The sequence below is a fragment of the Rhipicephalus microplus genome, chromosome 4 (assembly GCF_043290135.1).
Source record: "Rhipicephalus microplus isolate Deutch F79 chromosome 4, USDA_Rmic, whole genome shotgun sequence".
Taxonomy (NCBI): domain Eukaryota; kingdom Metazoa; phylum Arthropoda; class Arachnida; order Ixodida; family Ixodidae; genus Rhipicephalus; species Rhipicephalus microplus.
The window spans coordinates 71,706,834-71,851,012 of NC_134703.1; positions in this window are offsets into that span (position 1 = coordinate 71,706,834).

The following is a 144,179-nucleotide window of genomic DNA, read 5'->3' on the forward strand; positions in this document are numbered from 1 at the left end:
AAATTGCAGCCACTCATTTTTCTGCACGCGTACACAAAAGCAAAAGGAGAAAACCCTAAATATAAGAACTAGTTAAGTAAGACATACATGACAGCACAGAAAACAATATTTTTTCAGCCACAGCGTCTGTCCAGAAATCCAATCTTTGCCTTAAAGAACGGCTCAAGGTGTGAACTGAAAGGAACAAACGCACTGGAGCAGTACGTGTAAAAGGAGAGAAAGGCGCAATAATGTGAGGACAAGACGGCTTCCGACGCAATTTACGAGCACGGTTTGTGTTATTGTTATTCGCTCTCTCCTGGATTTCTAAACTTATATACGCTCCACCGTTTTGAGTCTCGAGCAACAGCATTGCATGGCTATTCTATTCAGATATCTTACTGTATTGTTGCCTTGGGCCTGGGCTTGACGGCAGCGGGGACCGAAACCATCTGGATGGAAATTAATAACGACGTGTCCCGCGTCGTGCATAGATTTTCACGCTGGCACGTCGTCGCTTTCTTCTGGCACGAGGGGTTTTCTAAAGTATAATTTGCATCGTGTTCGTAATTTCAGGACCACTTTCCCTCCATCGGCTTCTGTATTACCACCTTTCATAGTTTCTGTTTTTTTGTTTCTTTTGTTCACGCGCGCATCACCACTTCTGATTTATAGTTGCTGATTTCTCTTCAGCGCTCATCCAGAAACATATCGTCTCTCTCCCTCATCGTTATGACTGCTGACATCCCCGAGGAACTATTTATTTCATTTCACAGGCGTTCGTGTTCGTTGATCAATTGACACTTAATTCTGATGGCTCTTGACCTCACGCATCTTTTTTTGTTATTATTTTTATGCTATGAGCGCTGTTTTCAGTACTGACTTAATTTTTGGGGTTAGTGCATTCCCTTTACTTCTCCTTAACTCATTATACAAGTCTTTCTTCCATATTTCTTTTTCATGAAAATTTCTTTTTGACATGAGTGCTCAGAGCCAAGCGATATACTTGGTATTGTGTCTCTCTTATACCAAAAAAGTTTTCCACTTGTACATCGTAGGCGAATACAATTGTAGACATAAAAAATAAGATATCCAGGTCCGCAATGAGATAGCGGTGGTTATTTGTTTCACATTCCTTGTGTAACAAAAGTGGAAATAGGTTTTTTTATGTTCTGTCAACCTAATCTCTCATTACTCCGATAGCCCATATTGTCAATAAACACCAATACCGTTGATGCTTTACGTTAACAGACCACTTTCTTCCTCAAAATTTACCGTTGTAGCGGCGTTAAAAAGAAGCTATTTTACTAGTGGTCTGGTTCAAGCACAAACACTCTTCAGCCAGCAGTGAAGCTGACACTTCTTTTATACCGCCCAAACCAAACGTAGCCGTGCCTAAGAACTAGGGCGCTTCTAACAGCAATACAGTTAAAGCTCGGTATGAACTTGATTGATTGATTTGTAGGGTTTAACGTGCCAAAACCACCATTTGATTATGAGAGACGCCGTAGTGGAGGGCTCCAGAAATTTCGACCACCTGGGGTTCTTTAACGTGCACCCAAATCTGAGTACACGGGCCTACAACATTTCCGCCTCCATCGGTCGGTATGAACTTCCAAAACTACACGCACTTGACGAGGAACATCAAATTTTGACAGTAAGGGACAGTTCATCGGCACCTAATAAACTAGCGGACGAATATGGACATGTTGTCAGTATGGTCAGCAACTTAGTAAGTGCTGTTTGTTTGATTCTGAGCAAAATGAAAATGCCGATAGACCAGAGCGTACTGCCATTGCTGGACACCATCCCTCCTGTTCTAGCCAGCTTACACAAGTCTGCTGCTTGAGTACAGCAGCAGCCCCACTTTGGCTTCAACGTCGACATGATTTTGGATGTATGGGGCTGCGCATACATGTTCCGTAAATAAACTGCTAAAGAGTGGCTACTTGGGCTAGTTGGTATATCAATTTTAAAAGAAATATGCTTTCTTACTGCTCAGAAAACGGTTAAAAACGAATACAGATAGGATAGAGCGCACACTTACAACTATTTTATTACAACTCTGCATTCATCAAACTTTGGGATGCACCCACAGTTAGCACAGTGACTTGCCAGGTGGCTGCCCACCGATCCGCGCACGGAATTTGCGTGCTCACTGAGGCGATCGTCCAGACAGCGCCCCAGCTGACTGATGTAATATTGATCACATGATAAATATATGAATGAGAGAGAGAACACCTATAATACATTATACGAACATTTTTGCGTGATTCGTATTGCACACGACATTTGAAGATCCTTCGTAGCTAACTCTGTTACATACATTAATACATACATACATGCATTATAAGCCCTATAACGTATATAGTAATTACATAGTGCCATTGATTAGTTTTTTCCTATTTTATTCCTAATTTATTTGTTTGTGTGTTTATCCTGTACATTACTGTCATGATGTTGGGATAGCTGGCTCTATGTAGCCACCCTTCCCATATTCTGCCGAATACAAATAAAAAAAGAGAGCCTAGCTTGTTTTTTGCCGTGAAAACAACGTTCACACCAGTTTCTTCAACGATTCTTTTTAAGCAGTGCAAAACTTTGTGCACATAAGAAATGGCAGACACTTTCGGCTTTGGCTCGTCCTGAAATGCGTGCTGTGCAATCTTCCACTGCTACAATTCAATCAGAAGTGACTATGCTATGCTTGAGAGCCTGCTTTCGTAAGTCAGTTTACTTGGTTGTCAATACTGCTCCGAACCCGGTGATGACGAGGCATTGGAAATGATGCCATCATGCATGCTTTCGCAATTCTTGTCGCAATTCTGGCCCGACGGTGCTATGCAGAATCGGCCGAGTATCGCGAAACTCGGGATATTATCGAGCTCTGGCGACATCTCCTTACGAACGAGCCAACAGGAAAAAACGTCAAATCGACCCCTCAGTGCACCGCGTTCGCTTTGTTACGATGAAACCAGTCATCGCGTCAAGGGAGGTCGACTAATATGGGTAGTGTTTTCAAACCAGAGGCATCTTCTTTGATTTGTTTGTCGTTCCACTGAGTGCAGAAGTGCACCCATGCAATAAAAGTGACAGAAAATATTTGTCATGAGTGTTTTTAGAGGCAGGAGTGTTTAAATTGATTTTGAAGATTTTAGTACCTGCACTAAGCCTGTTTTAAAATAATCAGCATGGTGGCCTCTGAGATCAGTATTGGCCGAGCGGTTTACAACATCGCGACCACAGCTAAATCCGAGGCCACGTGTTGGTCTGTACATTCAAGCGAGGCCACGCATCAGCCTGTACATTCAAGCGCTCTGCTCAGCCGGAGCGCATCGTCGTTGTGATCACCCTCCCACACCTGAGCACGTGCCACCGGCTAATTAGCTATTTGGACGAACGGTATACTTCGCTAGTTGATTGATTTGTGGGGTTTAACGTCCCAAAACCACTATTTGATTATGAGAGACGCATACTTCGCTAGTTAGGCCAGCACAAGCTATGACCAAGCTAATTACGCTAAGTCATGGTAAAATCGAGGTAACTACGCTACATCTTAAGAAGACCGTGCTGATGAGGCATGCTAGTTGATCAGCTAACTTAACCATGCAAATAATGTGACGTTCATCATGAACACGCTAAGTATAACCATGCTAATTAACCCTTAAATATTATAATGACAGTTAGTATCCTACTAATAAGGATTACGTTTAATAACTTCTTACTGATTACGGCCTTGCTAATGCGCCCAAGATGATTACCCTTTAATTGAAGCCTTACTAATGAAGACAAGACAGCTCAGTGTAAAGGTCATTACGCCTCTGTCAATTAGTTCAATAGAACTTAAGACAGAGGTGATGTGGTCTTCACTTCGAAGGCGATCACGCACATGAGTAGACGACCAACTTTAAAAGCTGCAATAAGCTAGGTTATCACAAGCCCCGCTATAACTCTAGCCGTGCAAAAGTAGTGTAAGCTTACAAAAATATTTTATATGCAAAGAAGTTGCGCTTAGGGTGGACCGCATGAAACGCTTGACATTCGCAACGGCACCATCACAGTCCCGAGTTGAACTCAGCCCTTCTTTGAATAAACGAGTTTGTAACAGAGTTCATGCGTCAATCAGTTTGATTGACAGACGTCCACAGCGAAAATCGGCTGCGTGTGCTCCCTTGCTGCGTGTGCTCCCTTGCTGCGTGTGCTCCCTTGCTGCCTTCGAGAATGAAAATTTCCATGCTGCAGGTGGAAGGAAGGAACCTGCCTAAAAGAGGACAAATCCCCACGAACACGCCTGTGAGAGGCGCGTGTTGGCAAAACGATAGCGCGGCAATCACGCTGACATCGCTGCAATGTTAGAAGGTTGGCTCAGTGGCGACGCTCACGTGTTCGCCCATAGAGTTTCTTTGACAACCACCACGAATGTCCTACATGCGTTTCTAACACCACGCGCGTTCTTGTAGCCTTTTTTATCAACGCTGCTATCACGCACTCCGCACTGTCTTCATGCCATGGCCGCCGCAGAGTGATCTCGGAGTGCCTTGTCTGCCCGAGAATTTCGGTCCATCTTGCTTAGCGCCCCAGTTCTCGTTTTACAGTGAAAGCTGTTATGAGATCACTTTTCTGGTTACGCGCAGTTGTTGTCCTCCGTCGCCGGTGCCCGTAACCACATCACGCGAAATTAGAAGAAAAAAAAACTCTTGCACCAATTACACAGCGGAGATCGAACCCGGTTCCTCTGCGTGCCATGGCCGGCGTGTCTCAGTAGTAGAATATAGGCCTGGAATATTGTCTCAGTAGCAGAATATTGGAATATTGTCTCAGTAGTTCGAATATTGTCTCAGTAGTAGGTAGGCATAACGTAGCACAAATGGCACAGAGGTACCAGACCAGTATTCTACCACAGAGCTACACAGCTGTTTAGGACTTGTCAAACTTGCCTTAGGAAGACTTGATGTTCGGAAAGAAATCATGTTAGTAACACTTATAAAACATTGTAGAACAGCGAAAGAACAACCAGTCGTCACACAATGCGAATAGCGTAACAAGTGGGCCGTCCAATGCTCCAAACCACAATAGCTTGTTCTTGTTCCCCTATTAACTGTGGCGCGTACCCACTTCAGCCATGATTCCTTATCGTCGTTAGCCACTGCACCGAGAATTGGCACAAAATTCGAAATGTTTAGCGGATACCACGCTTCTCAGAAGAATGACGAAAGATGGCATAGCGAATACTAACCTACTACTCAAAAGTTTATTATTAATGCCCTAGTGGGTACCAAGAAAGTGTGCTTGCAGTAGTTACCCAATGAGCGTTTTGAAAAGGTTCTGAAAGGCCGCTCTTCTAGCTTTCGCTGTGACTGTGCAGCGCCTCCTGCGCAGGCCAGCCGTTTTTTAGGGTGAAAGCTGTTATGAAATCAGAAGACAGGTCACGCATGGTGCCGTAGTTGTCTATCGCCGACAGCGTTGTCCGTAACCAGTATCGAACAAAAAAAACTAAGTAAATAAAAATACTAAAGACACAATAATATTCAAATCTGGGTCCACTGCGTGCTCGTCCAGTATTCTACCTTTGAGCAGCGCCAGTGCTTGGAAGTCGTTTCTAAACTGACCTTAGGCAGGCTTTTTCCCGGTTGCGGCGGCTACATTTCCGATGGAGGCGGAAATGTTGTAGGCCCGTGTACTCAGATTTGGGTGCACGTTAAAGAGCCCCAGGTGGTCAAAATTTCCGGAGCCCTCCACTACGGCGTCTCTCATAATCAAATGGTGGTTTTGGGACGTTAAACCCCACAAATCAATCAATCTTAGGCAGGCTTGATGTTGGGAAAGGAATCGCGTAAATATGAATAGTAAAGCGCTTCAGAACATCAAAGGAAGAGCCAGGCGTCTCACAATGCGAATTGCAGAACGAGTAGGCCGTTTAATGCTTCAACCCATTAGAAAACTTGTTCTTGATCATCTATTAATGGTACCACATAACCACTTCAGGTTTAATTGTCGTCAGCCACTGCATAAAAAATGCAGAAAATTCCTTACAAGCGTGTAGCAGATACCACGCTTCTCCAAAGACTGACGATGGATAGCCTATAGAATGCTAGCCTACTACATGAAATTCATGATTGTTTATGGCGTAGTGGGTACCCAGCAGTGTCCATGCCAAAGTGTTTAGAAAAGGCTCTGAAAGGCCGCTCTTTTAGCCTTCGCTATGGCTGGGCGGCGCGTTCCGCACAGACCTGTTTTTAAAATTTTGCTGCTTTGTTTCGAAGCACTTTCATGCTAGCTTCTCAGAGTGGTCTCATCTAGAACTTCGTCCGACGGATGTCGGTACCATCGGGAAATCCGCAAGTAATATGATAAAAGCAACCTGCATTGCATAGGCATTATTGTGTCCTCAACTGTATTATGAGGATGTGTTAATTACAATGAAATCTCGTGTGTTGAAAACGTAAATTGTTTAGCGGGTACAACTAACATGTATTCAGGTGAAACGTTCATCTCTACACTACTGGTACAGTCGAACTGTATATAAAAATTCAGAGACAGCACTCAATCGACTTAACAGGTATATTTATCTGTCGGACTATATAACAATGAAAACAACCCTTTTGCTAAACAGGTTATCCTGACCTCGACCTTTTAGGTTATAAGATGCTGTTAAGTAAGCTGCGCTGCATAGCATATTCACACTATATAAGTTACTAAAGAAGTTAGAGATAAATCTTAACCTAATATACGTACTGTCCACGCGCATCTGTTGTTTTATATACGCTTATGATAGCAATCCTAAAATGTTTCAGAATACTATCTACATGGGTGCACTTGCAATTGTGACTCTCATACATCAGCGCTATATGCACAGCAACATTTAAAACTTCTCTGCGAATATTCAGTTCCCCGGTAAAAGCTGCCGCTTTCGAACTAGAACAAAATATGTTCGTTTTTTTTTTCGCTCCATTAGAAAGATAAAGCTCTGTGAAAATGGCTGGAAATATTCTCTACTCCCATCCGTATACCTATAAAACCTTTCCTTAGGCAATTCCACGAAAAACAAATTTTGCCCGCTGCGGTTTCTTAACAGGAATCGGCAGTTGAAAGTAGCGTCTATTGCTTTACACGACTTTAGAGGTGCGTGGGTGATCACGCATATTGAACTCATTCAACGGACGGCAAACGTGTCCAGTGCGTGCCTCAAAAGGATGATCTCGAAAGGCGAAGGTGACCGGTTCCATGAATTCAGGTCAGCTCAGATATTCAAGGCAAATATACCAAGTACATTGGCGAATGACATATCGCACCAAGTTTGCACTGCACACAAAGCTGATTCCTTCTTACTATGCTCCATTGTAAACAGCGGTCGCGCAGACATTACGCGCATTGTTCTTCAGAATTGCTGAGTTGGTTATGTTTAAAAAACTCCCCGCGTGAAAAACAAGAGTAATAAAACGAATTAGTGAAGTAAATGATGCCACGACAAATGGGAGCTAAAAATTCTGGCTAGCAGGTCTGCTTCTCTAGCTCTTATAGATATTATTATGGAACATCATGGACATAAGCAAGCGTGGCGCTCTCCGGAGATGAAGACGACGACTGTTTGCGAAGCGCCAGCGCGAGGGGCTGCTCAGCCATTTTGTGTCGCTGCCGACTCACTGTTGCAGATCATTAAACCTACATCTCACCTCCGTCACAATATTGTCAGAGTATTCGAAATACCGTTATTATGGAAGTTGAGAATGAGCGAGATTGAGTTTAGAAAGAAGACACGAGGGACACCCGAGAACAAAAAGGACTTAAAATGAAAACCACTCCAATCGTTACCACAGTTTCGGAAGCGCGACGTAGATTTCACCTCACGATTAGACGGGAGTCTGCGTTCACTTGTCTAATCAAAATACGTTTATCAAAGCCAGCTGCGGAAACGAAATCCCGCACATTAAAAAACAGATGTATAAATTCGCACACTTGCTTGTGTTTTAAGAAGCACAAGAGAACAAAAAAAAGAGCCCCGCCTAAAGGCTAGGCTGCAAGTTCACATTCTCAAGCCAAAGAAACGGCGTGCACTGACTGGCACAATACTCTAGAAAGTGATCGAGAAGCCGAGCGAGCATCACGGTCAGCCGCAAATCCTAATTTTCTGGAGAAATTAAATTACCGAGCGCAAGTGAAGAGGAAATCAATGGACCAAGCGGTACTGAACAGAAAGTGGACGGAAGCGTTCTTTGTGCGGGATCTGTGCCCCGCCAACGTTGGCAACCGTGAAAGCAGTGAACCATCAAGGAAATTGCTTTTAGGCGGCAACTGCTGTGCCCATAGCTCAGGCTATAGACTTCGTGTTGCCCCCGAGAGAGCATCAAGGCGAAGAGTCGCGGAGGAAAGTAACAGTCGTCAAATAAGAAAACAACAACAAAAAGTTCAAAACTGGTACGAGACATGTGTGGGTAGGTTGCCAGGAAGAGATGAGTCACAGACGCTGAAAGGGAGCTGACGATAAAGTAGGGTATGCGTAAGCCAGCCCTGGCAAAAGCCAGTCTTCGTCTCGCAGATCCTGCAAAGACTGAGCCAAGTATACGTTGCTGCGTCGTGATAAACTGTAGCCGCTTGGAGCCCAACCATTGGCTTGTTTCACCGCACCTCTGAACATGAAAGGCCGCAGTGATGTGATAAAGTGCAATCAATAATTGCAATAAACAATGTTCTGCGTAAGCGCACTTACCCACCAACGTTGCTACCTAAATACCGTAGATACAAGTAGCTGGATGTGGCATCTAGTCGATATGCAGATTGCATGAGGGACTCAAATTATATTTGTTTATTTTTTGTGGGCGCAGTGCACAGCACACACCAGAGAAAAACTTCAGTGAATGATGTGGAGTGAGAGCGAAAATATTGAAACAATGGTTTGAACTCAGTGAAGCACAATGCATGACCAAATAATACCTTCAAAATGAAGATTAAGAAGCAGCCGCTTCCAGCTCTCGCTGTTGTTCACCAGATGACTTACGAAGAACACCCATATTCTCAAGCACAGCTTACGGTAGATTTCTTCGCAAGCTAAAGTAACAGCCAACATCTTATTGATTGATATGTGGGATTTAACGTTCCAAAACCACCATATGATTATGAGAGACGCCGTAGTGGAGGGCTCCGGAGATTTTGACCACCTGAGGTTCTCTAACATGCCCCCAAATCTGTTGCACACGGGCCTACAGAATTTCCGCCTTCGCCGGAAATGCAGCCGCCGCAGCCGGGATTCGATAACGTGACCTGCGGGTCAGCAACCGAGTACCTAAACTACTAGACCACCACGGTGGGGCATCAGCCAACATCTAGATGCTGAGCATAAAATAATAAAAGGAAGCCAATAAAACAATTAGTAAATAGAAAATTTGTAAAGTTCATACACCATTGCAACAGCGTTTTTTTAAGAATAACTATGGCACTAAATACACATACATACATACATACATACATACATACATACATACATACATACATACATACATACATACATACATACATACATACATACATACATACATACATACATACATACATACATGCATACATACATACATACATACATACATACATACATACATACGCACACACACAGAGGGTGATAATTTGTTATTTGGACTCATGTTCATCTGAACAAAAAGCTTATAGATGTGAAAACATGGATTACGGAAACAATGGGTTATTTTCGAGCTCATGGCGCGACACACTCTCGCTGTGCTAGCGATAATAAACACGACTGTACATGCATAATGAATGACTCATGTGCGCAGAAAATCATATCCTGTAAAGCACCTTTATTGTGTTAGGCTTTTTTGTACATTTGCGATGCCCACCTATTGAAAAGACGCGTGACGTTCTCAGTACACGTTTCAAAGGTTTAGCAAGGGGGCGCTTAACATGCTCGTAACGAGTATCGCAAGAAGGCGGTTGCACTTCGCAGCGATGACGATGAAGCAACGTGGGCCTTATGTTATGGGTGAGCGTTGCTTCTCGCGACGGCCTTTGCCAATAGCCGAGACATGACCTATTCACATGGTGATGAGCAATTTATAAACAATGGTGGGATCCAGAAATTTCGCGCGGTTGTCAGAAAGACCCTCTTGCTTACTTGGCGGGAAAGCCAGGAAAGAACCATATGCTCACCAGATTTTATGAGGTGCTTTGAAAATGCGCTTCAACGGCTAAGAAAACGCGACGTTTCTACGTGCACCATACATCCCCGCAGGCTATTTTGGGTGCATTTACTAAAAAAATTGCGAGTTTTTGTATGCTTCACGTTTCAAGAAGAATATAGGAGGCCTTTATATGCCTTTATATCACGTCTTTACAGCAGTCTTATACATTCTTTTCTCCTTCTAAGACACCCAGTGTCTGAGTGGCACCGGTCTATTTACTAGCCCCATATCTGACAAAGCTTTTGCGTGTAGCCACAAAGGGTGCAATTGAGAAGGTATTATACAATATGTGAAGCTTCGGACTTCGATTTATATGCTATGAAATATGACCTCCTGAAAAGGATTTTAAATATTTTTTGTGGTAAGTGCACTGCTAAATGACATATCTTAACCATACAACTTGCATGAAATTAGTTTTTCGGTTTTGAGTACACTTATTTTGCACAAAGTTGGCTTATGCACATTCGTTGTCTTATTGGTAAAATCAACAAAATAAGATGTGCGTGTGAACGTTTTATGACAGAGAGAACTACTGCAACAAAATTGTACATTGACGTGGTATTTAATCTGATTTCAATATGCTAATTTGTTTTTTGCTGATTGTTCCTTTTGATAATTTTCTTTTCGCTGTAGAACTTATTGACATGGTGTATTCGAACCAAAATGAACCTCAATCTATCCTCAGCAAAACAGTTAGAACAGAACATAACAGCCCAAAACCACGTGCTTTTCAATGCATGCAGCTTCAAGAAGAGTTGTGAAGCTTTTAATAATTTTTTTTTTCAATCGCCTATGTCGCCCCTATGTAAAGTCTGACCATTGTAGGGGGCGTTACAGGGCTACGTCAAACCTCCTATTGGTAATCATTCATCATGCTTTGGACAAAACTATCATAATTATTGCAGACTTGCTTACTCTGCTTTTTAGATTAACAGGCTTAAATACAAAATGTTTTAACATAAATTTATTCATAAACACAGTTTCATTGATTGTAGAAAAAAGCACGTTACGCTTTCTTGGCCAATCCCCTAGTGTGGGTATGAGCCCCCTTTTTGAACAAAGAAAAAACAAGCAAACAAATAAACAAGGAGAAGAAGCAGAACTGTTATGAGATGAGGCTGGCGTAGAACTATTGAGCTGTAATTGAAAAAGAAAGGTGTAAAAACCTGAACCGGACACATCCTCAAAAAGAGACGCACCTCTAACTGCAGTAGGCAGATATTGTTTTGGTGAGCGGGGGCTAACTATACTTTGCATACGTTCGGATGTGTCTATACGGTGATCAATACTAATGAACTTCGTCTTCTCACTTGTGAAGCAATGTATAGAACGTTTGAGACTCTTCTTTACGACCTTCAATATGAACCCCACAACTCAAAACAAAAAGACGAAGATGAGTAAGTTCATATGAGAAGAGAAAGCTCCAAATAATGCTCACACTAACTTTTCCCTCACGTGAAAGCTGTGCGAATGTACAAAACTGAAAAATTTCAGGGTGCTTTGCGTCCTCCTCTGTTTTACCATGAGGCTACACCAATGGTGCCTTCTATACTTCTGGGGCTCTTCCAAAGTGGATTAACGCGGTAAAACGCGTCCACACTCACATGCATCCTCTATCACTATTAAAAGATTATCCACCATTGCCGACACATTTCAAGAAGCTTTTTCAAGCAAAAGGCACACTCTCTTTCCGATTTCTGACAGAAATTTTTAGACGAAATTGCAATATCCTTGCACTTTAGCATGCGTATTCGCTCCTAATGACAGCGGACAGAGAATAATAACACAATTACTCTATGAAAGTAATTAAGTTTAGTATACCGCGTTCTTTCTATTATATATTTGCACAACCTCGGGTGATTAAAGTTTAGGGCCTCTTTACACTGGTGATGGCTAATTAGCAATATATATTGATGAGAGACTCTGCCGGTTTCGATAGTTTTTGAGGTTTATTTCTCCACTAACGAGTGTTCAACGCATTCCACAAGTGGGGAGAAAAGTTGAATTAAGGGAACCAAGAGGCTGCTGAAAAGTCTCCATAATGTGCGTTCTTGCAGAAGGTTATTACTGAATATAATGAAATTATGAAGAAAACAGTCATGCGGCCACAGTGGATTCTGTGGAGGTTGAAAGAAAAAAAATGCTACCTGCATTGCGTTCAACTCAGCCAAGATGGGAAGGCGCAAATTCAAACTGCCTGGTTCTCCACGAAGTGACCCAATTTTCTCGCTTTACAGGAATTCTGCTGGTAGTGGTATTGTCCTAGTTTAAAAGAATACGACTTGTAGTGTGAAGTCATTGCTGCCAACTAAACGCACATTCAGAGTTTATATTGGAAGACTATAAAAAACAGTAAATCGATGCGATTGACTTGCAGTGCCCTATACACGTAAATGAGAAATCCATCATCACCCTAAAGCTTAAAAAGCAAAAATATGTAAATTAAACATTGTTAATACCAAACTTGTTGAAAACGGGTATGAAACGATCAGAGAAATATACATATATGAAAACGAGGCACACACAAAAGTGATCTCAGTATAAACCATTTCTTGACAGGTGAAGTTTTTGCAGGTGTGTTACCCTTACTTTTTAAGTAATTTATAAGACGCAAACGAACAGTGATCGTGTCATGAACTACAGCCACTACTGCAAAGAGAGCCACAGAAATAAAAATAAGCGTAACAAACTAATGGCTTGAGCTGCACAGAGTGGTAGGAACGTAAAAAAAAATCACAAAATAAACAGTAAAAATGTAAAATGAAAAAATCAGAAATGAACACAGTTTGGATAAATAAATTGACCATGAGCGAGCAATTTCGTCTTGTATTGCGGTAATATAGGAAGTGCAGCAGATGTCCCTCAGCAAAATGTCCCCCATTCATGGAACAAAAAGTTGTGAAAGTAGTGCTGCAATAGCCTTGATACCGACGTAAACCATCCGTCGTAAAACAAGAAGGCTTCTATGGCGAGTAAATGGCCCACGTCACTTCCACAGGCGCCGACCTGCAAAACGATATGCCGGCAGCGGTATAAAAGGTAATAAAGGAAACGCTCTCAAAGCCAGGAAATAAGGGAATATAAGTGGTGCTGGAAAGCTTTCATATCGTAGCGGAGCCGGCGCAACGGTTGTTGTGGCAGCTGACACGAAAGAATTTCGAGGTCGGGTGGGAAGGTATCTTGAAATGTCGTGTTTCCGTATTGACTTCACCTCCCGTGTTTACAACTGTGCGTTATAGGCAATACTTCAGCGCAAGCGGAAATGTTGGAGCGCAAAAGAGAGGCAGGGGCTAAGAGAGAAGAAAAAGCAAATCGTTCGCTAAATGGAGCGACCAAGCGTTTAAATCGAGTCGTACTCGTCGTGAAACCGACCCCAAGAAAAAAGTAACTTGGCGGAAGGAAACTTTCTTTTCACTTTTGAGAAAGTATGCTTCAGGTCACGCAAAGAAAAATTGGTAGAAAAGTGTGATCTCAATAGAGGAGCATAAAAAAAAAAACGCTGCACAACATTGCATCAAGAAAGCCAGTATGTACTGGTGCCTATTGTCTTTCTGAGAAACTGTTCTGTGAAGATATGAACATTAGAAGTCGAATATCAACTGGTCTCGACAATCCGAGCAGTACACTTAAAAGAAGAATGGTCCACTATATATAAACTAGCACTTTCAGCTTTAACATGGCTAGATTTTGAAACTTTGGTTTGTTTGATATATACCTATATGTAAAGATAAATGGTTTTTGTATTTTCAAAGGATTTTTCAATAGCTGTTCAACCTTGCTGTAAAATCAATAATGACGTGTAAATTTTTTGTGCGCAAAGCTAACACGCTTGTTAAGCGCGTACCTGTTCGTTTTACGTACTATAAGCTATTGCTTGTTCAAAGTAAAATCAGGAGCATCCCTATTGCATTGGGGAAATAAAATTCGCCTATACTGAACTGAAGAACGCGTAGGGTGTCTGGGTGGGAAGCAAGGTTTTTAACTTTGTGATTATCAGTGATACCGATAGAGAGGGACGTGTTGACACCAGATCACTAGCATATAGCCTGTGAGGAATTCATTAAGACGTCATTCAGAAGCATTCATTTCGGTTATTATTGGAAACTTCAGTTAGTAGGCACAAATTGCTTTTATTGTGCTCATAGACCGTGTTACATGTAGCGAAATATGTAGAGAACAGCGTTAATGGGAAGTTCTAGCCAGCAGGCCCACGTTGCTGGTTAAGATGATCATAGCCGACCGAATTACTTCTCCTCTACTTCTTCTTCATTAAGCATGAAAAAGTTTCGAATTCGCCAATAGATACATTGTATTTGGCACATTTTCTTGTCGTAATAAAGAAAAAGAAGATAAAAAATCAGTCATTGGTACTTTTGTCTGTAGTAACACTTCTCAATAGAATCTTACTTAAAGCGTAGAATTTTTTTTTCACTCCTAAGCATCTCACCGAATATAGGATTCGTTTATGTGAGTAACAATTTGTAGACCACCACTCAAGTGTTTAATACCGGTAAGTAATCGACATAACTTCTGGCAGAAACAGTTTCAAAGAAACCGGTCGTGCATTAACTGTAATATAGAGCACTCTTTCCAATTAAAGCTAAGATGCAAGCTATCCAAACAGGAACAGAGCCTTCGAGTGATAAACAAAGTAATAGTGAATGAAATTTCAACGTTAATCATTTTTTTCGGCACTACCACACGCTTTTGCATCAAAGAATAAGTTTTTAATTACACCAAGTTTCTTTCGTACACATTCATGAATCTAACGAACTATCTTGTTCTTTCTCAGCAGCATTTTGTCTTCATCTGTTTCAGTTTGAAGAATAACACAAATCGTCCACATCAAACACGTTAAAAGAGCACAGCAATGCGTAGTATGGAGCGCCTTTATAAAAAGTATTGCTTGGGACATCTAAATTACATCGTTATAGAGATTACTTACGCTTATCAGTGTAATTGAGCTGTAAAGGCTTTATTCGTTGTTTTCCCAAGTATCGCCGACATAATTGATATGTATACACTGAACGTCTCTCTGATTTCCCTATCTTAAGACATTCTAATCTATTGATTTTTTCGTCTCAGTTTAAGGGGATCCAGTGCTTAACGTTCAGTCAAGCAAGGGCACTCGCTACTCACAGGAACGACTTTACTTTTTGAAGGGGCATTGAAATTTTCTTCTAGAAGCCTCTGCTCTTCTACTTGCTTCACGAAAGCGAGCACTTCAATTTTCTGAGAGGAGGCTCATACAAGCTGTTCAGCGGCAGCCAATTAGCATTCTTTGTGATGCAAAAGCCGACGTTAGACAAAGCACCCGACTTCATCTATCTACCGTGCGAAATTTAACGGTGATGGGCTAAAAAAATAAGTAGATCATTAAACGTAGGTAACTACAGCTAAAGAAAGCGATGAAGAGAAAAACTGGAAGATTTGTGAAGCCACAAGGGGCTTTATACGCAGAATTAAGGTGTCATTCACTCTGGCTCCTTAGCGGCACTTCACAGATATGCTTGGCCAGAGTAGTAATAGCAGACAAAAGAAATAAGCCCTACCCATGTACTCAAGTAAGTGTTCCCAATAAGACATTATAGAAGAGCACAGGTACCTTTCTTTCGGAGTACTGCTTAATAGGTATGAACGCATCTCATATTGGTGGTGAATGTGAAATATCTTAGTACACACAAGCTTAAGCTCAAGTTTACTCACTGAGCCTTCAATGAGTTGTCGATTCTCAAAAGCTTAAGGACATCTTACGGTAAATGAGCGCTATCAGGAACAACTGCCCTCATTTGTACTAAAATAAGCGCAACAAATTAGGATAGATATATATGTGGTATTTGATGTCCCAAAACCACCATATAATTATGAAAGACGCCGTAGTGGAGGGCTCCGGAAATTTCCACCACCTGGGGTTCTTTAACGTGCACCCAAATCTGAGCACACGGGCCTACAACATTTCCGCCTCCATCGGAAATGCAGCCACTACAGCCGGGATTCGAACCCGCGACCTGTGAGTCAGCAGCCGAGTACCTTAGCCACTAGACCAACGCAGCGGGGCTGGAAGTAACTTTTGATATTAATAATATCTTCGTCTTGACGTCCCCAAACTATGATACAATTCTGAGGGACACCAATTCTAAGGCTCAAGAAAGGCTTCTCGCAGGCTTCTCGGCGTGTCATGTCATCATCATGGTAAATTATAAACGGGTACACGCAACGAAAATGAGCAAAATGTCAATAATCACGACCGCTTTATACTATGAATAACATGAGTTCATGATTCATTATTACTGCCTAAAACAAGATTTTCTTAATATGTACTGATGGGCTATAGTTGGTGAGCCATGATTTTCGAAGCAGTACACTGAAGAAGTCTTTTTTACAACTTTTATTAGCACCACGTGTTTTTGCACCTTTTATTTGTGTGTGTGTGTGTGTGTGTGTGTGTGTGTGTGTGTGTGTGTGTGCGTGTGTGTGTGTGTGTGTGTGTGTGCGTGTGTGTGTATGTGTGTGTGCGTGCGTGTCTGTCTGTGTGTGTGTGTTTCTTTAGTGGTATTCATCTGTTTTCACTGCTGTCAGTGCGCATGCGCTTGTTTTCATGCATAAGCTAGAACTTTCGAAAATAAATCATCAGTTGCCAGTAGAGCGTTCGTGTATACGTTTTTTTTTAATCTTTGTGCGTTTTGTCTGCTTCTGTGCCCTGCTTCTTAAAGAAAAAAGAAGAAAAACATGACGTTTGGCTTAGCAGTGGTGTCAGAACCTACAACAAAATTTACCAAAGGTGTCAACTTTCTCATCCAAACCCATAGACGAAATTGTGTGTATACAGTGATGATACCTACTCGAAACCACCGCTTGAAACATATCTTCAAAGTAATGGTGCGTCGATGGATCAATGGCAAGTAAACTTGCCAAAAGTAAAGGACTTTGCTATGGAAACACCAGTGCACACTGCATGCTTAGGCCTTTTTTAGGTTTCTTGTAAGTTAAGTTGAAACAGCCTTCCCTACATGTCACCTTTTTCATTTACGTTAGTACATTTAGGAAAGTATATAGTTTCGTTCTCAAAAAGTTAAACAGCCCATTTTCTTTTTGTTTTTTCCCGCTCGCTCTCATGCAAACAAAATTTAGCTACAATGTAAAAGCTGACCGTATACTCGAAGATGACGTTCGAGGAGGTAACATGTGTGCACTCGCAATGTAGAACACTTCCCCATAGAACAGCGTTAATAGACCCTTAAGGCTCACCACTGTTTCAAGATTCCTTGAAGCGTTCCAACACACCTCGGGTTAGTTGAGTTTTCACATCCAATCTGACATAACCAGAACTTCTTTACCGGAGTTAGGTTCAGCGCAGAAAGGAGGGGGTTGTCTAAGACCATTTCAATACGGGGGTGTCTGTAGAAACGAGAGTGGCGCTTACTTCTGCCTCCTTCTATGTTCTCGCACATGACTGTTCTCGGGTGACCGATTTCTATCTTTTCTTTTAAGAGCACACGTTGAAACACACAGTTGCTTTTACGTTCATGCATCAAATCTGAGCTCACTAGTTCATCTCGGAAAATGCAGGAAATTTGGGCTCGCCTATATGTGCCAGCTGCTACAACTCTTGTGAGTTCAGTGCAGTTCAAGCAGAGAGCCATTCGATTACTCGGTGCATCGCCCTCGGAAACATTACCGAGACATGCGGGGCTCAGGCGGCGGTGCGTAGTGCCAGCTGCTTCCTCTTCTGAAGACTATACGTCGCTCTTCTTTCATCCATAGAGCCATGTTCTCCTTTTCTTATGTTCACGTCTTGTTCGTATCCTAGTGTTCCTGGCTTTTCTTTATTTTTCAGGAGTGCACGTTCTACTTACACATTACCGCAGTATTGCTTCTCTATAATAAATTTCATTTCTTGAAGTCATGAAAATTGAAATAACAAACATCAGCTTTTAGCAAAGATGTCAGTCACATAGAAGCGATTCCGGGTACCAGTGAAGTAATAGAAATATTTTGTAAGGTACGGATGTAAGGTACGCATTTACGGTAAGACAGTACCATAGCGCTTTTCCTTTTCTGCTCATTGTGGTTTTGCCGTTCCCACTTTCAGTGACAGTACGTCCCCCACATGACAAGTGTTTCGCTAACTAAGTGCAGGCTGAATGGCCACAATGAAGCGTGTGATAAACCCGCAGTAATGCTTGAAAAATGCTTTTGCCTGCACTCACAAAAAGTCGACGACCACGATAGGAGCAGCAGTATTGTTGCATGATAGCGCACCAGCGCCCCATATTATAAATGCGAAGCATTTCTTAGCGAACTTCGGAGACTTTGGGCGTATCTATCTATCTATCTATCTATCTATCTATCTATCTATCTATCTATCTATCTATCTATCTATCTATCTATCTATCTATCTATCTATCTATCTATCTATCTATCTATCTATCTATCTATCTATCTATCTATCTATTTCTCTATCTATCTATCTATCTATCTATCTATCTATCTAATAAAATAGAGGTGTTGTGCGTCGAGAAAGGTTCAGACGCAGCTTGGTAAAATGTGCTTTATCAGGCAGAACTGGCTAATGGCGAGCGGCGTGCGCGAGCTACTACCACAGCCACTGATCGTCATTGTCTTCTTCATTACCAGCAGAGCATCCGTTATTCAGATTCATCACAGTTACTCCCCGTGAAATAAGGAGCCATCCTGGCGACCTATGGACAAGTAAACACGGGAAGGTCGTAGCAGGGCTTAAGTCTAGAGGCGTGGACAACTTCCTGGCCACGACGACGTTGGTCAGAAGATGGTTCCAGTGGCTCGATGAGGTAATTCACCGGTGACGTTTTTTGTAGCACACGATATGGGCCGTGGTACCTGGGGACCAACTTGGTAGAAATGCCAGGTGTAGCAGAAGGGACATGCAGCCAGACGAGTGAACCTTGATCGTAGGAAGTAGTGTTATTTGATGCGTCATGGTGGTGCTTTTGGCGTCCTTGGTCTTGGGTTGTGAATGATCTTGCCAGTTGGTGGCAATCTTTAGCGTATGTAGCGGCTTGAGACAAAGTCGTGGACTCTGAGGAGTCAGGTTTGTACGAAAGAATGGTGTCCATAGTGCAAGAAGGTTCGCGTCCGTAAAGGAGGAAAAAAGGGGAGAACCCAGTAGTGCTTTGAATAGCGGTATTAAAAGCGAACGTGATAAACGGGAGCACTCGGTCCCTATTGGAGTGGTCTGACGAGATATACATAGACAGCATGTCACCAAGGGTGTGGTTGGAGCGCTCTGTCGTTTCATTGGTCTGGGGATGATAGGCGCTTGTAGTGCGGTGAACGACGTGGCACTCACGCAGCAATGCTGTGATGACGTCTGACAAGAATACGCGACCACAATCGCTCAGTAACTCCCGAGGTGCTCCATGACGTAATACGATGTTGTGAAGAACGAAAGTCGCAACGTCTTTTGCTGTAGACGAGGGAAGGGATGAAGCTTCGGCATACCGCGTGAGATGGTCGACGGCAACTATGATCCCGCGGTTACCGTCAGCAGTGTTGGGAAGGGGACCATAGATATCAATGCCGACGCGGTCGAATGGTCGGGATGGGCATGGTAAGGGTAGCAAGGTACCGCTGGCGTGACAAGGGGTAGTTTTTTGTCTTGGCACGTCGAGCAGGCGCGAACGTACTGTCGTATAAAACGGTACATGCCACGCCAGTAATATCGGAGACGTATGCGAGAATAAGCCTTCAGGGAACCTGCGTGGCCACATTAGGGGTCGTCATGAAACGTGGAACAAATATCGGATCGCAGATGACGTGGAATCACGAGTAGCCACTGACGTCCACCGGGTGCGTAGTTGCGTTGGTACAGCCCGTCGTCGCGAGTGGCGAAGTGCTCGACTTGCCGACGCAACGTGCGAGAAGGGGGGGAAGCCGTCCGCCCAGCCAGGATGTCTAGAATCGAAGCAACCCAAGGGTCCTTGCGTTGCTCAGATGGCATGTCGGCGATGGTGACGGCAGTGGCATCACAGGTTAGACTTTCGCAGCTGTCCGGGTCAGGGGGTAGAGGCGAACGGGATAGGGCATCTGCGTCCGAATGTTTCCGGCCGGAGCGATAGACCACGCGAATATTATATTCTTGGAGGCGTAATGCCCATCGGGCGAGGCGACCGCTTGGATCCTTCAGTAACGACAACCAGCAGAAGGCGTGGTGGTCAGTCACGACGTCAAAAGGGCACCCGTACACGTAAGGTCGAAATTTCTCTATCGCCCAAGCAATGGCGAGGCATTCCTTTTCAGTGACAGAATAGTTGGTTTCGGCTTTGCTCAGAGTTCGGCTTGCGTAGGCAACCACGTACTCTTGGAAGCCGTCGTTCTTCTGTGCAAGAATAGCGCCTAGCCCGACACCACTAGCGTCGGTGTGAATCTCTGTGGGTGCCGATGGGTCGTAGTGTCGCAGAATAGGCGGCGACGTGAGGAGGTGGCGCAGTTCATTGAAAGAGTCGTCACAGGTGGCAGACCAGACTGAAAGGTCTCTAGAGCCGGCTAGGAGCTTGGTCAAAGGAGTGATGATCGTCGCGAAATTGCGGACGAAGCGCCGGAAGTAAGAGCAAAGCCCTATGAAGCTTCGGAGCTCTTTCATGGTGGTCGGTTTGGGAAACGCTGAAACGGCTGTAAGATTGGCAGGGTGAGGAAGAATGCCGTCTTTTGAAACCACGTGGCCAAGGATCGTAAGCTTTTGAGCAGCGAAATGGCACTTCTTCAGATTCAGTTGCAGCCCCGCGGCAGAAATACACGCGAGAACTTTCTCGAGGCGGGTTAAATGGGTTGCGAAATCAGTTGAAAAGACGACAATGTCATCTAAATAACAAAGGCAAACGTTCCATTTGAGGCCTCGAAGGATAGAGTCCATCATCTGCTCCAAAGTACCTGGCGCGTTGCAGAGGCCGAAGGGCATGACTGTGAATTCGTAAAGCCCGTCGGGCGTGATGAAAGCAGTTTTTTCACGATCGGCCGATCGGCCTCTGCCATGGGTACCTGCCAGTATCCAGAGCACAGAGCTAAAGAAGAGAAAAATTCGGCTCCCTTTAGGCAGTCCAAGGCATCGTCAATGCGCGGCAGCGGATAGACATCCTTGCGCGTGATTCGGTTGAGACGGCGGTAGTCCACGCAAAACCTGATGGATCCGTCCTTCTTCTTCACCAACACAACTGGAGAGGCCCAGGGACTGCTTGACGGTTCGATTATGCCACGTGTCAGCATATCGTCAACCTGTTCATTGATGGCACGGCGTTCGGTAGTTGACACACGATATGGACGCTGCCGTAATGGCGTCTCTTGACCGGTATCTATACGGTGAACAACAGGTGACGCTCGAGCTAAGGAAGGCTGATTGTGGTCAGACGAGGCTCGAAAACGCTGGAGGAGCTTGATCAGCTGTTCCTCTTGCCCAGGCGTGAGGTTACAATCAATGGACTTGCGGAATACATTCATAGGTACATTAGCGTCAGTTGCGGGTGTAATGGCACAAGTCGGTAAAAATGGCTTGTCTGAATAGATCGGGTCTTCGAAAATACACAATTTAAGGGCTCGAGGCTTCCCAGACACTCACCACGTAGCAGGATGTACGGACAAGTAGAAACGTTGCACGCATAAAGTACCGCCGAACCATTGGAAAAGTTGATGACGGCAAACGGGAGGACGATGGTTCGGTGTTGCACACTAGCTATAGTTGGTTGGAACAGGAGCATCGAGTTAGTGGCAGCAGGGGAAAACACAGGCACTAGGACGGTGGACAACGGCGCGATGCGGACGTCAGCTGCGGCAAACACTTTCGAGGGACTGTGGTGGTCGATATCAAGGCACGGATTCGTCAACGTGAGTTCAGCACGAGCGCAGTCGATGAGGGCCTGATGGGTAGAAAGGAAATTCCATCCTATTATGACGTCGTAAGATGAACGTGGGAGAACAACAAAGTTGACGGTGTACCAAACATCTTGAATAAGAACGCGTGCTGTGCACTGAGCTGTCGGCGCGATGAAATGGGAGGGGGCTGTACGCAGAGCAAGATTCGTAAGTGGCGTTGTAACTTTTCTCAAATCGCGACACAGTTTTTCACTAATTACAGAAACGACGGCGCCTGTGTCGACAAGTGCACGTTTAGCACCACCTTCTACTAGCCCATCAATTTTGTTGGTCCGACAAAGAGGAGGTCTTAGAAAGTTCGACGACGACGCAGTTCTTGCCTCCGGAACTGCGGCTGTCAGTTTTCTTCTCGAGCGGGGCTCGTGCGCCGAAGCATCGGGGAGACAGATCGGCGACGGGGTGGTAATGACCGGCGAGAATCGACAGGGCGTCGTGGAGACAATGAGTCGGTGATAGGAGAAGATGGTCGCTGGGGATTCTGGGCAGCCTGGTAATTTGCAGAATTCCTATGGTCTGGAGGCTGGAAGTTGCGACGGCGACAGTAGCATGCTATATGTCCCATGAAACCACATGCGAAACAGATGGGTCGATTATCCAAGGTGCGCCATGGGTTAACAACAGAAGGTGCAGGGGGCGAAACGAGATGGGGTGCCGTGTATGTAAGGCAGCGTCGTAGGGTAGGAGGACCCGGTGCCCCGGTTGCGCCAGAAACAGGTGGGGCTGGGGGTCTAGCAACGACGGCAGCGTAGGTCAGCGGCGTAGGGACAGATGGCGATAGAGACAGTGCCTGCGTGACCTGTGTCCTAATGGCCTGGCGTAGACGTGGGTCTAACGAGGTCACTGGCACGGATGCTTCGGCCACAAGAGAAAGCTGACGCGCAACTTCCTCACGAATGAATTGTTTGATGTGGGGCAGTAAGACGGTGTGATCAGCAGCGACGTCGTGTACGAGGGCGGAAACTTCAGCTGTATCTTCAGCGGCCCTGCGCGTCGAGACACGCTGCTTACACAACTCGTGGTATTCCTGACAGAGCTGGGCAACATCGGTGACGGTCTGTGGCTTCCTAGCGACGAGCATCTAGGAGGTATCGTCGTCAACTCCTTTGATGATGTGCTTGATTTTGTCGCGTTCGGTTAGAGATTCATCGACGCGCTTGCAAAAAGACAAGACATCTTCAATGTAACTTGTAAAGGTCTCGTCCCTGCGCTGGACTCGACTACGAGACGCTGTTCCGCGCGAAGCCGGCGCACGGCGGGACGACCGAAGACCGCGGCGATGGTGGTCTTGAAGGCGGACCAGTTGGTAATTTTGCCTTCGTGGTTCTTGAACCAGAGGCTGGCCACATCAGCGAGGTAAAAGCGCACGTTTGTGAGCTGGTCGCAGGCGTTCCACTTGTTAGAAGCGCCTACGACTTCGTACTCGACGAGCCAGTCCTCGACGTCTTGTTCGTCGTTGCCGCGAAAAATTGGTGGGTCGCGTTGCTGAGGCACGCCAGTGCAGTAGACTGTCGTTCGTAAGGCAGCTTGAGAAGGGCCAGAAGCAGTCATGGTGAACGGTAAGGGTAGCGTCCGATTGCGAAGTTCCAGGTTGATGGGAACCCCGGCTCCTCCACCTCTTAAAACAGAGGTGTTGTACTTCCAGAAAGGTTCAGACGCAGCTTGGCAAAATGTGCTTTATCAGGCAGGTCTGGCTAATGGCGAGCGGCGTGCGCGAGCTACTACCACAGCCACCGATCGTCATCGTCTTCTTCATTACCAGCAGAGCGTCCGTTATTCAGATTCATTACACTATCTATCTATCTATCTATCTATCTATCTATCTATCTATCTATCTATCTATCTATCTATCTATCTATCTATCTATCTATCTATCTATCTATCTATCTATCTATCTATCTATCTATCTATCTGTCTGTCTGTCTGTCTGTCTGTCTGTCTGTCTGTCTGTCTATCTATCTATCTATCTATCTATCTATCTATCTATCTATCTATCTATCTATCTATCTATCTATCTATCTATCCGCCTACGACATTAAGCTCTCCTGGCTGTTTCCTTCATGGTATCGATACCAAACTTGGTATGGCATAACATGACTGTATGAAGAACATATTTGACTAGTCATAACATGAAAATCATAACATGTATGTCATGAATGTCATGATTTACATTTCATGGTCCTGCAGCTTATGCGGTGGTTTTGTTCACATGGCTTGTTGCAAAACTGGTATGGTATAACACGATTGCATGGCGAACACAAGCGACAAAACCTAAAATGAAAATCAGGACATGAGTGTCATGTAACAACATGACTACATGCCACGCTCATGATGCGCTCGCGGCCGGTTCGCTAGCGTCACATATATCAAATTCGGTATTACGGTACGTGAATGGATGACCAAGGTATGTGATTAGTGCAAACATGATAATCATGAGATGCGTGTTATGTAAAAACATGACTACATGCCACGCTCATGATGCGCTGGCGGTTGTTTCCCTAGCTTCACTTATACCACATTTGGTATTACGGGACGTGAAGGAATGACGAAGGTATGATACTGGTGCAAACATGATAAACATGAGATGCGTGAGATGTAACAACATGACTACATGCTACGCTCATTATGCGCTCGCAGCCGTTTCACTATCTTCATATATGCCAAATTGGGTATTACGTGACATCCATGGATGACGAAGGTATGCGACTGGTGCAAACATGATAATCATGAGATGCGTGTCATATAAGAATCTGACTACATGCCACAGTCAAGGCGCCCATACATTTTGACGTGACGCGGTGCGCGTGCTCGACGGTGTTCATTTCGTCACGTCACGCCGGCGTTGCCACGCCAGGCGCCCGTTCTGTCATACACTCGCAGGCACGCGCCGCGCTGCGTCGCTCCAACGCATGCGCGTTTCAGCGCTTCCGGCGCCCTCCATCACGAAAAGAGAGACCCAGTGTTATCTGGGTAACGCATCGGCGCGAAATGCTGCATGTCGCATTTCAAACCGGTTACCGCCGGGCCGCTTCGACGGACGCTGGTCGCACCTTGCGTCAGACTACAGAGTGCTCGCGTTTTGCTAACGTATTGTTGCTGTGGCTGGCGTGCGCGCGTGTCAACGCTACATTGTAGTATAGTGGGTCCTTCATGATGCGCTCGGTGCCGTTTCGCTAGCTCCACATATACCAAATTTGTTGTTACGTGACGTCAATGAGCGACGAAATATATGACTGGTGCAAACATGATAATCTTAACACGCGTGTCATGTAAGAACACGACAACATACCATGCTCATAGCGTGCTGGCAACCGTTTGGCTAGCTCCACATATACTAAATTTGGCTTCACGTGACGCGAATAGGTGACGATGGTTAACGACGCATCCAAACATAATAATAATGACACTGATGTCGTGTACCGCATCGTTTACCTCCACCTCGTAACGTTGTGCTGATTTTAAAGTGACATATTAACGTTTCTGGTTCGTGCTTCGCATATCATCGATTCCCATTGTACGCGGGAAATGCCAATTTTTCAACTTCATAAAACTGTCTACGTCACTCTCTGTAGCTGGGTACTAAAAGTGACATGCAGTCTACGAGAAGCCATCGAGAGTGTGAGAGTACGTTTCATTGTTTTGTCAGAAGCAGGTAGAGCTGTTTTCCTAAAAGAAGGGCTTGACGGTCACTATTCGAAGGTTATTGCTTCCAAAGAGATATTGGTACCAACTTTGTTTAAATTAAATGCTTAAATGCTTTGTCTCCTACCAAAACTGTCTCCTTAACCTACTTCATAGAGTTCAGTGCAGTTAACTTTCAGCACCAATTTAGGAACATTTTCGGACCCCCCCCCCTCTTCTTCGAAAAAAAAAATGTTTCCTCGACTTTATAACTTTTTTGTGTACCTAAGTGGTCTGAAAAAACGCCTAATTTTTTATTTCTGCTCTCTGCGATCATAACGACCACTTCACTATTAATAATGACAACTGGACAGTGCAATGAAACGATGATATTCTCATTTTATACACCCAAGCAGGTAAGTGTTATTACATCCTGATTGAAGATTTTAATTCTCTGAATCCGCATAACTCAATGAAAATAGACGATGCTATGGCATTATTCTAAGTTTTTAGTCAGCTATTTCTAATACAAGAAAGCAATCAGAATACCGTAAAACCTGCAGAGCCCACGGAAACATTGTATTGAGCGTTGTAATAACAATTGGTGGCGCATAAAGCCATGACTTTTCCTTTACAGGGTTACTTTTCTGTCGCAGACTGGCTTACAAATAAAACAGTCTTTGTGACAGTCAAACTCCGCCAATAACCTGTTGTAGGATATTTATTTCTAGCATGCGTAGATCGCTAGAAGAAGATGAAGTGCGCCACCGTATTGTTATTTTATTTAACGATTTTGTCTGCTCTTTACTGAATTTAAGAATTCGTTGTTACAAGGCATATTGGTATAGAATAATATAGGAATGATGTCGTGTGATTATGGAAAAAGTCTGCTTTCGTTCAAAAGAATTTCCGTGCTCCGCTTAATTTTTTTTCGCGTCACATTATTATAATCAGTACTATCAGTCTTGATAAAACCTCTGTAAAATACGTTCATTGCTAGCACAACAACAAGAAACAAGATAAGAGCGACGGACATGCACACGAATCTGGCGGTGCTTTTTTATAGTCTGCAATTGCTTATATGTTCCTTTCGTTTGGTTGTCATCACCGTAATAATCGGCGTGAGTACGCCCAGAAGAGACTATTACGAAGCCTCAAATAAATAAAAGCGGAACAGGTAGAAGAAACCTCTCTGGTTGTGTCTCTTCTCTGTCACCCATACAGTACAAAGCATGGTACGAAGTGGCTCCAAGAAGTGCTTTATTGAAATGGATTACTGTGGAGATTTTCGTCATACTGTTCGATTACTTCCTTCTGCATGCGTACTTCTGACTGACCGTTACAACCAAGGATGATGTTTTTCGATTCGCAGACTGGTTGATGATTTATATGTGGAGTTTAACGTCCCAAAACCACCATATGAATATGAGAGACGCCGCAGTGGAGGCCTCCAGAAATTTCAACCACCTGGGGTTCTTTAGCGTGCACCCAAATCTGAGCACACGGGCCTACAACATTTCCGCCTGCATCGGAAACGCAGCCGCCGCAGCCGGGATTCGATCCCGTGACCTGCCGGTGAGCAGCGGAGTACCTTAGCCACTTGACCGCCGCGGCAGGGCAATTCGTAGACTGCCGTTGAAATATACAAAAAACCAGATCAACTGCGAGTAGTCGTATCTATTAGCCAATATTTGTAGCGCTGTATTTATGTCATCTGTCGACGTCTTCATGTGAAAGACAGACCTTGGAACACAAATGTAACCAGCAATAGAAATGTATGTTTCTAATAATTAGTTTATGCAGATATATACGAAACTGAATGTAGAGACGAATAAGATATAGAAACATTTTTTTATCGTGAAACAAGAATAACACTATAGTTTTATAAATTAGAAAAAAACAAATTGTTTTACTAGTGCTGCCTTAAAAAACACTTCAACGACGTAGTTTACAAATGTGATTGGATGTCATACAGAGCACGTTTTTGAATTCCGAAGACATTGCTTGTTTTCTCTAAGAATTGTTGAGCTTGTAAAAAAAGAGAAACCCGGCCACATCTCGATTTAAGTGTAGAACAGCGTAAATTTCTTTGAGTGAACAGTGAGCTGTATGGGACGTAGAAGGGGCTGCAGTTATTCGCGAGCTTCAGGTTCATCTCCAGAGGGGAGAATTGCACTGTGGAGTACCACGTGGCACATTTTTGGATTACTGTGGATTACTGTAGATTACGTGCCACATTTTTGGATTTGAACTGTGGAGTACCACGTGCCACATTTTGGGATTACTCGAAACAAAACGGGTGCAATGGCACACTTGGCGAATTCGGCGAGTTACGACGAAACGAGAGAGCAAAGGTCCTTTTCTCCGGAGAGTCGACGACGAATTCGCGAAGTGTTCGGTCGATTCAGCGAACGGTGAGTTACGCGGAAACGACTGCTCGTCAATTTGCCGGCCGCATTCCCCAATTAGTGCACGTTTCTCGGAATAGAATGTGAGCATGCCTGTGGAACGTCCCGGATCTATTAGCCACCGAGTCACGTTCCACTCTGAGCAAATAGGATTGACGCCACACTGTATATCGCTTGAACTTTGTTCGTCTCTCATCTGATATCGAGGATCTAGTATGAGTACAGGGAAAATCGGCTAGCAAACAGAATGTGCGTGTTTGATTATAGCAGCAGATAACGAATGTAAGTCTCTCGTACAGTAAATTATTCCGTATTACTTGCACAACCTGTCACATTGATTGCGTCGATTCAGTGTTCATCTGAAACTGGACGTAAGAGTAGCGGATTGGCTAGTTGGTAATTCATGACGATAGCTATAGAGCGAATTCGGGATAAAGAAGACAAAGGAGCACTCTTTTTTCTTCCGATAGATTTTCTCCATGCTTACGTAGTGCTATATCTCTTGTTTTTACGTAAAACTCGAACGTTTATTAAAGAGTGAGCTGTAGGATGGTGCATCAACTACCTAATGATGTCAATAATGAGCTCTTCGTGCACGCGTGATGCGTGTAGTAAGACACGATGTTCTGGTTCTCAGTCAAATGCCCCACATAAAAAAACTCTCTCTCACACACACACGCACGCACACACACACACACACACACACACACACACGCACGCACACACACACGCACGCGCACACACACACACACACACACACACAGAAGCATGCTAGTAATTACACCATCAATCTGTTGCGTGACAAGCATGTTCGCAATCCTGCTGTCAATTAAAATATAGTAGATGGCAATGTGCTTGCGTTATAAAGCGAGATAATGCATCTTTAACACTGACACTGAACCTTATTGTTACTGGGAGGTAAAAGAGGCAAAAAGAGTACCGAATTTCTTCGAGGCCAGGTCCAAAAAAGAAAAATGTGTTGCTTGAATGGAACACAGTGCGACGACTCTGTCGACACCGTGGAATGTAGCAGTTGCCCTCGCTAGTTTTCTTTCACTTGTAACATATAGTACTCTAAATCGTTAACCACTTGTTCTAAACCCACATTTTAGTCGAGAACACGAATTCATTCACTGCTCCAGGTCGTTCCTATTTGTGCCTGACGTTTTTACACGAAGCCATATTTCTAGGCGCAGCCTTGGCATAGAGTACTTGCCGCTCGTTTGCACAACCTATTAAGTGTTATGTTCACTTTTCCTAAAAACCTTGATGAGATGGCAGCTCTTTTTTTGCTCCGCAGCGCAGAGCAAAGCACTATCACCAAAATTTTCGGAGGTGCTCTGCCAGTTTTGGGAAGCGGCAAAATAAAAATACAGTAATTTAGCGTTAGCAATGAACAAGTACGTAAAAGGAAATGTGTTATGACCGTTGAAGTCTGTGAAGAAAAAGTTCAGCGACGAAGAAGAGGCAAGCAGAATGAAACAGTGAATGTGGACAGCATAAAAAAACAAGGAGAAAATAGTCAGACGACGTAAGAAAAGCATGCAGCCACTATTAAAAAGATGAGAGAGAGAGAGAAAAAAAAAGAGATCACACCGATATATGAAAAAGGGAGAAGAGGCATCGGTTGTCGAACGAGGTGTCATTTTGTGTGCCTTTAAAAATTACACCATTGCGTCTTCTGCCATGTGGTGGCATCTGACACAACCTGCGCTTTAGATATGCCCGGTATTTTTTCTTTGTTGTTGTTGCTGTTGTTGCAGATGAGAAGTGTGTACATTGAGGTGTAACATTTTCGTGCGAGTCCCAAGGTAGTTTTAATATTGAAAGTAATTGTTGGAGCATTGCACTTATTCGGCCTGTAGACGATATTAAATCCTACTCTTGCGAATGAAGCTCCCAGCCACCAAGGCGACCCGATAAGTTCTTTAGCGACGAAAGTCAGTGCAATGCGCTGTGGTTGCTGACGAATGTGAAGTGGCAGTCATGGTGACATGGGTGAAACTTTTCTGGAGTCAGATGCGCTATCGTTGCGCCACCGGGTCACAGGGTGAAACTTTTCTAACGCCAATACATGAGCAAAGCTCTCCTGTTTGGCTATTGCATAATTATTCTCGGCAGCAGTCAAAGCACAACTGGCGTAAGCGATCACACATCCAGTTGACAAGGAATATTCAGTCACTGTGCTCACAATATGTATGTATGTATGTATGTATGTATGTATGTATGTATGTATGTATGTATGTATGTATGTATGTATGTATGTATGTATGTATGTATGTATGTATGTATGTATGTATGTATGTATGTATGTACCTTGCAGTTATCCCCTTTAAAGCGTGCTTTGTCTGTTAGACACCCAGTAGTCCTGGCGAAGCCTACTTAGCAAAACAACCAGTGCACTGCACCAACAATGCTAAAGCTACGAACACTTACTTGTCATTCGGAGCTGCACGATATCCAAATAAGTGAAACAATAATCCAGTTAATACTTGGATTAAGTCTATGGTGGCCCGATTCACGTGTCGGCGTTTGAGTGCCATGGCGTATTCCTCATTATACCTGTGTTTCGTGCATCGCGCAAGTGGATCACAGAGCCTGTGCAGAAGCCAGTGCTTTTTTTTATATTTCCTGTGCCAGCTGCTGCCACGCATCGATTTGTTGATTAGCTTTTGAAAATTTCGTCTCTTCTTCAAACAACAGTAAACTAAAGTGGTAGGTATTCAGGTAATAAATGTAAGTTATTCGGTATATCGCAGGTCATTTTCGTGCGTCCATTCAGAAATGCTCACACCTCACCAGCCCGAAGCGTGATTTTTCTTCGTCAACAGTCATGTGTTGCCGTTGCCACAAGAAATCCCTCATTGCTGTACGCTCTTCATAAAGCGTGGTCTTACACAGCCTCGAGCAGTGTCTCCTCGCGCTGCCGACTCAAACAATTACACACAGAAGAAAACTCTACTGAAAACGGCTTGCCACTGGTTTGAAACTTTGAAACTGTTTTTATTTCAACATTCGAGTGGCGGATCAACCTATTCACAGTTCTTCGTGCTAAAGACTATGGAATAGGGAAGTGGTGTGCAGTGTCAGTTACTCTTTCAGGCTGGTGTAAGCGGAAGAGAAAGCTTCCGCGTCAATTCACACAAACAAGTGGTGTCTAGGCTCGTTACCGAGTAAAATCATTATTCGGCACTGCACGCCAGAAGTGTTGCTTGACTAAAGATAGTTCCTTCTTTCCTCACCGTCTTCTATTCTTTAGCGTTTTCGATCGTTTAAGCTCTTAAAATTTGCACCAGCATATAACTTCCTCCGGGGCTCAACAGTTTCTTATGTAGGAAGCAAGTAGAAAAACGTTTTCACGAATGACTTTTGCTCGTACTTCTGCCAAGTCACTTCCCTTGTTGTGTCAACTGCATTATATGTCCGCACTCCTCCTTTTGTGGCATGGCCTTAGGGGCTCGTGGTAGAGTCGCACACAGGGAATAGTTTTTAGGTGCCAATAGGAGTTTATTTTTATCAGAGTTGACTTTCGGGCTTATATTTTTGTCTGAAGAATAAACCTTCCAGCAAGTAGGCTTCTCAAGTGGAGAGATTATTTTCGTTAGCCTCGCACGTAGTGTGAAAGAACAAAAACGCAATGAAAGATATGTATACGCATGTTAAGGTGCATGAATGAAAAAAATATGTATGCTTGCACAATAAACTTTGCAGAAACTGCGAAAAAAAAGCTAGACCCAGCTAAGACACATACACAATTTAGAAGCTCATTTTCCGCTTAGGTATTCTGAGTGGGCTAGAAGTAAAAGAGAAAATTCAGCTAGTTCGTGGCTCGTCGTTAAGTAGAAAAATAAGAGCACTTCAATTAGATGAGGACAAGTAAAGACGCAACACAGACTCAACCTGCATTCTGTCTTCACTTGACCTTGTCATATTGAGGCACTGTCTTTCCTTCATAATACTCCATGTGCCTTTCTTAACTGTGTGCAGTTGTTTTTTAGTTTGCGCATGAAATGTGATTTGGTGAAAGCCCATCGTCGGCCTTTTCATATATATATATATATATATATATATATATATATATATATATATATATATATATATATATATATATATATATATATATATATATAATTGCAACGTCTATTAAAAATCAGGCTCAATACGGCTGGTAATACAGCCTTCGATAGCAAAATTTCCCCTAAAATTTCATTCAATTAATCCAACCATTAGCATATAAAAGTTTTGCGTGTGTTTGGGCATTTATTGTCTTCTAGTGTTTGGGATAAGTGAAAAGACAGAAGGGTGGGACAGTGTATATATTGATTTTTCGGTAAAAGTCTTGTACTGTTGGAAAATCCAACGCTGAACGATATTTCCGTGATAAAACTGCCAGTGCCAACACACAGGCGTGCGCGCGCTCGCACGCAGACAAAAATATATATATATTTATTTATATATATATATATATATATATATATATATATATATATATATATATATATATATATATATATATATATATATATATATATATATTATATATATATATAAATATATATATATATATATATATATATATATATATATATATATATACATATATATATATATATATATATATGTGTGTGTTTGTTGCACAGGCTAATCTCCATGAATGCGCCACTGACGCGACTCCAATTGGTGTGTAGCCTCTCTTCGTTTTGTCCCTCTGAACTCCAATAAAGTACAATGCTTACCTCCTTCTTGCCTTTTCTCTCATTCGCATCCGTTGGAACAAAGGGGGATAGAACCTTATAATTTTAGGCGTATGAAAAACAAAAATTAAACATGGTGAAAGCAAGTGTAAGTTGAAAATTGCAGGACGAGGGACGAAAAAGTGGTGACCAGAAGTTGTTCATGAAGCTCAGTGCAGAAATAAACAAGCTAAAAACACCAAAAACATTCAAAAGCTTGCTGTGCTCTGGGATATATGAGCACTTAAAGAAAATTGGGCCGAACTCGCTGGTTGTAAAAACAACCGGGATTTGGAAGGATTTGGCTTTTTCCAGAAACGGGAGAGAGAGAAAAAAAGGAGAAAAGGGGCGTTCTTGTTTTAGAACACATCTTAGCTCATCATGTGTGGTCGACAATATTGTGTTTTTGCAAGAAACTTCGACGGTAAAAAGGCGAAATAGTGTGTCGCGTCTTTGAGGTAAGAAGTGATTGCACCATTTGACGATTCATTGTGACCCCCATCGAGTAAGCTCTAGAAATAAAACAAAGCATTTGTTTAGTAGACAGAGCAATAGCAAGCAGAAGAGTTCTGAGCTCAGATTTAGAAGAAGGTTCCCCACTGTCTTGTAAAAGAGAATTGCTGAAAAGGGAGAAACATCTTTACTTCAATGCTAATGTTGACGGCAGTGTAAAAGAAATGAAAAAAGAAAGAATGAAACTATTAAAGGAAATACTAAACAGTCGATAAATGGCTTCTTGTTACGATTTTTTATGTGCCCTATCATAGAAGAATGGCTGGTAATAGTCGTTGAAACTTGCATATGCGAAAGACACACGAAACTCATTTTCTTGTACACACACGAAAATTGGCGTGCACTCACCCGTAAAACACTGCATGGTTTCCAGTTGCACGAAATGCTGCGTGCCTTGGTGAGCTGCAAAATAGAAACGTGCCGTTTCAGTTGGTGAATAATATGGGGACAAAGGCGACCCGTAGAATTTTTTTTTGAAATGAAATATTCCGGTTCTTGGCAGCGATTATCGTGAAAAACTGGCATGTCTTAACCGTGAACATCAAGGGATTGTAGGAAAGATATGTGATGAATGTAAAAATTCCAGTGGTAGTCCTTTTGCATTGTAAGCAGGTATACACACTATTTGTATTCACTTAATCTCAAGCTTGGGAATAAGGTTTACACAGCCATTTTTATCTTTCTTAAAATTGAATTAGACACGACTAATGCTTGACCGACCTAAGTGACAGATGTTACCTTTTAACCCGGTAGGTTATACACACGACAATATAGTCCCAGCTTCAATGAATAAATTAGCAAACATGCTAACACACACAAGAATGGGACGTAGTCAAAAGCATGTAAAAAGCTAAGGTGACAAGAATAAGTATAGACATATGAAACGTTTGTGGCAATTCGTAAGAATGCATGTGAAACGGGTAGCAAAAAATTGGCGGTGGTTTTGATTCCAATGTTAAAGTGAACGGTGTTAGCCTATGGTATATACGCAAATACCTGCTTTGTTTTTAAATAGCTTTATAAACCTCTAATGCACAGCGGGATGAGCAGGGATGCACGGATGAATGCACAGAAGCATGGGCGGAAGCACGGATGGACAGATGAATGGTCGAAAACACGTATTGGCGCACGGGTGGATGGACACCCGCAAGGACCCTTCACCCCACTCATCATCATGCACTCCGTGGATACGCTGTGAAAACCAGTGACGCCATCTAGTTATGTTATTCTCAAGGGTTTATACACAGAACGCCATTTATTTAGAAACTCATAAAGTATGGCTACCTACTACTACGACTACGGAGAAGGGAATGACCCACGGCCTGAGGAGCTTCGCCCCTAAAATAGTAAAAGAGGAGGCCGGAGGGCTTTGTGCCTATAATGTTTGAGGAGTGCATATTCTGTGACTAGCGCTCTCCACCAATTAGGCTTCACGTTAACTCTATTCTACACAAAATAGCAAAGAATAGCAAAGTTCTTTCTAAAACAACATCCACAGAATCAAACGAGCATTAGGAAAACACAGTAGAATAAAAGAAATCACAGAATATCCACGGAGGGAATCATGATGAGTGGAGCGATTCTTCGGAGAGTTTGATCGGTAAACCGTGAGTCGTCCGGCCATCCATCTGTCCGTCTGTGCGTCCGTCCATCCATCCGTCCATTATGTGCACATTCCGAGTAGCACCATTCCGCATCTTTTCATCATATATTCATCACATACAAGCACCTCCATCCAATGGACATTCCAGGGACTGAATGACAGGTGGCTACCTACTACTACTACATACACAGAGGATGTACGACTCAAGACTTAAGAAGCTTCGCCCCTAAAACAGGCTATGTTATTGCTGCTGCTTCTTACAGTTTTTTTGTACTGGCTTATTCGAACATTTTCGTTAGCACGTATCTAAAAGAAGAAAGGGCATTGTCACGATGCTTTCATCTAGGCAGGTTGAAATAAAGTGCAAATGGTGCTTCCTTTAGTTAAACTGTCATGATTGAGAAAGAAAGGACGGAATAGGACAAAAAACAAGCTTATTTAATTACGAGTGTTAGTATACGACGACATGAGGACATGACACGCATGCTTTCTTAGCGTTGTAACTTTGTCTTTCGCTTCCCTAGCAGCACTTCTGTGCTTCATCAACGACGCAAAAAATGAAGCCAGGCGTCAAGAACCACATGGCATCCAATAACTGGCCAGATAAGAAATAATTTACGAGATATTAAAACAAAATTTATTCTGAGGCTCATTGAACAGAAAATGAAGAGTGGGCGATCGATGTTAGCAACACAACACATGAATATGAATATAATAAAAACAGTAACTAAATATCACTAAAATAATCAAGAGTAAGCATAACCTACATTATAAGCAGAAGGAAGTTAAGGCAAGCGCGAGCGCATAAAATGAAAGAAATGCCCCCCCCCCCCCTCCCCGGGAGAATCATTCGTTATGAATATGAGCGCTGGGAAAAGTGGAGGAAAGGGGAATTTCACATGCTCATTGTGCATGAGTGAGTCCAGAAGCAGACAAGCCATAAGGAAGCGTTAATGAGGGCGTGGAAAGTGGAAATGAAAACAAATTGCATATGTAGGAAGTGAAGACAGCGAACAATGTTGGTGTGGTCGCGGCTGTACTTTGCGGCACGAGAAACACATCCGGGCTAATTGTACTGCGTAAGCACTGGTGGCTGCATACGACTATTACATACATCGAGGATGCCGACCCATTGCTAAAGAAGCTTCGCCCATAAAACAGGCTATGTTATTGCTGCTCCTTCTTACAACTTTTTTGTATTGATTTATTTAAGCATTTTTTAGCAAGTTTGTAAAAAAAGAAAGGCCACGATTTGCCACGATTTTTTCATCTAGGCAGGTGAAATTCGGCATAGCCAGCCCTCGGTAGTGTGGAAATGTGTGGGGCGGAAACAAAGATTAACAAATCGTCTCCAGGTGCTTTTTTACATGGCTGCAACGTGAGTAATTACACAGTGTCTCAGAACGAGGCGTGAAGGCCACGTAAGGCTGTTAAATAAATTGAGAGCTTGTGACGCAGCTGGAATGTGGGTAGCAGACGGCGAAGGTTGTCTGTAATAACGAAAGCAAAAAAAAAAGCAAAACGGAAGATTTCTATTGAGGTCTATTCAAAGCATACAGGTTGATTGATTGATTTGTGGGGTTTAACGTCCCAAAACCACCATTTGATTATGAGAGACGCCGTAGTGGAGGGCTCCGGAAATTTTGACCACCTGGGGTTCTTTAACGTGCACCCAAATCTGAGTACACGGGCCTACAACATTTCCGCCTCCATCGGAAATGCAGCCGCCGCAGCCGGGAATCGAACCCGCGACCTGCGGGTCAGCAGCCGAGTACCTTAGCCACTAGACCACCGCGGCGGGGCAAAGCATACAGGTTGATTCTCACCTACGTCACAGTTTGTTTTTCTTTTTGCGTGATACGTGCATAATCTGAACGAAAAAAAAAGAAAACGCGAAGGCAGCGCATACACGCCCCATTTCTTCACATTTCTCTGAAATCCCTCGAAGCCCAGAAAGTAATGTCTGCTATTCATAATGCAAACAAGAATCACTCTGGCATCTAGTTATTGCCAGCAAAGTCATAGAGGGATGACCACGCTGTTCATGCTTCTTTTCATGCCTTCTATCCAGTAATAATATTGAAGTTTGTAGTGTGCCGTTTTTACAAGTCGTTTCACATGTGCACAACCATTCATATTTCCCGCTACCTTTCGCCCCATTTGAAGTAGTGCCAGTAAGCGCCATTTATAATGAAGCGAAATGCCTTTGAATTTACGGAGAATAAACAACTCATAAAGAAGGCCGGCACAGATGGCACAGTTTACAATGTGGCTTCAATAATCATGGTTAATGCAACAACAGAGCTGTGCCCGGAACAAGGAAAAGTGCCTTTTACATGCCAACTCGCTGCCGATAGTGTCTAACATTTTTGATGGCAATCGATTTCATTATGGCATGTGCGTGAGCTTTCCACAAGTAATCTTTGCCCACATTGTGCGGAAATAGCTTCATGAAAATATATGCTCTGGTTGTGTACCAAATTCGCTCATTTATCGAACATCACCTGTGCCAGATGGGAGGTGGCAATCCGAAGCTCGTCCTTGGCAGATCAACTTTGGGCTGTCCATCAAGCCCGCGAGGCGGCTGAGGAGCTCGGCATCTCATTCCCCTCGTGGGAGCTGCCCGCAACAATGTAATCTGTGTTTTAGAGGACCAAATAAAAAAATATCCAATCCAATCCACAACGATGACGCATAGAATTTGTGAGATGATTTTTTTGGTCTCTACACCGACGCCAAAATTACTGCGAAACGAGCTGTTTGCGAGAAAACGCTGAATGTTTTTATTATTCTTGTGCAGTTCAATTAAAAAAAGTATGAATGAATTTTTGTTTGAGGCAAAATATATATAATAATATTCAATATAAATAGTATTGTTTAATATGTAAGCCAATGCATCATCTTCATAACATGTGGAATCTTGAACAACTGCTTCTAGTGGCCCCTACTGTAGCTTGTAGTAGCTTTATAGAGGTTTAAATAAATGTATCGAATACGATACAGTGGACATTACAGCGCTAAACACTGCCATGATAAAACTGGAAGCACACTTTTGGTCAGTGAACACTATGAAAGGGACGTATGCAGAAATTTTTTAACGGGGCAACGCCTTGAAATGACAATTTTTCGCTTTGTATGCGATGGTGAAAAATATATTTGGGAGAGGGGGGGCAGTAAGCGGGCTGTGTGTGCCACCCTTGGAAATTCGCTCTCCAGCGTAAAAATATTCACCACAAAAAGTTTTTAAAGATGCTCATAGAAAATGGGAATCGATGCGAATCGAGGCAGAAGAGCGTCAGCAGCTATTTGTGATATGTGAGCATGACTTAGTGTGCAAGTGGCTTTACGCTGAAATACTTAGATGACCAAAAGTTTATTCATCATATTCTTCTTTCCCTAACATTATTGTTTGTGTGGAAGTCCCGTGGTATTTTTACCACTAGATGAAAATGAAGCAGACCAGTGTAGGCGTCTTTCGTTCGCGTGCGCACCAGCTGCCAACCTCTTCGCGAATATTGATAACGTTATATACGCACATATTTCACCTTTTCCACTTTCCAGCCTGTGTGTTTATATAGGTGCCCCTTCCACCCCCACCCCCCGATGTGTATAAAATAAACATGTGTACTGAACTATACTATTACAGTTTAGATCTTAAACCCTCATCTCTGGAAGATAATTACACAAAGCAGTAAAAAATAAGAATTAGAAAATTGCCGCATAATTAAATGACAAGTCACAAGTTGATAAAGAACCGCTGGGACTAACAACGACCTTGGTGGGCGAAACCATTCCTTACACTATCCTAACAATTTTTTTAAAAACTTTTTTACTCCACAGTGGCAGCTTGCTTGGGTTTCTGATGTACAAATATGAGGACTGGATGGTGCACCTTCATGAGAATAACGTAAGAGAAAAAGTACGCCTTTATATTGGGCATGTTATCGGTCCCTGTTGTTTACTCGCTTGACGTGCCAGTCCTGCGCTGCAGTGCAGTGGATCACCGACTTTATCCTTCTTTCAGAAGCCAGCCAGAAGGCAGCATGCTGGTTTTCTCGACAAAAGAATTCCCATAGGCAGATGCCTCGACGCCACCCATCTCTTTGCTGCCAGTTTTCTGCCTTTTCCTTGTTTGTGGAGTGGCTAGATTGTCTTGTTTGGGCCACGTCGAATATGTGTCAAGTTCAGCATCGGAAGGAGTTCAGCAGCAAGACAGCCAGTGTTTCGCTTCATTCCATGAAACTTTTCTTACGTCCTGACCTATATACTTTCTTTACTGAGACTCGTTCATAGGTTTCATTTATTTCTTGACCACCCGGCTGAACCTTTTCATTCTGATTTGGGCGAGCCTTCACATTTCTTCTAGCCCCTTTCGAGAAGATCTCAGACGCCGTTTGACAAGGCATATGTCTTGTGTAGGATTGGTCATCGTTGCTTTTCGACCTGTACAAAAATACCTGTAGGCTCAAATAAATATTTTGAAAGTGAAAAAAGGAGTAAGAATAGAAAGAGAAGAAAGACTGAATAAATGTATATCGTTTATTGTTTTTGCTTTTCAACTGTCGGAAGGGAGATGAAATGCACTTAAAGCTGTCAACTGACACCGCCAACTGTTTTCCGTATAATGCCTTGTTTGTGCCACTAGAACTGACAGTTCTCACCTACGTCACACGAGAAACGTCCCTTGTTTTAGTATCTGTATCTGTGCTTCTCTGTCACTACTGCAAAGTTGGTCTTTTCTACGCTGTAGTTTTTTTCTTTGCGAAGGACTTATAGAAGCGGAAAACTTTTCTTTCTTTTTGTCATAGTTTCGTGGATTGAAAGTGAAAGAAGAATACCAGCGTCAAAAGCGTCGCTTTTCTCATGCGCTGTCCTGAAGCGCCTTTTAAGAATGGAGCAATATACTTCTATTTTAGTCATACCGAAACATCGGGGGGAACCGGCACAACTTTCAGACGCAACGCATCTGAAAGGGACAAAAATATTTGATTTTGTTGTGTTCGCATGGTAATGACTGAGGCGACGTCAAAGCATGAAGAGCTGTTGACAGTATCTAAGTGCCTATTAATAACCAACCTGTTTTCAACTGTACTGTATTCATCATCATCATCATCATCATCATCATCATCATCATCGTATGCCTGACTACGCCCATGGCAGGGATAAGGCCTCTTTTATAATTTGCCAATCAACCCGGTCTTGTGCTATCTGCTGCTACTTTATGCTCGCGACCTTTTTAATCTCATCTGCCCACCTAAATTTCTGTCTACTCTTCGTGTGTTTGCGTTCTCTGGGAACCCGCTCAGTTACTCTTAAGGACCAGTGGTTATCTTGACTGCGTGCTACGTGCCCAGCCCATGTCCAATAATTCTTCGTGATTTCAACTATCGCGGATGCTATCACGGATGAACTATCACGGATGCCGGATGCTATACTCCATTAGCAGAAATTTTCGGCAAGCTTCACAAACCGTGAAACAAACCCTTCATCTCATGTATGTAAGACCTATTCTAGATTATGCTTGCGTAATCTGGGATCCCCATCAGGAATATTTGATTGACACACTGGAAAAAGTTCAATACCAAGCAGCCAGAGTTGTAAGCAACAATTATAATTCCTTTGCAAGCATCACAGAAATGAAACGAGCATTGAAATGGAAGACACTGATTGTAAGGAGGCAGAAACTGACGCTTAAATTTCTTCATTGTTAATAATATAATGGAAATGCCATTAACCCTCTTGATTATCTGTTCACACCAACGTACGTCTCTAATTGTCAAGGCCATTCACGAAAAATATTAGAATACCACTAGAAAACCCACTCTTTCGGTAGTTCTTTTTTCGTAAATACAATAGAGGGATGTAACCGTCTACCGGATGATCTCGTCAATGAAACTGGCAATGAATCCTTTTTTTCTTCCTTGTAACAACGCCTACAATATCACTGCCACTAAGAATGGTTTGTTGTCTCGAAGCGTTTGGGTGTTTACAAATGCATGACTGTGACGTTGTTTTTGCTCACCAACATTCGAGTGTTTTTCTTTTTTTCTTAAAATAAGTCGAGTGCTGTTGTATTTATTGTATGTATTGTTTCGATTGAAAACTATATAGTCAATTATTATGTGTACCTCCCCTACGTAATGCCTTAGGCGATGTAAATGAAATATCAATAAATAAATAAATAAATAACTATGATATCCCTAACCATAGCTTTCTCCCTGACCCACTCTACTCTCCTGTCTGTTAAGGCTACACCTATCATTTTTTTTATTATCGCTCGCTGCGTCTTCCTCAATTTAAGCTGAATCATCTTTTTAAACCTCCAGGCTTCTGCTCTGTAGGTAAGTATCGGCAAGATACAGCTGTTATATACCTTTTCCTTGAGGGTTAGTGTCATTCCAGATTACCATTCATGTTTGAGAATGCTTTCAGAATGTGATCCACCCTATCCTAGCATATTCTTGTAGTTATTTGACTCTCATGGTTCAAATCCGCGGTTACTACCTGTCCAAAGTAGACTTATTCCTTTACGACTTCCAGCGTCTTTCTACCTATTGTAAAGAGCTGTTTTCTGCCGAGACTGTTGCACATTACATTAGTTTTGTGCATATTAGTTTTCAGACCTACTTTTCTGTTTTTCGTGTCTGGTTCAGTAATAATGAGCTGCAGTCTTCCCCCTGAGATACTCATCAAGACAATGTCATCAGTGAATCGCAGGCTACTACGGCACTCTCCAGTAACTTATATTCCTAACTCTTCCTAGCCTAGGGTCCCGAAAACCTCCTGCAAACCTCCTGCGAAAACCTCCTGCTCAGTAATAATGAGCTGCCATTTTTCCCCTGAGATACTCATCAAGGCAACGTCATGAGTGAATCGCAGGCTACTACGGTACTCTCCAGTAACATATATTTCTAACTCTTCCTAGCCAACGGTCCCGAAAACCTCCTGCAAACATAAAGTGAATAAAATTGAAGAGATTGTGTATTCTTGCCTCACACCCGGTTTTCTATAAAGAAAACCACGGAGAACTATGATCACTATGGATATGCTGTTGATTTCTTCCAGTATGTTCATGTAGGGTTCATCGATGCCCCTATTCCGTAGTTCCCGCATCACTGATGTCTGGGCTTAGTTAGACGCCTCGTAATCTATGAAGGCTATGTATAAGGGTTGGTTGTATTCCGCGCATTTCTATATCCCGTGCGTGACGATAAATAGGTTCTATTGTGGAGTAGCCTGTAAGAAATCTTGCTTGATCTTTTGGTTAATTGAACTGTATTGTCGCCCTAATTTTATTAGCATTTTTGTAAACAGTTTATAAAAATGTAGAGTTATTATTATTAGTTGATACGTAATTGCGAACGCACTGGTACACACAGATAACAGAAATAACAAACTGGCAAGTGCTACCTGTAAGTGTACAACGTCTCCCTAGTCTTTAGGGAGGAGCAAACATATAAAGTAAGTGAAGATATGAGTGAAAAAAAGTAAAGTAATAAAAAACAAAAAACCTAGACAAAAAAGAAAAGATGACGTAAGACAAAAGATTATCTGCAAACACGAGGACAAATGCTCTCTCTTCGAGAACGATAGCAGAAGTTCATAAGTCTGGTCATATCGAGCTGTACACTCCGACATAGCATTTTTTTACATTTGTTTCTGGATCAATAAAAAAATAAAAAGTAAAATAAAATTCAGTTGGTGCTGATTATAACAGTTTCTAAATAGTGAATGCTTTTTTAATTCAAAACATGATGTGGGGAAGTATTACCAGTGACGCGTTTTCACAAGTATCATGCCCCTGAGGTTTGCGTATTAAGTACTGACACTGAAACTAAAGCAGAACACTCCTGAAGCCATCAAATCTTTAGTGGTGCCTTGCTGTTCTATAAACCTGTGAACAGTAGGCAAGCCTCAACACAAGATTTACAGCTGCATCACTAGAGCCTTTTGTGCAGAATAAGTCAAGCCGTCGGAAACAGTGGATGCCAAGTGGTAGGGGGAATTCGAAGAGCGAGCTTAGGACACCATACGATTGCAGGCAATGCATTTGTTTCTGGAACCTCTATATGGGGCCCACTTTGGTATTAATGACTTCATTAGCGAATCGATCGCTTCTGCTGCAGTGTCACACGTGTTAGAACGTTCCGACCACAGGTACTGACCGGCACTCGATTAATGCGATTGCGGGCTAATTTGATCGCGCTGCCCGGAAGGATTACGACAGAATCTCTTTGGGTCACGTTCAGACTAGACGAGCGTTTTGGAACTCTTCGACTCTGCAACCCTTGATGTCGCACCACTCCGTGGCATTGCGGTGCCTAATAAGACGAAACTGGTGAGAACACTTGCGTAATGAGATAGCAGATTATGAACCCGTTCTATTTCCCTTCTTTCTGTGAAGCACCAAAAGAGCAGTATGGGTGATTTTATTTGTTTTACTAGCAACACAAGGTATAGTCTATTTTCTTACTGAGAAAAATCACCGCTTGCCAGAGCCTGACGCACTCAATATTGCCGCCATGTATGGCGTTATAGATCACCGACCTGTTATCCCAAAACGCCAGCCATTGGCAATTCGTTTATAACAATTAGCTACTACGAGAAACGCACCTGCCCCCATAAAAATTGGCAGATCCCACGTACAGTGGGAATCGATGATATGCGAAGCGCGATTGAGAAAGGTTGATCTATTTTAAAATCAGCAGAACGTTACGAGGTGGAGTAAATGATGCCGTACATTGCTTCCGTGGCATGATTATCATGTTTGGATATGTCGTTTACCTTCGTCATATATTCACGTCACATGATACGAAATTTAGTATATGTGGACCTAGCGAAACGTCCGCGAGCAAGCTATGAGCGTGGTATCTTGTCATGTTCTTACATGACAAGCGTGTCAGGATTATCATGTTAGCACCAGTCATATATTTCATCATCCATTGACGTCACGTAACGCAACATTTAGTATATGTGAAGCTAGCGAAACGACCGCGAGAGCGTTATGAAGGGCCCAAGTATACTCCAATGTAGGGTTGACGTGCGGGCACGCTTGGCACAGCGACGCTACGTACGCAAAACGCGACCACTCTATAGTCTGACGCCAGGCGCGACCAGTATCCGTCGGCGCGGCCCGACGGCAACCGGAGCCAAATATGACATGCTGCATTCCGCGCCGATGCATAACCCAGACAACACTGCGTCTCCCTCTTTTCGTGACGGACGGAAGCCGGGTGCTGAAACGCGCATGCGTCAAAGCGACGCAGCGCGGCGCGCGCCTGCGAGTTCGGGCTGTCATGGTGGATGGACGTGTTTTTTGAGCGCTCCGAATCGACTGCGCAGATAAGTGTTTTTGCATGTTTTGAGCTTCTCTTTATAATTATAAGGCAGCGGTTGAAATCTTCGTAGCACTTATTTTATGGTACGGCTTTTTCGGAGCCAGTCACCAGGTATTTATTAGTTACTGCTGGTGTGTGTGTTTGAATTTTTTGTTGTTTTTTTTTCTTTTGCCAACCCGTGAGGGAGGTGCGCGTACATTGAACACGCAAATTTTTGTAGTAGAGCTTAGACTTTCTTTTTTTTTTGTAGTGCAGGGCTCGAGTTTAGTAATTATCGAGTATAGGGACAATTGGTGTCAGAAAGACATGTTTAAAAAGACTGTAAAGTGTTCAGGATGTGGAGTGTGTTTGAAAGTGGACCCAAGCGTAGGAGCGGATGGCGAAGAGGCCGACGCGAAGTGTAGGCAATGTGAGGTCAAGGAAAAAATGGAGAAAATGATGGTTGCCCAGAGTGAACTGCTGATGAGAATCGCTGAGCTGGAGACTACGTTGGCGACAGAGCAAGAGAAAACGAGGGCAATGGGAGAAAGACTGAAGTCCGCCGAGGAAGCACTAGCGAAGCTGAACAAAGAAGTGGCCTACGGAGAGGACAGTAGGAAACCGGCAACCAGAACGGTGGAGAAGGAAGAGCAAGCAAGTTTGGAAAAAACAGGTTCAGCCGGTTCAATTGTCGCAAGGCCCAGCTTCAGCGAGGTAGTGGTGGGGCTGGGAGGGGACAAAGCAGCCGGCGTCACAGGTGCAAGTAGCCCCCAGGTGCAAGACGCTCCAGCTGAAAAGTCACAGCATGTGATAATCACCGGGGACTTGAATTTAAATCGATGCACAGAAGCCATCAAAGAGAGGGTGAGAGGTGACAAGAGGGTTGCAGTAGGAACGTTCCCAGGACGCAAGCTTGAAGCAGTCATGAGGCAAGCGAGCGCAAAACTCAAAACTACAGCTGATAGACGAAACCTCGTGATAATTTCAGGCGGTTTAAACGATGTCTTAAATGAAGATACAGCAAGACTAGCAACCACACTGGCGAAAGGCGTTGATGACATGCGCGCCACTTCTCCTAAGGTAAAGGTAGCGATATGCACAATACCGGAGGTACCGGTGCGTGATAGCAACCTGCAAAGAGCGGTTGTCAACGCAAACCAAGAGATATGGCGGATGAGTCGAGAGAAAGGCTTTGAGGTGGTTGAAATAAACAGAGAGGTGCATAGGTGGGGTGGTTTTCAACGAGACAGAATTCACTCCGATGGGCGGCTAGGTCATTAGGTGGGTTGGCAACTTGCAGGACGCGCAGTAGCTTTTTTGGGGGGCAAGCGAGCCCTTCGGGATGCAGGATAGCTAGTAACGAGGAAAACAACCAGGGAGACTCTTCGACAGGTGGTATGTACAGATACGATTCCAAAGTGGCACCAATGTCTAAGATAGGTAGAGTCCGGGGCATAAATAGACGTAGCCACGAGCGCCCAGCCAATTCAGACATCGGGTATATTAACATGCAGGGTGGTAGGAACAGGCTGAAGTGTGAAGAGATAGAAGAACAGCTAAGGAGAGAGAGGCCGATGGTATACGGTTTTGTAGAAACACATCTCAGGGACATGGAACAACCTCCGAACAATCCGGACTACGCGTGGGAATATTGTAATAGAACAGAAGGCAGCAGAAAGGGGGGTGGTATTGGGGCATTCATTCATAAAAGTACAGACTGGCAAAGGGTCAAGCAGGAGTGCAAGGAACATTTATGGCTAAAAGGGAAAGTGGCAGGTCAAATGACACTCCTTGGTTTCGTGTACTTGTTGACGGGAGCTAAGGCCAGAGAGGAAAACCAGGCAATGGTAGAGTGTATATCAAAGGACATTCAGGAGTTAGGAAGAGAGTGCGAGATAATTATACTAGGAGACATGAATGCGCACATAAAAGATATAGATGTGTATACCGTCCCGACAAGCAAAATGATCATGGATATGTGTGAAAGGCTTGATTTGATCATTTGCAACAGTACCGAGAAGTGTGAAGGGCAAATAACATGGGAGGTAGGAAGGCTGCAGTCGACGATAGATTATGCACTGATGTCACATAGGATGTATGATAAGCTCAGGGGAAAAAGGCAAATTGAAATAGCCACTAAACAAATTGAGTAAGTAATCACGGAGGATAATAAGACAGTGTGGACGTACACGAATCTAATTAGACTCTTTGAGCTAGAGCTTGCTAAGACTCGTGTCAAGTCACCCCGGAAAAGAAGACACAAACCCAAAAGTTGGTGGGATGCGGAAGTTAAAAGAGCCATAGCAAAACGTCAGGAAGCTTCTAGGGAACACACACATGCTAAGCAGCGGGGTGAACCGACAGATGATGTTGAAAGAAAGTGGGAAACCTTTCTAAGCTGTAAAAGGGATCCATCCCTCCTGATCAATGAAAAGACTAAAAGAAAGGGAGCTCAGTGGCTGGCAGAAGTAAGTACATAAAAAAGATAGAAAGGCAGCTGCGAAATTTTGGAACCATGTAAACTCCCTAAGAAATGAGACGAGCCTAGAGCAGAGTTTTATAACTACAGCCCAAGGTGCTAGGCTAGAAGGGGACGAAGCTATTGAATATATAAGAACAAGGGTGACAGAAAAACTTCAAGAGAGAAGTACTTTATGCACCACAATAGACAAGGACGAATCAAGTGGTGCAATGGCTCCATTTTCACAACGAGAGTGGGAAAGGGCTGAGAAAAGGGTTCCTAGTAGTACATCAACAGGCCCAGATGGCATTCCAATTATGCTGATAAAGACATTAGGTCCGAAGTCTAAGCAGGCTTTGAGAGAGAAAGTGAGCAAAATAATAATCGATGGTGAAGTTCCCGATGGGTAGAAACTTAGCAGGATGAGCATGATCTATAAAGGAAAGGGGGACAAAGCTGACATAAACAACTACCGTTCTACAACAGTGACATCAGTGGTCTACAGGCTGGCGATGCAGATTATAAAAGAAAGACTGCAGGCATGGATAGAGGATGAGGGGGTGCTGGGGGAACTGCAGAATGGGTTTCGGAAACACAGGAGGTTGGAAGACAATCTGTTCTCACTGACGCAGTGCATCGAAATAGCAGAAAAGGAAGACAGGCCTCTGTGGCTAGCATTTTTGGATATAAAGAGAGCGTACGATAGCGTGGTTCAAGAGGAATTGTGGGGAATACTGGACACACTAGGCGTGGAACATGTAGTCACTTATTTTTAAAAGGATATCTATAAAGGTAACAAGGTAGTTATAAAGTGGGGAAAACAGGTATCCCGTCCTGCAGATGTAAAACGGGGGCTTAGGCAGGAGTGTCCCCTGTCACCCTTATTATTCATGATGGACCTACAAGGATTAGAGGCCAAATTAGAGGGAAGTGGCCTGGGCTTCAATCTCTCTTTAGTCAAACAAGGAAAACTCATTGATCAGGCACTACCAGCATTAATGTATGCAGATGATATAGTGCTAATGGCAAACAACAAGGAAGATTTGCAGAGACTGATGGACATTTGCGGTAATGAGGGAGATAGGTTAGATTTCAGATTCAGTAAGAAAAAATCAGCAGTCATGATTTTCAATGACAACGAAGGTAGTGAGCTTAGAATACAGGAGGTCACGCTAGAGATAACAGATAAATACAAATATTTGGGCGTATGGATAAGCAACGGGACTGAGTACCTGAGGGAACATGAAATATACGTGACGACTAAAGGTAACAGGAATGCAGCAGTGATGAAAAATAGGGCACTGTGGAAATAAAATAGGTATGATTTGTGTGAGGAATATGGAAAGGGGTCATGGTTCCTGGGCTGACGTTCGGCAATGCGGTCTTGTGCATGAGATCAGAAGTTCAAGCAAGATTAGAAATTATGCAACGTGGAATAGGTAGGCTTGCTTTAGGAGCTCACGGGAATACACCAAATCAGGGAGTACAACGTGGACATCATTTGAGGGCAGGGAAGCTAGCAGTAAGATAAAATTTGAGAAGCGATTGAGAGAAATGGGGGAGGAGCGTTGGGCTAGGAAGGTTTTCAGCTACTTGTACATGAAGAATGTCGATACAAAATGGAGGAAGCGAACCAGGAAACTGACTGGTAAATACTTAGAAAACAGCAGGTGGCCAAACCGAAAAGAACTATCGGTTAAGAAGAAAGTGAAGGAAACGGAGACGAACATATGGAGATTGGGCATAATTTAGAAGTCCGCACTAGAGATCTATCGAACTTTTAAACAGGAAATTGCCAAGGAAAGGATCTATGATAATACTCGGGGTAGTTCTCTACTGTTTGAGGCCAGGACGGGAGTACTGCGAACCAAGACATATCGGGCCAAATACGAAGGGGTAGACACAGTATGCAGTGCGTGTGGAGAGGAAGAAGAAACTGCCGAACACTTGAAAATGTTCTGTAAAGCCCTTCACCCTATAGTTCAGGATGATGGCGCAGAGTTTTTCAAAGCACTGGGGTTTAGGGACCGCGAGGGCAAAATAGACTTTAAGCGGGTAGACTTAACCAGAAGGAGGTTATCTGATTGGTGGCTAAAGTCAAGGCACGAGTGAAAATTAAACCCTTCACTGCAAAGTACGAATCCTCAAACTCACTTTTTAAAAAAAAAATCTAGTTTTTGGTTCATTAAGTATTACGGCTTGGTGGCGCTAGACACCGCCCGATCTAAAGGGTACAGCCAAATCCATCCATCTATCCATCCATCCATGGCTGGACCAGCACCTGGCATGGCAACGCAGACGTGATGCCATCAGATCAACGCCAGAGAGCAGACGCACCTCGTCACGTCGAAATGTATTGGCGCCTTGACTGTGGCATATAGTCATGTTCTCACATGACACGCATTTCATGATTATCATGTTTGCACCACTCACATACCTTCGTTATCCATCGACGTCACGTAATACCAAATTTGGCATATGTCGGCCGTGAGAGCATCATGAGTGTAGCATGTAGTCATGTTGTTACATGACACGCATGTCGTGATTATCACGTTTGGTTGTGTCATTAACCTATGTCGTCTATTCGCGTCGCGTAATAACGAGTTTTGTACATGTGAAGCTAGCGAAACGGCTGTGAGCGCATTATGAACGTAGCATGTGGTCATGTTGTTACATGACATGCATCTCATGTTTATCATGTTTGCACCAGTATCATACTTTCGTCATTTATTCACGTCCCGTAATACCAAGTTAGGTATAAGTGAAGCTAGCGAAACGGCCACCAGCGCATCATGAGCGTGGCATGTAGTCATGTTGTTATATGATACGGCATCTCATGATTATCATGTTTGCATCAGTCCATACCTTCGTCATGAAGTCACGTACCGTAATACCAAGTTTGGTGTACGTGACGCTAGCGAAACAGCCACGAGCGCATCATGAGCGTGACATGTAGTTATGTTGTTATATGACACGCATGTCTTGATTTTTATGTTAGGGTGCGTCGCTTGTGTTCGACATGCAATCATGTCATACCATACCAGTTTTGCAACATGCCATGTCAACGAAACCACCGCGAGAGCTGCAGGACTATTAAATGTGAATCATGACATTCATGACATACAAGTCATGATTTTCATGTTATGACTAGTCATATATGTTCTTCATACAGTCATGTTATGTCATACCAAGTTTGGCATCGATACTACTATCGAAACGGCCAGGAGAGCTAAATGTCATAGGCGGCTAGACAGACAGACAGACAGACAGACAGACAGACAGACAGACAGACAGACAGACAGACAGACAGACAGACAGATAGATAGATAGATAAATAGATAGATAGATAGATAGATAGATAGATAGATAGATAGATAGATAGATAGATAAATAGATAGATAGATAGATAGATAGATAGATAGATAGATACGCTCAAAGTCGCCGACGTTCGCTAACCGCCGTATTCTAGAATGTTCCTTCCCTCAATGCTTCACTTTAACTTGAAAAGGTAGATGGGAGCGCCGTCTCTTGGCAGACCAAGTCACTGCATATCGGCAATAATCTGCAGCGATTCTCGACAAGCGCGGCGTCAATTTCAGTCGAGCAGCGGCGTAGTGCTCATCTCAGTCAAGTGAAGGATAGAATTCGAGTCGAGGGGCGTTTCTGATTATGGGGGTAAGAAATGCTTCGCAATTAAAAGACCTCTCGTACACGTGCAATATCAATCAATTTTCTAGTTTATTGTAAGGTAGTGGTTCTTAGGGAGTAGTAGCCGTACTACCAGCACTACAGTGTTGTTATACTGGACGTATGTTGATTTTAAGTAAAGTAAAAAACATAACCTTGAGTCACGTCGAATCAGGGCAAACTGCGTTTCGTTTACTCTTCAAGAATCTTCATTAGGGAATTTAAACTGGAAAAGAAATGTACGGCGGAGTTTAGTTATTGATTTTTAAGAAATCATGCCCTTTATTTTCATTGCCAAGACATGAACATTTATGGGAGTGCTGATTGATTGATATGTGGTGTTTAACCTCCCGCAACCACCACATGATTATGAGAGGCGCCGTAGTGGAGGGCTCCGGAAACTTAGACCAACTGGGTTTCTTTAACGTGCGCTCAAAACTGAGCACATGTGCCTGCAGCATTTTCGCCTCCATCAAAAAGGCAGCCGCCGCAGCCGGGATTCAATCCCATGACCTGCGGTCCTGCAGCCGAGTACTTTAGTCACTAGACCACCACGGTGGGGCTATGAGAGAGCTGGCAGATGAGAGTAAAAAGAGAAAGATGGTTGACCTGGTAGTGCACGTGCCCGAATCTTCCACTAACCTCTCCTGTAGATACAGCTTTGTCTGGGCCAGATACTCTAGCAGTGAAGAAGTTTTTCTTGTAGTTGTTTTTTGTTCTCTATGAAGGTACCGGCCCACTGCTGGCCTTGAGCCTATGAGTTTTATTGAATGAGCTTTTTTGAACAATGAATTATTTTCGCTTCCGTTTGTCACCACTAATTTGTTGTCATTAGGAAACATTTGTGTCTACGCGTTATTGTTTTATGTTTTGCATAAGACTTATGACTATCAGCGTGCCTGCGACCTCACCTCCTCAAATTATTTCAGTCACAATTGTATTATGTTTAAAAAGCCTTATCACACTCCAATATGGGTGGACAGTAAAATTAAATTGGGCTGGAATAATACACTGAAGACAATAAGAAACCAAGTAACTCGACAACAGCTAAAAACAAAAAGAAAATGTTATAGTTGCCCTAGAAAATATACAGCACAAATGTAGACGTTCAACCTAAAGCCACTACAGTTTCGTTTCCTGGCAGATACAGAATAAATAAAACAAGGAAGGAACAGGAAGGATCGGAAGGGCAGGGATGTTAACCAGAGGACTGGTATGCTACCCTACGCAAGGGAAAGGGTTGGAGGAGTTTTAAATTTACGCTCGCGTTACTATACAATGCAACGAAAGAACCTTGATATGCATAACCTTGTATAACCTTGGTATGTCTAGCGATTGCTGACTCTAATCGGGACAGCTGGCTGCTCTCCCACCGTTGAGTACGACGTAATTGTTAACCACCTATTGTAAAAACACAACAGGAAGGAGAGAAGTGTACATTTTAGGGCTCGCTTTCTTTGTCAGACACAATAATAATGAGTTCTAACAGATAATACTGCCAAAGAAAGTATAAAGGATGGGATATCAGGTAGTTGTAAATGTGAAGAAAGAAAAGTGAATGAAAAGACAATTTGTCATGGACAGATAAAGAAATGGAGATTTTTGAATAACCGGTCCGATGCTCAACCAATTGAGCTACTACGGCGGATGTTCCCCCATCCACTTTATTGGGTGTAGATGTGAAATAAACATGGCAGTGTTGGTCAGCGCCGCCTACAGCCATGACGGCGAGCGTGGAAAACTTTTTCGCTCTGTTTGACAGCACGTAGCGCGTGATCTTCATTACGAGCTCGCAGCTCAGCAATAATGCCCCAAACAGGCCAATTCTGCACAATAGGTAACGAGTACGCCGATGACGTGGCTAAGAATGCTCACGAAAATGGCCTGATGAAGCCGATTCCGCGGCGAGGAAGTGACGCAGCGGCTTAAGAAAATATGCTCGCTCGTTTAGTCGCAAGCTCTAAGCCCTGTCGCCTTACTTCACACCCACCCTCTCTGGCAGTACCGTGCTGGAGGTTCAGTATCCCACATAGCCTACCCCAATCTAAAACAATGACTTACTACCGGACGTGTCTTAATGTGTCCTTTCGAACCTCTTTACGTGGCGCATGCTTATGGCAGACAGCGCTTCATTTGACCACTGTACCTGTTACGGAAGCTCCGAACAGATTCAATGTCATTGCCAACTTTACAGCTTCAAGAGACAACCCTTCTTAACAGAATTTGTGCGCCTCGGAGACCAGTCGATTCCTGACCAATCAATTTTGGAATACCTGAACCATTTGCCTCACGCCAAAGAGTGACAATGCCACTGCTGAAGTTTCTACGAGTGACCCGCCTGGTTGAACAAAGAGAGGGAAGTAAGTTGAGATGCACACAGGCACTCCTGTGCCTGTGTGCATCTCAACTTACTTCCCTCTCTTATTCCTCTCTTCCTTCCATTTTCGTCCATCGTTACTCTTCCACCAGTGTAGGAGAGCACACTTAATATCTTATGGATAATATCTCTACCTTTCCGCTATTCATTGTCCTCACGTCTCAAACCGCTACAAGTGTTTTTTGTCGCCCTTCCAATGAAATACGGTTTTAATGGTCATAGATTGAGCTTGCTTCAATAAGATAGGCAGGCAAACAGCCTAACTTCTTGATTACAAATTCGCAATAACTGTCTTAAATTATTAGGCTAAATTATATACCGTAGCGATAAAATTAAGAGAGAAATTTTAATGCATTGCGTTGAATGCCATTTCCTTCAACTGTTTTGGGTCACTCTTATTCATTCCGCACTGTGCTTCACCTCTTAAGTTGAATATAAAAGAAGTCCGTCCCCCACCCCCCTCCTAAAAAAAAAAAGACTCGTCGCTTTACTCAATCAACTGCTGCACCGACTGAAGGCGCCTCAAACGTTTCCTTTCTGATTTTTGACAGTGATTTAATTGATTTCTGTTTGACAGTGATTTAATACAATCACCAAATCGCCATTTCTCCCTCACAGGATTCTCCACCACTTAAGAGCAACCGTTTTCTAATGCCTGCTTTTTATGTTGTGCGAGTAGGAATGTCTTTTTGTTTCGTCAAGTGGGATTCAAATCGATGGCGTTTGGGGTCTGCTTTCATAATGATAGCACATAGCTTTACATTAATTTTTATTAGGCGACCGCGATGTGTCCTTTTTCCCGCGATGTTTATTCTTTTGCTTGGAATACAGTTTTCTGCTTGGGTACGGGAAAAAGAAGGGAATATTTGCGCATAGAGAGTATTTTGTTCGTCGGTTCTCAGGAAGGTTGTTTTAGTTTACGCGACCGATTCATTTCGGGACTTACGCGAATAAATATTGTTTTTTCTTAGTTAGTTTCATATGTCATGTAGATGCTGCTTGAAAGACTTTCACTTTTTACAGCAGTGCTGCTCACTCCCGAAATTATTCATCTATTGCCAAGAAATAAAATGTGTCGTGAGAAGGACATGGAAAGGTTACAGTATATTATTGTTATATTATTAGTATTATTATTCATTACGCAGGCCATATAAGCACTTGAGGAAAGGAAGACAGGAGCACGAAAGCAGGTTGTAAAACAAAGGAAAAAAATTTAAGTTGCTGCGAACGCAACCATATCAGAAGGCGAACTGCAGAATAAGTATGAATATATGTTTATCGTCGATGGTCATATTGTGTGTACCCAGCACACCACATATGTCTACTCAGTTGAACTATGTTTATTTCGTCCCGAACTCGGAAGCTAAATAAAGCAACGGATCAGTCAAAACTGGTGATGACTGATTGCAGCTAAGATGAGGGTGAAGTGCATAAGAGATACCTACCCCATTACTTCATCGGTGTTCTCTGTTTGTATGAGCACCCAATTATTTTGGAATATGGTTATTCTACCTCTACTATAAGGCACTCCTGAACGCCGGACATGGTAAGCTGGACATTGTTAGAACACGTAGTTTTGAACTGAAACTGAAGATAATAATGGATACGAGGCTATGTCGGGCACATTGCGGCACTGCTGATGACGACTGCAATGAGCCTACGTTCAAAATCACTGCAACGAGCTAGTAAGCAGGGTGCAAACAGACTACTTACACGCACATGCTTTATGACTTGTTATAAATATACCTTGTTTGCTGAACAGGATGACGTCTTTTTGACGATCGATTCATTGGGTTTTTAAAGCTTCAGAATTCATGATATAGGCTACGCGCGTTATGACTGTAGCATGTCTCTCTAATATGTTGATATGTAGCATGTCTCTCTCAAGATAGAGGATTCTTAAAATCATATGGCAGTATACTACACACAAAAATTGAAATACATTGCTTCTAATCACAAGAGCCGCAAACTTTCGCGTATAACTCAGCACAAAATCAATAGACATGAAAACTAAATAGCTCACGTCTAGTCAAATTGAAGATGTAGCACTATGTACACTCTTGAAACGGCTTTATGACACTGTCTCGGAAGGCGTAAATGATCATGTCAAGTCACCTTGTATATTTATACCTTCCTTAATGAATCCCTCAATTTCACTAAGAAGTGTCTTGGGACCCTTGCTGTTCATAAGTAAAGCGTGCATGCAGTCTGCAGTCATCGTATTCTTCTTGCTAACCTTCCTCCCCCTCAAGTTACTTGTGGTGCATCTCTATAATGAGGGCCTGTAAAGCAAGTACGCTCTTTAAGGGAGTGGTGGATCGCAGATTCTCTTGGTCGCCGGAACGAACACCGCATCCAGTCGGTATACAACGAGGACGCATAATTGCTTGAGGCACACATAAGCCGAAACGTGTAGCCCTTTTAGCGCGCCATTCGTACAACAAAACACAAAACTCGCGGTAGGCTTGAATGCATTACTCAGCAGGCACGCTTTGTTCCATCTTTCACACTACATAAAATGCATGATTCGCCAGGGCCATCGTTGCGAACCATATGACACTATGTCAAGTTAAAAGTGCCCAGACAACACAACAAATTCAAAAGCCGCATTGTCTTTCCAGTGTATCAGCCATTTGTCTTCGCTTTGCCACCCCACTTTGTTCCATTTTCCCCCCTTTAGCACGTAATCTGGTGGATTTCGCGCATGTATGGAGCATTTCCGAGAGGCAGAACAGAAGATTTATAATTCTTCGCAGCGCCACAGACTCCATGGGTGTGAGAAAATTTACACGCAGCTCTCGTGGGAACTCGAAAACGAATGGTGAGACACTTTTAGGACGCACAGTTTGTCTGGCTTAAGAAACGCTGCGCCAATTATTTCTAAGCCCATTTCTTCCTCTTGAAGCAAAGGGGAGGGATGAAAGTGTTTTTTTATGTAGTGAATTGTGTTTCTGCAGCGACGATCGTAAAGACAATACTGTTTCTTTACCAATTTCGAAAAATGAATTGCGCAGTATTATAAAGAACACAACTTTCAGAATGAGCAAAACTGCTTGGTTTGACCAAAGTACAAAGAGCTTCGATTTATATCACATCGATTCATTTATTGAATTCAAAATTACGCTGGCATTAGATAGAAGGATGGAAACTCTAATTCACCGATTGAGGCTAGGCACCGCATACACAAAACATTTTTTGCACAGAATCGGCAGAGCTGAAACTCCCGAATGCGATTGTGGATTTATAGATGAAGACGTCTGTCACCTTCTCATAGACTGTCCACATCATGACACGCCGAGACGCCGTCTTAAAAGTGAACTGTTCGCATTGGACCACAGACCATTTAGCATGAAAAAACTTCTGGGCCCGTGGCCAACTGGACTTTTGCAGTCCCACGCTTTAAAAGCATTAACACGTTTTTTACAAGACAGCAAGATTGATGACAAATATTAACAAAGAACAAGCTCTCATTTGTAACACATGTACTTATTATGTACAGTATCATGTGAAACCCATCACGTGTGTGTTGTGAAATGAATGACGTGTCGACTATTATGTACATAAGAGCGAATGCATCTTTATAAGGACCAGACGTGTGCTTTGCTGTTATCTGCTGGTGGACCGAATGTTAACGAGGGACATTTACAGAGACTTCTTACATTGACTTACGAACATTTACTTACCATTGTGATATGTGCGTATAATTGTGTCCTTGCATATCTGTGCCTGAGTTTTCTATTTTCCATGCACTGCTTTGTATGCTTTGCTTCAAGATACGTGTTCAAGGTTCAATCAACGGCTATGGAGTAGCCGGCGCCATAATGGTGCGCCAACATCTCCTTATATATCATATCAATAAAAAAAAAGACTACGCTGCAAACAGATATCTATTAAAAAAACTTGAGGGGTCACTTGTGTTCTAAAGTTTAAAACTCCTTGGTTTAACAAAAAAAAGGGGGTGAATAGAATTTTATGTATATAATATTGTAACGCGGACTGAAAGAGCGAGAAAGAAGAGATCGGACGCTCTTGAGCGATGGTGATTCGGTGGTGACGGTAGAGCGCTGACATTTTTCAGTGTAAATAAGGCCATCACATCTGTAACGGCTTTGGTGGAGCGGTGCTGGGTAACTTGCCATCCTGGACCCGCAGCAGAAGTTCTTCGAAAAAGCAGACGCTTAGCTGGCCTACCCCCGGACAACATCAGCATGAACGACGACACAGCAATCACATTGACGTACAACACTGCAGCATCCACCAGTGCCACAGATACGGCACAAGGTGGCCGTCGACCTCGACAACCAGACTGCTGGGCACCTGAGCCACGAATATTCTCAGGTAAAACTGACGAAGACGTGGACGCTTGGCTAAAACACTTCGACAGAGTGAGCCGCTACTGTGAATGGGGCGCGCCGGCGAAGCTCGTGAACGTAGTATTCTTCCTTGCCGGGACAGCCTTGCTTTGGTTTGAGAGCCATGAACATGTCCTCTTCACTTGGGATACATTTGTTAAGGAACTGAAGGCCTGCTTTGGGGACACGAGTTCCATGAAAAAAAAAAGCTGAGCAAACGCTGTCACGTAGGGCTCAGTTGCCCGGTGAGACGTGCACAACCTACATTGAAGAAGTATTGAAGCTTTGCGGGATTGTCAACGCAAATATGTCTGACGAAGAAAAAGTCGGTCATTTGTTAAAAGGTATCGCCGAGGACGTGTACAATTTTTTGATAACAAAAGAAAACTTGAACACTCCTTCGATTTTCAGTCAGCCGTGTCACGCATTCGAGGCGTTGAAGACCCGGAGAATTTTACCCAAGTTCGGGCGCTTGGACAATGTTCCCACTGTCGCAAGTATGGACGTCACCACCTGTGAAGACATTCCCTTCCTCGTACGTCGGGTTGTTCGAGAAGAGCTCGTACGACTTGCTCAGCTCCGAACTCTTTCCGCCCACGCTCGCGCGAAAGACCGTTACGACGCAAAACACCCGCCCGTGACTTTTACTACAGGTTATTTTGTCTGGCTGTGGACGCCCGTTCGAAAGAAGGGACTTTGCCAGAAGTTTCTTTTTAAGTACTCAGGACCTTTCGTCATTACTCAGTGCCTAAGTGACATCACTTACGCTGTTGCGAAAGTGACAGCTCAGAACCGGCGTTCGCGCAAGACGCAAATTGTGCACATCATCCGATTGAAGCCCTACAACAACCGATCGCGTCTACTTGCCCGGTGAGCTTCGTCTGGCCCCGAGGGAAATGTAACGCGGACTGAAAGAGCGAGGAAGAAGAAGAGATCGGACGCTCTCGAGCGATGGTGATTCGGCAGGGACGGTAGAGCGCTGACATTTTTCAGTGTAAATAAGCCCGTCACATCCGTAACAATATTAAGGATTAAAAAGTACTATCAAAGTAACTTTTCTATGTATAATAAATAAGAAGCGTTCGTCAGTTACATTCAGCATACCAGACTGCGGATTGCAAGTTCATTGACCTCATACACGTTATGTACACTAATTCAGAAAGTACCCTTTACTTAGATTCCCGTGACAGTCACGCATTTAGAGTCACGCGCGGGGTCCGTCAAGGGTGTCCCCTCTCCCCAGTGTTTTTTATCCTTGCATTAGAGCCCTTCTTAAGGGCCGTTGAACATCACCCGCAGATTTGTGGCTTACCTCTACCCGGTAACACTCAAGTAAAGGTCGCTGCATATGCAGATGATATCACTCTATATGTACATAATGAACAGTCACTGCAGCATGCTCTTGATACATTCCATGATTTCGGTATTATCTCCGGTGCAAGGTTAAACTTTTCTAAAAGCCAGTATTTTTTCATTGGCAACCCCAGCGGTCGTATCAACATCACGTCGCCTTTACAGTGGTCTCCTGAGATTTCAATACACGGAGTTACTTTCACTGTATTTGGTATACAGGATCGCATCTGGTCATCCGTTGTACAAACTCTTCTAAATGATATCAAAGCAGCCAGGTACTTCGAATTCCCCCTCTTGGAACGCCGATACTTAACTCAAACGGTGTACCTACTAAAATTTTGGTACCTTTGCCATTCTGTTAAACCACCACTCCACGTCTGCAGGAAAGTGCAAAGCTGCATCAGTTCATTTTTTTGGTCTGGTGGCACAGAGTTGTTATCGCGTCCAGCGTTAACTCAACCGCGAGATCAAGGCGGTTTTGCATTCACCGACGTTTGCGTCGCGGCTACTACATTGTGCCTCCGCACTCTATTGCGAATACTAAGCAATGATGACATGCCCGCTCAGACACTGGCTCGCTACCATTTGGGACCATCACTACGTGTCTTAGCCAAATAAACAAAGGTCCGCAATCAACTGAATTACCATCTTTGTATCGAGCCCTTCTGGCATTTCACCGACGTTTGGAAGCTACGTGCCCAGAGAGAGATGTGGCCGATTCTAAAGTGGTGGACACAATGGCCGCCCTTCTACGGCCCTTGGTGCCCCAGCATCGTCAATCTGTAATGAACCGCGCTTGGAAACCATAACTGCAGCAGTGTTGCCAGGGCGTCTCAGAGACTTTGTCTGGAGGTTGGGCTGGGGCTTGCTCCCCACGCGAGATCGGTTGCAGTGATGGCAGATAGTTCGCATTTCCACTTGCCCCAACTGCGTCATGGTAGAGACCAATCGACATGCGACGTTTGAATGTGTGGTTTCCCGCCTTTTTTGGCGTGCGGTTAATGCTGGATTTTGGGGACAGGGTGTGTGAACTTTCGTGTCCAACGGCCGATTTCCGCGTAGCCGCTTCTCCTCTCTCCTAATAGTTGCGGGGCTGTTCAGCCTTTGGAGAAACCGATGTGAGGCCGTAGCTGCCAATTGCCGCCGGCGTGCCTTGTGGCCGATACTGGGGAGAATGGGACGAGAGATCCTCGCGTTCCTCTCCGAAGAGCTTTTCTTCCTCGGGGAGCAAGAGCTTCTGCGGCATTGGTCGTGCCCTTTTGTCAAGGTGGAACACGAATGGATACAACTCATTTTTCGACCGACTTGGTGCTAAGAAGCGCCCGTCGAGTTGTTATATATGATTTCATTTGTTACAAATTGTGCTTCAATTGGATCTATTGCATCGTTATACCCTTGTATCGTGATATTACATTGATTTTTTGTGTACATGTATGCCAACATAATCATGTATATTAGAGCAAATGTCTTCACTGTAACGTAGTGATGTTAGTCGTGAAATATAGATGTGCTGAAGTGCATGTGCCCTGTTACTGGAATGGTATGAAGCCTTTGTGTTCTGTACATGCTGTAAATAAACTTTTTCTAAACAAGTACAATTTTTAGCTGTATCTAATCGATTGACGTTCACTTCTTGGAGTTTCTGTGATGAAATGATCTAGTTTGTGCAATACATGTGGAGCTCACAGCGTTATTTATATCCAGGGCTTTACACCCCCAAGTCATGATATGAGTATGAGGGTCGCCGAAGTGAAGGGCTTTGAAAATGGTGACTATCTGTTGTTATGTAACGAGCACCTACTTCGCACAGCACCGGGACCTTTATCATTTCGCCTTCCTGAAATGTGACTGCCGCTGCACGGATCGAACCTGCGAACTTATTGCCAACAGCCGAGCCCCTAAACGCTACACTAGCACGGCGGACATGCACATAACATCATCAGCGCTTTCAAGCATGCGTGAACCTATCTATCTATCTATCTATCTATCTATCTATCTATCTATCTATCTATCTATCTATCTATCTATCTATCTATCTATCTATCTATCTATCTATCTACATGTAGTATATGTTATCATAAGTGTGCCCAGGGTTTCCTTTCAAGGAGGGGGGCCTATTATGCCAATGTATGAGGCTGGCTTGGCGCTGCATTGCCTCCCTCCCTCCCACCTTATACGCGTCCATGTATGTTATAGTGCCAGCTAGAATCGAACCAAAGCATTCTGTAGGGTAATCAAGAATCCCACACTGTGATCAGTTTAAGTAAGTGTGTATTTTTGACAATGCGTAAACTTAGCTGAACGGTAGAAGCTAGGGGAACTACTGTGTCTACATTTGAACATTTATCAATTTGCCGACTTCAATATTATTTGGATACGATTACCTGCAGGTTGAGGTGACTGCACGAGTAATTTCAACGTGAGACTTGGTCAATTCAAACAATGTAGAAGTAGGCATATCTAATCGCGTGTATGACTGAGTGCTACGTGTTAGTATATCGCTGTTGCAGTGATGCACGCAGATGCATATATTTTGACAAAGTACAAGCGAAAGGTTACAACCACAACGCTCTCGCCACATTCTGCAATCTGGCCCACGCTGCACAGACACGTCCTGTTATGACAGCTGGATACATCACAACAGACACTGTTGCAGTTCATACTCAACGCCGGTCTTATGGCCCATATCTAATACACATATCCACACAATCTGAGGCCTTAAGGGCATAAAGTTTACTAATACTAGCTAGAGGGGACTCGAGCACTGTGATCGTTCAGCGACAATGGGAATAATGGGTAGTACACATGTTTGCCTAGTTTTCATGCTTGCGGGTTTGGAACGAACTCAGCGCTTTGTTTATTGCTCTGTTTTGGTTTTGTTTCGAACGAAAAAAAAAACGGACTACTGTGAGCTTCATGAGCCGATTCGAAATGGTGAGCCTAAAATATTAAGGTGGTGAAGTGGAACTGCTGAAGATTTGCTGATTTTTGTTTCGCGACAAGGCAGCTTTAGGCAACGTGAAGCAAACCGGGCCAAAAGTACGAAGATTACACAAATTGGTGTAATACCCATCATTCCCACACTCGCTGAAGCGCCGTGCGTTGCAGCTCCCATAGACACTGGCACCGAATCATTTCTGGTGTACTTATAGAAAACTATGGCTAAGGGCAAATATCCAGTGAAACAAAAATGAAACAGAGAGAGAAACCACTTATCTATCCAGTGATCAATTACACTGCAATATTGCGAGTGAAGCGTATCTGTCATTAAACTGGGCATTAGCGCAAAACCCTACTGAATAAATAACCAGCCGAAACATCGATCTACAGGTCTGGTTTGTTTGGGCCCCAGATATAGCAAGTGGACAAATAATGCAGCGAAGTTTAGATGAACAGTAATGTTCCTTATGCGAATCGAAAGTGTTGGAGGTGCTATTGATACAAATATTCATTTTTGTTCACGCAAAAAATAGAGGAGAAAGGTATAGAAGCACATTCGATACGAGTGGTTGATGTTCGCCATAGTCATTTAGGGGCGGCGCTGGAATCGTTGCACGAACGACTGCTCTCACAAGCCGAAGGATACGCGCAAATAGAGACGCAATTGATTCGCGCACTTTCAGTCCAGGTGGCTGCTCGCCGCTGAGTGCAGCGCGGTCTACGACATCGTGCATGCCTTTCTATTTCGATCGGTGCCAGCGGTGACTTCGGGCAGCGGTCTTTGTCCATTTCACGCCGACTGCAATGTGTGCGGCTGGAGGAGCGTTGCTACAGATGGGACATTTCAACGGAGACAATTATTGAGACAGTGTGAATTATTGCTGATGAAAGACTCTAATGGGAGTGTTAATGATGAACTGGTGGAAGTTAATAATGAACTACTTGGTTGATCATCATTTGTGTGCCCATGCCCATTCTGTATCATATTCACTTTTTTTGCTATATTTTTGTACAGTGCAAATGCATACGTGTAGTTAATCCTGCATGCATTTTTGCCGTCGTTTCTCCACATTTTAATTTTCTTAGTTTAAACATCCACGCTGAATCAGGAAGTGCTGACCTTTATGTGCATACTGAAAATTTTATTCATAATTTAGGACACGACAACATGTATCCCGACACAAACATTTGTCGATATTTGATTGTATTATGGTGTTTAAGTGTCGGCCAAGATAACAGTGCGAATTATTGTAATTGCTGCCTAGAGTACAGTGCGCCTTAAGAGAACGCTGGAAAGTCTAGCAGCTGACCTTGCAATTTATTTGAAACTTTATGTTGACAGTACACCGTGGAAAAATGAAGAACAAATGTGTTTAATCGTTTCCACTTAGTTTTCTTTGCCCTTTGTATTGGCTATTTTAATTGATTTGATATGTTAGGTTTACCGTCCCAAAACCACCATATGATGATGAGAGACGCTGTAGTGGAGGGCTCCGGGAATTTTGACCGCCTGAAGTTCTTTAACGTGCACCCAAATCTCAGCACACGGGGCTACAACAATTCCGCCTCCATCGGAAATGCAGCCGCCACAGCCGGGATGCAATCCGCGACCTGCGGGTCAGCAGCCGAGTACCTAAGCCACTAGACTATCGTGGTGGGGCGTACTGCCTATTTTAGACAAAATATTTTTGTTTGCCACCGTCATCCTTTTGTCCGTGCTCATCTTAACACCTCCTTCATTGTGTCAGAGTATTGTGGGACCAATTTGTTCCTGCAAAATGCGAATATTGTTAGGATTGCTTGAAGTTTTCTATTTTGCAGTGGAGCGAGTGAAGGTGTCACTGGGCGGAAGAAGTCGTCAAGTTGTTTTGTTAGACCTCGCCATATACCGTTGTTAATTTTTCAGAGTGACACTGAGTTTTATTTTATCAAACAAAAACAAAACAAAAACAGGACACTAGAAACATATTTAGTTCAATAGAGCCACGTGAATCCAAACAGGGATCTAAATAACTTAGTGTGTTGGCACTACAATGTCTATTTTGAAGCGTGTGACAATTAATATCACGAAGCAGAGCTTTTTACTCCCAAGAAGACATCCTCTGTTTCAGGCATAGCTGCTGTGGAGTTGCGCTGGTGCGCATGTTTGCTGCTTCCTGATCATGGCAGACACATTTAGGTAAAATCAATACAAAAAAAGACCCTAGTACTTATTGAGTACTTAAATTTACTTGTAGGTTGTAGAATTTTATTATGTGAAAAGCGATTAAGTGTTATCCTCTGTGGTATGACTCAATGTTATACTGCAATTATTGCATCTTCGGAAACTGACGAGTAATTTGTAAAAAAAAACGTGAAGCACGGCCACTCCGAACCCAGTCCAGTTATATATGCATATTAGACTGTTGTCATCATTTACCAACCACGTAGCTGCCTTGTTAGCATGCTGCACCACCCCCCTCTTTCATTTTAGATCCTCTCTTACAATCTGATCACGAGCTGCCGACATACTTGCTGACATTTATATTTTCTTCTGTACTCAGAATAATTATGACGCCTTGTAAATTGCGCCTTTTTTTTACTGTGAAAAAATCAGAACAGACTTCAATATCCTACATTTGTTTCAAAGTTTATTTTTATGCAGAAACTGTAGGTCTTTTTAATCCTTCATGGGCATTTCGATTGACTGAACGTCCGGTTAGGCATGGTCGGCCTGATTTAAACCATCGAATCTTGTTAGCTCATTCAACAATCACGCCATAGACCACAATGCGGCATATACCACCTCTTCAAGTTTCTCGCTGGAAAAACTTGGGAAATGCAGTTACGACTGTACAGGGTGCTTTTCCTTGGCTTTCTACGATACAGTCTGCCCGCATTATCAAACGCCATGGCAAAACAGGTTGACGCATGATAAAATGCGTTCATGCACAGGTGCTTCGAATCTGTATAGGTCTGCTTCAGGGTTCCTCAACAACGGTGACTATAGCTTTCGCCAAAGACTACCTCGTGCAGACCCATATTCAAACTAAAGCTCCAAGGACACACATAAGGCATGTGGCCCAGACTCCCCGCCACCACTTCGCCTCTCTACTAGCGGATAGGCCTTATACTCCCTTTTGTCGAACAGTAACTGCATATGGTGACTCCGGCTACGGTAGAAGAAGAACAAGAAGTGTCTCTTTAGAAGAACGCTTATTTCTGTGCTCTGTACTTTTTTAGTCAAACCATCGGTTTTTCGAGGTGCCTCGCCTCCCCGTCTTACGGTGACGGCCACAGAACGTACCAGTGGCCCGCCTGGTCAGAGGTCCTCACACCCGCCAACCACAAAGAAGCGAGCTGGCTAACCCAGTGACACCGAAGACACTGATTTGTATTTGATGTCGGTAGACGACACATCCGATGACGGCTTTATACCTGTCCGGGGTAAGAGGGCGAGGAGAAGGACTATCAATACATCAGCCTCAGCATCAGCTTCTGCAAGTACAGTGACTGAACAGTCAAGGCCTGCGCACTGGCTGCACGTTATCATCTTCATGCCAGAAGATCCCTCAAGCAACTTACGACTTCTGAACAGGAAAGCCCTTTTTGTTGCTCGGGAATGTGCGGTGCCAGATCAAATTAAGGACGTAAGAGTAAACCCGAGGAAGAATATTCCTGCCATTGACGTGCACGATGTGAGTGCGCTAGGACAGCTGCAGCAAATGACTGAGCTAGGCGGAATTTAAATGCGCCCCTTTATCCCGATGAATGATAAATCAATTTCCGGTGTAAATTATGACATCGACATTACCATTTCTAATGTTGACTTGGCTACCCTCATGAAGCCTGCAAACGAGGGAACTGTTATTACGCAAGTGCGGCGCTTTGGAAGTACGCGCTGCGTAAAAGTGTTTTTCAAGGGAGATTGCATACCGTACCACGTTAAAGTTGGACATTTCCGACATCCGGTTCAGCCATTCATCCAAAAGCCACTTCAATGTCGTCAGTGCTTCAGGCTAGGACACGTCAAGGGCGTATGTTCCAACCAACGATTGTGTCCCCGTTGCGCTGAACCTCATGCCAGAGACGCCTGTTGGGCGGCTACTCTGAAGTGCGCCTACTGCAGTGGTCCTCACACTGCCTCGTCGAAAGACTGTCCTCAAATCCAAAAGGAGCGCGTGGCTCTCAGAAAAATTCGCCGAGACAACTCGACACACAGGGAGGCAGCCGAAGTAGTCCGGCGTCGGCGTCTACGTCGACATCATCGAAAGTCTTCAAAGAAGGCACATTTCCGAAATGCTAGTTCCCACTTTTCAGTGGTTCCACCCAGTAGCACCGCGAAAGAACCCACCACTTCTACGAAAAAAGCGGACAAGCCTCCTTCTCCGGAGGAATGGGCCATGCTCCCAACCAGCTCTACTGCCAAGGAACCTCAGCAGGTTGCGGCCACACCAGAGCCGTCTCCAGCCATGGAAGATTTGCCTAAAACTGATCGTCAAGTGATCTCGATGCTGCGTTCCCTCATAGAAGCCATCCGAGCAATATTAGTTGACATGAAGACAGCATCTGCTCAAAGCGCACTTTTAGTTCGACTCCCTAAGCCCAGTGTTTGAATCTCTCAACTAGGAACATGGCTACTCACACCTCATCATTTCGTAAAGAAGTCAAGGCTGCTTCCGTCATCCAATGAAACGCCAGAAGACTAAAATCACGCCTTTCAGATTTTCGTCAGCTTGTGTTTACCAACGTGTTTCCATTCATCATCATTTGTGAACCCAATTTGTCGAAAACAATAAGGCTTTCGGGGTACGAAGCCGTCATGTCTTCAATAAATGGTGCTTGCAGGAAAATCATCGTCTTTGTTCGTTGTGAACTGACGTATGTTGTGCAACTAATTGCGCCTAATTATGACAATCAGTATGTCTGCATCACTGTGAAAAAGAACAAACTCATGTTTACTCTCATAGGCGCTTATATATCGCCGTCGAATAATGTCGATTCCAGAAGATAAGCGGATATTTTTAGAGTGTGTGCTGCACCATGGGTCATCTTAGGTGATTTCAATGCGCACCATTACGCATGTGGAAGTACGCGGACAAATGCAAGAGGACGCAGGTTAGCAAACATTGCCTACAACTATGGCCCTACTTTCCTGAACGACGGTAGCCCCACTTTTCTTCGAGGGGTGACATACGGCAGCTGTCTAGACCTTGCTTTTGTCTCCTTCTCCCTCGCTAGATACGTCAAGTGGTTTCCAGATGTTGAGACGCGAGGAAGTGATCACATTACAATCTACGTTAACATCAAAGGCTTGTCTGGTTGTGGTCCACGGACGACCATTCGAGCAGTCCTATGGACCAACTTCAAATCTGACATGGAAGAAGCTTGCAGCGATGGCCTACGATCTGGGTTAGAGCAAACAATTAAGAGCACAATGCAAAATGCCACTCGCAATGGCGACGATATCTTTCACACGAAACGTCTTTGACATAGAGTTGGAGCAACTCCGAGCACTTCGACGCCAGGTGGAGTGTCGGTATAAGCGTACAAAATCAATTCACGATCTTAGGGCAGCCAGGAGGATGCAAAAGAATATTCGGCGTCGTATGGATAGATTAGGGTCGGAACGATGGACAACGCTTTGCCAGTAACTAGACCCTCACAAGCCACTCTCACACATTCGAAAAACGGTGCAAGGTCTGCGTCACCCAAAAGATTAGTGTTTTCCATTCAAAGCGCTCGTGGGGTTTCAAGGGAGGCAAGACATCGATGTCGCAGAAGATTTCTGTGCGCAGATCGCCAACCAAGTCACTCGTCCAGATTCTCCAGTGAAACGTTACGTCCCCTGTTCCCGTGACTACCACATGGACCTCCATTTTACAATGGAGGAGCTTGAAGTGGCACTAGTTCTCTGCAGGCGTTCAACTTCTCCGGGTCCGGATGGTATTCCGTTGATTGATGATTGATTGATTTGTGGGGTGTAACGTCCCAAAACCACCATAAGATTATGAAAGATGCCGTAGTGGAGGGCTCCGGAAATTTCGACCACCTGGGGTTCTTTAACGTTCACCCAAATCTGAGCACACGGGCCTACAACATTTCCTGCAAAAATAGCGTGCCACAATTAGACAATCAAAAGGCTGTGCTATGGAACACCTCGGCCACTGTTTGGAATTTCCTTAATGGTCTTCAGAAGTCTATGCTGTTGCTTCGCTATGATGGTCATTAGCAAGTGTTCAAGCAGGGGAACCTCATTAGAGCATACTTCAAGCGGGATTATAAAGACAACACTATGAGAGAAGTTAGTTTCGTTCCTGAGTCCGTTTCTTTCAGGCACGATTCATACTTGCAGCAAAGAACTATGGGTACGCTCATGTGCGTGGGTGCACTCAAAAGATGAGCTACTGTTTAAGTTTGTTTGAATCATGAAGAGCTAAATGATTGTCCACAACAATGCTCTCACGTGTTTAGGATGGCACTGAGGGGAAGCCAAAAGCTAGATAGTTTAGAGAGAAGGCCTGCCACTTTTGCAGACTTTTTTAGGCCAGACAGGCAGCGGTAAAAGATAGCGAGAAAAATAAGAAGTGTTACTAGGCTTCGGTCTTCAACTAACTTGAAGAACGAGCTATATGTTATTAAGAACGCATGCAGAAAAAAGAAACTTCCCATTTTCGGCGGAGTGCAGCCTGTGTCCCCACCCACTTTATTGAAAGTACCGTTCACGTAAACACTACCTCCATAATTTTTGTGTGTGCTATACAAATCGAATGAACAAAGATTGTCACGAAAAGAGATGGACATTGGCAAAGGTACGAAAACATTAAGATTTCGAAGGTTTATTGAGTCACCTTGCCAGTGTTCTTTGCGTTAACGAGATTATTGCCCACAGGGATGATGTTCATACGTAATACCTAAAAATGATTAGTAATTAATTAAATATAACATAATTTGAATGTTTTGATTAACAGGCAAAAAAAAACTTCATAATCAGAAGGAAGTTCAGTGTTGACGTTGCAACGCTTGACGTTTGAGCTGTGCATTGAACACTGACTGGGAGAAAGCCTGATTGATGCTATGAAAAATTTTCTGTGGTCATTTCCGCAACCTACCATAAAAACCAGAAATAAAAAGACATCCGGGTAGGCTAAGTGCAGAAATATTCCTGATAGCCCTTTGTAAACTCTCTTAGAGCATCTTCTTCAAGTTTAAATCAAATCAAATTTTATTTCCACCATGTACAATCTTACAGCTGAATGACAACAGTTCCAAACTACCCCCCCCCTCCCAACGACAAATTACCACCACTTAAGCAAGTTGCCAAGTGCACGCTATCCAAAAATTCATAATGATTTCGATAATTTGTTGAGTACGCACTACACGTTTCTAAGGATATTTGTGCACCTACCAAGCTGCATACCGAGTTCATTTTCAAATCGCTTACGATGGTAAATCATGAATTATGGCTGACATTTTCGCAATAGTTGGAAGCTTCAAACCACCTAATTGCTACTCATTTACCATGGTCTGACAACATACTTCCCCTTTCATGAGTCAGATAGATAGCGTGGTTGCATGTTTCTGTCACGCAATATTGCATCATTTACCGTCATTCATCCACCGCCATCACACTCGCAAGGCGTCTTTTACTGGGTATTCAAATCCTGGTAAATATGCGTGGTATATATGATGTTGACTGCCAGGCGGAATTTCTGCGTTCAAGTGCTGCTCGAATACGCGATTCCGTCTCGTTGTGAGGGAGGGCACTGCAGTTATTTTACAACACATCATCTCATGAGAAATTTAAAGCTTTCGACTTGATGAAATACTGCTAGGAATACCAATTACGCTCCTTTTTTTTTTCAGAACAGTCACTGTTTGCCATGACAAAAATTTCCTCAGCTATAATTAAAATGTGCGGGAATTGAATATACCCTTGAAGCTTGCAAGCTCAAGACAAACGAAAAAGAGGCAGCTGAAGAATGACATCCCATTTTTCTGGGTAGTACGTTTTATTCGGAAACATTATCATGCTTGAAATACATCCCAAATGTAATTCAGTTTACTTTACTTCTACGTGCAAGACGTTCAACGGCGTAAAGTAGGTATAAGTGTGATAAAGTCTTTACTTTGATGTTCAAAATTAACATTACTCAGGAAAGTTCCTCAGGGACTACGGCATTGTCCCACAAATGATACGAGGTGACGATATGAAGTAATGAAAGCACAGAATTGCAGTTCCGTATAAAAGCAGCAGGAAGTACTTGTAGACATTAATTAGTTCGAGTTGCTTTAAGTAACGGAAACTGCAACGCAACACGAGTGAGCAATAAGTCTACAAATAGAAACGTTTTCGTTGTGTGCCATTCCTTCAATCTGGGGTTTGCTGTAACTTAAATTTAAACAGAAACCACACGCCTACACATAACGCACATAATTTTCTTTCCTCGTTAGGTAAACTAGGTCCGCTTACATATAGCATAAATAATGCACAAAAAAACCGACTAACAACTACTTTTAACCACTATTTTGGACAAATAAAAGCGTGAAAGTGGATAAAAAATTAACAAAACATATTCTGATTCAACTCTAAGACCTTTGCGAACTTTAGCATCACAGAAATAAAGCCAAGATGAAGCTGCTTCTAAGGAGCTATTTTTCCTTTTACTTCGCTACAGAAACACGCTGGTTAAAAAAAAAGAAAGAAAACTAACAATCAACGTACGCAGTTTTTTCAATTTTTCTTTGTGAAAAATATTTATGAAAGTGGTCAATGCTGTTTGCAGTGGTTCATAGTAACCGCAGATAAGTGGGTGAGTTGGTTTGGGTTCACATTAAACGGCAAAAGAGAACAGCGCATGTCTTTTCTCTATCTCGTCTTTTGTATTCTTTCTAGTGATGCTCCCTTTGCACTATTTCGTTTCGAAGAATGAACGTTTATTCCTTCTCTTCTCTTATTCAAAAAAGCACTTACAATAGACAAGAAAACGTTTGCCGTCGTTACCATTTGTAGAAGGTTGTGATATGTCCCTAGTCATATTTGCCAGTACTGATTAATTGAGGGCTAACAAGGGTTGCAAGGGGGTTCGGGGGAAAAACACACTACAGATGCAGAATTATTTTGTACACAATAGTTTCAGCTTGATACATCTGGGTAGAAAAAAATAAGAAAAATTCCTTGCTAAGAAAAGCACCAGACACGCCATTAAGGGAGCACTAAAAGACAAGGAAAGATCCAGGACCAAGAAAGCAGGTGTGTTTAAGATTCGCTTCAAGCCTTATCACAGGGAATAATTACTGACATGAATGCGATATACAAAGCGCACAGGACTAATTTTCGTCGTGTTGCCCAGAAGTGGTCTCGTATTGTGCGTGGCCACCTTTTTTCTTTCTTTCATTTATTTTTATTTTGCCATGCCGATAGCATCACGTCGGAGTAGTGTAATAACTGGGTCAGTATGAAACGACACTCAGTAGACACATTTGAAAAATAGTATGAAATGCTTTCAGTGCATTATTAGCGGAAATGATAAAATATTGCCATGCAAACGAGTGCACAGATCTGCAGTCTCTTTTTTGTTTTTTTATGACATTTTTGACAAGACTCTTTTATTTTTTTCCAAACATTCGTTTCTTTTCGGCGTGCCTTGCCTGAGAAATTGCGTGACCAATGTTATGGAGCGAAACTTCCCAGAGGCTGCAACTTGCATACTGTTTCGTAATACGTTAGAGTCGGCCAAATTTCGCTCCTTCATGTCACCTTTTTATTTGGATCAACATGAAAGGAGCCGTGGAGCATGGGTACTAGTGGATGACTTACAAGTCGTCTGTAAATATCGTACGCCCAAAATTGTACGCCTATACTCGGTCTATCCAGACGGTTTCAATGCGTGCTGAGTTTTGTTAGCCAAAAACTGAAACTTTTATAAGGGGCATCAATGCTTATCGAACTAAAAGGGCACCAAACAGCTTTACCTAATGTTGTGGTGTAATAGAGATGTGAGCGTGCGGGTGGCATTCGCAAAGCAATGGACACCGTGTCTGCCGCATATTGAAAGTATAACAACATTATCAGAACCACTCTATACATATGGTTTTCCTTCTCCGCACTGCAGGAGACTAGTTACGGATGTCACATAAAACAGTGCCAGTTTCTTATTTTTCTTGTCAAGCTCCGCGAAAAAAAAATGCTGGTTGGGACAGAAAGCAAGCAATTGTTGCTGCGGGCAGCAGAGCGCAATGTCACATAGGAACAGCAACCTGCATACCCTTGTTTTGCGATATCGAAGGAAAATACCGTGCTCAGCTTGTACGAATCACGTTGTGCTGAGTGATAAATAAAGTTCACCGTGCTCCTGTAATTATTAATTCGGAAAGTCTGTGGGCTGTTTATCATACGTTTGTGCCCTCCGGCTACCGTGTGCAGTACTCGCTCCAGTCCCTGTCAGCTATTAGCCGCGCGTGATGGGTTTCGCGTAAAACGGCAGTGTCGTAGAATACACCATGCGCCTCGCTTACACAGTCGAAGACAAATAATCCCAAGCAAATTTAATTGAAAATATTGCAAGCAGCCTTAGAGAGTAGTCCATGGCTGCTTGCAATATTTTCAATTGAATTTGCCAAGCATTGAATTCTCAGTGGATGACATTATCTGAAAGAGAGACAAGTTCATCCAAGCTGCTCAACAACTACTGCTTTATCAGGTACACATACGGTGTTCAGGGTACATACACAATTACACAGATGGCTCAAATATTACAACGTCGTCAACATCGGCATTTATTACACCACAGCTCAATATTCAGGAATATATTAAATTATGTACATGATGTCATCTACTACAGCTGAGCTCTTCGATATTCTGTATGCTATAAAGTTTATAAACTCCGGAGCAGACGCGAGAAAATGGGTACTTTTCAGTGACTCACAGGCCGAATGAAGATCCCTCTCCAGTACAAACACGACAATAATAAGGGATAGTATCACATACGAAACGCTGAAAGAGCTCTCCAAAGCAAACAAGGCGCAACATCAGATCAAATTACAGTCGATACCTGGCCATTGCATCATTCCTGAAAACACAGCTGCCGATGAATCAGCACGACAAGCACATAGTAAAGGCATTACTATTTCTTCACCAATTTCGAAAAATGAATTGCGTAGTATAAAGACTACAACTCTCAGAATGAGCAAAACTGCTTGATTTGACCAAAGTAAAAAGAGCTGCGATTTATATCACATCGATCTATTTATTGAATTCAAAATTACGCTGGCATTAGATAGAAGTATTGAAACTCTAATTCACCGATTGAGGCTAGGCACCGCATACACAAAATATTTTTTGCACAGAATTTGCAAAGCTGAAACTCCCGGATGCGAATGTGGATTTATAGATGAAGACGTATGTCACCTTCTCATAGACTTTTCACATCATGACACGCCGACACGTCATCTTAAATCGCAACTCTTAGCATTAGACCGCAGGCCGTTTAGCATGAAGTAACTTCTGGGCCCGTGGCCAACTGGAGTTTTACAGTCGCACGCTTCAAAAGCATTAACACGTCTTTTACAATACAGCGGAATTGCTGACAAGTACTAAGAAATAACGATCTTTCGATTGTATAACACGTACTTATTATGTGCAGTATCATGTGATACCCATCATGTGTGTGTAGTGAAGTGAATGACGTGTTGACTATTATGTACACACGAGCGAATACATCTTCATAGGGACCAGACGTGTGCTCTGCTGTTTTGTGCTGTTTGGACGAAATAGTAATGAGGGACATTATCAGAGACTTCATTCGTTGACTTTCGAACATTTCCTTATCGTTTTGATGTGATATGTGCGTATAAGTGTGTCTTTGCATATCTGTGCCTGAGTGTTGTATTTTCCATGCACTGCTTTGTATGTTTTGCATCAAGATACGTATGTATGTTTGCTTTGTATGTTTTGCTTCAAGTTTCACTCAAAGACTAAGGAGCAGCTGGCGTCATAATTGTGCGCCAACATCTCCTCATGTATCATATTATTAATTGAAGATATTGTGCCCGTGACGGAAGTTGCAGGACAATACGCAATCTTCAAATTAACAACATGAATCTAAGCAACCGACGTTGTTAGTTCTGTCCTGAGAGATAATTGAAGAAGACGAGTATAGCTTCCGACGCTCACGGACAACAGTGCTAGAACCTGACAAAACCTGAGAAAATCAGCCGAAATGATTTTAAAAATTGATAAAGGGAATCTAATATCTTTAAAGGGACGTTTTTGGGCTGAAACAACAAAGTGATTTCGACTGCCGTACTGTGGAAACAAATACGGCGCGCCGCCAGATGCAATAATACATGCAGATCAAGGTTGACTTGTTTTACAACAAGTTCAGCTAAATCAGTACTTTAATTTAGGCTACATGGCTACATGAACACTCCGGACGCTATGGTTGCTGTTTTTCAGCGTCCATGTCCTTGCAGTCCCCCTTCGTACGAAAACATTAAGATGAAGGACATGCACAATGCTGAGCGTCTACGTTAACCTCAAGGCTGTTTCTTAAAATAGGGCAAATACAAATTGAGAATGTGAGGTCGTTGCCTTTCTTTGTGGCCCCTACGCAGTGGTTTAGTGGCTAAGGTACTCGGCTGCTGACCAGCAGGTCGCGGGTTCAAATCCCGGCTGCGGCGGCTGCATTTTCGATTGAGGCGGAAATGTTGTAGGCCCGTGTGCTCAGATTTGGGCGCCCATTAAAAAACCCCAGGTGGTCAAAATTTCCGGAGCCCTCCAGTACGGCGTCTCTCATAATCATATGGTGGTTTTGGGACGTTAAATCCCAGATATCAATCAATGAATCAATGCCTCTCTCTGTGGGCGGAATGTTTGAAACTACAAGGAAACAGGCATTGGTGAAATAATTCACAGGCAACATTTCTCATTACTTAGACATTGAAACATTGCTTCTCCATATTGCTATATTGGGTCATTATTTCTGTATTACGCTTTTAACTACGACTGTCCTCGTTGTTCGTAAATACTTTTTTTGTTTATATTAGTTTCTTTTGCACACGATAATAACACTTTCGCACCTTTAAGCCATGGTTTTGCGTACTAAATGAGGTTGCCATGTGTCACCTAATCCGCTTGAATAGCGGAGTGGAACAGCGCAAGGGGAATGCTCTCTGTTCCCACTTTGTTGAGATGGCAAATGAAAGTAGCGAATGTGATACATATTGTATCTATTATCGTTCTCATAACTTTCTATTTAAAACTAAATTAGCGCAACTAAGCTCAAGAAATTCTTTATTGAATAAAGACGCCTTCGTAAGTAAAGTTTGAATTGGGTTGATTGGTATTATATTATTATACGAAAAATGAGCGCAGGACACCAATTAAGGTGAAACGTTTTTGCACTGAGCAGCTTTAAAACAAAAGATGCTCGCGACGTGAACCTAATATGACTCGTTCGACTTGGCTTGCGTTGAATCATTTGATTCCTAAGCCTGTCAGCATCCTGTATCAATACAAGATCACCTTGCATATAACCTGCACCTAATGCATCCTATAACCGAGTATACAATAATACATATTGTCACTTTGGTTCTCTCCACCTTCATTGCACAAAGTTTTGGGCTGGGAAAAAGGGGGCAATTTTGTGTCTACATCTATCGGGCGGGTAAGTAGGTACTCAGTTAAACGAACGTCCGTTCCGATTTTCTCTGAGCAAAACTCACCGGCTCATAAGCCATGTTCAGCGTTTCGTTTCACTCTGCGCTAAGCCATGTCTCCAAAAGTAAGCATCAAAAGTCACAAAAAAAAGTTTAGACAGCACGGTATCTGTTCCAACTTTAAGCTCACGTGATTTCAAGGCAGTCTATTTTTCGAATACAGCACTTGTCCAAAACAGTTATCAAGATCTTTTTTTCGCTATTCATTTCTTTCAGAGGGAGTTAATCATTTCTGTGCATCGCCATAAGTATACTTCTTATATTCCGGCCAACTGACGAGAAAAGATGAGGCAGTCGTGGGAGAACGACTCAATTTGCTGCCTCAAGGGGAGCGCATTGGGAAAAGCTGTGGGGAGTTCCGAGCCAGCTTCTGCTCTTCATCCATCACAGGGCGCATCCAAGCTAGCTGCCAGAAACAGAACTGCAACCTGGAGCAGTGATTGAGCACGGAGGAAGCTATTTGAGCCGTGGAGACAACTTAGTTTGCCGCGACGTCTCGTCTACTTTCACATCCCCTTCCCTTAGTGCCGCCCTGTTTTCGCGATTATACGGTTGTATAATTGGAGCTAAGCAATACGCAAGCTACGAGTTGTGTGAAGCGTGTGTCCTCGCAAAAAAAAAAGTTTGGTAGTCTAGTTGGGACGCTTCATTTTCCTAAGAGTAGATATTAAGGCACATGAGCTGTGCAGAAGATTGAGGTCCTTCGAAAGGAGAAATCTCTGAAAGATTTGCGCACCGGGTCCACTTAAAGGTCGCCTACATTTGCAGTCTAGGTGTCCGCAAACTTCAAAGTTCGTGAACCATAAAGGAAACTGCTTTCAAATAGTTAGATACACTGTGCTCGAAGAATTTGCTTTTCTAGTCAACGGGATTTGCACAAGACGTGTTCGAGTTATGAGAGATGCCCAGCACAAAGATTAGGCTATGTGGCAAGGCTTTCTATGTAGCAGTGGCAGAGAAGGGTAGAGAAAGCGGCTGGAGTGGTTCAAAAAGATGCACAATAACAAGGAGCTTTTTTAATGGGTTCGGCGAAGAATAAAAGAACTCAGACCACCGGTACAAATTAATAAAGAGAGCAAAAAAAAGAGCAACTAAAGAACTTCTAGATTTCTGCAGCAGTAAAGCGAAATTAGGGTAATCACTTTCATATCTTCGGAATAAACACATTTCGTGTATTGATATATTTCAAAAGCATAGGCGATATTATGCCGGAAGCGTGCGGAGAGCTGCCTCTTTTGCTGGTTTTCATATTTTTATTAAAAAAAGAGAGAGAAAGACTGACACTTATATCAAGGCAGTTAGGAATGTTTCAAAAGCTGGAGATTGACACCGTATAAAAAAAGTCGTCCGCTTGGATAAAGAACAGACCAGAAGGAAACAAATTCAGCTTTATAGACTTTGACAAAAGGCGAAATTCTAAGAACGCGAGTGGACTATTAGCCTGCGGGGACAGAGTCCAGAAAAGAGACTTTTTGGCAGTTGCGTCTCTGTGCAGTTCGCAACAACTCATGCAGCAGTAGTCGTGTACAGGGAAATGGCCCTTCCGACCCATCTGAGCCAAGCACGTCCGCGAATACCAAGAAGCAAGACGTCCAGCGCGCAAAGCAGTAATGCGCAGCGTGGCGTCAGCACGTCGACTCAGGAGAGAATACGCAGTCCGGACACGGCTGTGTGCGTAAGGAAGAAGCTCTCTGCCGGGAAGACACGATCAAGATATTGCGATGATCGCCTGACTGGTGTGCGGACTTGGAGAAAAGGAGCAAATAACATCGTAAGAGAACGCTGGCTCACATCGCTCTAACGGGGCCACTGATGTTTACAGCTGTTTCTGAGCCAGAAGAGACCAGAGACATTGCGAGATGACAGTGCGGGCGATAAAATGGAGGGGGAGGGGGGGGTGAACGAAAAGAAAATTTGAGTCAACCATAAAGTGGGCCAAAGAAGAAGGCAGAGATTTTCTGTCTCCTTGTTGGAGCCGATAGCGGATACTGGTGTGTCAGCATGATACAAGATGGAACACTGTTGACTGCTGTAACACGTCCTTAACTAATTATGTAAACATAAATGCAGGCTCTAGCCGCAATGGTTATAATATCACTTCGGGCATTGACCGAGAAGCTTTATCTTTCGCATGTGCGGCCCAGACGAAGTGGCTTGGGTGGTTGTTAAAACTAGTTGTATGAGAAATAGAGAAGATATGGTGAAAGGTGGAAAATGCTGCAGTCCTTCTAAAAATTGCTTACAGCAGAGAGTAAATTTTTGTCATATATCTAAAATATATTCTCACGAACTGCCAAGACCCACCAGAGTAACTACTGTGGTCAAAATTACGTGCAGTTCCACGTAGTAGCAACGTTTCTCAGTGCTCGCTTACATTCCAAAATAACACATTATTGAACATTGGGCTGGAAACACTGCGCGAGTTTGTTTAGTTCCAACTGCAGTGTAATTGAAGCACAGTGACAATGTATATTTGTCGAGGCTCTGTGGCTGGCTCTCTTGTAGGCTAATTTAATAAATGAAATTTAAGGCTGTGAAACCATAACAGTTGCCATGTTACAAGAAATAAAAATAATGTGTTACAATCACCATCTTTAGCGTTCGACGCCCATAAAAAAGTGTAAGCGGCTGTATCGATTCGTAGGCGCCTCTTCTAGTTCAGTAAGATAAATTAGAAGTGCATGAAACAAGTAGTGAACTCAGAATATATGAAGTTATTATCAAGAACTGACTATATTGATGTTTGGTTACTTTGCTGACGGGGGCTTGTTGTTACTGTTCATGTGACACAAGGAATAAAGAAAGAGCATGCCGAAGACAGCAGACAGAACAGAGCAGTTCACCACCCCTTGCTTGGTCTCTGTCCTGACGATTGTGGTCTAATTCTTTGATTCAGCATAACTGAAAACACTTCAACCACTGGTTAGAATATAATTACTCTATTCCTACCTAAAAATGGGGACTCATACTTGCATTCCAGCCTCAGGGGCTGCACATCATTGGAAGCAAAATGCTTGACTCCTACGCATGTAGATTTAGATGCACGTGGAAAAACACTAGTTTGAAATGGCAGGAGCCCTCCATTGGCGTCTCTCGTATTGATAGCATGGTGTTGTGATGTAAAAATGAACACGTTATTACTCATGCTACGTGAATGGTACTCAGTGTTTTCTGTTTTTAATTGCCATGTAAGCGTGCTGATAGATAGATACATAAAGAAACTTTAGAGAGCCTGTAGAAACAATCCATGATGTTATGCTTTGCAAAGGTTTCCTATCAAGATGAAAATCTGCAGACTGAATACTTTTCACTCATTTCACCTGCATGCTCTAGTCACAGTGTTTTTTTTTGTTGAAGGCTTATCGTGTCGAAATATTTTCTGTTTTGATAATCACCAAGCTTACATTATAAGTACACAATAGTAGCAATGTAAGAAAAAAGTGTCAAGATATTTAATGAATCTGGTTCGTAAACTTTTTCTGGAGATTTAGCAGATACCATATAATTATAGAGTGGCTCGTGGCGTCTGAGAGGATGATATAAAGGAATGAAAAAGAATCTACGGGCAAGCGAGAAGAAAAAGTAAGCATCCAGTGAACACATCAAATAGAATGAAATTTTCCACAACATTTCTCACCCTCTTCCTTTCTCTTTGCATCTAGACCGAACAGATTAAAGGGGAGCTGTAGTGTTACATCGCATGCCTGAATTTAAACTTCCATGGACGTTGTCGCAGTAACTGTTGCGAAATTAGTGTACGGCGCAGTATTAATAACGGCATGCCCACGTTTTGCGCGTAGCACGTGCGACGTCTCGCTAGGCTCCACTCTGTTTGGCGAGTTCAACTTGGGCTCTTGTAATTTCAGACTCTACTCACACGCTCCTCCTTCATTTAGCATATTTTCTTTTTTTGTGCCTCATGTTCCGGCATGCACCTCATTTCTTTCACTGCAAGCTTGTCCTATTTCTTTCTCTTGCCTGCTTCCGCTTGGTAATTTCGCTTTCCTCACGGCCTCCTTTATTATTACAAGTTATAGATACGTTAGCGTCATTTGCTTTTGTTTCTTCTTCGATGTGCTTTGACGCGCATACAACTAAACTGTTCTTGTTATTACTCGGCCTGAAATTTTCGCTCTTTCTTTATTCAACACCATATGCGGGAGGGGCACTACCAACATACTTTTCACACCCGAACAAAACATGTAGACTTGGCATGCCCAGAATTTTTTTTAGCTCTGTATCCTGCGTGTATGTTTTTATTTCTATGCCGGTAACTTTGTCAGAAGAGAATGTTCACAGTGGTGCTCTTGAACATGTTTAGACATTCTGCACAGGGAAGGAGGTGCGGATGTAAAAGAAAACAAAGTGAAAGAAAGAAGGCGAAATGGGTTACATTCAGGGATTATGACCAATCCACCTGCTGCACCTTAGTTGCCCTGATGGTTGAAAACAAGAGTTGCGAAGAGAAGTTGTGAGCCGAGAAGAATAATTTCAAAGAGTGTGCTCCAAAATTACTTTTAGCACTTTCGTTTCTTGCACTTGGCGTCAGATTTGGAACAGGTAAGCGTACGGTAAGTTGATTCTCATTAACACAATACACACACACGCACAAGAAAGAGAGAAATGGATTGAAAATCAATTGCATGCGAAAATCATAATACGATTTTATTCTTCGAAGAACACATTAAAACGCTGAAAATGACACTCTTATTCTTCTAGTTGTTGTGGTTGTTATTGTTGTCGCTTTTTCTTGAAGATGAGGATCCAACCATATCAGCATAAAATTGTTTACTCGTTCCACATAAACCTTCGGCTAGCTATATGCCGAATATGTTTTAGCATATCGCATATAGTGGCGGTTTTGTCACTCTCTATTGGCACTCCATCAGTTTTGCGGATGCCCACAGTGATGGTCACAGCAGCCTTCAATTATTATTCTTAATTATAGGTTTCAATCATCTTCAGTATAGGTACCTACATAGTTCTTGCCGTTAACTGTGTCTCCGCGCTCCATGCAACAAATGCGAGAGATTGGCTGGCAAAGAAAGCACATGAAGACACAAAACAGTGCGAGAGAAGACACTCTTCTAGGAGCTTCAAGAACGGAAGCCATCTGCTCGTAAAAATGGCGTACCGCTCTGGTGCAGCAGGCTAAAGCTCCGGGACATTTATAGTGCAGCCCAGGTGCATCAATACACTGACGCTTCAAGGAGTCCTCAGAATCGCTGATAAAGTCGGCGTGCTTCATAGCTTACAAAGGCTAACTCGATACGCACTTGCCACGAGCTCTCTGTGAAATCTGTGGAGATTCACTGAACTAAGGCTACTCATGCTTCAGCCATTACTATATTAGCTTCTAATGCGCCGGTCGTACAAGGCGAGATATGTCGAAGAGTTGGTTTGTGCATTTTTTTTCTTACACCCATTATGGCAGTGCATATGTATCATGTTTAGCATGGTACCCATCACACATTTCGACTGGCTTAATATGGGAACTTGTGGATTTCTTGTATCGCAAAGCTACCTCTGTGATCCCCATGCTTATGTTGGGGTAGTTTGCTAAAACAGGTCACGTGGCGAGAGAGGAGACGAAGATCAGGTGAGTGACTGCGGAGAAAAGTTATAGCTTGCGATGGGAGCGAAGAATTAAATAAAATGATTTTATTTGGTGAGGCATGGTTCAGATCAAGATATAGGTGATTCCAGGACAAGTGTGGCAACCACTGAACTACACACTCTTTTTTTAATCACTGCCTGAGTTTGGTACACAGCATTGAACATAAAGAATTGATAACAGGAAAAAAGAAGGGAAATCTTTAAAAGCTCGTTTTTCTTTGCTAGACAAAATAATAAAGAAAGTATATGAGATAATATTTGTAATTATTAGGAAATAAATCCTAACAATTTACAGTGTATGAAAAGATAATAAGCCGCCAGTAGGGACCAATCCCTCAACTTTCGAAACAATGCGTCAAATTATTCACCAATCATGGTGCAGTGGTGGTCATCCCTTGTCCTTTTCATTAGCCACATAAGTGTACTGAAACCTAGCAGTGCTAATCAGCGCGGGTTGTAGCCATTGCAGTGAAGATAGAATGCTCTTTTTTGTGAGCTGATGTAGTATAGCAAACGATCTTTTTACCACCAGGCTATTGAGATAGAATCCCTCATATATTCTCTCAAAACATGAAGACTGCAAGATTCAGACCAGAGCTATGAATGAAAAAAAAGGACAATTTTTGAAGCCTCGTTTTCTCTTTGTTAGACACACCATCCTTGGAACCAACAACCATGCCAAGAAAAGTGTGGGGAATGTGATTCACAGTAATTGAAATATAAGTGCGAGGAATATAAAGAGAACGAAAAGATAACTTCCCGCCGGCAGGAGCTGAACGTGAAACCTTTAAATGAGGTGGAGCTTGAAGAACATAGGTTCCTAGCTGAATAGGCCATAGATATCCGTGAGCTCTTTCTACAACTGAGGCAGTATCTCTTGAAAATACGCCTTGGAACAAGTTTACCATAAAAAAATGTCCGAAATATGGTGTGAACATATTAATCTTCTTCATCTTCTTCTTCTTCTTCTTCTTCTTCTTCTTCTTCTTCTTATTATTATTATTATAATTATAATTATTATTATTATTATTATTATTATTATTATTATTATTATTATTATTATTATTATTATTATTATTATTATTATTATTATTATTATTATTATTATTATTATTATTATTATTATTATTATTATTATTATTATTATTATTATTATTATTATTATTATTATTATTATTATTATTATTATTATTATTATTATTATTATTGAGAAAACACGAGGGCACAAGAATATTGAGAGAGGGCAGGCGCACAAGTTGATTGAACGCTGAGCTGCCATGCCTGCCTATTTGTTCAGCCGGTCACCTCAAATATACCTGAGAAACACGCCAACGTGAGCTTATTGGTACACATTTGTAGCAAAAAAAAACAGCGTGGAAACAATGATAATCCATATTTCTCATGCTCCTTATCCCCACGCTGTTTTTTTTTACAATAAAAAAGCCATCGAACCATATAAAGCACTACAGTATTTTCGAAAGCAATAATGTAGTGCCACCTAAATACTGGTGCTAAGGCTTTAATGTAGGAAAATTTTCTTTTATATGTAAAGCACTTCTTAGTGAACTTAAGGCACTTTAAACATATCTATCTATCTATCTATCTATCTATCTATCTATCTATCTATCTATCTATCTATCTATCTATCTATCTATCCGCCTGCATCTAGGTGCTTTCATTAGCGTCTCTTCAAGTAGATGTCCATCAAAATTATTACAAGCAGATCAAGATAGTTTAAGGAATGCCTGGCTGGTGATGAAATGAATAACGCGAAAAATTCCGTGGTGACGTCGTCAGACCTCCCTAGACGTGTGCGTTTTCCTTTATAAACGTGGGGCACATGCCTGCATACACGGGCCACGGTGAGCGGGTATGCGCCACAAAAAATTTACAGTTTATATCCACCAAGGAACGGTGAGAACAGGTATTTAGAATTGAAATGTGAGAGCGTTATGAAAACCTTACACGTGGAGCGTTGACCCGACTAATGCAAAGAAGAATTATCATAGCGCCACATGGGAATCGAACTCCACTATTTAGCGTGGCAGTTGACTATTCTACCACAGAGCAACGCCAGGTGTCGGACCTACTTTGGGAAAATAAGAGCTTCTGCAGGCGTGACCCTGGGGCAACATAATTGAGAGTGCAGTGCTATCCAATTTCGTAAGGATTACATATGCAATTCAAAAATACAGGCGTCAGGGTGGCTTAACGTCACGTGTATACTTAAGTAGCATCCACAATAGTTGACCTACGTAGCACTAGGTGTAGCTACCATTCCCGCAGGCACAATCGCTATGTATTAGCTTACCACTTCTGGCTTTTGTAATGCTTATGTTGCTGCTGGCATCATTACGCAACAGTAAAAAAACCGCTTAGATTTAAGTTATCCAACTGTTAAACACATGCCTATTCGTACAGTCATTGTACATTTCTTTAGCGCCATTTCCTAACGTCTTGATCAATAATACTTTAGAGCACAGTCAACTTCCCTCCTCATGCTTCGCATAATATCTCCTAGTACATCGGCACTGCCATTTTTTTTTAGTTACTGAGTGCACGCCCTAGTAATAGTCCTAGCTATGCGAACAAGCTAGAAGAAAAAAAGAAAACTTCACAGTGAGCCTTGTTCATAAACTGGAATCCTATAGTAGGCGTCATTTATTCTAAGTGAAGAAAGCCAGACAAAAAATGCAGTCAATATCTTGTGTTTATAGCTGGTCAGAAACTCGTACAACACTTACCTCCTTTTTCAATGTAAGAAGCTTGCCGACACTGCCTGTAAAAAAAACGCCAGGTAATGAACGCCGAGAAATGAAGACGGCCAGGTAGTATCTATCAAGTTTGGTCTCGCGATTTTGTGGTTACGCGAGCTATCAGGGGGTAGGCTGTCAGCCGCGTGGTCATCACCGAACCTAATTACAGAGGTAATCCCGACTGAGTAAGTTGAGGCTCGGCTGCGGAGCTCAATCCGCACGCCTGTGGATTATTTTCATTCAGCAGAACGTAATACAGACAGCAAATGAAAAATCTTGAGCGAAAGCTTTCAAAGTTCTTCACATTTCATTCAGCTGTGAAGCTGACGTTATAACAAATATTACTTGTCACGTAGCTGTTGTCTTCATTGCCTACTATTTTCCGAATTTAACCCTAGTTGCGCGTATTCTGGCAGTAATGTGCTTTGTTTTGCATTTGAAAATAAGCAACGAGCAAAGATGGCCGTGACAGTCTGAACTAGACATCCACTGTGTCTTGGTAGGCCTGAATGCTTTGAATGAAGATGTCAGAAACAGGCTCATCAATAGACCTTAAGAGTATCTAAAAAACGTTTTCTGCTGCAGAAAAGCACCCCCTCCCTCCCTCGAAAACAAAAACAAAAACAAGAAAGTGGTGCTCACATACGAACTGCTCTGAAGCCTTGAGTGTTGGGATCGGTCAGTCAACTTCAACTTGCGTCTTCGCAAATTTTGGACGGCGTTAACCCGACTGATGGTTTAGTCGTGCAGAACACATGTAGGCTCTTTTTATTTATGTACCAGAATTATTAAAACAGGAGATAATTGCTGGCATTGATCTTCTATGCAGAGACACATGCCAGGTCATAATAATGTTTAACCTAACTGTTATAATTGGCTTTAAGTTAATATTTTAAAGCACCCTTGAGAAAAATGAAAAGAGCCATAGGAGAATTATCGTAAAATTTTGTGGAAGTGCAAAACAATTAGAAATAGGATCTCATCATACGCCAATCAAACTTCTTTCATGCAGTTGAAACACGCACGTTGTGGTATTTTGGTATGTGTGCTACCGGAACATGAGGGAAAGTCAAAGTAGCCACAGTCTTCAAAGCCTCCTTGTAACACTTTATTTAGATACAAATTATGCAAGGTACTGCAGGTAAAACTTTATTGTGCATTGTGCACGTCTTTCGAAAAATCACTCCCAGGGACATGCAGCTGCACGTTAAAGCAAAAAAAAAGTTTGAAAATACAAAAGGTAATTTCAAGTATCCTCCTTCAAAGTAAGTGCGCACCTTCGATTCTGACTCCCCACGTCGTAGCGGTCTTGGACGATCATTTTCGGGAGTATTTAATGCCAAGATGGCTTGTTTCGTGCGTGAGCTTCGAAGTTTGAAATTGACATAGTCTAGCACAGCTATGCTTTCTTGTTAGTTCCGTTTGACTTTTTGGCAGCGCCGCTTCATTGGAAATAACACATCAACTTGATACATTGCTTGCGAAAAAATCATTGCTCAAGCAGTGTGACTTCTACAGGAATTGCCACAAATGGCTGTTTCTTTCTACTTAGATGTTTCGTTTAGTCTACTGCGTATGCTGGGTGCCGTATAAAGCAAAACGATGCTGCGCCGTTAAACCGGCTGGGTTTACATATTTATTCTGTCATTGTCTATAAATACCTTTCGTGTTTCAATAGTCTATGAGAGGATTTTTAAGGCAATCCTCAAATTTTATATATACTGTGAAACAAAGTGGGCTTTCAATGGCATAGAGCATTAAAGATTGAAAATCATTAAAAGTTGCTGCGAACTTTTCTGATGCCATCCCACCGTTGCTGTGTAGCTTAGCTTTACAGTGGCACAGTGACAATGGCCCAGAGGTGTAAACATTCACTTAGCCTCTTTTTATGGCCTCTCAGACATTGATTAATGGCGCATAAACTTCATTCCCTGTCCCTTCGCCCTGTATAAAATCTAAGCGTGTTCTCAACAAAAGTGCACGTCAAAAGCTGCTGTTTTTGTAAGCCTTCAGGTGAATTCGGCGTCTTATAGGGACTTAATGTTTGCCTGTTAGTTGCATTTGACATTTTGAGGTATCAAGAGTTCGCGCGTTGGGTTTTCTTTACTTTTATGCAATGTTCATAGCTTTGTATGTGTGTGAGCTTTCTCTCACAGCTCCTCTAGTCTTCTAGCGTACTATCGCCCCCATACATTTCCCCATAGTAAGGCTGATGCCAGTTATTCTGAAGTAGTTAACATTGTGCCTTCACACTCCCTCATGTCTTGCTTCATAGATTCTGATGCCTACTTATCATACTACGCTCACTGACAAGTAGGCTTTGACAAAAAATAAAAACGTGACAATTATTAGTGCAACGTGCTTTTAGCAATAGCGACAAATATTCCAAGTGACACTATAACGCTTACGTCACTTGTACTGCCGAAACAAAACGACGCCATGACAGATACCCCGTAGTAGAGTTCAATTGTTCCCCACTTAAGAAATATAAAAAAGTTATAGATCAAGGGTACAGCAGCCTAAAAAAGATGCAAGACGCACAATTTTTCTTGGTACAAGATAAAGGTCGCGATAGGATTATGGCTGTAGCTTTGGCGTCGATTTTTTTTTTTGAGGGGGGGGGGGGCGGGCAGGCGGAAATTTTTGAGACACTTTTTCCAAAATTGAAGAATGGCATGAAAAGTCCTTCAAGTGGGGAAACACTGAAGTTATAAAGTGGTTTTGTGGCCAAATTGCCTTGTGCGAAATGAGCTTAGGTAAAGTTTGGGACAAGTGTGCCTTAAACAAAATACCACGGTTCGTTCTTTTGAGCAAGCACAGCAGCAACATGATTGAGGGTGCAATGTACGGGAAAACCGGAGGTACCAATGAGGTGATGGCAAAGCACCAAAAGTGCGTAGGTGAAACAGGCGTTTAAGTGTGCTACGTGCAGTGCTCACGCATTCAAACGAGACGTAATTTTTTGTGTAACTACTGCTAGGCACAATCATTCTAGATAACCAAGTCATGACACAATAAATGTTATCTATATAGATAATGTTGGCACTCATATAAGCGTGTGAGTGAAAACTACACAGAGATGAGTTGAAGTTAAGAAGGTGCAAATGGGAGTTTGCGCGTTTCCCAGCCCTACATTCTCATTTTCTAATCCGCAAGTACTGAACGCGTTCTTCGTCACGCGGACTTTACCTTTAACGTGATAGTGTTAAAGAGTTTGTTTCGCAGAAATTCCAGCGTCGGCGTCACCGTCATTGGTTGTGAACAAACAATCACCATCTGATTCGTGACTCAAAAATCTAGAACGGTGCAAATGAAATAAATAATAAAATGAACCTCGGTGAAAGTGCGGGCTGGACAAGGCTCTTTTGGGACCGAGTGGGGATCGAACCAGGGTCGTTCGCATGGCAACAGGATGTCCTACCACGCGGCGGCCGTGCGTCTGCTTGGCAATGCAGTGAAAATAACTTTCTCTGCTTGAAAAGGAAGTGAAAGTAGCTTTCATGCTTTACGAATCCACGCATTTTGTATACATGCTTCACAATGCTACATGAATCTGAATCAAAAGCACCTAACGACGGAAGCAAGAAGGAACAGACGGGTGGAAGCATGGATGGACAGACCGACGCACGGAAGAATGGACAGAATGCCCGGACCCACGGACGAACGGATGACCGCTTTGCCACACTCATCATCATACACTGCATGCAAATGCTGTAATTTCTTTCGCAGGCGGAACTAAACAAAAATTAAGTCCAATAATGGCACAACGTTCGTATAATTACACATGTACGTCGGCAATTTTCAGCCACCGATCTCTTCATAAGCTTTGAGTCTTCTAGGTGTATGCTCAGGCAGCGCCTCCTCTATTTCTTCCAGTGCCTGGGTGAAGGAGTGGGGTACCATGGGAACCAACCATTGGCTTTAGTGCAACTTTCAGTCGTCACACGACGCTACCATAGTAGAGTCGCCGCCGCGTCGTCGCTCGCTGAAGTGCAAGTGGGGTCTACATTCGCAGCTTTTACAAGGTCGAGTTTTCGCTGTTTGGAGTATACACAAAGCTTTCATAAAACGACACTGTGAACCACTTGTCGCACTTCGCCAAAGTCTTTTTTAAAGGCATGTACTGTTCGTGGCTAATGCGGTTGAGGCGCGCGCTCGCGCGTCGTCTGCTACGCCGATATGAAAGCGTTCTGAAGTGATGCTCGTAAGTGTTTTTTCATCATTATGCTCGCTAGCCCGATAGTGTGTTTTTAACTGTACACGAGTCAGTGCTTGAAAGCACTGTTTGCCAGTACCTAATACAGAAAGCTTTGGAGCTTCAATAGCGCACATGTACGCTGAAGTGTATTGGCGTGGCATACTGCACGCAAGCGTGAAGGGCATATGCTAAATAAGTTGATATCGGAGTCAATGCCACACCCTATGGAGGAGGAATAAACTTTATTATAAGAAGCCAGCAGGTTTGGGTGGCCGGGCCTAAGCCTCCCATGAGGGGACGTCAAGGGCTTGCCTCGACGCTGCCTCACGGGCAACCCTTTCGTCGAAGCTCCATGAGGCTTTGTGGAGCCCCGCTCTTTACGACCAAACTTGTGCAACACTACATAAGGTAAAAAAAAATCTCTCGGTGGGGGAACAGTACACCGACCGAAGAAAATAAAGTAGACCTTTGCTTGCGCCTTTTCTGCCCCGCCGCGGTGGTCTAGTGGCTAAGGTACTCGGCTGCTGACCCGCAGGTCACGGGTTGAAATCCCGGCTGCGGCGGCTGCATTTCCGATGGAGGCGGAAGTGTTGTAGGCCCATGTACTCAGACTTGGGTGCACGTTAAAGAACCCCAGAGGGTCGAAATTTCCGGAGCCCTTCACTACGGCGTTTCTCATAATCATATGGTGGTTTTGGGAAGTTAAACCCCACAAATCTTGCTTGCGCCTTTGATTCGTTTTAGGTGAATGCTTAGGTAACCTGAGAACTTTTTTTAGAGTAATACTTTATTTAGAGTCGTGGCTTTCATTGATTACACCATTCGAACGGCGGAAAATAAACGCATTATTGTGGACACAAACCCCGCGTGCTATTCGAGCACACGCCACTCTCACAGGTTCGCGTACTCACAGCCACTGTTTTTTTTCTATAAAGTCCTCTAGTAAAAAATAGCGGCTACATATTTCTTGTATAGTTCGAAGTTGTAGTATGCGACCAATTTTTCCGTCTGATCACAGAGAGCTCCCTCTCCCGTACACCAGCGGGAGCTGGTAATTTATGAAACGAAAGCCCGCCAGTGTTGTTCTGTCCGCTCGATTTGCACAGCGGTTCGCAACAACAGGACATGCTGGGGCTCTCAGAGCACACGGTTGCTAAATGCTGAAATATAAACTTAATCACGGTCATCAAACGTACGTGCATTTTCGCATCAGCATCACGGCCATATTGACTGTATTCGAGATACGTACCAGCTAAAGCCTGCTAGAAGTGCGAATCAACTTAAATTTTGATATAAACACGAATTGACGAGTTTAGCAATGGGCACGGCCGTTTAGCGCCAGCGTCCAGTCTACTTGAAGAGCGCCGCCGCGCGGCAATTGGAAGCGGTGGCGGAGCGCGCGCTCGATGGCCGGAGGAAAGCGTTCCCCCGGGCACTGAAAAAACTGGCCCCGTATCTGCATGTAATCTGCAAATGTCGTCGAAAGACGATAGTCTTGCGTGTGAAGAGAGTGAACAAAACATTTATTTGATGTTCTGCGCAAGAAAATCGGTGAATGGTATTCCGGAGGCACTGCGTTAGAGTGCCTGAAGCATGCAGCGGAGGCAAACGAGCGCATCGAGGCACAGTACACACGAGCGCCATCTGACATTTATCTTCGAAAACGAAGGAAGGGTTGCGCGCCTGAGGAGAAAAATGCGTGATAAGGTATAGAACGCGAGGCGACGGGTAGGTGCCAACACCATCTCGTCCTAGCAAAGCGTTGGAAACACGCCCCGTTCCGTGCAAGCGTTGCATGGTAAGCGCAGCGTGATAAGCGCTACGGTCTTCAAAACTACTTATGTATGCGTTTCATAGTAAGAGATGCATATGTAGAATATATGCGTGTTGTTATGGTGCCGAAGCTATGCGCAGTGATTGCTTTTTAATTGACAATTGCACAAGCATGAACGCTCAACCATGAGCAACACTGGTGGTCGCTGCGGATGGGGTCGGCCGTTTCAAGTACCCGATGCCGGTAAAAGAGGACAAACAGACAAATGTACATACATACAGACAGACAGACAGACAGACAGACAGACAGACAGACAGACAGACAGACCAAATTTTTTGCGTCGACGGTCCCCAAGAAAGACTACCGTCCTTAAAAAATAGAGGAGGCGCTGGCTCAGCCACTGTACCAACGCGTCTTACAGGCACAGCACGCTTTACAAGCCGCAAACAATTGCAGTAGAAGTGTAGTTTTCAGAGTGAAGCTCTTTAGATAATTGTTCCGTGGGAGTCAATCCCCGAAAAATGTTATCATCACCATCGAGGACAGGTGGGCAGTGCTCTTGCGTAGCCACGAACTCAAGGAACAAACTCTGGCCATCTAGAGTGTCCGCAAATGAGCCGTCGAGCTCGGCTTGATGGTGCGTACGGGGAAAGCCCGGTGGTGCGGTGTCTCCCCTGCGTATCATCATCATCATTATCATCATCATCGTCGTCGTCGTCGTCGTCGTAACGGGTATGTGCGACCAGGTGGCCTACGAGAAAATGATCATCATGATAAATGGTTATGTTCCATAACAATGGGCTGAATACCACTAGTCATCACTATTTCACTAAAGTGAAAAAAAAAACAGCAGTTAGCACACAAATCATTGCAAAGCGGCAGCGGTAAGCCGAAGTCCCCGAGTACGTACGACGAGGGAAAACTAGAAATTAGCAAAGGCAACGATGGCTGCTAAGAGACCCTGAAGCCGTTTAAGGCCCATCCTTACGACAACGTGCCCGTAAATGCACGATAGGCGCTAACACTTTGTTTTCATCTCTGAATATTTGAGAACCGTTCCCGGCTTGTGACGGTCTGCGGTTATTTAAAACTTCTCTACGTTGACAATCAACGTAGAAACAGCATAGCATCATCTAGCAAAAGTTTCGCAATTACGTGGAAGCAGCCTGGGAATCACATATCCTAGCCAAGGTTTAGAAACAACCTGGAAGCAACCAAAGTAATACTGAAATTCACCCTGTTTCACTGTTTCAAGCAGAGAACAGCTGAGAGGAAGCCCTGTCATTTTTTTCTCTGAATTGTCGCTATAATGAGATGTGATAATTCGTAACAAATAAAAATTTCTGCTACTGGCAAGCAGGTCTATTCCTTTTGAACATCATGTGGTAAGTCAAATATTATGGCAGCTTAACGTTTTTTCTGCCAAGTAAATAAAATGGGGAGCTGGGTGGTTTTCTTTGTTTTTTTATTTTAAAGCGCAGTTTTTTTTGCACCCGTCACTGCGTCAAGCGGCGTTGCCATCGTCATAGCCGGCAGAGCCAACGAGGGCGAGAGAGTTCCAAAGCGGTGCAGAGTGGACATTGACAGATGGTGATAACGAGGAGAGAGCATGCTGGAAAGACAGTTGCGAGACGGCAGGCTCCGTGGCGGCCACCCGCGGTTAAACATTGCAGGAAGTCAACGTCCAATATTTGTTGTTTTTCAAACACTTGATTAGCGTGAACAGCCATACCTTTGCAGTTGTACCAGCTTCCAATGACGTAAATCTTTAAATCATTTTTGTTCACCGGTTATACTCAATGCTCTATTGTATAGCGCAATACGTCCACTCCGCAGCATAGGCTATATGAAGCCACACCCCATTTTATAGGTTGTTTTATTCTCCATATTGAAAGTATTTTGTTCACGTAATATTTTTTTCATAAGCGATTTTTAACACAATAAGGAAAGAACCTAATTTCAAGATTGTGACGAGGTATTGGTGGGAGGAAGGTACTTTTTTCTGTATATTATCATGACATAAAGAAGATTGCGTTACGTTCGAAGCAAAACGTCGAGATATTTATTTAAAAGCGAAAGAATGAGTAAATGAAAGCAAGTTATAACATCAGACGCTCTGCCTATCATAAAAGTTCAGCACCCGCAAGGGCATCGGATTAGGCCAGCTTCAGAAGCTATTCCGTGATTAAAAACGACGAATTAAAGAAAAACCTTTAATCTGTCACACTTTTTAGAAGCAGTGTACGAAGGTGCTGTATAGTTTGTTGGTACTCCAGTGTCACGGCTGTCCTTTTTTAGAAGCAGTGTATGAAGGTGCTGTATAGCTTGTTGGTACTGAAGTGTCACGGCTGTCTTCTACTAAATTAGGAAGCTTGCCTCTTGACATAAATTTCTCAAGAAACTAGGAACAGGGACGACTGAAGGCCCTGGGGCTTTAGCGCCTTTAATTAGGCTGAAGTTTTTGACGTTTGCGGCTTTCCTTTTGGCATTGTCTAAGAGAAAACGCGCTCTATCTTGGTTTTTCATTGCTTGTTACGTTGCTATCACTGTCTAACGTTTAGTAATAACTGAATTAAATCTCTCTGCCAGTGACAAACAAACAGGAAGATCCTAACCACGCATGCACGTGCGTCTCTTTGTAGCCCACGAAGAAATGCTTTTGATAATTACACCAAACCTATGCATTTGAGTCAAACGTATTGAAGCCTACCTTTCTATGCTTCTGAAAAATCCTCATGCAAGTCCAGTGTTATGCACCTAAAATGCGATTCCGACTTTAAAAAGGTGAATTCACGTATTTGAAGCACACTACATCTTATTCACACGTTCTGGCATTAACGACTAATTTTAAAGCAAGTGTTACGAGCAAATAATATAGGATGGAATCAATGACTGAAATCTTGATTAAAGGTGTATGGTCTCATTGTGCATGAGTGCGCATACTTAAAATTGCATAACACATATTAAACCTCAGTGCCACCACTATTAGAATGCCGTTCTTCCGAAATCAAGTAATAAATTCAGGTATGTTGAGTGCATTTGACTTGCGCGCTAAACATACTATCACTTGAGAATAGGATAACTCGAGAAACTACTCACCACCTCGTTAGAGAAAAAGGTTGCTTCTCGAACGAGGTCAAATGGGAAGAAAATCATAAATGATGGAATTAAAAGTACAGCACTATTGTCATTATCTATTACAAAAAAGCTGGTCGTTTAGTATATGCCCGTTTTAATATTCCCACTGTGCACAGATGGTGAATGATTCCTTGCGGATTTCAATGTACACTGTCGTCCTTTATAAAAAAAAAACATGTGAGCGCGTCACCTGCGCTCTTTGGCGGCCGCGTAGAGCACCATTAACTGAGACCTTAAGAAAGGATGTCCGATTTTGCCGGCATAGCTCGCTGCGTGACAAAAGTAGTAGTGTAATCTAGTAGCTCTTGTCTACTTGTCAGAGCTCGTCATTTTGTTTTCTATGAAGTGACGCTGAAATTGAGCGTAATTCTTTTCGCGGTCGGTTGATGGTGCTGTAGGCAGATGCCGCAGAGCGCAGGCTGCGCGCTCACGTGTTCTCTTTCATAAAGAACGACCTTGTACACTGTGTTAATTTAGTCCTTCTTACTAAAGTTCCGCTCAGTACAAGATAAGTATTGAAACTTTCCCAGTGTATAACTAAGGCTTAACCAGTCATATGCGCACCTTTCGGAGTGAAAATATGAAAGCATTTTGATAGAAACACATTCCGTTATATAGACAGTCGTAAAACTACTGCCCACTTTATCTTGCGACCTGCTTTCAGAACACAGCACGCGTTGTGTCACTGCTATTATCTAAAAAAGAAAAAGCAAACAAGCCATTGTTCCCGACATCAACGGGAGACATGTTGCGTAGGCATAGAATTGGCATAAGACAGCAGACCTTGTCAGCGAAAGCTATGCTGGACTACTAATAAATTTTTAACAACCAAACAGCAGGCCTGCATCAGAACGGCACGTTTATCTATTGCTTGAGAAATATGTACGGCTACTTGTGTGCAGCCTAATATTGTTCGCTTTTTATTGAACTAAAACGAAATGATGTAGTTTTCACAATTTGTTGATTATTACCACGCCTTTTCCGCTTGATTATTAGACACACAAAACTAAATAAGTAAAAGCAAGATTTCTATTTGTCCGAACCTTGATATGATTGTGATGCATTTTGTAGCAAGAGACACATAAATTTGAACCATTCGGTATTGTTTGACATGAATTTCCACCTCACAGTACAAGAATTCGTAGCATTTTGCCTCTATTCAAATGTAACTGTGCTTTCAGGGTGAAACCCGTGGTCTTAACCCTAAAGCTGATGCCTGAATCTTTACCACGTATGCAAGACATTGTGTGTCTTGTAGCGTTCTCCTTGCGGAAGTAAAGCTCCCTCTTTGACGTCCTGGTGTCCCGCAGCCAAGGCCCTCCACGAAGGAAAAACCGCCTTGACAAGTAAACAACACCCGCATTGCGTGCCATCTCAATCTTGTCGCAATACTGCCTCCGCCTCAAGGCTTTCCCGAAGAATTGCGTCTGATAAGAACAGTACATCTCCGGGCTCTCCGGAGTGTTCGCCTACCAGCAGTCGGCACTTGTAATTTTAGCTGCAGGGTTTACTTGTGTACTTTTATGCATCACTTGATTACTTTCTTCCGCATTCATACCCCGTGCCGGAACTGCGGTCGCCTGAGGGCAGTGGTCCCGTTCTTGCTGTGGCCTTGGTACTCACTTGGCTACTTCTTTAGATTTCGTACTTTGTTCTTGTTTATAAGGGCCATGACGGAGATTCTGTTGGACATCTTTGTGCTTGGTCTAAGCGAACGGCTTGGCTGAACTACTCGCTTTTTAATCATACACCCTCTAAACAGCGCAACCTTAAAAGACGGTGCGCATTGTGCGCACTAACGTAAAGTGTAAGACAGGATAGTATGCATGTCGCCATAATATATTTAGCAATAGCGGGACCGCAAAATGGGATATTTGGTTTGGTGACATATTGCGCGACACACATGATATAGTTACACGCAAGAGAACTTCCGTTAATATCGAGGTGGCCTTATGACCACTTGATTTATACAGTTACATGATAGAATTAAACTGAGCTAAATAATAGGGTTAGATTACTTTTAATTCGAAGCACTCATAGCAGCTCAATATCAGTTAGCATAACTTTATTGCGCAGTTGCTCCTAAGAATGGCATGGGTGCGAAAAGTAGGGAGTTGAGCGAGCGCGAAATGCAATGACATACTGTCTGGTGTATGCATGTTTTAACAGCGAACCTGATGTAGCTTGCCGTGCTTTGTGCAGTGTCACCAGAAACCTACTGAGGTAGGGAAGCATTGAGAGAATCGGGCACAACCCACTACCTAGTACGGCAGGGGAGAGTGTCAAATGAAAACGTAAAAAGAAAGAAAGAAAGAAAGAAAGAAAGAGATCGAAAGAAAGAAATGGAAAACAGGGGAAAAGATATCCCTAAACAGAAAGAGAAAGAGGTAAAAAAAAATAGGAGAAAGAAAGACCCCAAGAAACAAAGATAACCTTTACAGAGGAAAAAAGAAAGTGAAAGTGATGGAGAGCAATAAAATAAAAATAAAAATTGGCATCATATCCACGGAGTGAATGATGGAGAGTGGGGTGAAGCATCCGTCTGTGCATTCGTTCTTGTTTCCGTTCGTCCATGGGTTCGTCTGTGTGACCATCCGTGCGTTCATTCGCCGTCAATGCGTGCGTATGTTCGTGCGTCCGCACGTACATCTGTGCGTCCGTCCCTGCACTCGTCCATGCATCCGTCCCGGCGTCCGTTCATGCGTCAATTCGTCGGTGCAGCCATCCGTGAGTCCGTTCATACATCTGTTTGTGTGTCCGTTCGTCCATCTATTCAACACTCCAAGTACCAACATCTCGCATCGTTTCATCATATATTCCCAATATACAAACACCCACCATTCAGCGGACATTCCAGGGACTAAACAAGAGGTGGCACACGCACTTTCTTATGGCTTGCGCTTCGTTTCTACTTCCCACCCTTAACCACCTCGACTTCATGGTATATACTAGTTCACGGTATTCATAGCACTGCGGCCCAATGCTCGCTAAACCTTTCTAAAACCAAGGAGGTTATGCCCGGCGAGTATAACGTAGCAACCCTTTCTTGTCAGATAGTTCTCAGTGCCCATGCTAATGGCTGCTAAAGGGCATTGAGAGACAGGAGAATTCGGCTTTTACTTTCTTACGGCTTGCGCTTCGTACCAACTTCCCACCTTTAACCACCTTGAGTTTATGGTATATACTACTTCACTATATTCATGGCACTGCGGCTCAATGCTCGCTAAAGCTTTCTAAAACCAAGGAAGTTACGCCCAGTGAGTATAATGTAGCAACCCTTTCTTGTCAGAAAGTGTTCAATGTACATGCCAATGGATACTAAGGGGGAATGAGAGACAGGATAATTCGGCTTTTAGTTAACGCCACGCTACGATTTTTTATTGTTCAACAACGCACAGGAGAAATCTCCCACTGGCACCACCTTGCAGGTCAAAACGTAAGACTGGTTACCCACTACGACTACAAGGGATCAACGGGTGCCGCTATGCGTGCCTTGCTCCTAAAATGGCAGTGAAAATAAAAACATTAGGACACCTAGAAAGCTGTGGAAAATAAAAAAAATAACAAAGCAGACAAAGAAGAGAGAAAAACAGGAAGCGAGAAATAACGAGATGAAGCACACAGGGAGACTTGGAAAGCAACAAACACTATGAAGAGGCAAATGACACAGAAATAAAGAGGAACGAAGAAAAGAGAGCAAAGAGAGAAAAGGTTAGAAAGAGTGAGATAGCCCCGCCCCGGGGGTTTAGTGGCTAAAGTACCCGGCTGCTGACTCGCACATCGCGGAACCGAATCCCCGCTTCGGCTGCTTCATTTTCGATGGAGGCGAGAATGCTGTACGCCGGTGTGCTTGGATTTGGATGGATTGTGAAAAATCCCAGGTGGTGGAAATTTCCGGAGCCCACCGCAACGGTGTCTCTCATAATAGATGTGGTTTTGGAAAGTTAAACACCACACATCAATCAATCAAATGAAAGAGGAAGAGAGAAAGACACAAATGAAGAGACAGAAATATAAAGAAAGGGATACAAGAATTGACACCAGGAGCAGAAAGAAGTATAAAAATAACTATCAAACGGAACCAACGAATGCCACCCGGCCGTGCCCTTCCAGGATTGGATTTCTCACTTTAAAACTGTGGAAACTTTCTATGTAGAGTGAAACAAAAGAGTTCATTTCTCAATATTATCGCAATACATTTTTAAAAAGGGACCCTGGATTTGACAGGTCGCAGACGATTCCTACAAAAGTATGCTGATATGACAAATCTTGACGAATAGGAGCTGTGTGGTAGTAACAGATCACACTGAACGAAAATCAAAATATATTTATAAGTGACCGTGCCGTGCTCTTACCGATGTGAACCGAAAAAGCACCTGCTGGATGAATCTGACTTTCAACATCTGTCGACGTTCCCGTTGGCGAAAGACTACAACGAAAGACTTGTGAAACACGTTCGCATCTAGAATCAGATCAAAGCTCTAAATGTAAATTCTTCTGAAGGCACCGGCTGCATCCGCGTTTAGTTATGCTGCCATGTCTAAAGCGCGAATGGTGCCAAGTAGCGGGAGTGCGTTTTCCTGTAGTGCAACACTTTGGCTGCCTTGCCAAGAAATTTGCTCGAAGCGTGTACACTTTTCGCCGTTCTTACCTAAACCAAGGCCGCTTGATATTTCATGTTTCTTGCCAATAACCTTGTGCTGGTGGAATATCTCCCAAGTAGCGCATCAATCAAGTGCTTTCTTCGATGTCAATCAAAGAGGCTATCATGGAGCCGTTTCTCCAAAACTAGGCGGAGAGAAAAAGTATGAGTGGGGCTATTGAACAGTGAAGGTTGTATTCGACAAACTTCGTTTAGTTACGTTCAAAAACATTTTTTTACGTGGGCCCATTCATTCTGTATATGTGCGCTCATTATGTACCAATATTACTTCACAATAGCAAGCATGCCGTTCGCTGTGGCTTGACAATCATAAAACATACACTCCCATCTTTCCATAATTAAACTTTCCCTGTTTTTTTTATCTCATCTAAAATATTTTCGTGAAAGCACTAAAGCTGGTGTAAATTTAGGGAGCCGTATGTGAGTGAGGTATGAATTACTCAAAGCGATCGAACCCTACTTCCACACAGTGCACGCCCATAAAGGCTTCCGGCCCAGAGCCAAGAAGCACGCACTCTCACTACGAAGTTTACGTGATTGATGCATCCTAAAGCTTTTTGTGTGCCTAGACTCACGTCTTTAAAACATCCACAATCGTAATGTTTGCATCGCCGTATTTGCTTCGGTTCCTTAATGAATGAAATGTTTACCCTCTGCCTTACAACTTGAAGAGTTGCAGAATGGTTGCTTACTTTTTGGAAATGTCTGCTAAGCGAAGTACTGCACTTCGGTTCCTAGAGATAATAAATGCCCAGAGCGGTGGTAATATAAATGAAAGAGAAAGTCAGGTGTTTGGAGAAGCTGAATTATAAGTACCAAACCAAAAGCAGGAACTTGTACAAGTCCGTCACGTGGGTCATATATTGTCCTTAAAATGTATGTGGAGAAGTATTCACCAGTTTTATTGTATAAATGGGTAACAAGTTAAGCAGAATATGTTAGAGAAAGGCTGTCTTTGAAATGAAAACCATGTGGGGTTAAAACAGAGAGGCGAGCGAGTTGGTACAGATCCATGGCGGTGGAAATGTAAGCACTTGTGGTGTAGCCTTTCTTGTACGTGTCTTTTTCACGCTGTTCCTTGTTTCATACTATTCGCGCTGTTCCTTGTTTTATACGTTTTATAATTATGAGTACTCAAGTGTTGATAATTATGAAGGGCAAGTTATGACTGACTGTCGAGCTGGTAGATACAAAAAGATATCTAAAAGCGGGTATTCACCTCGAGTAAAATAGAAAAAAACAAGCTATTTAAAAAAAATCTATACTTTCACCCAATGTAAAGTTAGGGTACATACAAGTAGAAGTTATTCAGCCATATGTGTTTTCTCAGAACCCAAATGCCTTCCGATTGTTAATTACATTGACAAAGTAGTGAGTGCAGTCCAAAATACGTAAAAAAGAAATACGACATTTCGTGAGACACAAAAACTACAAGTTTGCCAGGTGTTTGCGGTATATACATTTAGGTATCCCCTCCTGAAGTTTAAGATGCACGTTATTTCAATCGAACGTTACTCTTCACCTTTATTAAAGCGTCTGTAGAACGGTTTGACTCTATGAGAGCCTATATGAAGTGGTCTTTGTTGGCAAGCGATGAAATACCTCAGGAAATTGCATGCATTAACATCCTGAGCTCCACTTACATCCATTATCACATTTTAGGTAGATTCTTTCAGTTAACATCATCTCTTGGGCGAGATTGAATGAGCTGGGCGTAAACAAATGGATGCACCTTTCATAAATTCAATAATTTTCTCCTCGTGCTGCCCGCAATAATAAGCGGGCAGCACGAGGAGATAATGAGTGGCAAAGAGAATAAATAGTTCGATCATGCAATAAATGTGTTGTTTGGATTTTGCTCAGACCTAACTGTTATGAACAGCTACACTCGATTGTTTCTCTTTTTATACGCATTAAGAGACCACATATCATGGCACCTACACTGTGTAATATTGACCGAGTTTATAAGCATCAAGTACTGCTAGTGGTAACCCCGACAACGAAGTATTTCCAAAACATTTGCGTGATGCCTGCGTCTTCTCTTATCAAACTTGCCGCACATAATGTAGCGTATTCAGCGGTGGCGCTCATGAAGCTGCCTGATTAACCCAAGAGATTGCTCACTACACGCTCTGCAAATCATTCAATGCTTCTATTGATCTTCGGTTCGTTTTCCTATCTATCTTCAACATAAAATGCATGACTCTAACTTATCTGCTTCACTTCTTGTTTTTAGTGCTCTTGCAGACTAATCGTTTCGAAACACGGGTATCTAGCAAACACGCCTCAAAATTACAGCCGTCTGAGGGCTGAAACGAAGAATTTTTCAGGTTTGCTTAGATGCTGCTCAATAAAACACTCTCTAGTTTTCTTTCTTCCGCACTAATGGACATAAACACGCAGGCAGCAACTCGCTATCCGAAGTAACTATGCAGAGATTTAGTGGTGACTGGCGCTGCTTGTTTGATTTTGACAGGAAGACAAGTTGATGTCGCCATATCTTCTTTTTTACGTAAAACAGAAAGAAGTTGTTCGCGAAAAAGCTACAAGAAAATTATCAAATATGAGCCGATGACAAGTTTCTATGTGCCACTTATTGGAAAACAGGTTCGGCGTGAAAAGAAAGAAAAAGCTAGTTTTGCGCGACTAGATATTCACGATCTTTTCATATGCAGAATTATTTCGCGAATCTTAACGCCAGGTACTGTGTCAAAAATAAATAAGACACTTTCGCCATAGCGTGGAACAGATGAACGCAACTCCTGCGTAGTACTTCGCTTTCTAAGAGAATAACACGCTTAAATACGCACCTATGAATGTTGCTGACACACCTTAAAGAGCGAGGTCTTTAACTTCATATCCGTCTACTACATTTAAAACATTAAAGTGCTAAAGAAGGAGAAGTTGTGCCGATAAAGCACCTCAATTTTGGTAGAAAGGAACATTGTGACGCTCCAGTCACGACTGGCCGTAAAGAATGAGCCCTGAAGATACGGAGTTATCGTATTCGCAAAATGCAAGAAATGGTCATGACTTCTTAAGAGCTCTGTGCTCTCCGAACTTGGAGAGTTCGGAGAGCACAGAGCCGCCATGACATTTGCCGCAAGCCGCCGGAGCCACAATGCCGCCATGACATTTAAATTCTTGATTTTTCGTACGTCGATGAGGTCACCACTAGCAAACCAGATACTTCTTCGGATAAGAAAGCAAAGCGTCTTCTGGGCTCTCAAAGGTTCGATTTTACAAGCCGTCGGCCCCCGGTCAATTTCGTTTTGCGACCACCCTAAATATGCATAAGAATGCAACAGACGGGTGCGCGCTGTCCACTCCATGTACTAACGAATTTTACTTTACGTGAACACCGAATATATAACAGTCTACCTAAGTTTCTATGGGTTATGAGAAGTAGCGCTTTCTTAACGAGCCTCCATTCACATAAACACATTCCCTGGGCATTTACCACACCACCCTTAGCTGGTGTTATGTGCAATGAAGTAAGTGTAATTAAAGACGCCTCTACCTTGTCTCAATACACGTTAAGGCAGCTGCTATGGGCCAACTAAGGTAGATGGTGCAGCGTGTGCCTAACAGAACTTGTGATATGGGAGCTCGTTTTAGTACACTCATCATACAATACGCGCTAAAACAGCCACTGAGTTGAGTTTATCCATGCTACATTTCTTCAAACATAAGTGACTCAACAACGACAGCCATCGAAATTCATTTTAACCGGAATATTGCAGCTTTCATCGTGACCGATTATAATACGGATATTTTTGCATTTTGGTAAACTTCTGCACATGTATAAGGCATTGCTTAAATGTAGGAGTCACTCAAGGAATGCGGTGTTGTAAATAACATGACTTATGTTGTGTTGGTGCATATAGCTTGGGAACTATACCACCCATGTTATTGTGATAAATTCTAAGGAGATTAAATTAAAAGTGGTTATAATTGCGTTATGACAATGGCCAGACTTGTTTGTTATTAAGTTTAGTATAAAGATTGAGCTGTCTGTACGAAATATTTCGGCCTGGTGAATTCATTCAATGGTTACGATGCGTCATCCGTGTTATCGTGAGACGCAACGCAATCAGCTGGGAAGATCCTGGGACAATAGGTTGAGAGCCGCACCGAATTTCAAGACGTCAAAAAAAGAAACACCAACAAGACAGCTTATAAAATATCACAAAATGGTTCACAAAACGACCCATACACTGTGAGGAAGCAAACAAACTGAACATATCGGTACAGCAATGGTAAATTTGAAATCCTGCTACTGACAGTGTGAGTGTTTAATGAGCCAGAAGGTGCATTTCAATATTTTTCAGTACGTATGGCTTTTGCGCATCCAGCGGGGTGGTCACTGAAGTTTTTTTACTTCACTGCGCGTAATATAGCAACACTGGCAATTCAGTCTGACAACTTTCAGCGTGCTTTAGGACTCATAGGTCCAGACAGCTGTAAACGTAAACATCTTAACAGAGTACGCAAAAAAATTTAAAGTACAAAAAGGAGACACCTGGACTGAGTTAAGATGAATTGCCAACTCGCTCAGCAGTCTGCGCTTCTCAAACGTAAACAGTACCCCGCGCCTTTCATATACTCAACTATTTGCCTTATACCTGTTCGTCGCGTCTTTGTTTTAGGTCGGAATACGAAGTTTTTTTTTTCTTTTTTCTTCTTCACGCAATCAACGATGACCATTTCTTCTTCTAGTAGACACGACTTTCCGTTGGCAGGGTACTTAAGTAAGATACGGCGCAATGAACGCAACATGAACGAATGACCTACAGAAATGAACCAAGAACACTGATTGAAGGACGTAGAAAAAGAGACCAGGATTTGTATATGGATGGCCTCCAGTTCCAACTTTATGTTTACAAATCCATATGGTGTCGTCCCAAACACGCGTTTTTCGCACCTGAAGCACCGATGTTTTTTGTTATAGGGTGTGCTGGCTGAATGGGTTCACGAGAAGAACGAGTACACCACGGCAAAATGAATTGGTGAGGGCATTTAGAAGTTCTGATTTTTTTCTTACAAGAAGGATAAATGTAGGCGGTACTCTACGTTAAGTCTTGGAGTCCCGTCGAGGCTTCATCAAGCAGACGCAACCCTTTTGTGCAGGCTGTGGTTGGGTGTTGCGTTTACCAACGCCCACGCTTTCTGCATTGGGATGGCTGTCACCACAGCCTGTGACCACTGTGACAACGAAGAAACCATTCCGAATATCTTTTGTGCACATGACTGCCTAAAGTATAGTGGACAACGACTACGGCTTCGCAAAGAGCTCAACATATTAGATAATCAACCTCTGTCGGAGGAAAGACTTTTACACTATTGCCCAGATGCAACGTCGCAAAAAAAGGCCCTGCAAGCGCTACTGCCCTCTTTATGATCGACCGGCTGTTCTAAACGGTAGTAAGCAGAATGGCCTTCCTGTGAGTGTGTGTGTGCTTGTTTGTTTTCTCCTGAATGCATGCTCGATCTTTCGCTCCTTTTTTTGCTCTTCCTCCACACTCTCTTCCTTGCCCCTGTTTCCCTACCCCTAGTGCTGGGTAACAAATTGGTGCTAATGTCTGATTAACCTCCCAACCTTCCTCTTCTCTTTTTTTTTTCTCACAGGGCGTGGAGAATTAGAAGAGGAGCATGCAGTCAGCAATTCACTCTCTAATCCTTCACGTTCTGTGTGAAACCAGTCAAATAAGGCAAAGAAGAGCTCCAGCACATCAAGATCTGCGTCGTCATAAAACTTGCTTCATCGCTGACGCTGTCTGCTTGTGCCGCAAAAAGACTGCGATGTAATTCCTCCGGAAACCACAATCCAATTATCCCGCAAACGCATTAATTGTGCGCTGGGCAGCACATACGGTCGAGAAGTTTCTATACAACCAACTGCCGCTGCAACAGAAGCGATCGATCAGTTAATGAGGTCAGCGATACTGCGGTGCCCTCCATTGCTCAGTTCAAGAGCAATGAATTGCTGTGACTGATTTGGCACCCGATGTTGGCTCTTGAAACTCCTCATAGGCACGTGGCAGTTACCACTCACTTTTTATAGATGGGTAAGCGGTTGGGAGGAGATGCTTAGAATACAGCTCTTGTATAAAAGCGTGGGGTCTTGTACAGTGTTCCCTAACCTTCAGCATGTTATTGTTAACAAGTTTTAGTTTTAGGCTTGCCGTAGTTTTGAATAAATATCTTGTAGCTCATGTTATTACGCGCGTATCTGACAATGCTTCACAACGGTCTCACCTGAGACACAGCAGGGAACGAAGATTTAGTAGGCTGTTCATAATCCTGTCGAGAAGTTCTTTTTTGTTTTGTTGAATGAGGAGAAAATAATACGGACATTACTGTTTCTTATTATACAAGCGATGAGGGACAAGTAGAACAGGACAATGTCAAAAACTCGTACACTACCATGTTGCATAGTTTTTATCAGTTTTTTAAAGACGTTCCTGGAATGAACCTCGTGACTGATGTTTTTGTTAATTAATTAGTACACCGAAACTTTCAAACATTATTCTTTTTCTAAATATTCGTACGTAGAAGAGCAAATAAAAACCACCAGGTCTGCGCTGAAGGCGCAGCATTTTCAGAGCGAAAGCTACGAGGTCAGACTTTTTTTAACACTCTATGAGTAGCTGCTGGAAGCACACTTGCAGGGTACCCATGTACTACGCCGTTAATCATTGTGTAGTAGGCAGGCATTCATTATGCTATCCTTCGTTATTCTTTGGAGAAGCGTGTTACCTGCTGCTCACTTGCCAGGAACTTTGTGCACTTTTTGTGTCCTGTGGCTGACGACAATGAGGAATTATACATGAGGTGGGTATGCGCCACAGTTAATAGGTGAACAAGATTAAGCTTTTGTGAAGTGTTGGGGCACTCTACGACCCATTCGTTACGCAATCCACATTATTTGACCCCTCGTGGTTCCTTTGCTGTTCTATAACCTTTTATTACTCATAATAACGCGACTCCTTTCCCGACATCAAGCCTGCCTAGGACCGATTTGCTAGACAGCGACAGTCGCCGGCGTGACTCGGTGGTATGATACTAGACTGGCGCGCAGAGAACTCAGGTTCGAAACCCACTACATCCTTGGTCTTTTTTATTTACTTTTTTTTCTTTCGTGTGATAGTCGTTACGCTGTAGCAACCTCGCTGCGAAGAAAATAGTGGTGTGGAGCCAAGCCTGAAAATAATTTACGGAGCAGAGCTAGTATTCATACTTCAACAATATATTCATATCCTTAGTAAGCAGGAAAAAAAACTATCAAAGCTGGATCGTACTGAGGCCTCCCCTTCTGATTCTTGAAAGTAGCCTTACAAAACGACAAGCGTGACAGAATGACAAGGGGGCAAGCACTACATTATGACGGGAGTATTTTTTTAATTAAAAGTATGTAAGGAGAGGGTGGTGCCAATGCGTGGCGCCAGTTACTCCTCTTCTCTTGCACAAAAGTCGGCATCGCACATTTTGTAGCAAACACAAGGCTATACATATGTACATAGCACAACACTTACACAATGAGTTCACGTTTTTCAACACTGAGTGTCCACACCGCACAGCAATGGGTCCACACTGCATAGAAATGTGTCCGCACCACAAGGAGTTTGTAAAATAACACAAGTAATCATGTCAATTTAAGTGTTCACACAAAAACGTGAAAGTTCAATAAAATGTCTAAGGTGATTTTGTTGCTTAAATACTGAACTGTTTTCAGAAAGCTTTTCCCGAAAATATCGTAGTGAACACGAAAATATTGTTTTGAAACATACCGCGGTTAACAGTGAAGTGCCTTTGTTTTTCGTTTAGTACTTTTGAGCTATTTCTGATTTCTGCAGAAAGTGAACGACTGCACCCGCTGCAGTGGCTTTTAGATTTCCTTTTGGCCACGTACCCAAGATTTTTGCAATTGATGGAGGTCGTTTATCCAAAGAATTGAGTTTTTGAAAAAGGTTCTTTCGAGGTACGTCATGATTTTTACAATGCAGAAGAATGTGCTCCACGTCTTCTTGAGCTTCTCCACATGAGCAGGTAGGACTGCCAGCTTTACTTATTCTATACAGGAAAGCCTCCGTGTAGGCTGTACCATGTCGAAGCCTATGGATGACTGTTTCTACCGATCGGCTAACCTTCAACGGAATATTAAATTCTATACCGGGATCAATGTTATACAACAGAGAGTTTTGCGCACCACTTTCGAACCAGGTTTCCTTAGACAGTTGACAGCTCAACCTATTTATTAGACACCGTGCATCGCTCATCGATAGAGGAAGCAGTGATATGCTATTTTCTTAATGTGCTGCATGCGCAATGTGATCAGCTATGTCGTTTCCTGTGATTCCACAGTGGCTTGGCACCCACTGGAACATTATGGTGTGGTTTAAATCTTTTGCTATAGCGTACGTCCTCTGTATTTCATAAGCGAGCTCACTAGCTTTGTTGCCCAAGCTGATTCCTTTTAAAGAAACTAATGAGGACTGTGAGTCACTGATAACTACCCATCGAAGTTGAAACTGATAACTACCCATCGGTTGAAACGGGAGTATACTTGAGCTTTTGCGTTGAAGAGGCATTTACATATCACTATGTTTAACGACACTTGCATCACATTGCCCATTGGCATACATGCTGTGTGTTACCGTGTTGATAGCAACTTTCATTCTTTGAACGTCTGCGCTGAAGGCGCAGCAATATCAGAGCGAAAGCTACGAGGTCAGACTTTTTTACCAACTCCCCCAAGTTTCAGTACTGTTGAACGTAATAATCGCATACACTGCCAACAAACGCGTGTGTCAATTTAGTGATTAATCAGGCAACAGAAAGCATTCAGTGGCGGCCGCCAATCTAGATAAATTTTGGGCTAGACACCCTAGCCTTTACTATGTCCGGCGAAAACATGAAAACAGGTCAATGAGAGAGAAAGAATATAAGAAGTAAACAACTGGTAAGCCAGAGACATGACACTATTTTAGCACTAAAGTACGCCGTAATTAATATAGATAGACATAGTCTGTTATGGTGCTATCTTCTAGGTACACAACAATGCTTTGGCACTTATTAAGCCCTTTGTTAGCTTATACGAGTTTAGATTTAATCTACTGAGAACGACTTGACGTCACTTGATGTCACATCGGTGTCTCAATATTATAAATCGCCAAATAACAAATTCCGAATTTTATATGCAAAGCATTTCTTTGCGAACTGCAAGCGATTTCAACATCTATCTATCTATCTATCTATCTATCTATCTATCTATCTATCTATCTATCTATCTATCTATCTATCTATCTATCTATCTATCTGTCTGTCTGTCTATCTATCTATCTATCTATCTATCTATCCATCTATCTATCTATCTATCTCTCGTGGTCACCCGTTTAGCTTGGCGTGAACGAAAATTAGTATGGGAGAGTAAGATAGTATTGAATTACTGCTAAACACATGAATAAGGTCACGATCCCGTCACTTCCATCGTCAAACACTCTTCGCCAGACAGTGGCAGTTACCCACAGACAGGTATGCGCCACTGGTATACGGGTTTGTGGCGCAGGTGGTTGAAACATGATCTACCCAGGAACGACGAGAACACACGTGGGCAATTTTAGCGCGTACGCAATAAAAGACAGCTGACATCGGCAGCGTTGACACGACGAATCCTAATTAATGTCGGGGTCCCAGCAGTGATTCAACCCAAGCATTCTGCGTGGTCATCAAGCATTCTACCACATAGCGTGCTTGCACTAGTTACCCAATGAGTGTTTCGAAAAGACTCTGAAAGGCCGCTCTTCTACCTTTCACTGTGATTGTAGTGCGCTTTCCGCGCAGGCTTGACGTTTTTCTGAAGCTCACACACGTACTCTTTTGATACAGTCGTCACGTCAGGTTAACGTGAGTTGTAGTTGGGCGCTGTGCGCTGGAATTCATTTCTTTAGCAGTGTCCAGAGCTTGATACCGGAAATGCTGTAGGCCAGTGTGCTCAGATTCGGGTGAGCGCTAAAGAACCCCAGGTGGTCAAAATTTTCCGTAGCTCTCCTCTATGGCGTCTCTCATATTCATATGGTGGTTTTGGGATGGTAAACCCCACACATCAATCAATCAGAGCTTCATCCAGGCTTCAAGCACCAGCTTTATATCAGCATATCGGTTCTGGTGTTCCTAATAATCATGTTCTTACTGGCATTGTTGCGCAAATCCAAACAACTGGTTGTACAAACATCTGCAGTTATTCAACATATATTTGCGCGCAACATTTATACGTACTTTTAGCGTCATTTTATGACATATCGTTCATTAAAAAAGTACAACACGGTCACCATACCTCTGCATGCCTCGCATCACGTTGAATGAAGATACGTGGGATCTGCCGAAGTTTTTGTGTGCAGGACCCGACACTCCTGTGAATGGCCATATGGTACAAAAAACATTCTGCAGCCTTTTCGCGACACCTGCTACACATTTAACAGGCAATCGTTGGCTCCAGGTTTCTACTCACTCACTGCCTGCAGGAAAAGCGTTGTTTCTACTTGTTTCCAGTGCGTAGGCAGCCACGAGACCGTGAAGCAGTAAAGAGAAATTTCAAGAGCCTGACACAAAGTAGCAGAGACAGATGCCTAAGGCAGATGTCAGAAGAAAGCGCACCTGCGTGGCGTTGTACTGGAAACAGGCGGTCGTTTTGGTTGACAGCTTTCAAAACAATGCCGCCTTCATTTGACAGTTGAGAGATAAAACCAAGCGCGCCTACTTACCTTTAAACTCTTCCCTACACAGTTTTTTACCCCGCTCTTTTTTTTGCTTGCTTGCCACTGGTTGTGCCGTCTTTTCTTTGTTTTTTTACTGCTTGTAGCTAGCGAACATATTCTTCCAGAATACATGTGCGCATTCTCAAAGTGCCTTTGCTGCTTTCGAGTAGCGAAAAAAGAGATATAGTGGACTCACAGAATGCAAATGCCAGAACAAAATACCGTATGTCGGCAAATTGCCAGCTGAGATGGTGATAGGGCATTATTCACAGTACGCTTTTCAGACAAATAGCTTCGCAAATGAAAGGCATGTGCCTTGACGCCCAACCTAGCCCCAAGCCGATCGCGGATAGCCAGCAGACTTCGCAGAATAAGCTGCGCTATCACGTTCCGCATAAAAGGCAACTTCTCCCTAGAATAAAACCAGGTCAAGGGTAAATATCGTTAAAATTTGCAATGCACCACTTTTTCTTCATGCGGCTGAAGAACGACTCTGTGTTTGAGGCTCCTCGACGAAATATTCACAACAGTCGTATAACGTCTGAAACAGCAGGATTGTTCTTACTGCACGTTTGTTAAAAAAGTGTTGAACGTGGACTCATCATTTGCCGAAGTTCAACTCAAAAGTTGCATTAGGCTCATATATGCCACTTTATGATCTATACAACTGGTGCTTTGGCTTGGGTTTTTATTAGGTATTTTTGCACTTTTTTTTTCTTGAAGTGATAAAAAGTAGAAATGTGCAGAACATATAGATATTATAGAGATTGGTTTTCACGCCAACCGCGAGTGCTGTAGCATCGCGTTTTGTATCTTTTGCAACAAACTGACAATGATACAGCAGAGGCATGCGCATTAGAATGGCTGAGTTGGTGCATTTGACATTTCATGACATTACATTACGTCGTGATATGCGAAATCAGGGCACAAATGGCCTAACAGCCCATTACTGTGGTGCCCGTGAGTCATGTGTAAAATCTTATAGGGGCATAAAGTGTACTCAGACGCAGCTGAACCCACAAGGTTTCTCACAAGAGTGCCTCGGGGCTCAGTAGGATGTTACTTAATTGAGGACAACGTGGCGGCTCATCATAGAGGATCTATTAGTGCTTACGTAATTGACATCAAAAAACCGAATACAAAAAAATTACAGACTTATTCGCGAAGGGTTTTTTCAGCAACAACCTATATTAGATCATTCTGGAGCTCCATACTTTGGAGCAAAATTATATTTTCATACCTAAATAAATATAAAGTTTATCAATTTCTCGTTGACAACAAGCAAGGCCCCGCAAAAGGAAAGCAGTCCAGGCGTAAATTATAAATGACACCTAAAAAGACTAACAAACGTCTGCAATAGCTTTGGACATGAAAGACCACCCCAATAAATATCTCGTTTTGTACTTGCTTTGACAGGGAGCGTTTGCTTCTTGCATGAACAGGGAAACCAGTTCTTCGCAGTTGATAGAGGTGACCACACAAATACGTCAGTTTACCACAGAGACCAATGTTCAAAATTGCCTTTCTGACTCTGCTATAGTGAACAAGCGCCGTTCATATGAAAAGACAGAAAACATCGTAACGACATGATACCGAACATAGTTGTTATACCACTATGTGAGAGTATAGTGAGTTATCTATGCATTGGATTGGAGTTGTCGTCGTGTATCGGAGCATGCTCTAACGCCTTTGTGTTCAGAAAAGAGAGCAGGGGCTCCTAAAGGACTGCCGTCCATTTGGCTCACCAGGGTGTGTGCGGGCAGGATGGCTTTCACATGATAAAAATTTGAAAACAGTTGATAGTGTGAAACTGGCCACGATCTATCATCTGCAATTTCCACGTGTTTGATTCTATGAAAAACATATGAAAAAGAAGCATCATAACTCAGATCATGAACTTAATAATGTTTTGAGGACTGGGTTTCATCAAACAAGCAGTCATTCAGCTTATTCATCAATGGCACTGTTGGGATCAAGCAGATAGCGTATACAGTGAATAAAATTTTATTTATATACATGGTGCTCTTTCGAACATTTTCATTTATCACCCTTTGTACATACGTTGCATACCTGAGTGAGCTTGTTCAATTAAGAATATGTTCAGCAATGCTCAGCGCAATAGTAAATCTCCAGCTACCTTTTTCAGCATCCAAACCACTTCCTTCCATTGTATAGTCGCGCAATTTTATTTTTTTGTCGTTTTTCCTTTTTTGATGTTCTCAACTTTCTCTGAATTCTTCCAGCACATGACGTCCCACCAGAGGTAAGACCCATTGGCGAAATTTCCGAATATTTGAAGTTTGTCGCTTCAGTTAATTAATTCAAGTTTCCTTTCTGTGGTAGCAGATATGACTCTACCATGAGTGGTTATCGTAAGTGATCTGCATTACAGGGCAAGTGACTACGAGCGTATTTGTCCGACTGAGGAGTGGACGGAGAACAGGAGGGCTGTCACCATAGCGATAACTGATAACTTGTCAGTTATAGGTGATAACTTGTCCAATCCTCACGAGCAAAGCAGGAAGAACTACACAAGAGGCAGGGGTTGCTTTCTAATTTGCTCTACGACATATCTGTTCATGATTGAATCGAATTGAAGTTTATTTCGTCCTGAAATTCTTATAGGATCGGGAGCAGAGGCTAAAGATATCTAACGATTAATACCACCGCTCATTATTTTTGAAAGCAAATGTGCAGTGCACCATAACAGTATCGTTCCACAGTATACGTATTTGCGTCATATTTGTGAGGGTAAGTGGCACAAGACGTTTATATACCCTTGAGGCACAGCATCCACCTCTGTGGACGCCACTTGTAGGGGCGAAGCTTCTAAAGGCGTGGGTCTGTCCATCCCTTGTATGTACGTGACCGGCTATATGTTTACCTTTGCAAACTGCCACTACTTCGTCCTTGCAAACATCCCGCTACGCACCATCACCGATCCACCATTTCAACGACCATAAAGCAAACACTGTTGAGAAGTAGCCAATATGAAAAGCAAGATGGTCATGTACTTGTATCCAGGTGCGTGTCAAAGAACCATAGATTATCCCACTTGGGCATAAGACCAGTCTCTTGTACGTGACCACTGATAGTGCCATCTTTGCAAGCGGTCCACTACTTACTTCTTGCAAACTTTCCACTACGCCCCATCACCGATCCACCACTTCAAAGACCATAAAGCCGTCATCATGACGGGGGAACGCAAGTGACGTATAGCTACCACTTACGAACAATAAAACTTTATGAATAAAGATATACAGTGTATGTGACGTCTTTGATGATGTAGTGGGCGATATTCTAAGATTGGTTCACGGTTTATCGATGAAACCCTCCAGCGCTTTACCCCACTCATCATCATTTACTCCGTAGAGATGTTGTGATTTTTCCCATTCTCTCGGACTAGTGGAAAAGAAAGGGCAAGAAACATTGCATTCCACACCATCAATTGATTTTTCTGCTTAGTCAAAGTGTCTTCACTTAACTGCAATGGGCTGCATATAACTGCTACTAATCGTTATGATAAATGCACTGTAATGTTTGGCGGGTAACTCGACGTTGCGCGTTCTGGGACCACCTTCATAAGCATTATATTTTTTTGCTGAAAATCAACAGAGGCTAAAACGAACTACACGTGCATCTCGAGCCTAAGATCAACTTCTTTTTTTTGCATAATTTGTACGAGATTGACTGCTGGCCCCGCCGCGGTGGTCTAGTGGCTAAGGTACTCGGTTGTTGACCCGCAGGTCGCGGGTTCGCATCCCGGCTGCAGCGGCTGCATTTCTGATGGAGGCGGAAATGTTGTAGGTCCGTGTGCTCAGATTTGGGTGCACGTTAAAGAACCCCAGGTGGTCGAAATTTCCGGAGCCCTCCACTACGGCGTCTCTCATAATCATATGTTGGTTTTGGGACGTTAAACCCCACATATCATCATCATCAGATTGACTGCAGAATAATGAAATATTTAAATATATGCTATAGAAGATTAATTAGTAAAGCTTGCCAAAACAACGTATTTTCAATATGTTTTAATGTAATAAAATAGCCTTAGAACTAGGTTGTGTGAAATTTAGACATTTTCAGACACCACAACATATTTCGCGCCTGAAGGAAATATTATAGGCACTGGCAGCTACTAAGGCTGCTCCTGTTCGCCTAGCATGTGGCATGGGCATCACTTCTAGTTCGTTACCTGAGCTCGCCAACGTGAACAAACTAAAAAAACCTAAAACTACCGTAACACGATTAGACGGTGTTCTGGCACCGTTTCATTCTCAGCGAGCGATAGAGCAGCCCGTCTATAAAGGCCGTCTATAAAGTCGAGAAGCATGGGTGCTCGCCTCAAACTTCACGTGATTGACGTGACAATAATGATTTTATGCAAGCCGACTGTACCTTCTTCGCTGGTGAAGTTTGTGGGAGGACCACGTGACGTGGATTCTGCCGAAACCAGATGACGTTTCGGTGGCATGGCTGCCCATTTTCACTCATTTACCATTATATCAACCCGCGCCAGAACCTTCATTTGCCGAGAGTGAAACATGGCTTAACACACGCCCAGCTAGAGACTGCCAGCCACACTTCACTAGAATTTATGCATCACTACCAGCTATATCTGTCTGCCTTCTGTATACTACTTCATCTTCTCTCTCTCTCTCTCTCTTTTATTTTGGTAGCCCCCTTCTAATGTCCTCCCACGGTATTGAACAGACCTGCATTTCTTACGACGCATACAGGTCCAGAAAAAATTTGTGTTGGTGCATATAAATTCTAAAGAATCAAAGCGAGCGGGACTGCAAGAAGAGGGAAAAGAGAGGTCTTATTTGAATTGTAAACTCTACGCATGACAGAGCCTGAGCAGCGAGACAAAGCATCAAAAAAGTGGGAACTCTCGCACCCAGCCAACAAAAAGTAACGCCTGCTCAAGAAGCACTTTCTTGCCGCTCACGTGGCACTTTGTATAACGCCACTGCTTCAGGCATTGTTTCTTCAACCAATATGCTGCGCTGTCGGTTCTTTTCGGCGTTTTTCAATGCATGCACGTGTGTGTTTGTGTATGCGTAGCACAGCGTCATTCAAACCGGACAATAGAACCAATGCTGCGAAGACGTGATTACCGATGCCACTTTCTCTGGCTTCCTGCAATGTCATTGAAGCACTGAAATTGCTGACACCTTATTTTTTTCTTTTGTTCTGCTTGCAGCCACTGATAGTGTATCATTACGTTTCCGACCTCATTGTCTGGAAAAAGGAAGCACGCATTATCGAATTGGCACACAGTAGTAAGGAACTGTTTTTAAGGTGTTCAACATTTACCGTTTTCTGCGTGATTTTTCAATGGTTTGTGGTTATGATGTAGGGAAATAGCTTTTGTCTGCTGCACCACTTCTACGTTGCCAATGGTCGCGCTAATGTCTAGGCTTCTTGTCTACAGCTTCTTTGACAGTGGAAAAGTCAGTGTTCACACGTGGTCACCCACATGCATGCTTACAAGAAAGGCTGGAAACAAGAGTGCCAATACTAATGTTTGCCTGCGCTGGAATTTCGACATTCCTGTTGAATTTAGTCTGCTCTAGTGAGACGTTCAAAAGGGCTCACAAAAGAGAGCACGGCAGCGTGCTTCGCAACCCAGCGCGTTTCACACAATCCAAAAAGGGGCTGTCTTGTAGATTTCAAACAGTTAAACTTATCATTTTTCGCAAAACGTGTGAGCGACTAGAAGATTTACGAAAAAAGAACGACGTTGCTTTTCGAGTCCAAGGCAGTTTGTGATATCTGTAATGGAGCTTGCCACACACAGAACTTAACTAAGGGAGTGACTAGCTAAGTGAGTGTAGAGTGCACCTAGATATTTCTCACGTACAGCAGCTGAAAAAACCATTCCTTTTGCCAGTCAGGCTTGCACTATCGTAGCCTTGACCTCGCAGATGCTGCATATTATTACCCATGTCTAATAGGAACCTTATGTATGGTGTCAGCCAAGGTCTGGCCACTTTGGTCGTGAATCGGCACAAAGCCTAAGAACACTTCTTCAATTTCGTTGGCATGATGCTTGTTAAGGTACCTTGCACAAACTGTAAGCTTCTCGATAGCAGCAACAGCAATCGTTTCATCAGCGAGAAGAAAAAAGCAGCCTGTAGCTTGTTTCTTTTGCTACCAAGCCTTCCTTGATGATTGCCACACATATTTCTCTAACCTGGTTTTGTACATCTGGACTAAGCGGCCCCGCAACGACTTTCCAGCATGGTCAGAAAATACTGCCAATAGGTAGTCTAAGCTCTTGAGAACAAGCGAGCGAATCGTTACAGCACCACACGTGTCCTGAAATTTACGAATAATTCTCAGTCACCAAGAAATTGTTCCCTATTCTATCGACAAATGATGCCGTAAACCGAAATGATGGTGCTATAATGAGGCGTTTTAGAGTTGCACTCTTTTATAAAACAGGAGAGCGGTCACGACACGTCAAGTGGTAATGGCGGAACCAGCCTGAGTCCCCAGCCAACCAAACGTCGTCTTCTTCACCGACTGAGTCATACCCCCTGCCCTTCTGAGTAGCATTCATCTTCTTCACTACATTTTTCTCCCCTCCGGAAATGAGCCATCCTGGCGACTCATGGGCAGGAGACAATAGAGGGATCGTAATACGGTTTTAGGCGGTCTATGTGGACGGTCTCATGTCCACGGCGTCGTTGATCATGGGGCTGTTAAAGCGGCTCCACGATGTAATTGACGGGTGAAGTTTGTTTAACCACACGGTAAGGTCCGTCATACTTGTACATCAGTTTCGTTGAGAGACCAGGGCTTGTTGAAGGGATGCGAAGCCAGACAAGTTCATCCGATGCATAAGAAGCCGGAGGCGTCGGGCTATCGCGGTGGTGTTTCTGGCGTTGCTGTTCAGCACTTGTGAAGGAGCGGGCAAGCTGACGACACTCTTCCGCGTATTTAGCAGCTTGTGACATCGTCGTCGACTCAGCAACATCCGGGTGGTAAGGAAGGATGGTGTCTAGCGTGCAAGAGGGCTCGCGACCATAAAGGAGGAAATATGGCGAGAAACCAGTGATTGTCTGGACAGCAGTATTATGCGCGTAGGTTACAAAAGGGAGAATACTGTCCCAATTGGTGTGATCGGTTGCGACGTACATCGACAGCATATCTCCTAATGTACGGTTGAATCTTTCTGTAATGCCATTTGTTTGAGGATGATACGCGGTGGTGGTGCGATGAATGACTTGGCATTCCTTGAGAAGCGATTCGACAGCGTCCGACAAAAACACACGCCCTCGGTCACTCAGGAGTTCACGTGGTGCACCGTGACGTAAAATGATCTGGTGCAGTATGAAACGACCGACGTCGCTGGCTGACGCAGAAGAGAGTGGTGAAGTTTCTGCGTAGCGCGTAAGGTGATCGATAGCGACGATTACCCAGCGATTTCCAGCCGGTGTAATCGGAAGAGGTCCATACAGATCAATACCAACACGGTCAAACGGTCGGGCAGGACAAGGTAAGGGTTGTAGTGGGATTCTTCCGGCGTTGACAAGCGAGACAGGAACGTACGTAGCGACGGACAAAGCGATACATTCCACGCCAGTAGTAGCGGTGGGACAGGCGGGTGTAGGTTTTTAACACTCCAGCATGGGCGAATTGTGGGTCGGCGTGAAAGGAGGCGCATATGTCTGAGCGGAGACTTCTGGGAATGACTAGAAGCCATTGGCGTCCTTCGGAGAGATAATTACGTCTGTATAGCAAACCATCTCTGATAAGGAAGTGCTGTTTTTGACGACGCATACCTCTAGGGATATTTTGCGAGGGAGTTCGATTCAACAAGTTGATAAGTGAAGCGATCCAAGGATCTTTTCGTTGCTCCTGTCGCATGTCACTGACACTAAGTGCAGATACGTCGGGGGCAGGCGAAGACGGCGGCTTGTCACTACATCGTAGAGGTGATCGGGACAACGCGTCTGCGTCGGAATGTTTTCGGCCAGATCGGTAAACGACGTGGATGTCGTACTCTTGTAGCCGAAGTGCCCAACGGGCAAGCCGGCTGGTGGGATCTTTTAACGAGGAGAGCCAACATAATGCATGATGATCTGTAACCACGCTGAATGGGCGCCCGTAAAGATATGGTCGAAACTTGCCTATGGCCCATATGATGGCTAGACACTCTTTTTCGGTGACTGAATAGTTGGCTTCTGCTTTTGTGAGTGCACGGCTGGCGTAAGAGACGACGTACTCATCAAATCCAGGTTTACGCTGGGCGAGCACAGCACCGAGGCCAACTCCGCTAGCATCCGTGTGTATTTCCGTCGGGGCAAGAGGATCAAAATGTCGCAGTATAGGAGGGGACGTAAGAAGGTGGCGGAGTGTGGCAAATGCATCGTCACAAGCTGACGACCAACTAGAAAGGTCTTTGTTGCCGGCAAGAAGGTCAGTCAAGGGCGATATGATGGAGGCGAAGTTGCGAATAAAACGACGAAAATATGAACATAAACCGAGGAAGCTGCGAAGTTCTTTTAAGGTCTTCGGCTTGGGAAATTCGGCGACGGCACGGAGTTTCGTCGGATCCGGAAGAATGCCATCTCTAGATACAACATGGCCCAAAATTAGGAGTTGTCGAGCGCCGAAGCAGCACTTCTTCAAGTTGAGCTGTAGACCGGCGGCGGTGAGGCAAGTAAGCACTGTCTCGAGCCGTTGAAGATGCGTTGAAAAGTCGCTTGAAAATATTACAACATCGTCTAAATAGCACAGACATGTCTGCCATTTCAGGCCACGGAGGATGTTGTCGATCATGCGCTCGAAAGTGGCAGGCGCATTGCAGAGCCCAAATGGCATGACGTTAAATTCATATAAGCCATCAGGGGTAACAAAAGCCGTCTTGGGGCGATCAGCCTCAGCCATGGGAACCTGCCAATAACCTGAACGCAGATCTAGTGACGAGAAGAACTCCGCGCCTTGTAAGCAGTCAAGGGCATCGTCTATGCGAGGTAGCGGGTAAACATCTTTGCGCGTGATCTTATTCAACCAGCGGTAGTCGACGCAGAATCTTATTGAGCCATCCTTTTTCTTGACTAGAACAACTGGGGAGGCCCACGGGCTGTTAGAGGGCTCAATAACACCTCTCTTCAACATGTCGTCAACTTGTTCCGCGATTATGCGACGCTCAGATGCCGATACCCGATACGGACGCTGACGTAAAGGAGCGTGAAGGCCAGTGTCGATTTCGTGAGATACAGTGGAAGCACGGCCCAAAGTCAGTTGCTGGTGGTCGAAGCTGGCACGGAAGCGCTCGAGGAGGGCGATGATGTCGGTGCGCTGCTGGGCCGTAAGGTTGGGGTCGATGCAGCGCGAAATTGCGTCGGTGAATGATGGGGAAGAGGATGACGCGCAGCAATCAACAGCATCAATAGGTAGCGTAGTCGAGTGGTCAGGAACTACACGTGCACTCGAGGGATCAATGTCATCGGCAAAGCCCAGGCACTCTCCGCACAGTAACTTGGAAGGCGAGGGAAACGGATTTGATACATAAATTGCACTTGATCCATCGTGAATATTCAGAACGGCGAAAGGAATCAGGAAGCACTTGCGGCGAACAGCGGTTACAGAAGGCGTAAAAAGAACAGTTGAGCCACTAGAGACGTCACAGGAAAGCGGAACTAGGGCGGACGAGAACGGGGGTATCGAAGTGTCGGCGGCAACGAAAACTTTTGCAGGTGAAAGGGACGAGTCGAGTGAAGCAGCGTCGCATAACGGCGCGAACTCCACTTCCGCGCGAGCACAGTCGATGATGGCATGATGAGTGCAGAGAAAGTCCCAGCCTAATATAATGTCATGGGAACACTGCGGGAGCACTACGAACTCGACGACATAAATATTGTCAGCAATAACGACACGTGCTGTGCATGCAGCAAAAGGGCGAATTCGTTGCTCGCTCGCAGTGCTTAAAACGAAGTCGTGTAGAAGCATTGTGACTTTTTTTAGTCGACGGCAAAGTTTTTCAGTCATTACAGACACTGCGGCGCCAGTATCGACCAATGCAAAAACAGGTATACCTTCAACGGAGACAGCAACGACGTTGGACGGCGAAAAACAAGGTCTTGTGGAGTTCGAAAGATCCGCAGTTCTTGCCCCCGGAACCGCGGCTCCTAGTTTTCCTCAGGGACAGGGCGAGGTCGACGGAGCATAGGGGAAAGGGAACGGCGTTGAGGTGAAGGCGACCGGTGTCTGTTGAAGTTCCGGCGAGGTGAAAATGTGTCCATGGTGGTAGTCTCGCCATATACAGCCGGCTCCGGTCGTGGGGGTAAATCATAATTGTTGGGCCTGACGTCGTCACGCAGGAAAAACTCACGCCATCGACAAAATCGTGCCACGTGACCCGCAATTCCACAGGCGAAGCATATGGGGCGGTTGTCTTGAGTGCGCCAAGAGTTCTGAAAGCGCGGAGGCGGTGGTCGGGATAAAGGACGGGCAGCCTGGTACATAGGCTCAGTCGGTACGACAAAGGGACGCGTGGACGTAGGCGTTCGCGACAAAGAAACGTGGCCGTTCGCGACAGGTGGACGTCGGGTTCCGTTCAGTGCTTCGGCATAGGTCAATGGAGCAGCCACAGGTGGTGCGTGAGCTGTTGGTAGCGCCTCGGACACTTGTTCCTGGACTACTCGCTGTATTGATGGCGCTAAAGTAGATGGGGCACTTTCGGAGGTATAAGGCACGAGGGACAACTGGCGTGCGACCTCCTCTCGTACAAATTGCTTGATCTCGAGAAGCAAAGTGGTGTGATCTATAGAGCCAGCCGACGTTAAAGCGGAAATGGTTACACATGGCGCGGTAGCACGACGAGTGGTGTCACGCTGTTTCCAGAGCTCATCATAGCTCTGACACAGTTGGATCACTTCCGCTACCGTTTGCGGGCTTTTGGCGACAAGCATCTGAAATGCGTCGTCAGTCACGCCTTTCAAGATGTGTTTGATCTTCTCGGCTTCTGTCATGGCCGAGTTGACACGCCGGCAAAGGTCGACCACATCTTCAATATAACTGGTGTAATGCTCACCATTCTGCTGAGCCCTGGTACGCAAGCGCTGTTCGGCCCGTAGTTTGCGAAGTGCTGGACGGCCAAACAAGTCCGCAAACGCCGTTCGGAAGGCCGACCAGGTGGGGAGGTCTCTCTCATGATTGCGGTACCACAGACTGGCGACGTCGGTCAAATAAAATTGGACGACAGTGAGCTTGTGTGCATCGTCCCACTTGTTGTGCTTGCTCACCCGGTCGTATTCGTCGAGCCAGTCTTCCGCGTCTTTGTCATCGGTTCCACTGAAGGTAGGTGGATCGCGTTGCCGAAAGGAGCCAAGACAGACAGAAGCTGCAGTAGTTGGAGCCGAGGTGGCCGCCTGCTGATCATCGTCCGTGGACATCGTAGCAACTGGAGGCAACGTACGGTTTCGCAGTTCCAGGATTAGGCGTTACCCAGCACCTCCACCAATTATAATGAGGCGTTTTAGAGTTGCACTCTTTTATAAAACAGGAGAGCGGTCACGACACGTCAAGTGGTAATGGCGGAACCAGCCTGAGTCCCCGGCCAACCAAACGTCGTCTTCTTCACCGACTGAGTCATACCCCCTGCCCTTCTGAATAGCATTCATCTTCTTCACTACAGTGCCATGAACCCGTAATACAATCGAAGATTGTTGTCCAATGCATGGTCTGCTCAATAAAGGCGCGTTCACACTGAGCATTCTGGCCGCCGAAAGTGGGCTGAATCCGTTTCGGTAGCGGCGTGATCCGCCGAAAAGGCCCTTTTCGCGCCGATCACTCTCGGACCAAATTTTGCGGCGTCTGCCGCCGAATCAGTCACCGCCAACGAATAGGAACGTTTTTCAAAAAAATTTCAAAAATGGTGCCCAAGCCCTACTCGATTGTCATCTTGCAGTGCACCTAACTTACTGATGTAACCAACGGCAGTTTAACTCACATTGTCCCTACTTCACGTTCCTATTTCATGGAAGTGGTGACCGAGCGTCTCGTTGGCGTGACCGAGCTTGTTGCGGCCTTGCAGAGCAAGACCAACCCACCAACGCCACTGGCCTCCGTGGTTTTTTCTGCTCTTCATGCATTACAAGAGAGCGACTTCCCAGCAAAGTAAGCAGTATTGCTTCTTCTTGCTTCTTGCGTACGAGAATCATCGATGTATAGACCACCGGATAGCGTAGTGGCATTTGCGAGCCGCGAGAACGAAGTTCCCTATAGATGAAACAACTTGTTTCATCTAGGGACCTTAGCGACAACAACCGGGTGACAGCGCATCCATCTCGCGTTCGCCCTGTGGTAGATGGCATATTCGGCGGCGCGGGGCGCGTCCAGTGCGAACGAGGCTGCGTTTCGGCGGCAGGAGAATTTCGGTCGCCGTAGACAGCGGATGCTTCAGTGTGAGCTAGAGGTTACTGCGACTGCCGCGGAAGGCTGCCATGTGCCCATGCACGCGCTCATGATCATGCTTAATGTAAGCTGCACGTTCACAGATAAACAAAACAGAAATTTCTCAGGGACATGATGCGTGCTAATGAACGCAATTTATCGCCCATTTTTTTTAGGGGCGAAGCTTCTTATACCAGCACCCGTTCGTCCCTCGTAGCGGTTGTAGTAGTTTGTAACAAGTATAACATTTTGACCACCAAGGTGGTACCGGTGAGAGATTTCTTCTGTTCGTTGTTAAACAATGAAAAATAGTGCCCAATGTACATGCAAATGGCTGATAATGAGGAATGAGAGACAGGAACATTCGGCTTTTAGTTAACACGCACGCTGCGATCCCCATCAGCAGCCATTGCCATGTACATTGAGCCCTATCTGACAAGAAAGGGTTGCTACGTTATACTCACTGGGTGTAAGCTCCTTGGATTTAGAAAGGTTTAGTAAGTGTTGGGCTGCAGTGCCATGAATACAGTGAACTCGTATATACCTTGAACTCGAGGTTGTTAAAGGTGGGAAGTAGACCCGAAGCGCAAGTGTGCGTGTGCCACCTCTCGCTTAGTCCTTGAAATGTCCGCTGGATGGCAGTGCTTCTATATGGGGAATATATGATGAAAAGATGCGAGATAGTGGTACTTGGAGTGTTGAATAGATGGACGATCGGACACACAGACAGACGCATGGATGGACCCATGAACAGACGCAGGGGTGGATGCATGGACGAACGCAGAGACGGACGCACGAACAGACGGGCGCACGGACGGGCGGATGGACGCATGGACGGTCACACAGACGGAAGCATGGACGGACGGAAGCAAGAACGATTGAACGGATGAATGCTTCGCCCCACTCTCCATCATTCAATCCGTGGATATGCTGCCAAGTTTTTGCTCTCTTCGATTTTTTGCGAATTATGTCCTTTGATTATACTGTTATGCCTGTTATTTTGATGTGCTAGGTTCAAACCCACAGACTGTAAACAATGCTAGGCACAGATCGCGCCTCACGATTGTGGTAGATTGTTTTGCTAAGATTGCGCGTATGACGCTATCAACCAAGCTTATTCCAGAGCTTGTCCAACAACCAGGGATAAGGCTGGAAAGTTTGATGCTTGGTGCATAAAAGACAGCACGACCTGGCAATGGTCTGCTTATCGACGGCCGACGCTCTGTGCGCCGCTCTTAGTGCACAGTGTGTGTAGTTTCTAGTTCGGCTTTGAATACTTCGGGCAAAGGTTCATCCAAATAAAAAGTTTCATCGTAAGTTCGCCAACTGCTTTCTTCATCAATGTCAAGACCGTGGGCAAATACCTTAGCTACGGCTAAGCATTTTCACTTCAATTTAGCGTCAACGTGGGCAGACGACAGAAGCCTGACTATATTAGTACTAAAAAAAAATCCACTTTCTACAAAAACAGATTTATCAGCGCTCACAGGTGAAAATCAAAGATGTTCATGTGTTACGAAGAGTGGGAGTTACAGTACAACAAAATTATGCACATATATATAATGTGCCGACCTGCGTTAGCTTCGGAGTATTGACTAAGATGTTTTGGTGCAGGTGAAAAAAAAAATGGAGATTGCTTTTTCTGCGACGTGACGAGACAACTGAAGTCCCAACTCGCTTCGTGTCGTGAATTGCTAAGGTTCGGTGGCTAGTCGATGCAAAGCGCGCACTATAATTTTTTATGCGTTACTACAGACTCTTGGAAAAGCAACCAGATTGATTAGCAGGGCCATATCCTGCGCTTGAATTCCCTTCATGTTCTCTCGTTTTCATCTGGCGGGAAAGGAGACTATCGACATTGGTCCAGTCATGCGCGTATCAATGTTGAAAAAAAAACTCATAAAACTTATCCCTAAAAATATTGCTGATGCCCCTTTTCAATTAGGAGAGGGTTGTCTAACAATCAAGAGAAACAACCAGTTAAGATGACTGCGTAGGTTGCTAGCACACATGCAGCTTCTTCCGAGGGAACAGTAACTTGCCTTGGTTCTCATCAAAGCTCTTTGCAGTCACAACTTCCATCGCGGCCTTGCAACAAAAACTTTCGTCACCGTGTCACGGTACAAAACAATCAACTTACCTCAACAGCATACATTCGAAGTATAACACCCCCTTCCACTGCTCTTTGCGGTTCTAAAAACAACTGTTTTTGTTCCCAAGCCGGTGATTTGGCCAGTGGAGGGAATGCGGCACCTACTAATAGGCATCACGATAGGTAAAAAAAAGTGGCAGTTCATGTCAGAAACTCAGTTTCACAAAGTGCCTGTTTAAAAAAACCTTACAGGAAAGCACCTTCAAGGGCTTTTCAGACTGCATTGGCTTGTCGTGCTAGAACAAATATTCTAGAGGTCATCCTGTGTAGTTTTTGTGATGGTGGTTATTTAGAACGGTGGTGCATGAAACCACAAAAAAAACTCAAAAAGCGGAGAGGGGGGGGGGTAACTGGAAGCCAATCAGTTTTTCTCCCGAGTGACACCACTGGTCGGTGCTGCTTGAAAGCACGAAAAAAATTTCCGGAAAGGCTGGAGCCCCATCAACATTTTTTTGTCGGATTGAGCTGTAGAGTTGCTAACTCGTCAGGCATTAAAACAGACGAGTTCAGATTGAAACATCGTGCTCTCTCAGGTCAAGAAAGCAGAAAGGAGCCCCGTGACATAATAGCAACGTCATCCTGACGCTGGGCGCCTGTGCGTTTGCGCACATGAAAATTGCGTCAAGGGAAAACCGCGTTAAGAGTAAGACGGTAAGTCGGGCCAGTTGGAAAAGACGATGAGAGAAATCCCAACCAGGCATCTTTTTTTGTTTGCCTGCCTGTTTTTTGAAAGGACGCGTTCTTCTATCAACCTTGTCCCTATTTCCTTCAGTCTTGTTTGTAATCGCGCGACTTCATCTGCCGGAACATTGCAGGTCATGCGGTTGTCGTCCCATTTTTGAGAGAACCACCATCATCTTCAAGCATCCTAACCAGATAACTAGAGAAATCGCTGAGGCATATCATATAAAGATTAGGGGTAGCAAGTGCGTTAGTGAACCATCCGTCACACTGCATGAAAAAGAATAAAGTTATTTAGGCCAAGCTTGTTTATTGCCATGAGTGTGATAACGCTACCTCGGTGCACCTCGTATTCTGCGCATGTTGTGGAGTAGGCTGCCGGGACCTATATATATTGCCAGTATTTTTCACCCCGTTTTTTCCAATAAACAACAGTTGTGAGTCAGCGCCGCCTTTTCTTTCTGTTCTACTCCTTCCCTGTCCTGTATTTTTTCTGGTGTTGCGCTGTAAGAAAGTTCACGATGGATCCGCGTTAAGAAGATGCCAAAGTGCAAAGCGTGAGTACGCAATGAAAATCTCGTTCTTTAACACGTTCATCTTTGTACTAGGGATGGGGAGTCTTGTCATTCGCTGCAACCTTTGTGAGCCAATCTTATTTCTTTGAAGGGAATATTTCCAGAACATATATGCACGTTTGTTGTGCTGATACAAATAGGCAAGAACGCTCAACCACAATTTTCAATGGTTTGCTATATCGAAGCCTTCATTAACGATGAAATTTTACTGAACGCGGTCATTAAAAAAAACGTTAGGCGATCTGCACTGAAGGATTTCATGAAATCTCATCGGATGAACATTAGAAATAAACGAATATATATATTGGCGTGAAAACAGCATGCAATTATAACTTCAGTTTGTAGTCTTAATACGTGCCCACCTAATATCAATTGATAATTTAGGCAAATATGGCCATTGTTTTTTCTAGACGCCATCTCGCCGGTTCGGGAACTGCCATAGCAGCTCCAGAACATGGCTTTGGAGCTGGAAACGTCGGTATATTATTAGCAGTGCGAAACGGATGAGAGAGTAGGCGACTGCAAAAAGTCCTTCATATACAATAGAGTGGTTCTCTCGCACTTTCTAAGTGATTGGAGAGCGGAGAAAAAATAACTCCACCGGTAGCTTCCTCTGTGTCTCCGCAGTGTAGCACCTTCGGCTGCCACAAATGGCCACATTGTGTTCAGTTCACTGTAATGGACGCCAAATGTAGCTTATCTCTGACATGCCTCACCGATATTGTGCCTCTATATTCTTTTTTTTGGGCACACAATGGCTACCCCCCCACACACAAAAATTACCTAGGGACATGATTCAGTAGATGATTGCTGAAGTATTAAACCAAAGCAGTCCGGGTTAAAGCTCAGTGCGACTAAAAGAACAACAAATGAGAACAGCGATGAGAGCAATCCCAACCAGGCATCTTTTTTTGTTTGCCTGCCTGTTTTTTGAAAGGACGCGTTCTTCTATCAACCTTGTCTCTATTTCTTTCAGTATTGTTTGTAATCCAATGCACGCACTGGTCAGCAGCATCACGGTCAGAGCAGGCGGTGAAAAACCCCTTTTTGCCCAAAGGCTAAGTAGCGTCCCAGAAAAACACCTTTTTGCCCAGAGGCTATAGCGTCCCACAGATGTGTCGGCATTCTGGGCATTTTTTGTGGGAAACAGGCCAGAAACGGAGGTGCCTTCATATCAACGTTTGCCGGTGAAGCCATACCGAAAACATACAGGGGCATTTTGTGAGTTTCTCTATTTTTGCTCAGAGCTCTACGTCAAGTAGACGTGGAAGAGGGCAGAGTTTGGAATGTCAAAGTGTATGGTTCGTGTCACCATAGAATTCTCGCCATGCACTGTCTTGTTGCCCACAATATTGCAAGAATCATTGTCCCGGGAGGTATAAACTTTCCTTCAGCAGCTACTCACTGCCGCATCAGGGCTTTTACAGCACAATACATGCTTTTTTTTGGCCCAGCAAATACCATCTGATTATTTGCACAACATACACTCTAGCTGTTTTTTTCAGCAGGTTCTATTGTTTTTTTATATTTTTTAACACCACAGTATATTCCCGTGTCCAGGGGTCTTTTCAGCTGATACAGCTGAGATTGTGATGTAAGATTAGATGCTACTAAAGGCTTAGCTTTTTTTCTTCAAAAGTTGAAATGCATTGCATTGACCTTTTTTTGAACAAACTATGAGGTAATTACCTCATTGTTTGTTCCAGTATTTTACAGGGTACAAGATTCTTTAAAATACCGCTGCAAGATAATAATGTTCAAAATAACGGGTAACGAGCACATAAAAAAACGCATGAAGATGAAGCAAAGCAGCCTTGCACATTACATGAAAAAATGTTTAAAATTGTGCCTCGGATATAGTTTTCAATGGTTAGCACTATAAGAAAAATTATGTATTTTTTTATTTCGGCCTTGCACTTCACCAGAACATATAATACGGACAATTTGTGGCCAGAGTTGGAGAGAATATAATTTCCTGGCCATAGCGCTATTGATATTCCCAAAAGAAGCACCTAAAACCTTTTCTAATTTTAGTTGCCTTTCTAATAAAACCAAGAAAAAACTCAGCAAAATGCCGAAGCTCTAATAACGCGATAAGAATTAATAATATTGGAGGCATACGCAAACACGAATGCGTGCCTGAGACAAAACTTTTACAGATTAGTTCACGCAGCAGCTGCCGAGCAGGGCACCACAATTAAGCGTCAAAAGTCGCGTACGAACTACCTTTAAAAGAACAGAAACCGAAATTTTGTAAGATCCATGCCGAGTGAATGTGACGTTGATGCTAGAAAAGCCGGTTTTGACTCTTCCGTGCTGCGAGACATTCCAGCAATAGCAACTTTCCTTGTTTTCCTTGCACTAGGAGTAATAACAATAGAAGTGTTTTTCGTGAGAATAGGGCGAGATAGCGATATGGGCTTTTGTTCACTGCTAATGCCTATGCAGCTGAAAGAACGAGAAGGATAACGAGGCATTAACGCGCTAAATGATTTCGAATGGCGCGTCTTGAGCACAAGTAATTATCGCTTGTACTTGTTTGGCATGCATTTTCTGCAGTGAATGACCATGTACAGTTATATTTTCACGTTAGTGCTGAAAGCTATCAGCAAGATGATTATTTTCTACCTGCTCATTACGAAAACGGGAAAATATTGTGCACGCTGTCAGGCAGTAGCCGACGAAGTTTTCTTCCTGCTCACTTGAATGAGAAGGAAAATGTACGCACTTCTGGTGGCGTCTTTGTTGTTTTTAAAAAAAACTGAAAATATAGAGACCTATTTTGTATGATGCGTAATGTGCGCCATACATGGTGAGTACATTCATAGTACCGAAATTCATCTATTCTGGTGGCCTCGGCATCGTTGTGCGAAAACCACACAACGTTGTTCCAAATTACAATTAGTGTGAGAAGTAATTCCTAGCATCGCTGCCACTAAGCAGAAAAAAAGGCACCTCTGTTTATGGCCTTTTACGAAAATGTCCACATATACATGAACATTGGCAAAGGCTTATTGTTCTGGAAGTTTGCGAGCACCAGCTACAAAATATAGCAGGGCCGCGTTAACAAGAATATATGGCCAAGAGATTATCAAGCCTTTATGACCAAGCCAGCAGTGTGCTCGTGTTACGAGCTTCTGAAGCACCTAAAGCCGTTCCTTCTCAAACTAATTATGTATATTATCATTTTTGGGAAGTAATTTTCCTGTAAGCGATTGGAACCGCATACAAAACAGCGTGATTAAATGCGAAACAGCTGGTTGACAAGTTTGTGTGTACGCCCGTGTCTCCATTCCTACGCGCCGCACCGTGCTCCTCTCGCCGAAGGTGTTGGAGTGCTGCCAAATAGGTCACGCCTTCTATCGCAGAGTGCGGGGACGTCATTCTCTCCCTCGCTTGCCGCGGGCTCGCCGCGTGTCATCTCTCACTCGCTTCTCTCTCTCCACGACTCGCCAAGTTCGAGGGCACACCGACTGAACACTCTTTCGGCTCATTTATTTGCAATGAAGAGGACGCCAGAAAGCAAAGCTCCTTGCCCCCCCCCCCCCGAAAGAGGTGCTGAAGCCATTTGGCCTAACCCGGCCGTAGCCGGCGTTTCGAGAGTTAGTATAGTCGATCGCGTTCGCGAATGGCGACATCTCGCCTGCAACGCCGACGAGGCGCGAATCAGGGAAGCCCAACGCGAGCGTCGGCAGGGATCGAAGGCAGGCTCTTAGAAATGGTGATGACTTGGAAGTTGCGACTGACCTCACTGAGAACAATTGGCCGACGGCCGACAGACAATCTTGAGCACACACATTCGGATTGTCCACGCAAGGCGTTGTAGAAGAGGAGATGGAGTACCGACTAAGAGCTACCGTCGTACGCCGAGTGCCGCAGCCGCACGATGTAGAGGCACCTTCGTAAGATTAGGCTTACAAAGCAGGAAGCCTGGGGTAGCCTCGAAAAACAAAACGCAAAGTGACACACGTGGAATTCTTGGTGGATGAGGAGAACAAGGAATAGAAACGCGCTGCTAAGAAAGTGCGTTGGCAAGCATGTTTCGCAGTCTGTCACAAATCTTCATATAATCGAGGAATTGAATTAAGGCACAAAGGCTAAAAGCAATAGAACATGGCTCTAAGGTTCGTTGAATGCATAAAGGTTGCGATACATCACTTCTGTACAGCAGCGGCAGATGCCCGCAGGCGTCTAATGTGGGGAACTATTAAGGAAATTGCTTTTCGATGGTAGCTACTGCAGTGCCTCCAGCAGTCACGATTTTGCGCACAGTCTACGTGATTCGCACAAAAATCAGATAGCATAGAAAAAGTGCGAAGACGAAGAATACGCAGAGTGCCTTGAGAGGCTAGTGGAAGGGGCAGTGAAAAAAAAAAAAGGACAGAGATGAAAGAGTCTGCAGTAGGAGAACGTTAACTCCAATCAGCCAGTCAAGCGAAAACGTTAAGCTTACCTTTGTGTAAGCTTCATCAGGTGTACTGTGTGTATGTTTCAGAAAATTTAGCGTGCAGCGGCAGAAGAATGTGGTGTCTTCCAGCTTATGTCGTGAGAAAGTTATATATATATATATATTATATATATATATATATATATATATATATATATATATATATACATACATATATATATATATATATATGTGTGTGTGTGTGTGTGTGCGTTTGTGTGTGTGATGCATGGCGGCATTTAGCAAGTAGCAATTATCATTAGAGACACAATGGAGTTAAATAGGCACACCTGCTATGTTAATCACGTATAGATTTCATGAGCAGGTAGATTAAATGCAATGAAAGCGACTCTCTGGCCCAGTTTGTTTTACAGAACAGGCATTGTTTGTACGTATATTGAACGCTACGAATGACACCACTTACGATATTGTGGCTTCATACTATATGGCCTATACATGTAGTTGCCTAGCAGCCTGGCACCCTCCAAATCATTTCCTTTATTTTGTTCCGTGAGGTGAAGGTTAGAAACAGTCAGTATTGTCTTTCCATGCATTGTTTGTGGCACAATGTAACAGTAAATCCAATGCAGATAATACTCTTTGTAATATTATATATATATAACCCTGGTAAAACGCCAATATGAATGGCTGTGGAGTCTTACTTGAAGTAAAAAGACATCCACTCGGCTTCTGGCAGCTGCTCCAAAAGGTAGCTAAAGGAGGCAGAATCGAAGCGTGTCTAGATGAGACCATAGCATCTAACAGATGTATTTCGCAGCATGCTGACGTGCTCAGAACGACCACACTGTATCTTAACTGAACCAGATGTACCGCGTTGGTATTTTTATGGCAAATCACGCATGCCACTATCTGCTGCGGACAGTAATATGAAATTCTGTTTAGTTTACTTTTGTAGCGTAAGCTTCACTGATCAAAGTTGAGCAGTTTTGTGTGGCTTACTGGTAGTTGTGCTGCATTAGCCCGGGCGTGCTTGAGAGTAGATTGTCTCACTATGGTGTCATAATTATGGCAGCGTCGTCATTTGGTAGTACTTATAATAATTTACCTGTCCTCACATTCTTGCCGTCACACAGTACTTGCTATTCAGCAGGTCACTTGATAGTCCGATGTCCTCGTCATCGCATTAACTCCATCATCCCATTCTTCATTAGCAGCAGCATCTGATGAAAAAGAAGTCTTTGCATTACGATGTCATTTCTCACATAGCGTGTATTTAAGCGCTCTACCTAAGCTTCGTGTCGTAAAGTCTCAAACATTTGCTACTAAAGGCCTTGTAGGCACAATGCTTCCGATGCAGGACATTGTACAGCTTTGCATCGTGAAACTAAGTAAACAAGAAAGTGTAGCCGAAAATCATTCACATTGAAGCTCCAAATTGTTGTGCAGTTTAAGTAATTCAACATCACTATTATAAGCTAACCTAAACACAAGTGAAGTATTTGATGAAATGAGGGCTATAGTAAACAAACCCTAGCTAAAACACAGAAAACCGAATGAGGGCAAGATCTCACCCTGCATTTACCTTATTAAAACATAAGTTTTATTTGTCGAGCAGATGGAAGTCCACATAATAATTTCTTCCTAATGATAATTTCTTCCTTAATAATTTCTTCCTAATTCAACACGCACAAGCACGTGTGAAACGAGGGGCACTTTTTCCAGAAAGTAGGAGCCTTGTTGCCTTCATTAAAGTCACTGAAACTTTGGGCACATTACGTGTTAACGTGATTTATTTTGGCAATGAAAGTAGGGTGGGGACTAGAAATGATTAACTTCTTGACTGCTGACACTTCCAAGATAATGAAGAAATACAGAAAACATATGTGTTTACGATAACAACACCTATAGAAAGCAAACCATGCCAAAAGAAACGTCGAATTCGAACGTTCGGCAACGACCTGCATGCGGAGAATTAAGCTTAATAAAGAGGGAAGCAAGGAAGGAAGCAACAAAAGGGAGAAGGCAGGGAGGTTAACCAGAAAGACATCCGGTTGGCTACCCTACACTGGGGGATTAGGGAAGGGGACAAAAAAGACGAGAAAGAGGGAAGAGAAGGAAAAGAAAAAGAAACGGTGGAAGAGAGACTGACAGTATTTTCACTGCAGCGTGTAGAACTCTACCACATGTCAGAGGCATTCACACAAGCCTGTCTTTCTCAGAAAACACAGCAGGGCTTTCAGTGTCTTGTGGGCTGTCGAGGCATGTGGACGTTGCTGTAATAGCACATGCACAGAAAGAGGCCGATCGTCCAGTCACCGCATTGCCTTGGCAAGTACTTGTCTATCTGAGGCCAATCGAGGACAATGGCACAGTAGGTGTTTAATATTTTCGTCGGTGCCGCAAACATCGCACGCCGCACTTTCAGTAATTCCAATTAACGTGGTATAAGCTTTCGGGAAAGCAACTCCCAGCCAAAGGCGATGCTGCTCGCACGTCACATAAAGAAGCGAACAGCGTTCCGATTCCGCTTTCAAGAGCGGATGCGGTGAGGCAGATTCATCAGCTGGCCTGCAGTCTCACACTGACTGAGTGGAACACACCAAGCATATGACGTGCAAGACTGCACGAGCTCGACTCTTCACTACAACTCCGGCCTCCACCCGGCCTACATCGATGTGCAGCTTCGCATCTAAGCTTGATAAGGGAGACATTAAAAGAAAGCAGCTCAAATCTACCAATAATCTGTAAAAAAACGGGTGCTCCACTACATTAAATACAAATTTTAAAAATGTTTGTAATTCATTTTTTAGTGTTTGTCTACGTGTTGAAGTTACTTACTGCGGGCGTATAAAATATAGAAAGACAACATTAGGAGGACAGTGTCGCTAGTGCCCAACTTTGATGGGCAACATGAAGTGATGTTTTGGCACGATAACAAATAATTTGATGAATGAAATACGAGTCCATAAATACCAGCTTTCGAAGTAATGAGCGTGACCTGTATAGCGGAGTTTTCAAGGCGGTACAGATTTTGTCCATACAAATGCTACAAAACCGCAAAAAATGATCTTTCTTGAACGAACACGTATGCGTGAAGAAGGAGATAGAAAAGAAAAGTACACGTATTTTCTAGAATTCTGAATGTTTTAGAAGCAAAGTATGTGAAAGTAAACATGATAAGTATTTATTACCCACTAAGTTTCTATCCTTTTCATAAGTAAAGCAAAGCTGCAAAAACAATCTACCTCACAAAATTATGCAAGATCTCCATGGGATGCGAAGCAGCAACAGTGTACAAGGTGTTGACCCGGTTGAAACGGACGTCGACGTGGGTGCTGGAAAAACGGCTTGAAGCTAAACTTGGTGTAGCATTTACTCGAGTGAACATTCGTTTGAAACGTTAACACACAAGAGGGGGGGTTAGGTATTGTGGCAGATAAACGAGCCGAAAGAGTGTTTCCACTCGACGTGTGGTCGAGTGTTGCGGCTGGTGGAGACACTGAAGCGAGAGAGAAGTGAGTTGCGAGCGGGCGGAGGAGCTGGCAGCTGTGCACTCTGCGCAAAGCGGGCTGCGGTTGAGGCAGAAAGTGATGTCAGAGCGCACCTGCGAGAAAAGTGTGTAAGGAGAGTGTGACATTAACGCACAGCTGCGGTGTGACCTACGTGGCACTGCTCCAACACCTGCGGTGAGGAGAACGCGTTGTGGCACGTTCGTACGGACGCACGGCATTCAAAAACCATTCTAATGAAGTCTGTACGTTAAAACAAGAGTGTTTTCGGAACAGGGTAGCCCTTAAGCTATGTGATAGTAGCTTGGAAACACTGATGTATTCGTAAATAGAGTGTATGGAAACGCTGGTGTATTCGCAACATGCAGAAAAAGCCCTTCGCTTACAACTCAGAGCATCAAGCGAGAGACAGTGAAAGTGAAATTTTCGAAGGTAATTCGTTTTGGTTCAATGCACAATATCTGAACAATATCTCCCACAATACTACCTTCGAAAATGCGACGTTTAGTAGTCGATTTCAATGAACGTTATCCAGCAAATATTACCACGCTTCACGCCCACAAATCAGCACGTATTGTTCGTAGTCCCACATTCGAGTTGGTATCCGAAGATAACACGCTGTCTTTCCTTGCTGCTCCAGCATATTCGAAGAAATACCGAGTATTGACTTCCGAATGAATCGTACGGTATAATGATTGCGGCTTATATTCAGTAATGCCAGACGCAACGGCATCGATCGCGAGTTAGATCTATATGAGCCCTTACACGCCTCAAATGTACTGCGCAAACATCGCTACTTTGTCTCTTGGAGTACGTGCGGTTTCAGGGACGCCCCTCGCCAATAGCTAAATAGCGAGTTAATAGTGTTCATCTGAAAATAAGTAAAATAAGTAAAATAACACAAGAGGAACTAAAGCGAAGCAAGGACCCAAGCGCGATCCTCGCGGTACACACCCTCTCTCTGAGCTCGCAGCTCGGAACCCAGGTCTCCGCCCCGAGCAGCAAAGTGTTCGGTGTGCCGCTCCTCCCGCCACACGCGATTCAGATCCATTGATCATGGTCGAAATGACTTGAATGACACGCACCTTTCGCGCCGTATTTTTCAGAGCTCTCCGTCATGACGTCGGAGGTTGAGACGGGTTCCTTCGGTCCCAGAGGGACACCGATCTGGGCCATAGCTTCAGAGAGGCGAAACAATGTCTCCCGTGAAGGATTAGGATGTCTCGCCCAAAGAGCGGCTTTACCGCGGCTCGTTATCTTGTTTTCTGTATTTCTGTGTGCGTTATTGTTTTGATCAATGTGTGAAACACGAATATAGTACTCCTCGGCACGGATTAAACGTCTTTTCGCGCTTCGTTGCACTCGGCTGGCGCAGAAATTATCTGACACAGCGTGCAAAACGTGGGTACGAAAAAGATAAAAAAAAGCTTTAGGTTCTTCTTTTTGGTGTAAGAATGCAGAGAGAATCTGTCTGGAAGAGGTGAACAGGGGACACTATACGCTAAATAACAAAAGACGCGTGAACAATGTTCTAACCTTATACTTGATTACGTTATGACATACTACTTGTACCAGTTTTCGCTCTCTCTATAGAAGTTTAGTTTATTTTATTTTATTTTCAAATACTGGAGCCCCGTTATGGTTGCATGGTTCTATGGCGCGTGGACACGCCTTCTACGCCTGAAGTCAGGGCGATAACTTCCTATGAGAGTGCTATTAGTGTCCAACAAGAAGTTAAGCCGAACTTATTTCCTGTGAGAGATATATCAGTCCTATTAAAAAGCTTTTAAAAGATAGTAGTTTATCGTAGAGGCACCGATTGATTCTCTACGGCCCCGTAATTGTTCCCCCCGCTGTGTTACTACCCCGTAACAAAGCGGGGGGAACAAATCAGTCAAAAATGTTAAAAGTGTCCGAAATTTCTTGAAGTAGTCAATGGGTACCGATACTAGCTATGAGTGCGTGATCGGAATTCTCAAGTAAAAAATATTCACAAGGGTCAACCGCAGAAAACACCATGGGTGAAGGCGATGAAGGTGTTGCTCAACTTTCTGAAGTCAACAGACTTGCACCAGTGATTATAAACTTATTGTTCTATAATGACTGTGAAGTGCGGCTTTATGTGCGGGCTCTCTGATCTCTCTCTCTCTCTCTTTCTCCGTCTTTGAAACTCCCTTACCTCTTTCTCTTGGGTAGGGTAGCATACCAGTCCTCTTAACCAGTTAACATACCTCCCTTTGCTGTCCTTCCTCTTTCTTCCTTCCTTCCCGAGTAAGAAGACACAAAGAAGGGGCCGCAAATTTGAATATTCACAGAATAAACAGGAACGAAATCAGGAGCCCTAAATTTTAACAAACAAACACAAAGTAGGTGTACGCAAACTCATGTTGAGTATCCCACATGTTGTTAAATTGATATTAGAGTGTGGCTTCTCTTTTTATAGATCACATAGCCGCGCCGTGGAGGTCTAGTGGCTAAAGTACTCGGCTGCTGACCCGCTCTGGTCGGGGGATCTAATCCCGGTTGCAGCGGCTGCATTTTCGATGAGAGACGAAAACGCTGTGGGCCCGTGTGCTTAGACTTGGGTGCACGTAAAGAACCCCAGGTGGTCAAAATTTCCGGATCCTTTCACTGCTGCATCAAACAATTCATGGATCGCTTATTGTGTGGGGCCACACTAAATGCATCGCTACAAGTTTGACTCCTAATACAAGCACAGGAGCACCACCAACGGGTGCGCAATGGCTAATGGGAAAAGTGTGCGTGCCACAGCAGTCATCACGCCGAGCGTGGGACCTCACGCTTTAGTTTTCCCTCTATGCCTTGCCAGCACTTCTAAGAGGAAGTGAATGCGACAACGTGTAACATAATACTGCGTAAATCAGACGTCAACTAGTCGGCAACTTTTCATTCTTTGCGATCTCTTTCTTACTGCGTGCTGCAGCAATCTACATGCTTTCGTATCGGCGTTCTTGTTTTTTTTTTATAAATCATGCACCACGCCGTGTATTCACACAAGACCTTGATGTTTAACGCCCACCATTCTCTATATTCTCGTAGAAATACTGGGCCAGGAAAATATTTTATCATATTCCATCACATGTATGTTTATGAAAGGCTATTCCGTCTCTCCTATTTACTCTACAGACGCACTTTAGAAGTGTAGTAGCGGCGAGCAATGGTGTTGGCTGCAATAAATACTGACGCAATTGTGTCGTTTAAAACTACAGAATCATTCATGGTTAATACAAAAAGAATGCTTGTTTACTGGGTGTAGTTCCCTATGCATGCAAGTGGCTCGCAATATTTTTGCAAACCGTGCCCCTCTTACTCTGTACAGCAATGACAACACATAAAATCAATTGTGTTTTTTCGTGCTCTAACTGCGCAAATGAACTTGCATCTTTGTCAACAGAAGCAACGTGCTGTCGCCGAATAAGTGTGATATAAAAGCGGAATATCGCCAGTATCATTCCATAAACCACAATCGCGAGGTGGCACTGAAGGTTGGTGCGTTGAAGGTGGGTGTTTATGCACGCGTCAGCAAACACTGCGTCTAAAAAGAAAACCTTTCCAAGAGCTCATCCGGCTTATTTCTGAAAAGTATTTGGGGTCAGGATTACACCCAACAGCATGCCCATGCCTATTTTCAAAATGAGTAAGATCTAGACACAAATTTTGAAATACTGGTTTGTTCTATGGTTAGGACGGCGCACATATTCACACTGTTTCCTTTAGACAAACTGCTTTTTTCAGTGTAGCGTTCGTGTGGCCCCCGAAATTTAAAGACATCACAGACCTGTTATTGCTCTGTTTCGTGCGGCTATATAAGAGCCGCTTGTCCCTCTAAGAAGGTTTTTAAGGTGCTCGAAACCCAGCACTTATTTTATAGGTTATAGTCTCGTTCATTAGCGAAATTAACCATACAAATTGCTCCACCAGCTAAAACCGGCCACGCACCACCATCTACCAAATCAAGATAGGGCTCTCAATCGGTCAATTCGCCTAGTGCCCGGGCCGGGTAAGTTTTGGGGATAACACATGGTGATAACGAGGGGTATTTCACGAAAACAATGCTTTAGAATAGTAATAACAGTAATGCCTGTGTAGCTTACGAGCATACTATATATAAATATAAACATATATATATATATATATATATATATATATATATATATATATATATATATATATATATATATATATATATATATATATATATATATATATATATATATATATAAGGGAAAGAAGTGTATACCTAAGGGCTCGTTTTTCCGTGTTTTGACACAATAATAATGAGATCTAACAGACAGTAATGCCAAGGAATGTACAGGGGAAGTTATTAGGACCAATGGAATGTAAATAAGAAGAAAGAAAAGGGAATGAAAAAATAACCAGCCGTGAGCAGGAATCGAACCTACGACCTTCGAATAACGCGTTCGAAGCTCGAACGCGTTATTACTGTCTGGTAAATCTCATATATATATATATATATATATATATATATATATATATATATATATATATATATATATATATATATATATATATATATTTATTTATATATATATATATATATATATATATATATATATATATATATATATATATATATATATATGTATGCGTGTGTGTATGTGTGTGTGTGTGTGATGTATGCAGACATGTGTGGGGCCGCGAGCAAAAGGTTCACGGGCCATGTGTATGAGGAGACCCCTGCACGAGAGTACCGTGTCAGCGTCTCCTTGGCGTCCGTTCGCACGCGTACGGTGAGTCAAGTCAACAGATAGCATTACTGAAAAAAATGACTGCGTCCATCACAGCTGGCGCCTTCCGCATCAAATTTATCCAGTCATATTTTCACTGCTATATTCTTAATAACAGTTTATTTTGTGGTACTTGCAAGTATCACTGATTTATATATTTCTTGTGTTATGTGTTCAGTTATATTGTTTTGTTAACTGTCGCCAGACAGTACAATGAAGCCGAGGCCTTTGTCAGGCATCCCAGCCTTAAGCCCCGGCTTCCTTCTTTGTATGAAGAGAAATTTTACTTCGCGGTACGTACATTTTGGGACCTTTAAGCTACAGACTTACGTTTCTATTCGCTTTAGAATAATGTGCTACCGCTTTGACAACGTTGTAATTATGACTACATAAAGATAACGCTAAGAGCAATTATCGAAATTTATGCAATTTAGGCTTAGCAGACTTGGCTGAAGAAACAGCTGACCTCACGCATTACCACATTTGTATCTGATGGTTTGTTTTCAGGGTGAGATGGCACAAAGCGATGGCTTATTTCACCATTTATTTGTTGCGGTCAGCGCAGAGGCCGAATAGCTCAAGGAAGTTCGTATCAAAGTGGGTGGAGCCACCTGCATGGGCTCTGATATGTTATTAAAGATATAGCCTTTCTTGGGGTAGTTTGACGCAAAAATTTTGGTCTGTCAGTATGTCTGTACATTTGTCTGTTCGTCCGCCGTAACGATACTTCAAGCAGCCCGTAACGATACCCCAAACAGCCAACGCCATCTGCAGCGCCCACCAATATTGGTAAAGTTGCAGCATTTACACTTGTGTGATTGCTAATTAAAAAGCAATTATTGTGCATATCTGAGGCACCATTACAAATCGCCAATATTTTGTATGTTTGTCTTTACACTATAGAAGGCATACTGAAGTAATTCTAAGGAATTTAGCGGTTACCGCGCTGCGCTGACAATGCAACGCGATGCTCAAAAAGGCAAGTGTTTCCAACGCTTTGCTAAGACGACACGGGGGTAGCATCTGCCCATCGCTTTGCGCTGTACACTTCATCGCGTCCGAGACAGGCGAGCACGCCTTCCTTCGTTTTCGGAGATAACTGCCAGATAGCGCTCGTGGCTAACACGCCTCAATGTGCTCGTTCGCCTTCGCTGCACATATCGAGACTCTCTTCTTCATAGCGCCTCAGGAATACAACTCACTGATTTCCTCGCGAAGTACACTAAATAAACGTTTCGTTCACTCTCCCCAGACACAATACCATCGTCTTTCGACGACATTTGCAGTGGAACATGCAGATAGGATGCCAATTTTGTAATCACAGTTAGTGCCGGCGATTACCGATACAGAAACGAAAGGTACACTACATAAATTCCAAGAATAACCAATATGGCGCGCATCCATATGACTTAACACATGACAAGCAAGCGCAAATGCTTCCATTCTGCCAATTGTAACGCAAATATATCTCTAACTATGTTTTACTACTCAAGCGTGTCTCTTGCGTACTCCTTGTGACATTTGTAGCACTGAATAGCAATGGTGAGATGGAGTATAGTGAATCGCGGTTGATGTAGCCCGTTTAGCATGCTTTCAACATTTTAGAATATCTACTTCGTATCTGGACGTGTTACATGGAGACAAAATCACCTACTTAAAGAGAGATCGGGGTAGAAAATCAGCGAACCCTGATGGCAAGATTCCTCCAAGAAAATCGTTCAAAAACACAAGCTGTCTTTGTAATAAAGCTAAATCTTTATTGCGTCACCCATCTCGGAGCCCCAGGCAATCCGTAAGCCTACCCTGTACTTTCAGAACCGGCAGAACTCGATACGCGAGCGGCCTTTCAGCCATAAAATATTTAACACAAAAGCGGCACCCCTACGAAAGAAAACTAAACGAAAAGCAAACGCGATGGCTGGATGGGAGAAGCACGGTTTCGAAGACAAGGCACGCACAGAACAGGCAAGGTAACAGCGGAATCGCAACGGCCTGCAGTAATCGGACAAAAGGTCCAGGCCATGGAGCAGATTTTCTGTGAAAGAGCACTACCTTGTCCTAATCTGGAGCCAGCGAACGGCGACATTAACCTTAGTGGCCACTGTAGCTCTACTTTGATTTCTCGTGGCAAAAAGCCTGGTCGGAGAGTGGCTCGCCTTTTATGACTGAAAGTGGCACCCTCCCCCCCACCCCACCCCACACATTTTTAGGCCTCCCTGGTTCGCTCTATATGACCTCAAGACCATATTAAATTCGCCCGGCATTAGTGCGGGCTGCATCAATAGACGCTGTCGCACAGATTTCTCGCTTCAGGTGGCCAAGGAGGCAATGAAAGAGAAGGCGACGTATAAGACCTCCGTACCCGAACTCGCCGTCTTAAAATCATGGCCGTGACTTATCAGCAATGATGAAAAATGTCGTACGACCGGATATGACTTCTTATAAGTATGAATGGTCTTCGATTAGGAGGGCTGCGCTTCTTATGTTCGAAGAAATAAGTGACTGTTTTGATGTTTAGGAAGAATGTTTTCTTCCAAAACATAAAGCAAAACATGGCTGCTCGTCCAGATGAAGAATGTGCCAAAGACACGAGGCGTGCTGCGGTCTGTAGCGTGCACCATGATTTGCGCATTCGGGTTTACACCCTGTAAAGAATGCCTCAATTTTTAAGCTGCCTTGTCGGGCCACAAGCAGTGTGCGAAAGACAAGCCGTATGAAGGGGCTTCAGCGCGCCGCCTCGCCCATCTCAAAAACACAACGGAAGGCTATCGGCCCCACCGCGGTGGTCTAGTGGCTAAGGCTGCTGACGCTCGGGTCGCGGGATCTTATCTCGGTGGCGGCGGCTGCATTTTCTATGGAAGCTGAATTGCTGTTGGCCCGTGTGCTCAGAATTTGGTGCACGTTAAAGAACTCTAGGGTGTCAAAATTTCTGCAGTCCTTCACTACGGCGCTTTTCATAATCATATGGTGGTTTGGGGACGTTAAAAACTCCACATATAAATTAGCATGCTATTTTCTGCAGCACCTACTGTCCGCTTTTAAAAATGACAGTGTTTCCTTTTTTTGAAGACGATAGTCTTTCTTGGGAACTTTTGGTCTGTCTGTCTGTCTGTCTGTCTGTCTGTCTGTCTGTCTGTCTGTCTGTCTGTCTGATTTGTGGGGTTTAACGTCCCAAAACCACCATATGATTATGAGAGACGCTGTCTGTCTGTCTGTCTGTCTGTACAATTGTCTGTTTGTCCACTCTTAACGGCATCGGGTACATGAAACGGCTGACCCCATCCGCAGTGCCCACCAGTGTTGCTTAAGATTCAGCGTTCATACTTGTGCACTTGTCAATTAAAAAGCAATTATTGATCATGTCTGGAGCACCCTAATAAAACGTATATATTCAGCATGTGCATCTTTTACTAGAAAAGGCATCCATAAGTATGCCTTTTCTTAAAGAAAAGGCTTATACCGCTGCGCTGACCATACAACGCTTGCACCAAAAGGAGAGTGTTTCCAACGCTTTGCTAAAACGAGATGGTAGGGCACCTACCTGTCACCTTGCGTTCTACACCTTATCACCTCTGAGACGGGCGCGCACACCCGTCTCAGAGCAACGCGCTTGGTTTTCCAAAAAAACTCCCAGATGGCGTTCATGTCTCACGTGTGACGTAGCTTGATGCGTTCGTTCGCCTCTATTGCGCGCTCGAGGCACTCTAACGCAGAGCCATCAGAATACGATATTGATTTTCTTGCGCAGAACATCAAATCAATGTTTTGTTAACTCTCTCCGCATGCAAGATTATCGTCTTTCGACGACATTTGCAGATTAACATGCAGATACGGGGACAATTTTTTCGATCATTCTTTGCTTTTTTTTCATCATTCTGATTGAAACTTGTCACGAGAAACATGACCCATGCGCAGCAGTAAACCCGTTAATGAGATATTTATTGAAGGGAGCGTCACGGCGTACCCTATCCTAGTTCCGTCGTCACTGGATTAGGTGGCTCAGACCAACATGTTAAATGTTAGCATTCACTGTAGATAGTCATGGGTGATTTTTATCGACCACAAGGATTGTCTGTGTGTCCACAACTACTTTGTTCCGGTACTGACATTGCGGTGAAGCTGTCGTACAGGACTGCTACGGGAAATGACAGAACGCGTGATGTTTTTTTTTTAGTAATGAAAATCAGCCCGAGAGCGCGTACATGTTTTGGTTCTTTAAGATACATTGTTTGATTGTTACTGTGCAGTCAATCTCGTGGCACTCCGTGGGCAGTTGCTTCTTCAGGTTATGTCTCTGTTTCTCTTGCAACTACAGTGGCCTTGGTGCGAGAGTGAGCAAAGCACAGCGAGTCCTAGTTAACAGAATTCATATTACTATCCAAGTGCAAAAGGTACAAAAAGAAGTAGAGATCAGTTTCATCATCATGTTTTTTAGATGCGGAAGCATCTTATACTCGCGCCTTGTAGTGCGCCGTCCGCGCCGTCCGCGCCGTCCGCACCGCTTCTCGAACATTCGACAGCTGACGCGCGCGCATGCGCCGTCGCGCCGTCGCCCACCATCTGTGCCGCGCGCGCTTCTCCTTCGAGAACATTCGACAGCTGACAGCGCATGCGCCGTCGCGCCGTCGCCATCTGTGCCGCGCGCGCGCTTCTCCTTCGAGAACATTCAACAGCTGACGGTGCATGCGCCGTCGCGCTGTATATATACTCAAGGTCGGCGCTCGCTCGCTCAGTTGCCGCTCGTCGGTTGGTTTGTACGGCGCGTCGACGTCCAAGGTCGCGGTGAAATGAATTCCAACGAATCCACAAACACAATGATCGACGTCCCTTCGACCAGCGCCGTCCTTTCGCATACGTGTGTACGTGTTCACTCATTTAACACCCCCTCCTACAACCACGTTAACCAATTTAGCCATCGACCCAAGTTAGTCGCAATTTAACACCCCATTTCACAACCACGTTAACCAATTTAGCCACCGACCCAAGTAAGTCGCACTTTAACACCCCGTTAACCAATTATATGCTCCGCATCCTCCTCAGTGTTCCCCCGAGGGAAGCTGCGGGCATTTTTTTTAATCTATACGTTCAATTTCTATTGTTCGTGCAATTGGAAGACGAAGAATTCACGTGGAGTGAAACACGTGGTTTAAATTACGCATATTCAAACTCAAGCATCTGCATACACACTTTGTTCATCGTAGATTAAACATAAAATTGGTCCACCTTAAATATACAGCAAATAAATATTTCGTGCTTAATTAAAACTTCGGAGGCATCAACATACTAGCGTTTTCTCTCCATTGGCGCTCAAGCCTAAAAAAGTAGGTGCGGCCTCTTCTTTTCTGGTGTTGTTGTGGCACGTTGAAGACAATCTCGAATGATTTTCAAATCGCCCCGCTTTCTTGGATGAGTGAGCAATCTCCATAGACTCTAATGAGAAAAAAAAACTTCTCCAGGACCAATATGTTGCGCATGCAATAGGTAAATATAATTAAAATAAAACAGCAAAGCATTAATGAGCATGAAGGTAAGTAGACAGTCAGCAACAGGTATTGGTCTTTTTAACTTGTAGCAGTACTTATGCGTCTGTCCATCCGTTCTACCGTGTCGATTCACCAATATGATGCTTGCGACGTGCTTCAAGGTACCTGAGGGTCCAGCTGCATTCGAGGATGTGTGAGTACAAAAGAACAAGGGAAGGTATTGTCGGGGATAAATAAGCTGATGGCGTATCCAAGTAGAAAAACGGGTAAGTAAAGCTGCTGCGCCGGATGGAAAGTAAGGTGATGTCGGGTATCCTTGAAGAATAGCGATTGCGAAGTCGTAGCGAATTGACTTCTACGCGAGAGAAAGTACGTAGTTTCTGGTAGTTTGCGTTTTCTCTGAAGCTGAGATGCTTCCAGGTAAACCCAAACATATGAGCAGACCTTGATCTTGCATGCTATTGTTGATGCACGTTGTTGATGCATACGTTCCATGTGTTTTGAGCTCAGATGCGTCATAATGAATGCCCCAGAGTCAGTTTCACCTGTAACAGGCACCTAATATATACATGTATCATGTAGTAGGAGCATTCGAACTTTTCATAAAGATGAACTTATGCGCTTGAAGGAATAGTAGAAATCTTCAAGTGAGCGATTGGGAAGGCCTTTGAGAGACGTGCTCTTTGGCTAGCCTTCACTTGGGGAAAGGAACATAAGCAGAAAAATAGAAAAATTAAAACAGATAGTCATCGCGAGCACACTCCAGGATCACTTTCCGCTAACGTCCACAGGCGTTAATATACAGCTGTCAGCTTCATTTACGCTACAAAAATTTTTATGAGTTAGAGCGCGTAAAAGCAGACTAGTGCACAACAATCGGTTTCAAAGAACAATGCTTCGCTTCAACCAAGTGCCCAGCCAAAAAATGCTCCCAAGAGCCTTTTGTCCAAATGTTCAGATACAAGTGTCTCGCCACACGCTACACAATTACATGCTGACAAATCAGACATTTATTTTGCTTTTGCACATGACTACTGCTTCCTGCGTCACGTCTGAGGTGCGTCAGGCCAGGAGATTAAACACGCCTGGAATGTCTGAGCCATGATGGTGTGGTCACTGCCATTCTTTTCATGCTTCATTTCGCACAGCTCCTACAGGTCATTAACGCGACTCGAGCAGAGGTTTACGATGATAATTCATGAATAATAAAGCCCCATTACGGCTGGTTAATATACTGCCGCCAAGCTGCGTGCTTCGCTAATGATGGAGCTTATATGTGCTTATACAGGGTGTTTCAACTAAAAGGCACCAAGCAATAAAAAAATAAAAGTCAGTGCTACGTCTCTTATGCCAGTGCAGTATTGTTCTTAGCAGTATGCAGCACGTCAGACTATTTTCGATTCGTCAAGCATGTTATTAACAAAGATTGCTTAAAGAGCTTTATAAATACTGACTCTAGAGAAAAACTTTAAATTCAAGACTTGTAGCTCTTATCCAGAAATATAAAAGTTTAAAGTTTCGGTAAGATAACAACGCTGGTTAAGTATTTTACAGAATTTCTTTAAAGCGCGCGAAATTCAAGAAGTACCACGTGATTTGCACCAAACGCGTGGCACCTTAAGTGCCCTCAAATGTAAGTTCAACGAGTTAGTGAAGGCTTCTCACGCACGAAGGTCACTGGAACAGGCTATTGGTGCCTACGGCGGACATGAAGCGATGGTTGGACGGTACCATAAAAAAAAAGGGGGGGGGGGGACGAAAGAAAGAAACAAGGACAATAAACTTCGACAAAAAAGCAGCTGCCACGTGCATTGCGATGCGAGACCGGAGGCAGCATTTGGTGCAGCGAAGACGTTTTAACGCGACAGCGTTAAAAAGCTCATGTTGCAGAAAACCCGCCACCGGTGTCGGCCCCATTGGTTGTGAGCGAAAAATCGTCTGTGCGTCTGTGACTGAAAAATTAAGTTACCAAGATAGCCACGGAAGGCCGCTACTTTACCACGCCTGTGCGCGCGAACACACTGAAAAAACCACGCATTCGAAGAAAAAAAAAGTGCTGAAGGTCACGAGGCACGGTAGTTTTTCTGTCCTTCCACCCCTCCCTGCTTGGCTTTCAGCATTTTCTCGTCGGAACGAGAGAAGAGATAATGCAATTGCAG